The following is a 102,048-nucleotide window of genomic DNA, read 5'->3' as shown; positions in this document are numbered from 1 at the left end:
GTTTGCCAAAAAAAAAACTTTCAGGATGTTTACCACTTTTGGAATGATGCATTTTCAGCTTTAAACCTCTCCAAAATCATGAGTTCCATATGTGGACATTCTCTCTGCAAACTCTTATAGCTGCGGTAAGAGGATATTTTTGACTATGATATTTCTGTTTGGCTCTTAACTTGCCGATGCTTGACCTTAGCAGGACTTGCCTCATATCACTTGTGCGTTAGGGTTAGGTTTTCATGTCAGTTTTCATCTGAGATATTGTGAGTATTTAGAGCATGACGTGTCGTAGAGTTACAGCCAGAAATGTGGCGAGTGGGATGACTAGGTGTAATAGGACATGTGACATCAAATACAACTGATTAGTGAAATCATAGAGGCATTTATTAGATTAGTCTTCTCTCAGCCCCCACCAAAGGGGGTTGGTGTTTAACAGGTAACTAATTTGACCTTAAAGACAAATTACTTGAGCTTGAGATATTTTGCTTATAAATATATTTATTCCCATTTGTGTGTGTGTGTGTGTGTGTGTGTTTAAGCATGATAAGTATGTACAAGGCAGGGGTGGCCTGTGCATTTTTCTACCTGGGCCTTCTGTGCCTCCTTAGAACAGCTAACTAAACAACATATTCACACAACACTAACGTTTACAATGGAATGGAATGTTACATGAAGCTTAAACAGCTACAAATACCCTAACTGCAGATACATGATTACAAGCATGTATTTATTGAGGTCCATCAGGACTTAACTTTTTATTTTATTTTTAATCTAATTTTCTTTTCTTTTCATATTCAATTTTCAATTATAATTCTACATCCCCCACAGCCCATAGCCTTCTATTTTATACTGTAGAGTTTGTAAATTGAACATGGCACTTTTCTTGCATATGTTATTTGTCTTGTTGTCCATTGTCTTACTGTCCAATGTTACGCAACAACCACCGTGTAAAATTCCTTGTATGTCTAACGTATTTTGGCAATAAATATTCCTGATTCCGGGGTCTAGAGAACCTGAGGCTTCTATCAGATAGAGACAAAGGGCTAAATCTGATTGGATAAAAGCTCTCTTAAAAAACCAACTGCACTGGAAGTGTTATAGCATTGTATTTATTAAAAAATATATATTATAAAATAGCTATAACGTTTTGATTCTGTTTAGGGCTGCAGAGAAGGGTTAGCTGGCACTGGTGGTCCACCACTGGTACTAGGGCCCAGAGTCTAGTTTATGCAAAGTAAACACGCAAAGAAGCATGCACACTATTGGTGGAGCAACTGTAGATGTGTATGAAGTCTGTCTGATTCATGAATTGTTAATGTTGGCCTAAAATTTGCTGTTCTACTTAAAAAGTAAATGAAGTTGCATACAAGGAAGCTCAAGTATCATCAATGTCAAGTTGTTATAAATAATCAAAAACTCGGTGACATTATCCTAAAGTGTTCAATTTCCGACAAAATGCCCCGAAGGTGACATCATGCCTTTTTGTGAAACGTGACTTGTGGAGGTAGGAACCAATGTCCTGACGCTAACACTAGTCGGAACCTTTGGTGCGGACATGACGGAAGTTTAGACGGTTGCTCTGGGTGAACGAAAGGAACGTTGACAGCATCGAAAAATACATCATTCTATTCCCGCACATTAACCCAGTTTCCCCTTTCCCCTCACACATGGCGTCCAATTCTAACATAGATATTGAGGGTGCGACCCAGCATCTTCGCGACATCCTAAAGCTCGACCGTCCCGGGAACACCACCGGTAAGTTGGACCGGGAATGAAAAGCGCCTGCGCTAGTCTAGGCCGCAGAAGCTAATGGAGCGCTAGCCTAACGGCTAACGTTAGCTAAATTGGTACCAAGCTAACGGGAGTTGGTTTAGCGCGCTGCAGCACTGGAGTAAAGTTAGCTCAATAGCAGTTTCGCTTTATACTAAGGAAAAACACCATTTGTATAACAGCGAGTTCGCATCTGTATTTAGTGACTAACTTGACGGAGCGACACATGTGTTCACATTTGTCGTAATGACACAGCCGTAACTACATTGAGATGGTGTTGGGTATTTTTTATATGTAACGTTGGTAACTGAGCTAACGTTACGAGCTCTGCCTAGCTTTCGCCTCGGTCTATTTTTCTCGGCTAATAAGCAACGAATAAGTAACGTTACTTGGAACAGATGCTTGTGTAATCAAAACAGATCTCAACAAACACTGCAGGAATTTTCTTAATACTTCATAGCCGTAAAGTGAAGCAGATCTTAAGACCGAATCGTCTAACCAGAAGTGTTTAACTGCTATCAGGAATTAGCTCGAGCCTCCTCAACTGCGTAGACGGTCGGACACTTTAATATACTCCATTAGGCTTTGTTTAATGTTTCCGCAGAGTAAAGTCAAAGTCGTTTTGAATCTTGCACCTGTCAATAATGATCGAGCACTGTTGGGAAATCACTCACGTTACTGGTTCTAGCGAGGATGGAGAAAAAAAACACCGGTCCTCCAACGGGTAAACTCAATCGAGTAATAAGCTGTTGAATTAATATTGACGTTTTAATGTTTTTGGAAATATAATACATTCCCCCAGCTATCTAACGTAATAATGACTATAGTACCAGTCAAGAGTTTGGAAACACTTTCTCAATGAACATAATGAGTAAATGTGTCCAAACTTTCCAAAAGAAATTGGAAGAAAATGAATTGTGTGTGTGTCTACATACACACACGTATATGTGTGTGTGTGTGTGTGTGTGTGTGTGTGTGTGTGTGTGTGTGTGTGTGTGTGATGTTAATGAAATTGCATATATAACACACACACACACACACACACATATAACACACACACACACACACACACACACACACACACAATCTCATTAAGGCTGTCAATAGATTAAAACAGATTAACTAAATTATCTCATATTTTTAAATTCATGAATCGCTATAAAGAGTTAGTTTTTCTAAAGATGAATTTTTATATGTTAATGAGTAATCATTTTAGAATTAGTATTTTAATAACTGTTGTATAAATGTATTTTTTTTAAAACACAAAACCACCCACAATTTCTAATTCTACTGAGTGGAACATAGCGACTCTGCCTGCTGTCCTCGTCTTGGACGTTTTCCAAAACCACTGTCCTCTAGGGACACAGTGTTGGTCCTCTGCAGTGTAGATGTTGAGATGGAAGTAGCATAGCAACTACCAACATGTTCCGGGCAATATCGGTTCCGCCGCTCGTCCCCCTTCTACTTGGCAGTTCCACTGTATGTCCTCCCTCTGTTTGTTTTACTTCCAATGCAAAAAGCTCTCCATCTTCAGCTACCGTCTGTCTCTGCGATCTAACTGACGGCAGCACTCAGGGGTCAGGGCTCGACGCATATCAAAAGTAGACAAAGTCTTGCAATATTTTATTGCATTAATCTCTGCCACAATAAACGCATAGATTGTTGATTTTAGCATAGAATAACCTGTTAATTTTGAGAGTCCTAATATGTATATGTGTGTGGTAATGTTGTTCTGGTCGACATTTCAGTCTTAGCTTAACCAAAATGCAAGTTTAAACCTGCGGTGACAGAATTGATATTTGCCCGGCTCCTGAACCTATTTTTATTTTACATGACGAGGATCCTTTGCTGTGCGTAAAATAATTCAGCCTCCAACGGCTCTTACTTGATGACAGAAGAGAGTTTGCACAGCTGGCATTTTGATTAGTGGTTGCAGGCACACCGCACAGGTGTAATTGATAATGTTAATCATGGCTGTGTGTGACTGAGGGGTCCCTATAAGTGATGGCTGGGAGCCGTGCGTTGGAACTGGTAAATGTCGACTAATGTAAGGTTTATAGTTCAGTGTTTGGCTTTCCTTTTGACATTTCAAAATGTGTGGGGAAACACGGCTGCTGTCTGCTTGGTGTGATTAGCAGCTTGCTGACACCACTCTGCTTTCTTGATAGAATATAATAATTGGTTAAAATAATTTAATTATCAAGCTTTCTATAGCTGAACAAATAAGTTTCAGTATTTATCAACCAATAATTAAATCTATAGTCAAAATGTGAATTGTAATGGTTGAAAGCTGATTTCTTTTACCCATTTTTGAAATTTCAAAGTTGTATGATTCCGTTTGGTGCTGGGAGCTTTGTCAAATAATGCAGTAATAAACTTCCAGAATAATCAGCATCTCTTTGTAGGCTTTCTGAATTTGATTTTTTTATTGTATATCTTTGTAGTTTCTCCCTCCCTTAAACCTGCATTTAATGTTTTTCCTCAGATGCATCAAGTGATATTCTGAGAATGCCAACTTTAAATGGAGAGCTGAATGGGTTATTGGGAGCAGCAGGCCTTCTGGGAGGAACTGATCGGTCATCCATGTCGGACTCTACCAGACCCATCTCCACAGACCTGTGCAGCACTCAGGAGTGTCAGATAATGTATGTCTGTTACTCATTAAGCGTCAACACAGTGCAGTCTCTCCTCTATTTGAATTTGATGATTTAAAAGAAAGAAACATTTCTTAAACATCTAATTAGAGCTGCAACTAACGATTATTTTAATAATCGATTCATCTGTCGATTATTTGTTCGATTAATCGATGAATCGGATAAAAAAATAAAAAATGTAAAAACATTAATTTCCAACCCTTTATTGAAAAATAGAACTGACTGTGCACTTTCTAAATATGTTTTGCACTAACAGATTGCTCCTTGAACATCCCTAAGTAAACAAATAAAATGGACTAACACAAAAAACATACACACATTGCATGATGTATACTTTACAGCCGCCAAATTAAATATATTAGGCACAAAAAAATGAATCATCCCCGTGGTGCTCCCGTGCCAGGCCATGTCGCTTTTGCATATCTTACAATCAGACATGTCAACCCTCCCGAATTTCAAAGCCCCTCCCGAAAATATCCCGGACCGACCTTTCTCCTGATTTCCACCCGGACATCAATATTGCTGCACCACCCGTCACCGGGCGCGCTGTTTCAGACCGAACAATAATAAAGGTTACACCTTGAAGTCGAGCGCGGCGATTAGAACGTAAAACTACTGGCGCTGCAAAGAAAACCGCAGCACCCCCCCCCCCCCCGTTGCCCGCTAGGACCCGCACCCCCCATTTCAGTGTGAAATATTTAGGTCGCATTGGCTTCTCTTCCTCCGCATGTTTCAGAACAGTAGTACGGGTCTCTCCGATGTTCTGCTGCGCGAGCGCTCAACTTTTTTTTTCTCAGCTCTGCGCGGCGCGCGCAACTTTCTTTTAATACTCAAAGATAATAGTCGCGCGACACAACGAATCGATAATGAAATTCGTTGCCAACGCTTTTAATAATCGATTCTAATCGATTTCATCGATTCGTTGTTGCAGCCCTACATCTAATGTAGTCAATATTGAGTGTGCATCCTGCAATTTCAGCTGCCTTTCTGGTGATGATGGCTCCACCTGTACCCCTATCACCTCCAACAATGTGGAGATAGTGGCGAGTCAGGATACCAGCATCAATAGCAAGGCTCGTGGCAGCAACAAGGTGAGAAGCCGAATCATCAGCACCGAACTAGTACAGTCCATTGAGCGTCGAAGGCAGCAAGACAGAACTGGAAACCCACAAATAACCATGTTCGACGGTCAAGGAATGAAAAGGAAATAACAATTTTTGGCTTTGATTAACGCAAGTAACAATTACCTTTTTTAAGAGTTTTTATTTTTCTCATGCAGGTGAAGATCCAACCTGTTGCTAAGTATGACTGGGAACACAAGTATTATTATGGCAGACTGATAGCCGTCTCCAACTCTTTCCTGGCCTATGCCATCCGAGGTGAGTCTTTGCTTGTTATTTCTATCTTCAAATGACACAAACCTCAAAAAAGCTCTTGATTTTTAAAAGTGAGAAATGCTTCCACGTTTTCTTGAAACCTTAAACTATTTTAATTAAAACACGAACAAATAAATCCAAACAGTGTGTAAAGACTACTGCTGCTTGGCATACTGATAGTAGAAAGGTATGACAAAAAGTAAAAAAAACTGCCTGCTATGCTGGCTTCTCTGTATCAGCAGAACTCCTCTCAAAATAATACATAAATAAAATAGTGGCTGTCCAAATGTACTAATGAAAGGTGTATTAAACTATTGCTTCTGAATCTGTGGATTTGGTTTTTACATAATCTACTAGAGCTTGTGTTGAAGTATTCTTCTGTCCAGACTCATCAACTTGAAATGGACATAAAAGTAAAATCATTATGTTCATAAACAGCACGTTGACACAATACAGCGCTTTCTACTGTTACGTTGGTGTGGGAGCAGCTTTTCCCCTCACTGACTTCCCACAATGGTTCATTTGAATTCATCACCATATGTGGGTTTTTGTGTTAGAAACCCCTCACCTTCTACCTTGCTGCAGTAGCAGTGCCTAAACACTTGTTTGTGCGTTGGCAGTAGCTCCCTTTTACATAACTATAAACATGAGGTATTTTATAAAGCTGTTAAATGGTACACCTGGGTAGGAGGCATCAGATTACTGCATGTAATGCAGACTTCTTGTTTTGATTCATTTTCTTTTTTGATTACTTTTCCCAACGTCCATTATGGCAGTGATCGATTCTATGGGTATGGAGATATTTAGCTATGTGTGCTATTTAAGTACCGCGTTTTGATATTGTGACAACTAATGAGGATTACATTTTCTTTTGCACTTGTGGAGGGATCTAACAACAAGAATAGAGCAAAGCTGAATGCTCACATCATTGAAAGAAGCAAATACCACAAACACTGACCTTGTTACTCTGGATAACACCCACCTCCCCATCTACAGTTTTCATACAAACCAGCTCCATGTGTGCTGAGCATTATCGGGGGCCGGTGTTCTAGTTTAAGATTTTCTCCCAATATTATCTCGTCCTTCAGCTTTTGACAGAATGTTGATGCATGACCAAGTATGTGTATGTATTTGCATAAACCAAAGGGCTGTGATACCCCAGGTTCCAATCTTGTTCATTGAAAGCCACATCTGTTCCCCCAGGAGCCAACAACCACGCGATGATTCGAGTCCTGAGTGTGACTTTTGCAGAGCGCTCTTTGCTGAAGGGCTTCACTGGAGCTGTTACAGATTTGGCCTTTGCCCACCTTGACTCCTCGCTGTTGGGCTGCGTAGATGAGGCAGGCAACCTCATGGTCTGGCAGCTCACCTGCACTGGAAGCAAGATATTGTATCCTTACATGTGGGACAGATTCAAAGGGAGTGTGTAGGAGGATGTGAAGGCCTATGTGTGTCTCCAGGTTGGTGGTGTTTGTGGTGGTAGCTGCAGCTAATGCTTGGCTTGTTATTTCATCTCGTTTTTCGTGTGTACTTTTTAAGTTCAAATAGTCACTGGCAGCAGGCCAAACTTCATGGTGATTTAAACCAAACCTGTGTGACATGGCCACCTGCTTTGGCAGTGATTGCTGAAGATATAAATGGTCTTTTGCCTCATCTTCCTTAACCCAACGTCCCTCCAGTGATCAGATTGTGGTTCATATCCGACGACCGGAGGACTCTCCGCTGAACTCCCACCGTCGCCTCATCTGGTGCCCGTTCATCCAGGATGACAACGATGACAACCAGGAGGACATCAGCCAGACCCTAGCCCTTCTCCACGAAGACTTGGTATGACGGTTTTTGCCGCCAAAATGCATCAGGCGTAGAGAAAACCAGAACTTTTGCCCCCTTAATTCACCCCCACTCTCCTTCCGTAGGCTGAGGTGTGGGACCTGGAGGTGTTGAGAGCCAACCACAGTAGTTGGCCCGTGGATGACACAGACGTGAAAGAAGGTCTCATCATAGTCAAGGGACATACCCAGGTAGGAGACAGGGTAGAACTAATGGAACCATTTCTACAAACTTTGAAGAGTACCTATGAAGTGAAGTATTTATTCAATAGTAATATATATATATTGTCTGCCTATGTTGGCGCTATTTTCATTAGCAAAGAAATTGCAGTGTAGTAAAATAGAGGTACAAAGTGTTTTTCCTCCGTTCCAGCACTGATACGGAGTGTGTTGTTTTGTGTCTGCCCCTCCAGAGAGTCAGTGAGGGGGCTCTGTCTCCGGATGGAACGGTGTTGGCCACAGCCAGCCACGATGGGTACATCAAGTTCTGGCAGATATACATCGAAGGGGTACAGGACAAGCCAAGGTAGACCATTACCTTTACACGTGAACATGATCTTGTCTTTTTTCTGCCTCACCTGCTCTGTGCTTGTGGTTTGTCACCCCATCTTTTCGTCTTTCTTTCCTCCCCGTTGTCCAGGTGTCTTCATGAATTGCGGCCCCATGGAGGACGTCCCCTTTCCTGCCTTCTGTTCTGCGACAACCACAAAAGACAGGATCCTGAGTCAGTACCCACCGGGCGCACACTCCGCTTCCTGTGAAAAATGTGATGGACATTTATTGATCTGATGCTTGGTTTCTATTTACGTTCTCTTTTCTCCTCTTTTTTTTGTAGCGTTCCTTTCTGGCGGTTCCTTATAACTGGAGCGGATCAGAACCAGGAGTTGAAATTGTGGTGTACTGTTTCCTGGACCTGCTTACAGACCATCAGGTTTTTGGTTTAATCATTCCTGCTATCTGCTGCTCATCCCATTTATTAACATTGCTGTTTAAAGTTACTAATGGTGCTGTTTTTATTTCATCTTCTAGGTTTTCACCAGATTTGTTCAACTCCTCAGTTCTACCGAGTCTGAAGGCCAGTCTGGACCTCGCTTCTGAGTACCTCATCCTTACTGACGTACAGAGGAAGGTCAGCATAATGTTTTCAGCTGTGTGCTTTGGTTGATGTTCATGAATAATCATGATGAACTCCTTAATGGCCACATTTGAAGCCTTTTTCTTAAACTTCATGAACATGAAAGTACTCAAACATTAGAGACCCAGAAATACCTATTTTTGTATTTTTTATTGGTTTCGGGGGAGACGCAGAATACATTTGGTGTAAAGCCTCATCCTCACCATCTGAAAGAAGAGAACCTAAAAATGAATGCTAAAAATAGTTGTTTTAGTCACAACTCTAAAACTCAACTAAAATAACTCACTAATGCATTGAGATACCCTACTTAGGTTAGGTTGTAATTATTTAATTTTGTGCAAAAGTGCTTCAAACACGATGGGAGTCTATGAAGACCATTCTCTGGACCACGTATTCAGTAGTTGCAGCAATTTCTGGGTTAAAACCTTTTGGGTTCTAAAATAAGTGCTACATTTAATAAAGTTTCTCACCATTTTTTAAGAATCAATAAAAATTAACATTATTTTAAGACATTAAAGACTACCATAGATAAATCCTTTTAGTACCTAAAACTTACATTACCATGAGAATTCTATTTTTTTGCAGATTGGACTTCTGTTGTGGAAACTGCAAAAAAAAAGTATTATCAAAGCCGTATGTCCCTCAGTTAGCCCCATGTCTTTTAGTTAAGCTATTCATAAGGTTGTGATTATTTTGTAACAACAGGTAACTTTATTGGTTTCACTATAAAATGAATGCATTCATACATTGGACTCTCAGCTTTCCAAACATACCTACTTAAGTCTTTGCAATAGCAAGACTGGTTAGGTTTATGCGTGGGATTAGTATAAAGTGGGTCTTTTTGCATAAGGGAAAATTGTGTGGGTTTACCCATTTTGGTAATGTGGTCAAAAGACCCAGGAGAAAATTGCCATGCAAGTATCTCTCTTATCTTATTCCATCCAATTCCAGAAAAGGATACCTATACCTGTGGATTCATATTAGGACTAAGTTTGCTACAGCTTCTTAGTAGATCCTTCTGGTCTCAGTGGGTTAAAGCCTGATTAAATAAAACCTTTGCCTATGCAACATCTGAGCAAGCTGGGTGGAGTTAATATTATTTCAAGAGACACTCATTTTCTAAACTGGGGTTAGTCTGTACGCTTCAACGATGCATTATTTTAATAATAAAAAGAATAAAGTGATGTTGCACGTCACATTACACAGCTGGACAGGGTCTACAATAATATATAAGCCATATTTACATTCTCCAAACACAACTCAAGTCAGCCGGTTCCAGAGATATTAAGCAGACCTCTCTCCGTCAAAGCCCTCAGCAGCACATCAGCTAAAGAACAGGAATCCAGAAAGAATCCTAAATATTTGTAAAAATTCACATATAATAGCAGTTAGCCATGAAAAGTTTGTTTCTGGTTAAAAAAACAATGTAATATGAGACGTCAACTCCTGTGTTACAGTCTAATCGCTTCAAGGGTCTTTTTTTGGTTCGGGGAAAAGTGAACAGCGTTGTGTGTCTCCAGCGCGCTCTGACATGACAGTGTTCTGCTGATTCTGGTGGGCTAACAGTGCTATCGATCTCATTCTGATGAGCTCAGCTCAATTGTAAAGGTTGTAACGATAGCAATGAACTGTCAAACATGCACAAAAAGCCCTGCGCAATTTTATGTGCACTTTCTTTTTGAGTAATTTATGGTTTAATTTCAAAAGTAAATTCTCTACACTGATGTATTGAACCATAATAGTGATATTAAATTTAAATAAATAGTTTTGTACATGAGAATATGCAATCACCACAGTTGGGCACAAAATTATCCAAAAACCCAAATTCTAGAGATCTCGCATGAACTTTCTCTACTAACACCAACCCTAAAAATGTTCCCTTCACTTAATCAACATTAACCCTTGAAGGGAGAATGTTAACATGTGTTATGATCTGGTAAATTTTTAGTTATAACAGCATAAATCCAAAGGGATCACCCTGAAAGTGCTTTTTATTTGAGGTAGAACTCAAACTTTATAATTTGCTCAGCATGCCATCTTAATTTACTCTGAACCTGCATACTGACATTTACACATCTAGACGAAAGTGTTCCCTTTATTATGACACTGGAGATATACTCTCTCTCGCCAGGTTCTGTATGTGATGGAGCTCCGGCAGGACCTGGAGAAAGGAAAGGCCAGTTTTACAGCAGTGTCGGAGTTCCTGCTGACCCACCCTGTGCTCAGCTTTGGGGTCCAGGACGTCTCACACTGCCGACTGCGACACACCGAGGTTCTCCCCGCGGAAGAGGAGAGCGAGAGTATGACAACAGGTGACGAGGCAAATGCACACACGTGCATCAGAAGAAGCAAAAAATATTTTCTGGCCCCTATATTTTTCAATTGTTCCTGCTACATTCTCATTGGCTGGTGAGCCAATGATATCCGTTTTGTGCGTCATGGTGTCTCTGTCGTCAGTGACGATGATGATGCCATATCACACAGTCATTTCAGGGTGGGTGGAGGGGGGGGGACTTTTTTCATTCACTGTGTGAAGTAACTGCAGAACAAGGAGCTAGCCAACACATTTGTACTCACATTGACCAAATTCAACTTGCTGTTTATTTCCTGTATCTCTGCCAACCAAATGCTTACACAACATAGTTGTACTTCAAGCAAAGATACACACTTGCATCGCTAACAGAACTGTACACCACTAGTTGTGAAATAAATGCAATGAAGCATGGAAAGAGTGTGACATCTCGTGTCCATGTCATCAACAGCACCTTTAAATGTGTTGCACTATTGATCCTAAATTAGGTGTGTGGGTGTGTGTTTTTTTTCTTTTCCAGAGGGCACGCAAGGACTAACAGAGTCTAAGTCTGGGATCCAGATTAAACTCTACTGTGTCCACACCAAGTAAGTGTCTTCCTGCAGTTTGATGTCTGTGTTTGCGGGTTGGCTTGAGTTTTTGTTATCGTCTCCAAGAAAGAATTTGATCCAAGATGGTCAAACCCAAAGCTTTTTATTTTTAACAGTCTGGTTAAGGGATCCTCACTGTTTTAAATGTCCTAAGTAGTTTTTTGTGGTCTGGGACAGCAGTTATGCAAAGGGCCCTAGACTAGATAAGATCCTAATTGAGTGTGTCTGTTTTTTTAGGAGTCTGCAGGATGTCCAGATCTGGTTTCAGCCCAGCTCTCCAGTTTTCCTGCCCAATTCTGATACTCAGGATGGTTTTGGTAAGTCACGGTCCAAAAATTGTGAAACGCAACGAACACGGTCAAATCCCTGGGAATGATGGATCTCTGTTCACCAAGGTGTCTTACTGCGAAAATGATGTTGTGTCAACTCGAGCTGACCATTGAATTAGCAATAAGCAGTGGAGCAAATCTCCCTGAATCGCCCCACCACTCCTTTTGCTTCCTTTGTACCTCAAATACATCCTCAGAAAGGACCTACTTTTTGTGTCCAGCAGGCTTTTCAGACAATCTCACTGACCACAGCTCGGACAAGGAATCGGGCAACGGCTCCCAGACTGACCTAAGAAAGATCCCGTCACTTCCTGCTCCAACTGACTTCCTGTCAACCTCGGGGGCCAGCAGTGGCACCAAGCTGATGACTCCGGATGCCTTCATGACACCAAGCACTTCGGTACAATCTCTCTTGATCCTTGGTCCACTGCTTCCCTCCAGGATTCATTAACGAGCTGTTTTGGTTGCTGTAGTGAAACTCCAGCATCAACCAGTTTACAAAATGGTCAAAAAACACTTCAACAAAAGAACATGCTTCAACCTATTTGTTGTGTGTCGCCTAGCAACAGCTTTCCCCATGAACTACTGTACTCCTGCATATTGTGCCGCTACTCACAAACACAAGGCCATAAACCTGTTTATCAAGTCTTTTCAAACTGAACTCCATCTTTGGCTAACCCAAACATGATGTGAGATGCAGGGAGATGCAGCACGTAGCAAGTAGAACATTTGTAATATTAATATTATCTGTGTGTGTGGATATAAATTAATGTTAGCAGCTTTTTAAATGTGGCGGTCAAGAGAATTTGGTTGAGATGTGACGATTCCCATTCTTCTCCATGTCGCCCGTGTTAAGTTCAGTTTGTCAAAAAATAATGCAGGACGTAAATTCATCAGTGTTGTTTTTTTTTTACAAATGATTAGTGGTTTTCAGCAACATTTAATCATAATTGCATCTTATTAATTACTTTATTTGTCCCGTTCCAGGTACCAGCATCCCCTGGCAGCAGCGCCAGCAGTTTGACCGTTGTGACAGCGATCAACAGCAACTCTGACTTAACTAACAGGTGAGCTAAGATTGATACTGACCGTTTTAAATTTAGAAAATAGTAATAAAGTAAACATCAATTTCATCTACATCCTCATAGCAGCTGAGTGGGAAATTGGCTTGTATGGGCTCTTATGTGGATATCTTTATTGCTCAATTCATTCCACAGACTGTAAATATCCAATAGAATAACGTACATAATCTCCTGCTCTTAATGAACATTGACGTCTGTGTCACTGTGCAGAGCTATGGATGAAGTCAGTCAGAGTCCAAACAGAGCAGAGAACAGCAGCAGCAGCAGCAGCAGCCTGACCCTCTCCAGCAGCAGCCCAAGAGCTGTTTCTGCAGTGCTTTTGCCTGGACTTGAGAACCTACAGGTAGGACACACTCTCCTTGATACTCGGAATATGGAAGCTTTTTTTTTCTTCTCATCGTCACACTCCTCATCTACATCCTCAGGCATTAGCATCCCCCAGCGGTCCTCTGGCACTGGATAGCCCTCAGGTTGTGGACTCCCCCCTCCTACCCCCTCTGGCTTCTCCGACCAGAGCCCGCTCCCCCGACGTCATCTCCTCGGCCTCCACCGCCATGTCCCAGGACATGCCGGAGATCGCATCGCAGACCCTTCAGCTTCAGCGCGGCCATTTGTCCGGTTTGGAGCCGGTACCACTCTCCTCTCTCCAGGCGGACAGCATGGCTTCCGCTGCATCGGCCCTGCACCTTCTCACTTCCCCGCGCTCAGCTAACAACGGGTATGGTGACTACGAGCAATAGTGACTGAAAGAAGATTTGTATCTGTTGGCAACCCTCCATTTTAACAAGCATGCATTAAAAAAAAGTTCATCTGGGATTAAAAGCATACAGACAAATCTTGCAAAATCTTCACTATGGGCCTAATTTTCTGTCTCAGCCTGTTGCCCCCCGAACTCGGGGGTGCAGATGGTCCGGTGGGCGGCGCAGGAGGAGATTCTGAGGCCAGACTCAGCCACACCCCATCCCTGCTGGAGAATGCCTTATTGCAGGAAAACCCCGGTGTCGGTGGAGGCTCTTCAGAGGGCAATGTCAGCCACACATCGTGGCCGGCTGCGCCCGACATCACCAGGGAAACCAGGAACAGTCTCCGGGACAACGGCCTCGGAGAATAGTAAGAGTTAGAACATGCAAATACATTACACACACAAATTTAATACGATACATAACTACTTGTATAGGTCATTTATTTTAAGTTTAAACATATTTAACAACATATCACTTACACAAAAATAAGTAAATTAACTAATGGCCAGACCTTGGTCAGTCTCTCCCTCTCGCCATCGCGCTCTCTGCGCATAGCGGTTTAAAAAATAAACAAGTGCTTATCAAGAGTTTTGTGCAAGCAATTTAAGGTCACGATTCTTCATTCAGTGATTGAAACAAACATTATTAACCTTGATTGAAGTTTTACAGTATAGAACTGACATTGAACGCTCCGAGCAAGCTGTGCTCTGGTAAACAGGTGTGTGTGTGTGTGTGTGTGTGTGATACATTTGAATATTACCACTCAAATAAATATTCAAATTTTGAATACTCTTTAGTTGGAAAAAAATATTATGAACAAAGGGATGACAAGGCATTAACAAAATGACACAACACGACCATTTTCTATCATGTCTGTTGAAATTAACTAAGCAAAAAGTGTCCACTGTTTTGTAGCTCGAGAGAGGAGTCGAAGGACAGACGGCTGAGCTCACCTTACCATCGGCGCTCCTATCACCTCACACAGAATGACAGTCAGGACGCCTGCGGGGAGCAGAGGTAACGCCGACTAAAGCACACAGTCTTTGTTTCTGCAGAAAACCGTGTCAAACTAGAAGGAATTAATCACAAAATGGGGAACTTAACAAATTCAGTGCTTTAATTCCAGGCCCAGTAATGATTGATTGGATGGATTTTCTTCCCCCCAGGATGACCTCAAAATGCGTGGTTTATTCTCTGCTGCATTGATTGACGGCAGCTGTCTCACTAGTTGGGTCCGTATGTTTCTATGTTTGACCCAGTGACCCGAACGACGAGGGGTCCGGCCTCGTGTCCTCAGGAAATTGTGGCTCTCGTTCCTCTCACCGACTACCGGTTAAGGACTGGAAGACCTCACCACGCGCCTCGCCCAAAGGGAAGAGGAAGACCAAGAAAGATGATGGGTAAGTCAATGTTAGCTGGTGAAGCAATCGCTATGATACCAGTGCTTCAGTGTGTGACGTCGGGTTGAAAAAGTGTTTTTGGTTTCAGCTACAAATTGATTTAAAATGAGTGAAACCTTCAGTTGAGTAAATCTTATACTGTGAATTCCTCAGAATCCCTAACGGCCAAATAAATGGGATGCCAGCACCACTAGCAACAGTTTTCCTGTCTAGAATCACAACTGTCTTTTAAGCTTATTTTAACGAGTGATCCCGGCTGTGTGTACACTAGAGCTGCAACTAACGATTATTTTAATAATCGATTCATCTGTCGATTATTTGTTCGTTTAATCGATGAATCGGATAAAAAAATAAAAAATGTAAAAACATTAATTTCCAACCCTTTATTGAAAAATAGAACTGACTGTGCACTTTCTAAATATGTTTTGCACTAACAGATTGCTCCTTGAACATCCCTAAGTAAGCAAATAAAATGGACTAACACAAAAAACATACACACATTGCATGATGTATACTTTACAGCCGCCAAATTAAATATATTAAGCACAAAATCATGAATCATCCCCGTGGTGCTCCCGTGCCAGGCCATGTCGCTTTTGCATATCTTACAATCAGACATGTCAACCCTCCCGAATTTCAAAGCCCCTCCCGAAAATATCCCGGACCGACCTTTCTCCTGATTTCCACCCGGACATCAATATTGCTGCACCACCCGTCACTGGGCGCACTGTTTCAGACCGAACAATAATAAAGGTTACACCTTGAAGTCGAGCGCGGCGATTAGAACGTAAAACTACTGGCGCTGCAAAGAAAACCGCAGCCCCCCCCCACCCCCCCGTTGCCCGCTAGGACCCGCACCCCCCATTTCAGTGTGAAATATTTAGATCGCATTGGCTTCTCTTCCTCCGCATGTTTCAGAACAGTAGTACGGGTCTCTCCGATGTTCTGCTGCGCGAGCGCTCAACTTTTTTTTTCTCAGCTCTGCGCGGCGCGCGCAACTTTCTTTTAATACTCAAAGATAATAGTCGCGCGACACAACGAATCGATAATGAAATTCGTTGCCAACGCTTTTAATAATCGATTCTAATCGATTTCATCGATTCGTTGTTGCAGCCCTAGTGTACACCAGGAGATTCTCAAGAAAACACTCAATCGTAAAAGTTTGTTGACTGACAGAGTGAAGTGATTAGTCACACTCAAATTACCATGAGACTGTAGTGCCGTTTTACTTCCACTGCTCTTCACGAAAAATAACTGGCAAAATAAACGAAGACATCCCACAAAGACACAAGACACGCGTGTTTGTAGCACCAGACTACAGTTGACAGGATACACTCACTATTGATAAAAGTTTATTTCATTCTTTTTCCTTCTCAGGGAATTGTCTCAGTCCAGGCAAATGGACTCTGGTCAGGTAAGGTTATCGTGAACATAACAGAACTGCAACAATTATAACAAACTGATGATTAAGCGTAATTTATGTGTTTCAGCAGCACTTTGTCTGAAAAAGATCTGCTCTTCACTCCATAGATGAATGCCGAAGTGCAGGACGAGCTGCTGATGCTCTTGCGTAGCCAGCAGAGGGAGCTGACTGACCTGCGTGGGCAGATTGAAGCCATGCAGAGCACCATCATGGCCCAAGTAGAGCACGTCCTCACCAACCACCAGGAGCAGGAGCGTATCCTTCTGGCTTTTTCTCGGCTCAAAACCTCGTTGTCGTGGCTTAGTGACTGACGCCACTACGACAAGATGCATTTGAGTTCCCCAAAACACCCATAGGCACTAGCAAACATGCATTTAGTGCAAACAATCCGAGGCCTGGATGGATATTTGAAACCCATGGTTACATGGTAACTTGAAAATACATACCCAATCATTATATAATGCATACTACAGTGTAATGTTATACCATGGTGGACAATATGTCTTCTTTGCGCATCAATAAATTAAATCATATCCAGTACTAATTTACGGCAGTATTTACGGAGTATTTCAGTGTGAAGAGTACATTATATATGTGAGCTCACCCCTTTTACTACATTAATTAAATTTCCATTAACATCACTCCCTCATTTCACTTTTTTCTCCATTCAACATTTAAACCGTAAACCTTGCAGTCTGCCATTGTACAGTTCACAATGCATTATGGGACATTTGAGTATGTCCAGTAAAGTACTTTGTGGACATCCAAGCATTTCTTCCAGATATAAATCCCACACGTTGTGATGATTCGCCCTCTGCATATCATTGCGAGCCTTGACCTCTCGTGACCTCAGAGCGGAGACTAGAGCGGGTTCTGGCAGAGAGACAGAATGACCAGCAGCAGCTTCAGGAGCAGCTCAGCCAGCAGCTCAGCAGCACCCTCAGCTCGGTGCTAACCAACCGGATGGACAAAGTGCTCCGGGAGGAAATGAAGAAGACGGTCCCACAAAGTGAGCACACGCACATTAACAGCAGGCCAACATGCAGCATGTGTCCAAAGTACTTTAAAACGTGTTCCATTTCTCAATCACACTTGAAGGTGCCTAGTAATCTTTTATGTTTGGTAAGTTATAGAACCAAAAGATGTGTATCATCTTTACAAACCTTTTTAGGAATTTGCTTTGGTTTTTATCTGTTTTGGGCATTTTGCAGCAGAGCAGATTTTGAACAGCTGCACTTATGGATGCAGCGATTCTTCCGCTGAACATTGTTATTTGACTGCCTTTGCTTTGACTGCCATCGGCCCTCTGGCAAATGAGATGACGTTTGCCTTGCGCCGTGTGGGATCAGGGATCCCATCGGTGGTAATCGATATATGACAAATGACATCACATTAGGGCATAATCCAGTGAATCCAATCTACTTGGGGTGCTCTGGTTTATAATCCGTCCCTTCTCTTCTCCAGGCATCTCTAAGAGTCTGGAGCCTGTGACAGGGCAGCTGAGCAACACCATCGCTGCCAAGCTGACCGCTGTGGAGATCACACTGAAGGACAATGTCAGCAAGGTGGTCAAGTCCAAGGCAAGTGGCTGGCCGCTGCCCCCCCCACCCCACGCACACACACTCTTCCCCCCTGCCCATCTCACCGTAAATGCTTGTTGTTTCAGAACACAACAGATGCGATTGGTCGAGCAGCGGCCGAAGCGATGCAGGGTCCCATCCAGGCGGCCTACAAAGACGCCTTCCAGAGCATCGTGCTGCCAGTATTTGAGAGAGGCTGCCAGTCCATGTTCCAGCAAATCAATGACAGCTTTAAACAAGGCACACAAGAATGTAAGGCAGTCTTATCAAGCATCGACATGTTGTTTTGTCAGCAAGTAAATGCTGAAATATATTTCTGTCTCCCATGGCAACACAAGATCAAATAAACATTCCATTCAGTATCTGGATGTCCAGACACGAGAAGCTGTTCTGGTAACTCAACAAGGCCAATGTTCTATTTGAGGCTTTTATTGCAAATCTTTGTACACATTATAACATCCTTGGTTATTTAAAAAGGGGAGACACACACTTCCCCTGCAGTAAATAGGGAGGCCACAGTACACTTTGAGCGTGTGCGCCCTTGTGAGCTTGTTCCAATTTAAATTTTAATCCCAGACCAAATTGTGGGTTTAGCCTTTTGTGTGTAAATAGTAACTTTTGTGAATGCTGTGTTAAGATCCGCACGGCCCCTAGCTACAGTGGTGTTATGTATATTGTGACGGGCAAAAAGGTCACAAGTGTAATATTTATCAACACATCACGCATTGCTTCCCATAAGTCGGCGTATTCCTGAGTGGACGTAGAATCCAACTCTGTATTTTGAGGAAAACATGACATGAATCGGAGCAGGACATGGACTACTTTCTGGAAAAACTAATTTCTGATTAATAATAATAGTTAAAAGAGAAACCTACAAATCTGTTTCATGAAAATAGGATTAAATATCCTCATTGTTAGTTTGCATTCTGAGCTGCATGCTGAAAACCCAATGGACCTTTTCTAGCTTGTCACTGTGTTTTCTGGTTGAAGTTCCACTGAAATGACTTTTTTTCCCACACTGCTCTGGGGTTTTCAGTGTGAGGTATATTGGGCTTGTGATATGGTGACTGATTTTTCTTTTAACTTTCATCTCCGTAGACATCCAGCAGCTCGAGAGCCACATGAAGAACAAAAAGCAGAGAGAGCAGGAGACACGAGACCCCGTTATCAGCCAGCTCCAGCAGACCATCGAGACTTTCCAGAGCTCCACCGATCAGCTGGCCAATAACATCACGGCTAATGTGCGGGCCGAGGTCCAGCACCAGATCCAGATGATGGTGGGAAAGTACGTGTCCTGTGGAGACCACACCGTCGGCTGCTTAAGATTAAAAGTTTTTTTTAGTTGAATTTTTTTCTTCACATTTTAGTGACAGCCACATTTACACATCGCCATAAATATGGTCCTGCTGCTGTTAACTTTCATTCCGCGCAGCGATTGATCCAATAGCATTGATTAACATTCCAAGCGGATATTTTGAATATCAGATGTGCATATCAGCAGCTGCCTCTGCAATAAAGCCCTGGCCTTACTCACTGCCTATTGAGCAGGTGCATAATGAGGCCGGAGAGTAGAAACAAGCCAGGCTTAATCCTCAGGCTAATGTAAGAACATAAATTCAATCAAGTCTCCTGTTCCCTCTGCAATTAATTCCGGGGCCTCTAGAGTTCATAGATGTGTCGGAGGGAAGGGGGTGGGGGGGCTGAGCAGGGACAAAGTAGTTGGTGGTCTAAAACTGATATCTTGAAAAGTAATAGCTTCAATGTTGTGTGCTTCAATTTAATCAAAGGTTATGGCAACAGAGGTAACGCCCACAAAGTGTTTGAATGGGGTTTCCTCGACTTGGCCTGCCCGCTACAGTGCATTAAAGTGGTTAAAAACCCTGAGGACGGGGCCCTTTCTCACATTCTGCCCCTCCTGCGGTTTGTCTCTTCTGCAGTTTGCAGGAGTCTATTCTGAGCCATGTGCAGCGAATCGTCAAAGGCGAGGTGAGCATGGCGATGAAGGAGCAGCAGGCGGTGGTCACCTCCAGCATTATGCAGGCGATGAGGTCAGCGGCCGGCACTCCCGTCCCCACAGCGCACCTCGACTACCAGACACAGCAGGCCAACATTCTGCAGCTCCTCCAGCAGGGCCAGCTGAACCAGGCTTTCCAGCAGGTAACACACACGTACAGATGTAACCAGCTGTATTGCTGTTGAATGTGCATGCTCTGTTGTTGAGCTATACCTATAAGGCCCGTAAAGCCAATGGAGGGCAACTACTAGTGTCCCACTTGCAGGCACCAGTAATGCATTAAGTGCTGCAGACGCATCTCATGAGATTTGTGTTTATACAAAGTGGCGTGTCGGCGCTACAGGGACGGTGAATGGAAACCCATCCTAGCACAAATTAACCAATGTGGCGGATTGAAAAAACATCCTTTTTCTTTTTTCAGTTCTCGAGATGCTTTTTAGCATTATATTTTGATATCTCTTTGCGGGGTAAAGAATTTGTTTTTTAATCCACATCACTAGTTCAAAATGCTTAATTAATGTGTTTGGGATGCATGCGAAGACGCCGTAGCAGACTGAATCCTAAACTGGAGTATGTCCAATCAAGCCATGTCTTTCATATTCTAATGTCCCATGGACATTCGTATTGACACTTGAAAACAACGCTCATAGTTTAAATAGAATCCTTTTCATGCTCAGCAGATTGTATTTAATCACATTTTGACATTTCTCTGTGGACGGCTTTAGAAGCAACATACAACCATCAAGTTGCTTCTGGCCGAAAGCTGTCTCCCTTTTTAAGTCGTTGTAGTGATTCTTTAGAAAAAAGTCATCAAGCTTTTAATTCCATCCCCTCCAGGCTCTGTCGGCCACAGATCTCAACCTGGTCCTGTACGTGTGCGAGACCATTGACTCCCAGCAGGTGTTTGGGCAGCACCCGTGTCCTCTCAGCCAGCCCGTGCTGCTGTCGCTCATCCAGCAGCTCTCCTCCAACCTCACCACCCGCTCTGAGCTCAAAATCAGGTGAGGTTATTCACTATTAATTTGGGCACGGTACATTCATCTTGTTTGATACGTCGTTATTCCACAGTAAATGTTCAGTTTGTCATTTGTGGATTTGTTTGTGTATTGATATCAGGCAATATTGATGTTAGGAAGCGGAAGGCTTCCTACACAGAAAAGTAATTGAGTGATTGGTTGAATTAGTTCAGGGAGTTACAATGGAAAGGGTTGGACAACATCATGGAAAGACCATACGCAGATAAAAAAAACATCTGCTTGAAAGGACTTAATTAGGAGTTAATGATCATCTGCTGTAACTATAGCGTATCACTATACAATCTCTCAGTATTTCACCCCACACCTCTGTAGTTGGATGTAAGACCTGTTTAAAAAATTGACCTACACAAGCTTATGTCTCCCCAAAAAGATTTCCTCTTGAGGCAATAGCAGTGAGCATGTCACACGAGCTGGATCCCCGCTGGCTCTATTGCATTATTACTCGACTGATGACCCGTCACACGGCTCCATGGCCGTCGCCCCCATGACATTTTGGTCATTACCTTACTTGGATGACTTGCGCTGATTGGAGTCAGCCAGGGTTGCTTTTGAATCAAATGAAATGTGTCCTTTAGTAGGCACGGATTGCTAATTAGTATGACCAAGTTTCCTGTTAAGCCAGATCCAGCGGTGGACCCAATGTGATATTTGCACTGCCTTGGCGATCAACCTATTGGGCACCTGTGGCCTTCACACATCACAATTGAAATATTTCCATATGTTTGGTTTAATAATTGGCCATTGATTTATTCCTATCACGTGAAATCAGTTTCTCTGCCTTGTTCTCTTTCTGAAATGAGAATATGGGCTTTTATTTAAGTTCAAAATAATTAGGTTAAAGATAAAAAAGTATGCTACAAATAGATGTTGGGTTTGTATATTCATTCAGGCTACTGGGTAGAGTGCATTGTAGCTGTTGTTTTTTTTCTTTGTCGGTTGCATCTCAGTAGACCAGTACTAGTATTCTTGACTTTAGATGTTCCCTCTTGCACTTACCTAAAGTAAACAATGTGGACCCAAATGTCTCTTCTGTCCTCATCGTCTGTCCCCGTTTCAGCTACCTGGAGGACGCCGTGATGAATCTGGACCACGGCGACCCGCTGACCCGGGACCACATGTCCTCTGTGCTGGCCCAGGTCAGGCCGAAGCTATTTACCTTCCTGCAGCAGGACCCCCACAGCCCGCTCAGCAAGAGGGCGCGCCGCCTGATGATGATGCTGCAGGGCCTCGTCAGCCACTAGTGCAGCACAGCCGTCCCCTCTATTGATAACGGATCACACAAGCCCGTTTTTTTGTTTTGTAGTTGAATGTGCACAACATTTTCAGCGCCCCCCCCCCCCCTCCCCCCCCGCCTGTCAGAGTGGTTTCTCCATACCCAGACCGGTTGTTAGGTGGAGGTATATTGGAAGACCCAGTTTGCTTGGTTCAAGAATAAAAAAAATCCTTTTTTCTGAACATAACTGCAAGACAATAATGCTCAGGGCAAGCCCTAAGTCCACTGCAGATTCTTCAAGACCTTCGTTACCACCGCCCCACCAAGAGGTGTCCTGGTTGTAGTCTCTTTTTTTACACCCATGTCCATGCATCACGTCAGGCTTGGAAACTAATTTTTTCTCTTTCATGTTTTTTTTCTACATGACTGACCAGCATCCTCTTTAGACACATCTTGGAATTCGGTTGCTGCCGGATCATTATGTCCCCCTTTTTTTTTTTTTTTGACATCCCTGCTCCTCCCGGCAACCAGTATGTAACACTCAAAAGACATTTGATGTTGGCGGCATATTTCCTTTCAGTTATTTCTTAATAGGTTGGAGACGTCAACCTTGCCAGCCCGAATGCGTCTCTGCTCTGAAGAGGATCAACAAGCCGCATTGTTGTTGATTGAATTCGTTGCTGCGTTGTTACCCAGGGTGGGAAGCGCGTCTCCTGCACTCTCCATCTGGCCTTGTTTTTTTGCAAATCCTTCTAACGAGAGGTCTCCAATGAATACAAATAAGATTAAAGGATGAGAAATAACTTCTTTTTTTTTTTTAAATAGAACAAATATTTGCGAAGGTGCTCCCGGCTGAAAAGAATTCCCCTTTAACAGTCTGAAATGTTTGGAGCTCGGCATCGGGTTCAGCACGCCGTCCATGTGTACATCTGTCATGTAAATTGATCAGACCTATCTTTTTTTCTTCTTTGCCCTCTCCCTTTTTATATAAACATTTAGCATTCGTAAGACCTGTACACTTGCTTCAATAGTTGTCAAACTAGTTATAATACATAAAACACTTCCTAAACAAAATGTTGCCGATAATGTTCTTTTTATCAGGTTATTCCAAATGTTTGTAAACTTAATGTGCAGTTCCTCCTTTAGACTCTAGGAGGCAGCACTTAGTTGGACTGCGGATGTGCAGTCTTGTTATTTTAGGTTTTAGGATGCATTCCTACTCTTCCAGTATCTGTTTTACCAAACGTTCTGTTTCTGTACTGAAAGCGTAGGGTCATTTGTGTTCGGCCCGTCCCCCCCCTGCAGGGCGGCCGCACTGTTTTGTTGATTGTAAAAATAAAGTTCTGTTGGTTTCACCTGCGTGTTTAGATTTCTGTTGATTTTGAATTTGTCTAACAAAGTGCCTTATTGTATTCTTCATGTTTGATCCCATTTGGGCCTTTAGACAAGTTGCGACGTTAAAGCATTAACTCATGGCGGTTCCCTCTTCCCTCTGTCTTTAAAACGTTCACGATCCAAACACCAAATATTCAACCCCCGATACGTTTGATTTTGGACGGACATTTAAATGATCATGCCACAGGGAGAGAGATACTGTTCAGACTACTAGCACCTCCACTTCTTGGTTTTCTGTCCTCCGAGTCGAGGGGACTGAGCTGTGTAGGAGAAACGAGGCAAGAGAGTATGCTCCTTTTTTTCCACCTCCTTTCATTCTACTTGGATGCTTATGTTGTATATTTTACATTTAATTTTACCCTAAGCATTTTGGAATAAAAAAAATACTTGTTTACTTAATTGTGTCATTATTGATCCTGTAAGTGCAGATAACTGTTGTCACCTAAGGTTCAAGTGAGCTGCTTCCTGCAGTGGCTTCGCTGTGCAAAGTATGTTCTCTTTAAGTTTTTACATTTAATGCTACTCAATACTTGCACTGGACTGCATTGCAGTTCATATGCAGCTCTCAACAGATTCTATAGTTTTCTGGCCTCTTTGTACTGATTTATTTTCTGTCCACCTGAACAGTGGACTCTCTTGTGTGGAGTGAGCGAGTGACCTTTGACCTCTGTCTTTCCTTGACTCATCTGCAGCAAACTGCATAATGTTTTGCATGATGTTCTCACAGACCCAAACTAAAAACATTAAAAGTTTAGTTTTCATCCTCGCACATCATTCATCTCTCTGTCCTTACGTATAAATAGTGACCTTTCTGAGGGCTCCAAACACCTGCATTACAGTCCTAACATAACAGATTTTATAAATATGTTGCATGCGGGTCTTTAAACTGCACATTGAGACAGTAATCCAGATGTGGTGATGCTTTCAAACTGTTACGTTACCTTTATCGTGTCTTTGTCATATGCTGAATCGAGCACTTGGATTGTAACCAGGGACTGGTGCTGGCTTTGCCTGCAGTTCATCAGAGACACTCTGCAGCTGTGGACGCACCTTCCTCCTCCTGCTCCTCCTCCTCCTCCTCCGGACGCGCCCTCCCCTCCTGCACTGGAGCGGATGAGCGCGCCGTGGATGCGCTCACACCGGAGCACGGAGCCGCACCAGAGAGACCGGAGGGGACATCTCTCCACGGGACAGCGGGGGCTCAGCCTCGTCTTTTTGGAAGACAACTTTTTTTCTTTTTCTTTTCCTTTTCTTTTTTTTTTCTTCTTCTTTCCCGGTTTCCCCCCCCCCCCCCCGCCTGAAACTCGAGAGGTGTGAGGACGACCCGTCGGTGTCGGCATGGCGTCTCTGGTGATCCGCGCGTGGCTCCTCTTGTTGCCTGTTGCTCTGCTGCTGAGTAAGTAGCGTTTCTCTTGCTTCTCTCGTAACTTTCTTCCCCCGGAACGAGCTCTCTACTCCCGCCGCAGTGCCGGGACTTGTTCCGCTCTGCGCCTCGCTATGCGCAAACGGATGACATGGATGCAGATGTTTGGCGGATGTTGAGAGCTTATTCTTCTGTCCCAGCGTGCCAGCGTGTTCCACCACGCACTCTGCCCTGCGAGCTTCTTCCTGCTGCAGCAGGGGGAAATCCCATCGTGACAAATAACCTAAAGGATGCAGCGTGCGAGTGCTCCACTGTCACAGTGGAATATGATGTGATTTCCCCGGAGCCTTTGATACCTTCTTGAGTAATAAAGTAAATTGGATTAATAGTGCGAATAGTCGATGGTGGGTTCATTCTGCCTGTCAAAGCCACTGATGGTGGAGGTTTCTCCTCTAGCAGTGTTTGTTAAGTGTGGTACTCTTTAAAGTAGCAGGGCTTTACCAGAAACACATTCTTAATAAATAAATAAATAGATTCTTAAAAAAATGGATCAATGCAAAGTCAGAATGATACATTTTGTAAACTCAATGCAAACCAATAGCATCCGAACATCTGACCGGGCTTGTGGTTTGCGCCTCTCAAACTGCCTGCTGCATCAGTCAAACTAAAACCGGGTTAAACATCCCCCGGATGGTTTTTCAAACTTTGCTCCCTATAAAGCCCCCACAAGATGTCAAACTCCCGATCAAGCAGAACGTGTTGTGCTAAATTGGTGGGGTGTCCCTTTTAAATAATACTGAATTACAAAATACTGAATTACTGATCTGAAACCACTTTAAAAAGCGTCGTCTGATCATCATGATCATCATAGATCATCCTCCCTTGCTGCTGCAGACTTCACATCAATGTGGATGAGGGTTGGGGTGTGGGGTCCCGTGTGTGTGTGTGTGTGGGGGGGGGATGAATGATCTGTCCCCCCCACCCCCCCCCTTCGCTCAGCGGAGTCTCTGGAGACTCCGTTCATCCCAACCTGACCGGGAAAACACTCCTCTGCTGCTGCCTGTGGTCTCATTCACTCAGTGTGTCGCTCAGCCAACTTCTAAAGCATAAATTGGCTTGGATTAAAAGTAGCCTATAATTAGGACTCGTATTTATAGCTGCCTTTGATTAATAGGGATCTTCACAGCACTGTGTGTCACACAGTGTAGAAAGTCCTTCCAATGCATCCTGAACGCCTCTGCTCAGTCCCGGGGGGAGGATTTCACCATATGTTTACCATTTCTGCAAATAGTAAAATGGGAAAAGGGAAAAAGTACGTATTTTGAGAGCCAAAGAGTGAGAACAGTTAATTTACCCAGCAGCATCACGAGGTTGGTTCTGTATCCCTTGGAATAAAGAAAAAGAAGGAAACTGCACAATCCAAAAGGCTTCTTTTTTTGCCTTCCCCACAAAAGCGGCTCAGGTGTAAATAATTATGCCAGAGAGAAACTGCTCAGTCAGTTTCAGGGTTCTGGTCCTGTGTATTTTGGCCCACACTGTCATGGCTCCCTGGGACACTTGAGTGAAAACAAAGCCGGAGTTGGAGGAGCACCTGCGCTCATCCTGCCACGACGAGAGCAAAATGTCTGCAGCGAAAGAGGATTTATGCTGATCTCACCTTGTTGGTAAGGAAGGACAACGTTCACCTGCTAAACAATACAGCAACAAACCAGCTGGGGAGAGAAACAAAAAAAATCAAGTCCAACAAGGAGGCTAAAACCCAATGCACACGACTTAATTGTACCACATGACCGCCATGCTCGCAACTCTGTAGTGATGTGGCCTAAAGCTACCTGCTGTGGACGTGTGTACAGGGGACAATGCTAACATGCTAAGGTTCACTCTGGATGCTACTCTGTTAACATGCTCACATTTGATAATTAGCACTCAACCCAAGCCGAAAAAATGTTTTTGTTTTTTCATCACAACGTCGCACCCCCCCCCAGGCGAACACTGTTGTCCGGCCGTATTGAGGAGGCCTCATTTATCTTTGGAACACAGGCTGAGGCCTCGTGTGGTCTCTCCTGTTGAGGGTTTCCCCCGGACCCACGTCCCCTCATCAGCATCCCGATAATCACACTGGGAGTGCTCCATAGGAGACAAGCCGAATATATTTAGCTTTTAATTGTTCTCCCCAGGAAACGCTTCCTCTCCTCCCGCTATGTCTTTCGCTGGAAGTCACCCATCACTGAGTCGACTGCGGCGCTTTTTGAAGTGTTTTCCCCCTTCTTTTTGCGTTAAGTGTGGCACAGACACGCAACGTGAAAGATTCCTCATTAAAAGTCTCATGGAAAACTGACTTTGCTTCCCATGCGCCCTCCGCAACCAACTCACAGAGATCACAGTCTGAACACACATAATTGTGTTCAACAAAAAGGCGCACTTTTCTTTTTCTTTTATTCTTCTTTCCCTTCTTTCCTCTACTTCTTTCATTGCCCTCGACTTTCCTTCTCCACTTCAAGCAAACCGCATTTCCTCGTTTTCCTTACTTCTCGTGTCCCTGCAGTCATTAATATCACTACGCCATCCCTCCTCTTCTTTTTTTTTTAAATTTTAAAATTCTTCATCTCTCCGCTTCTGCTTCTTTCATCATCTTCTCCTACTCTCTCTTTTACCCTCTTCTCCCTTCGTCCTTCTTTTGCATCCGGGATTCACAAATATTGGTCTTTGCATTTAATAACGGGAATCCTTCGTTAGATGTCAAATCAAAGTGAGCCTCTTAATTTCCAGGATTTCTTCTTTAAAACGCGGAGGAGTTGGACATATCTCATAGGCCACATTGACATACTGACATGTGAGGAAATCCTTGCATCAATTATTACTTTCCACCAAAGATGGAGTGAAAAAAAGGAGACCTGTTTACTCGTCGTCTCATTTGCCTTCATAGAAAGGTTAAAAATAACTTCTGTCTTCATTGTATGTGGAGGACACAATGCGTAAGACAAGTGAACAGCGGTATTTTTTCTTCATACATTTTGGTTAAAGCTGCAGTAAGGAATCTGCTCGGGTCACTTGGGGGCAGCAGAAACAAGTTGTGACTAATAGGGCTTTTAACTTGATGGAATAGAGCAAGATTAGAGTTGTGTTTGTGTGCAACTGATGAGTAGATACACTAATGATTACAAAGATACAGGTTTTGTCTAGAAGAGAACAATGAACGAGGGGCTTCTACAGGTGCATTGATTGCTGAACATTTGCAGAAAAACGACAAAATAAGATAATTAAAGGAACCTTTTTTTGTATCATTAATGGTTGGCTTTTTTGTCAGAAAAAGCCATTCAGTGTATTTTCATTATTTCTCTATAGTCAGGGTTCGTGGCCACCATTCCTGTGCTGGATTCAAAGTGGAGTAGCGTGATGCGCTGGGAGCTGCATGGTTGGCGGTTTGAAACCCAGCTGTCCCATGTGCCATGTTGAAGTGTCCCTGAGCAAGACACCTAACCCCTAATTGCTCCCCAGGCAAAATGTAATGCATTGGGTTGTAATGCAATGTAAGTCGCTTTGGAAAAGAGTCATGTGACATGTAATGAAATTGTAACAACAACCTACTTTTACTCTTCAGTCACCGTGTATGCATGCTCTAATTCTTCAGCTCTGCTTTCTAGTTGTAAACCAACATGTAGTCGCACTAACACAGCCCCAATTAACCGAAAGATACATGACCAGGCGCTCTTGAGTCTCCCATAAAGACGCTCCAAGGCCACACCTCAATTTTACACCTACTAACCTACTGCGACGTACGCACAGTGTTATGCACACATATATTAGTGTCTTCCACGTGTGCACGTGTGTGTGTGTGTGTGTGTGTGTGTGTGTGAGAGATGAAAGAATTGGATTAAGACCACTTAAACAGGCTTTGTGAGAGTCTGTGTCAAGGTTCCTCTAACAAACACCACATAATGAAGTGCCAGCAGAGCACGACTCTTACCACAAACTACACTGTCGATAAATATTCATACACACATACATGTATAGTTAAAATAGGTAAGACATGCACCCACCTACAAACCTCTCTCTCTCTCTCTCTCTCTATATATATATATATATATATATATACATATATACACACACCGTTTAATGTAGAAGCGAGTCACTGTCTATTATAATCAGTCTAAATTAATTCATCTCCCTTTCTCACAGGGTGGTGGTGTGTGTGCTTGTGTGTGTTGGCATGCAGAACCAAAAATGTCTTTGTAATGCCTTTCGTGTTTGTACCGTTGTTACACACGCATGCACACACACACACACACACACGCACACACACGCACACACGCACACACGCACATTCTCACCATGCCGGCTGTACGGAGAGCATATACAGCAACGTTATTGGTAAGGAGGAGAGATCTGGGTGTCCAAGGTCAGTGGAGCTCCTGTCTTCTGTTTTCGCACACGTACACACTACATAATCCACAATTCTATAGGGAAGCACTGCAGAAAACATCAGGTCTGAAAGAAGCAAACCAGAGAAAAAGGAGAAATTGCAAAGAAGTCTGCAGGTACACCGTAAACAGGAGAAGTGAGAGACACTTTGTTGAGGGAGGAAAGAGAGAGACCTGGACGTGTATTTATCAGGCCTGTCAGAGAAAAGACAGACCATTGTGGATCACTGACCGGAGCTCCCCGGATAATTCAATTAAATAAGATCGGAAACCTAAAGATACTGCGGAAGCGCCCCCCCCCGCCCCCCCACACACACACACACGTCAGTGGTGTTCAGTGCAGGACGAATAAGGGGGAAATCAGTTTAGCACACAAGCTCAGGGGGAAACTTCTTACTGTGGCAAGCGTGAGGTGGGGTAGGAACTACCCCAATAATCTATGTTTTTAACTAGGGGAAAAAGAAAGAAACTAAAGGAAACCAGCAACGCCACCCTGGGAGAAATCACCCAGGGAAAAGAAAGAAATCTATGAATAAGGTAAATTACTAAATCTAAACAAAAGGACAACACAAGTTCGTTACACTGAGCAGGCGAGAGACGCGTTTCCAAAAGCATATACAACAGTTTATTGGGCACAATTCAAATCTAAAAAAGTTATCCTATTTGTATAAATTATCATGTATTCCAGGGCTGGGGCATTTGTGCTCAAGGTGAGTGAGGGGTGGGAGTATAAACTTAAAATGGGAGCACCACAATCCGAAATTAACACTCCAAACACACAAGGGCAAAGCAAAACAAAGGAAGGGAGTGAATAAGACACTACACACGAAGGGACACCATCACCAAACAGGATCACCAGTGAGGCCCTCAGCACCTGGAATCACAAAGATGGACAGTTAATGGGAGACTGAAAATAAATTCAACAACAATAGAGATCCAATACAAATCAAAAAGAAAGGAAAATATCAAAACAGGTTACAGTTTGAACTCAAAGAACTAAACCATCAAATAATCAAAAATAGCTACAAAAATAATAAAGAAAAATCTCCCTTGCCATCCACCTCCTATTTCAGGCAGCTAAACATGAAAACATAATACAATAGGCATAAAAATGCGGACAACGGGATTTCCACACCCGAACGCAGCAGCAGGCAATGTCCGTAAAAAGTGTGGGTTTTATCCCCACACAAAGCAGCAGCAGTCCAAAACGGGTCAGGGCAGTCGGGACCTCAGCGTGGCATAGCTCCGGGACGAAACGAGCAAACACGCAGTCCGACCTGTCAGCGCCTGCACATAAACGCAAGTTTATTACGGCGCAGACTAGATCGCCGACGCGCAATAGACTACAACATACCTGCACGGTGGAATAATTTGCGCAACACTGCAGAGAGTGCCGAGCGTCTGCGAACCTGCAGCCAGGTAAACCCGGAAGGGGGAGGTGCGTATCAGCTGTCAGAGAGCGAGCAGATCTACAGGTCCCTCCTTATATAATAAATTAAAGGGGGACAATACTGCGAGTGGGCGGAGCCACTGGAAAAGCAGTCATCCTGCTACAATCTACCCCCACTCTTTGTATCGCCGTCCCGACGATAAACTAAATGCGTGCTTAACTCCAGGGTCTAAAGAGTGCAGTGACTAAGTGTGATACGGGGCGTTCGGAAATTGCAGCCCCCGATGCCAAGTCCCCCACTGGCCTTGGAATGCGGTGGACATTAGGATGGTGGCCAGCAGTTGACCGCGTTGACCTCCGGGGTGGCAAGTTGATGGGGTCAGAGGAGCTGGTGAACGGAGCAACTGGGGATGCAGATGGCAGGTCTGGATTCAGAACAGGGGGCACTGATGGACCTGGCACAGTGGGATCCATGTTAGGTCGATGGTGTAGTTGTTGAGGAGCGGTTTCAGTCTCGGCCCGTGCCCGAGTGGCTGGAAAGGTGGGGAGGGGAGCAGTCCTAGGGACCAGGAACAACAAGTCACCATCACAGGAGGACTCAGAGACTGGGCTGTCAGGGGGCGGTGCATGACTGGCCACCGCATGGTCAGGGGGCTCTGCTCCAACCACCGCCTTCAACAAGGTACGGTGAACATGCTTTACTTTAGACAGATCATCCTTTGGGGCTATTGTGTAGACGGCGCCTCCTTCCTTTGGTGCTTTGAGGACTGAATACACTGTCGAGCTCCAGCGGTCTTTCATCTTGTGACGCCCCCTGGTACTCAAGTCGCGCAGGAAGACTGACTGACCTTCTTTCAGTGGTTCACCTCTGAGGTGCTGATCATGCGCCGTCTTTCTGCGCTCCGCTGCAGTCTTCATGCATTCTCTTGCACCATCAAACGCAATCTGCAACCGGGCCTGATGCTCTTGGATCCATTCATGAACACCTCCACTGACAGGGTCCTGGACTCTGGCCAACAGGAAATCGATGGGGAGTCTGGGCTCCTGACCAAACATTAAAAAGAATGGTGATTCGCCAGTGGTTTGATGGGGAGTGGTGTTGTAAGAATAAAGGACTTGTGGGAGGCAAGAGGTCCAGTCTCTTTTTCGGGATGGAGGCAGTGTGCGGAGGAGGTTATGGAGAGTTCGATTAAATCTTTCACACTGACCATTGCCGGCTGGGTGATATGGAGTGGTGCGAGATTTTTGGATGCCATAAAGACTGCAAAGTTGCTGGATTAGTGCACTCTCGAAGTTGCGTCCCTGATCCGAATGTATCCTTGCAGGAACCCCAAACTTCGAAAACCACTCCACCACCAAAACATGGGCTACAGTAGAAGCATGTTGATCACGGGTGGGGATGGCGAGCGTATATTTACTGAAGATGTCTGTCATCACCAAGACATTTTCCATGCCATTTTGAGCGGGCTCCAGCAGGGTGTAATCAATGGCGAGGATCTCATTTGGTCTTGCTGCAAAAAGGTGTCCCATGGGATTCCTGGCAGCAGGCTGACGGTCCTTGGCAACTTGACACCGCTCACAAGCTTGGCACCACTGTGCGACCTTTGTTGACATACCCGGCCAATAACACCTGGATCGTAGAAGAGCGAGGGTCCGTTCCACACCCTGATGGCCATGTTCTTGGTGAACCTGTGTCAACACTTCAGGAACTAAAACTGCAGGCAGGAGCAGCTGGAGGATGGGCTCAGCTCCATCAGGGCGCAAGGTCTGCCGATACAGGATGTCGCCCCGCTTAACCAGCCGGCCCCATTGACGCAGCAGGATCAATGCGGGAGGTGAGAGCTCTTGTCGCTCTGCATAACTGGGACGCCGTCCTTCCTCCCAGTACCTCTGGACTTCCCGAATGACCGAATCAGCCTGCTGCAGGTTGTGGATGTCGTCAGGGGTTCTCTCAGGTAAAACAGTCACAGTTGCTTGTGTCACGACCGTTTTATTCACTTTCAGGACCTGCTGGAGTGGTTCCGGGAGTGGTGTGCCAGGGAGCATGGCCGTCATATCTAATGGGCCAGGCGGATGCTGACGGGACAAAGCATCCGCATTTCGGTTGCTTCTGCCGGAACGGTACTTGATCTCGAAGTCGAAAGAGGCCAACTGAGCTGCCCAGCGCTGTTCCGTGGCGCCAAGCTTAGCAGTCGCCAAATGACTGAGTGGATTATTGTCCGTGTAGACTATGCAGCGGTGGCCCAACAGATACTCTCGGAACTTTTCGGTCATAGCCCACTTTAGGGCTAAAAACTCCAGCTTCATGGAACTATAGTTTGCCATATTACGCTCGGTGGGCTTCAGTCCGCGGCTGGCATAAGCTATGGGCCTCACCTTGCCGTTTTGCTCTTGTGATAACACTGCACCCAACCCACCATAACTGGCGTCAACCTCGAGGATGAAGGGCAGTGAAAAGTCTGCGTAAGCAAGCACAGGGGCATTAGTGAGCTTGGTCTTAAGTGTCTCAAAACAGTCTTTAAGCTCCTCTTTCCAGTGCTCAGGGCTCAGCTGTGGGGACCGCTGGACCCGTCTAGACTTTGTGCCTCCAAGCTCAGCAATCAGTCGGTGGAGGGGGGCTGCCAGCGTTGCAAAGCCCTCCACGAAGCGGCGATAGTAGCTTGCGAAACCCAGGAAAGACCGAAGCTCAGAGACCGTCTGGGGAGGCTGCCACTTTGCCACGGCCTCTATTTTGGATGGGTCCGTGGCGACACCGTTGGCCGATATAATGTGGCCGAGATACCGCACCTCTGGCTGGAAAAAGGTGCATTTGGAGAGCTTGGCCTTGAGTCTCTCCTGTTTCAGACGGGCTAGTACCACGTCGAGTCGCTGAAGATGCTGCTCTACAGTAGAAGAGAAAACAACAATGTCATCTAGGTATAAAAGCAGAGACAGACCTTGTTCATCGCCAAAGATCCTCTGCATTAATCTTTGAAAAGTGCCAGGTGCATTACAGAGTCCGAATGGCATGCGGTTCCACTCAAACAGGCCGAATGGTGTACAAAACGCCGTCTTCGGTCGGTCCTTCTCCGTGACCTCAACCTGGTTGTACCCACTGGCCAGGTCCATGGTAGAGAACCAGCGTGCACCCGTCAAGGCATCCAATGATTCTTCAATGCGTGGCAGCGGGAACGCATCTTTCCTGGTCTTGGCATTTAGTTGCCGGTAATCGACACACATACGCAGGCTCCCATCCTTCTTCTTTACAAGCACAATGGGGGAGGCATAGGGGCTACAACTCTCTCTAATTACCTGAGCAGAAAGAAGCTGATTAATGTGGTCTTTGACAGCCTCATAATCAGAAGGGGATACACGCCTGTAGCGTTGCGTGACTGGGGTCTCGTCTAACAGAGGAATGTCGTGAGAGATGAGGTTAGTGCAGCCTAAATCACCGTCATGAGTAGAGAAAATAGGACTGTACTTTCTAAGGAGAGACCTCACCTGACCTTGCTCTTCAGGGGAAAGAGAAGACAGATCTAAACCCTCAATCTGGTCTGGCACGGTAGGTAAGGCGGTGTGAGAAGCTACAATGGCTACAGTGGATGGGACCTCTGCGATTCCTGCAGGGAGGCTGACAACACTCACTTTTTGTAAAGTGCCAAGAACAGTGCGTGGGTACAGCAGTACTTCTATAGAGCCAACGTTTACAATGGGTATGTATGCTGTACCTCTAACTACCCTCACCACAGATGGAGAAGCCAACAAACCTGCAGGTAAACCGGAGTCAAGGGGCTCAAACAACACTGTGCTATCGGTACCCTGCCCTGAGCAAGTAGCTGCGACTATCTGCATCACACCACCTGCAATACGACAGGCACGCCTACCTCTGACCTTTGCCTTCCCAGACAGCTCCTGGGAGGTCTGCGTGGTCACCTGATGGTACTCCTGTAATGCCTGCGTGACAGGTTGTGGGGCCTGCGTGACAGAGGGCAGATTAAACAGGGACAAACCGTGCTGCACAAAGAGCTCTTGATAACATTTCTGGATCACGTTCATTCCCAACACACCAGGGGCCTGAAGAGAAGCATTACCAGGGGGGTCTTTTACCACCAAGATACCACACAGTGAAACTAGTTTACCGCACAACTCAACATCGAGCTCCAAATAACCCAAGTATGGGATGCTCAAACCATTAGCTGCCCTTAGCTGTAACCAGCTACAGGCTTTGAGCCGCTCCTGACCCCAAGGTTCAAAATGTTTTTGAAAGAAGCTTTCTGTAACAGTAGAAACCATAGAGCCGGTGTCAATCAAACATGGCACCTTGACTCCTCCCATGAGAACCTCTAAATAGGGACAGGACGACACCAGTCTGGGGCCTTGAGCTAGCCCACCAGACACAGGGCGTGAGCCATGAGGGGCCCCACCTAAACTGTGGCTCTGCAGTTTGGTGGGTGCTAGTTTTCCGGAGCCGTGCTCGGTTCTGCCTGCCTAGCAGACGGCCTGGAATCTGGTGAAGAAAACTGGGGGCGGGAATTGCGCACACCGTCACAGTCTCTCGCAAAATGGCCTGGTCTCTGACAGCGATGACACACTCTGGGCCCACGATGCGCTGTATGACTACCAGCATGAGGGCGCTGCATATGAGCGAGGGTCTGGGTTAAATGGTTGAGCTGCTCTTGTTGCAGCCTCAACATTTCCTTCAACTCTACCATTTCTGAGGACGGAGGGACACATACAACAGAATGAGCACCCTGAACTCCATACTGAATGCCACTGATGGAAGGGACGGAGTTACTGCGGCCTCTGAAGGTGCTGGGCAGACCTTCACGCTCCCACCTAATGGCTTCCCCTCTGACGTCGAGCAAGGTAGCTGCAGGTTGATGACGAACAAACTGTTTAAGCTCTCGCCTCAGGGTGCTGTCTAAGACCTGCTCAACAAACTGATCCCGCAACAGACTATCTGTATTAAGCATTCCAGGCGGTGCACGCTGCTTCACCCTTTCCATAAGGCTCATGAGAGCGAGCGAAAATTCGAGTAGCGTTTCCCCTTCATGTTGCTTACGAGAGAAGAATGCTTCCTGCAAGGCCACATACGACTCAGAACAGCCATGGAGTTCTTGTAATATAGTGATTAGTCTAGCTGGATCCCCGCGCTCTGTGCTGGGGCGGTATTTAATTTCCTCCCGTGCTTCTCCCTCTAAATGGTCATACAGAAAGTAGGCCTGATCAGCTGGGGCTAAATGACGAGCCCGCATACACGACTGTAGCTCTTCAAGCCACTCGCTCAGAGCTATCCCTGACCTTCCTCTAAACATAGGGCACTTTCTGTCTCGGGGCACGAACACTAACCTCTCGGCTGCAGGGGCACTGGCAGAAGTAAGGGCAGTCGGCAGTACTGAGGAGGTTGAAGGTGTAGCACTAGAGGGCGGCACCAACGAAGCTTGACGCAACCTCTCATTGTCAGCCTTTAACTGCGCAACCAGAGCTCGCAACTCTTGCATTTCTTCCTCCATGGTTGCCAGGGGACTGCTGCTGCTTTGTCTTATTCAGAAAAACAAAAAAACAAAAAACAAACAACAAAAAACAAAGGAACACACGTCTCTGCCTTTTTTTTTTTTTCAGTATAAATCCTGCCAGCAACGCCAAGTTTGTGGCAAGCGTGAGGTGGGGTAGGAACTACCCCAATAATCTATGTTTTTAACTAGGGGAAAAAGAAAGAAACTAAAGGAAACCAGCAACGCCACCCTGGGAGAAATCACCCAGGGAAAAGAAAGAAATCTATGAATAAGGTAAATTACTAAATCTAAACAAAAGGACAACACAAGTTCGTTACACTGAGCAGGCGAGAGACGCGTTTCCAAAAGCATATACAACAGTTTATTGGGCACAATTCAAATCTAAAAAAGTTATCCTATTTGTATAAATTATCATGTATTCCAGGGCTGGGGCATTTGTGCTCAAGGTGAGTGAGGGGTGGGAGTATAAACTTAAAATGGGAGCACCACAATCCGAAATTAACACTCCAAACACACAAGGGCAAAGCAAAACAAAGGAAGGGAGTGAATAAGACACTACACACGAAGGGACACCATCACCAAACAGGATCACCAGTGAGGCCCTCAGCACCTGGAATCACAAAGATGGACAGTTAATGGGAGACTGAAAATAAATTCAACAACAATAGAGATCCAATACAAATCAAAAAGAAAGGAAAATATCAAAACAGGTTACAGTTTGAACTCAAAGAACTAAACCATCAAATAATCAAAAATAGCTACAAAAATAATAAAGAAAAATCTCCCTTGCCATCCACCTCCTATTTCAGGCAGCTAAACATGAAAACATAATACAATAGGCATAAAAATGCGGACAACGGGATTTCCACACCCGAACGCAGCAGCAGGCAATGTCCGTAAAAAGTGTGGGTTTTATCCCCACACAAAGCAGCAGCAGTCCAAAACGGGTCAGGGCAGTCGGGACCTCAGCGTGGCATAGCTCCGGGACGAAACGAGCAAACACGCAGTCCGACCTGTCAGCGCCTGCACATAAACGCAAGTTTATTACGGCGCAGACTAGATCGCCGACGCGCAATAGACTACAACATACCTGCACGGTGGAATAATTTGCGCAACACTGCAGAGAGTGCCGAGCGTCTGCGAACCTGCAGCCAGGTAAACCCGGAAGGGGGAGGTGCGTATCAGCTGTCAGAGAGCGAGCAGATCTACAGGTCCCTCCTTATATAATAAATTAAAGGGGGACAATACTGCGAGTGGGCGGAGCCACTGGAAAAGCAGTCATCCTGCTACATTACATTGGTACATTAGGCGTGTAAACAGTCGGGAGGGCCATGTCGCAACATCGGTCCAAACGTAGTCAGGCTTCCCTCCAAATGGGCCGAAGATGTGATCACGCCTGATAGTGTTCTAAAGGACCAGGTTACGGAGCATCTTTAGATTGATGATGTGAAGTAAGGGCCTGCATGGTAAAGATGCTTTATTATTAAGTATAGCAACAGAACTGGCTGTGATAATGGCGCCAGACGTCTGTGTCAATTAGTGCACCGTTTTGCTGAAGTCGGGTGGAACTTTCGGTGGTTTGTCGACTGCCATTTTGGAGCCTTTAGTTCGGCATTTTGCCCGTTGCCATCTTCGTTTCATGCATTTGTTATTTTTGCCCTAGCTTCCACAAAAATGGAATAGTTTAACATTTTGGTAGATTGGTAAGCAGCCATTAGTGCTCTCTCTGTCTTCATGCTACGCTAGGCTAATCGCCCTCTGCCGTCAAGTTTTACGAAATGACAAGACTGGGGTCAGATCTTCTGATCTGCTTCTCAGGAAAACATTCAAGGACCCTGCTTTTGCACTTTCCTGAGCGGCTCAGCCAATCCGAAGCGTTCCCTTTAGTGTTTTTGTTCATCCACATCGTGCCACAGAGGAAGGAGGAGGCTGTTTGAACAGATGTGCTCGACCTGCAAGAATGTGAAGTGAAAAGAGCATTAAAAAAACATATGCATGCTTCGTCGGATGGGCACGTATCCAGTCTCGCAATCACCACTGTCTAGTTGTGTGTGTGTGTGTGTGTGTGTGTGCGCGTGCATTTGTCTTTGTGTGACTGGGGGCCGCGGGGCAGGGCGAAGTGGGCGAAGCGGAGGTTTCGCTCTGAGGCTCGGAGACGGTGAAAGACCCCGATCGACCGCTGATTTCAGAAAGTGGACGGACGAGATAAAGCCAGCCAACGGGCAACACGGACCCCAGGGTTGAGGGCCGTGCGTTTTTATTTAACCGAGCTCGACAACTCCTCACCTTTCCAGAGAGTAAACTTTAAAGACCTCGTGAGGCTTTGCCCCTTTGGGTTTGTGTTTGGTTTCTGTAGCCCTTTGGTCCTGTCTGCTTTTCTTCATCTCCTCCCTGCAGAGTCTACCCAGGAAACATGCACACACCGCTGTAAAGACGTGCACGCACGTTGACAAAGGGGGGGCCGAGCCACGGGGTCACTGCCAATCAGGTGGTGCTCTATAGTGGAAATGTGGATGAGAATGACTGCCCTCATCAACACCCCCCCCCAGTCCCACGCACACAAATGTGCACAAACAGACCTCATTTCTTATTATGAGTTGAGTAACAGGGTTTAAAAGGACCTCCTTAAGTGCTATGATTTATTCATACATATACATTCAGTTGCTTATAGATACACAACAACACATGCAGCCCTAGGGACAGGAAATGGAGGGTTAGATTTCCATTAATGTTGTATTTCTTTCTCTTTAAGGGGGTAGAAGCTTCCTGTTCCTGTGAGTCTGGGTGGCCCTAAAGGAAAAGGCTGCAGGTTCAGACCTTTCATCATTTTATAGATGTTTCGATTAATTTGACTGACAGCAAATTAAAAACTGTTGCTACATCCCAATCATGAATCCCCCGATTAAAACACACACTGTTCAGATAATTCTGAGCTGCTGTCCTTCTAGACCTGATTTCTGATACACGGCATCAGTAAAACCGACTTAAATCAGATCTTGAATGGGCACTAGTTGTTTATTGTTTCTGCCTCTGGATTATAAATCACCCATAAACGCTCCCAATTTTCCGTCCCAAATGGCGGTGGATTGAACATTAGGAGCAGATTTAAAACGTAATACAACAAATACCTGATACACAACGATACACAACAAACTGCTTTTTGAATCACATTATGAAGTTTTACATTCATAAAAAAATGTTTATTTATATACATATATTTATATCCCCAGTGTGTCATCCTGGGTACATAGCAGGCCCTGATCAAGTTTTTTTTCTACCTTATATTAATTGCCGTCATTTGCCAACTAGAAACAACAAGGGCGACCCTTTGAACCCCATAGTTTTGACTGAATTACAAATTTTGACTGGATTTGATAAATGTGACTGGTTCCTGTGAGTTTGCTCTTGCCATTGAGTTAATGACTTCGATTTGAATATATGGATCACCTGCACCACAGATTTACCACAATGTCAAAATGATGTCGTTGTCGCACACCTCATTTGTTGATGAACAACAAATGCGAAATGTGCTCAAAGCCCTGTCAGTGGGCCCCTCCCTGTTTTCAGTAGCCCCGGAGACGCTGTGGGTCTCCACACACCGAGAGCCAATGGCCTGTGTATGTTCGGGGTTGTGTCCCTGGATCCATACACACATACACACACAGAGCGTGTGTTTGCTTGTCAGCGCGCTCTCCAGTGTGTCGTGCATCTGTGGAGTGAGGTGCTAATGGTGATAAGTTACAGCAGTAGCTGCAGGTGCTGAAGTCAATAAAAGCTCATTAACTCAATGAGGGGGTCAGTGGTTCCGTACGCCACAATATACACCCCACTTTGTCTTCGTCACAGGGGGGCCGATCTCTCTCTCTCTCTCTCCCTCTCTGTGTCGCTCTCTCCCTCTGTCCGTCTGAGGGAGGGGGGGGGGGGGGGGCAGTGTTTTTCCCCCGCTCACTCGTGCGTGTGTGAGCTGCAGGATCAATGGGAGCAAACGGTTCGGGTCCTTCTGACTCCCGCAGTGAGGTGCAGGATGGGGAACGGGAGGAGACGGAAGAAAGAGAACGACTCCATTGACAGGATCAATGACGGCAGTGATAGTGAGCGGATGGGTCATGATCATTTCAGGGGAGAAAAGCGGACGCTAGTCGCTGCAGGAACGCCACCGGAGGAACAACGCTAACCACGGGAAGCAGTATCGGGGCCTTTCGGCTCCTTGAAGGATGTTGTTAGTAACACCTGTTGTCGACTTACACACATCATTTAAACGCTCTCCTTTGCATCTCACACAAGCCTCCACGCCCGCGAAAAAGAGCACACGAATGCTGCTGGTGAAAAACACATTGATGATTAGGAGGTTTTTGAGACATTTTTTTGATTGAATTAAATACCTGCAGACTGAACAGCCAGGACAGAAATGAGGCACAGCAGCATAACTTCATCGATGATTTACATCTTGTTCATTTTCTTGTATATTTAAAAAAAAAACAACAATAATGAATCCTGTTTTGGGCCTTTATTCCTTCATTTTTCGCATTGCTGTCATCACTGATCTTTGTGGATTTGTAAAAGTCTAATTTGCATCAATAGGAAATTACTTTTGCATCACTTTATGCGCAGTACCTAATTTAAATATATATGAATAGCACAAGAAGCTGTCACAAGAGGGGGACGGGTCTCATCTCACGGCCGCCTCTTGCTGGTGCGCCGTGCTGCAGAGAGTGTACCTTGTGTGTTTCACACGGGTCTGCTCCGTGGTGCCACGGGCAACGCGCCGCTGTCTGTCTCCGTGCTCTTTTCTGCTGACTTGTGTTTGGTCTGGAGAACTTGTTACTGGTGTCTCGCCCGGAGACGTAAGAGAACGTTATTAATGCATCCGAGATGACGCTCCTTCTTGTCACTCACTGCTAGGATTCTCTGTCTTTCTGCTTGTGATTTTCGTCATCTCGCAGTTCTTCTGCTCCTTGTTAGCGTGTCAGTACTCGCGTCCGCTTGTCTACTGAAATTCCGTCCACCTTATTTCCCTCCTCTGAACGGCTGCTTTATTGCTTTACATAACACAGGCTAACTAAACAGTTTTTTACACATCAATCTTTCATTACTGCTCCATTGTGAGCTCTCCTTAACAAGCTTTTAGGCTGAATAATGCACCGACCGGGAGGGGGGGGGGTCCTCGCTGTGTGTGTGTGTGTGTGTGTGTCCACGGGTGTGTGGGTATCATCAGATTCACATTGACGTAGGTCAGATTCATTTCCACAGTAGTGGCTCCATCCGCCCATCTGCTGCCTGCATTGCTGCGGACTACTCTGTAGCCCCCGGGGGGAGGTTGGGAGGTTAGGTGCTTTGCCCAAGGGCACATAGTGGGACTTCAGGGAAATATCTCGATTTAGAAAATGCACATGAAGCACTGGGAACTGTTCTCTTTGTATTGGTCAGCCATAAATATGTGAAAGAGTCAGAAGAAAGAGTGAAGGTTAGTTTGACTCCTCATCAACAGGGAACTCAAATGAGCTGTGATCTATATTATTGTTATAATAATAATAATTATTATTATTGTGTGTCGATGCTGAGGGTAAAGGTCAAATGTATGTGGTTGCTGTGAAGACTCTCAGGACTAGAAATGTCACAACTCATGTTCAGTGTTCAAGTAATCAATGACAGTTTCTTCTTAAATGTTCTTGGATGAGGGTGCACATAAGCAGCACATGCATCAACACATTCCCACTTCAAACTCCTCAAACAGCAAAGCTCAGTGGCCAAACTCACCTTTAGTTTCAGATTGTTACATCCATCATGCCCTTTTTACTTTTAAACGTCCATGTTTGCAGGAAACGCAACGTTTCCACCCTGTTACGTGCATACCATTTTCAAAATAAAACCCTGAAACCCAGGTTTATTTAGGAAAAGGTTGAGGTTTGGATAAAAATACCTACATTTGTGGAATAAAATAACACGTTTTTAGTAAAGTTGTATAAACAAAAATAAACTGGGTGAAAGTCTTATGGCAGATGTCCTCAATACCTGATGCTGAAGGGCACTGACCAAGAGTTGATATTTGATGAGTTGGGAGAGGGAACGGTTTGGATCCATAAGTAAACAACTTCCTGTCATCAGTGTATGAAATACAGATGTTCTCAGGCTCAATATTTAACACTTACAGCCACTTGGGTTCCTTAAATCATTAAAATCCTGTTTCAAGAGTGTTTTCAAAGTTGATATGGCATGCTATGCATTTAAGCCGTGCTTAAATGAAACAGTGATGAGGAATGTAGATGTAAATAATGGGAACTTTAAAATGAATTATTTATCAGTTAGTCAAAGCTAAATAGGAATAGTTATAATTAGCTGTGACTCCTGATCCATTCATTGAATTGTAGTCCTCCATTTCTCTCGCAAAGTTACTGAAAATACCAACATATCTACTTGGGAATGCAATCAAAGCGGGACACGGCCTCCCCACTTATCTCAGTCCAGTGCTGTTAGATTTATGCTTCAACGTTATCAAGGGAAATTGGTCACAAACGGGAGCAGCATTGTTTCTTTTATTGTGAAACGCTACTTTTTGTAGCTGTCCCATGAACCAAATGCGAGTTGTGACAGACAAGGTTTTGTGTGAGCAGCCTGGTGTGGGGCATCGTTTGTGCCATTCCAGTGCTCTCTGATGGGCACTTATGTAATGTGTGTTTTTGCACACAGCACCTCATAATGCTACATGGGCATGAATAAGGCACACATTGTGACTGCATAATTTTGACAGAAACTGTGGTAATTATTTTAGGATTGCGGCTCCATTTGCATGAGATTTGAGTAAAATCCGATATGGCCACAGCAGCGGATTATAAAGAAGGTAATTATCCCAGGGTGTTGCCAGGAGGAATACAAAGATCCTTTGTGTTTCACTTGCCAAATGGACTTCCATTTTGCAATTCTGAATTTTTTCCCTTTTTTTTTTTTCAACCTAGGTTACATTTTTTTTCACGTTACAGTGATCTTGTTTATTGCTGTGTAGTTTGCCCTCGCACACCCACAGAGCTGGCAAAGTCATCAGACGAGACAAACCAAACTGTAATAGGCGGCAGAGAAAGTTCTCTCTAATTTGTTTTTAATCACCTGCCAGCCGGGCCTAAAGTGTCCGAAGACAAGAGGACAAGCAAATGAGGGTTGTGAACTCCAAACGGTATGGACCTCGATGCACCAAGGCAGTAGGTAGATATCAATGGTCCTCCCAACAACATAAAACAGGACCCAGCTGTGGATACAAGCACTGAATTATACTTTAGTCGATAGTGACTTTCAAATGCTTAAAAAAGGGTAAATCTATCATTTGATGCGAGTGAAATAGACTCTCTTGAGTCTGCCATATTAGCCGTTGCCATTTTGTATTTTCCCACCTGGCCGTCGTGGTTCCCTGCATTTGGAAGACCCCGCCAGCCACCTCTCAATAAGGTCGCCCCGCCCTAGAGCACCTCCCCAAGGGAGGCGTCCAGGGGGCATCCTTACCAGATGCCCAAACCACCTCAACTGGCTCCTTTCAAGGCAAAGGAGCAGCGGCTTTACTCCGAGCTCCTCACGAATGGCTGAGCTTCTCACCCTATCTCTAAGGGAGACGCCAGCCACTCTCCTGAGGAAACCCATTTCGGCCGCTTGTACCCGTGACCTAGTTCATGACCATAGGTGAGGGTAGGAATGAAGATTGACTGGTACATCGAGAGCTTTGCCTTTCGGCTCAGCTCTCTTTTTGTCACAACGGTGCGGTAAAGCGAGTGCAATACCGCCCCAGCGCTCCGATTCTCCGGCCAAGCTCACACTCCATCTTGGAGTGTGGTTCCAGAACCGAGGCTGTGCGTAGAGGTAAGCCCCAACAGATCCAACTGATAGCGCTCCACCTCTCCCACAAGCTCCGGTTCCTTACCCCCCAGAGACGTTACGTTCCACGTCCCCAGAGCCAGCCTCTTCCGCCCAGGTCTGTTTTGTCTAGACCCCCCTCTGTCACTGCCACCCTTGTAGCAGCGCACCCGACCCCATCGGTTTCCTCCACAGGTGGTGATCCCATAGGGGTTAAAGTCATGAGATGCAGCGTCCTTCGGACTATGCCCGGCCACCAGACGCTCGCTGTCGGGCCCTCCATCTGGGCCTGGCTCCAAATGGGGGCCCCGGGCTTCCTCCGGGCCGAGTAGCTCCTTTCCTCTTCCACTTTTTCATAGGGTCTTTTTGGACCATTCTTAGTCTGGCCCCTCCCCTGAGACCACTTTGCCAAGGGTATCCCTACCAGCAACCCAAGGCTCCCGACAACACAGCCCTCAGGGTCATAGGGACACACAAACCTCTCCACCAGAGAGGCAATTCTTTTTTACAAAAGGGAATTGTCGACTACATTTAAACTAATAATACAAATGTTACTTCAATAAAAACTAAATCAAATAGTAATGATTGTGATTGTTCACACCTTTTTCTCTCTAGATGGACTGTGTTGAAATTCAAATGGAGAGGTTCTGCCCTAAAGCACACCTTTCTATGTCGGTGTTACTCTAAATAGGATCATCATCTACTAAATTAATATTGCTGTAATGAAGACTTGTAACTACTTTAGTAATTGAGCCCATATAATGTACAACTTTTACTGAGGTAATAAATCAAACAACACTCATAATCGTTTAAGGTTCAAGGCACTACTCCATATTCTCCTCAACTGGCTTGTTTCTGAGAAGAGGTTCTATCTTGTTTGGGTTGTGAAATGTTATGAAAAGAGATGGTTGAAGAGAATAAGACCGGACAAGAGAACCCCCCCCAGACACCCTCCCCGCCATAATGTTGCCTTTATCCTACGGCCTTACAACACGCCTCTGAAACGGTGAGATACACTTCTGCCAACAAACAGCTGGCGCTGTTAGGTCACTGTGGGAGAAAATGTCTTCCAGCCCCCACTTACACTGGCGCTGATGTTAAAAGCCTCCTTCCAAAATGATTAGATCCTCCACCTCCTGTGGAGCAACAGTCACCGAGGCGTGTGTGCGGAGGAACACGTTCGGCTTGTAAACGCCCGGAGGATCCCCGACCACTTTGCACCAACACACACACACACACACACACACACACACACACACACACACACACACACACACACACACACACACACACACACACACACACACACTACAGACATTCCTCATCCTCAACGCCGTCAAAAGGGCTTTTTAATCCCCCCGTTGTTACTCTGAGAGGACTGAAACAGAAGAATGTGTGTGTGTGTGTTGTCTCCACTTACACTGCTGTGTGTGTATGTGTGTGTCAGAGAGACACAGACCAGTTGGGAAATCACCAAGAACAATCATGACCACACATGGTTGCTTCCTTTGTTTTTAGCGGGGAGACTGACAGACATTCACCGCGGCAGAACGACTTTGTCTCATCCGCCCGCGTCTTCCAGCGCGGAGAGAGATCTCCATCCCTCTCGTTGCTTTGCTGCTTCATCTGCTTCATCTACTCTACCTCTCGTCAGTCAGCGTCGTCCCCTCCTCCCCCTCACGGCTCTATCTCACAACGGTTTCACCAACTGCCGGACCGAACGCGTCGTTCACTCCACGTCTGCCGCCTCCCTCTTCAGCGCCCCTCTTTTCTCCTCCCGCCAACCTTTCCTTCACGCTCCACCGTCCCAACTTTCCCCAGAGCCTCCTCAAACTTTTCCTCCAATCTTTTTTTTTTTTTTCTCGTCCTCCTCATGAAAATTCTAACTGGCTTTTTTTCCCCCTCTTTCTGTTGCTCAGATAAGTGCATCAGTCACTCCCACACGGCGGATTGCCTCCGTCAGATCGTGTGGTGCGAGAGCGAAGGTTTTACTCATCACAGCCGCTCTCTGGAGGAATTCACTTTTACGCATGTGCTGTGGCGGTTCAAAATGAGCCTTATACATATTCATCCACACAACTTGGCATATTTCCCAAAAATGCGGATAGATTGATGTGTTCCTATCCCACTTTATCAAGCTGCGGTACGTGTGGGGAAATGTTACACGGCAGCACTCGGTGGGGGAAAAAAAGGCCTAAACTAAAAGCCTTACCTCCACGTCTCTTGTGTGAGATACCTTTGACTTTTATTTTAACCGGAGGTCTGTAAATTGTATTTACGTCACAGTTTGACAAAGAGCAGTTGAGCGTCCGATGTGTTGAGTCCTGTAAGGACAAAACAACAACTTCTTTATGAAACTGACCCCACTGACCATTTAAATAAGAACAACAATAAAAACACATCCAGGCCAGCACTGACATTTGAAGAAAAGCTAAGTTTACGTAATTGGCTCCATGACGCTAATGTTGCTTTCTTTTTTCTTTTTTTTAACTTTATTTTTGCCTTTTCAAAACACAGGATACACTCTCAAAGATGATTTCCTTCCTTAACCTGAGAAATTAATTTGTTCCTTAAACATAAATTATTTCAGCGATGACATTTAGTTGCCACCACCCTGTAACATACTGTTACGTAATTTCACGTATTTTGGAAATGACAAAAGTTCCTTAAAGAAATATCACTAGTTTTCTGTTGCCTGATATTCTAGCTGCTGGTCTGAAGATAAATGTCTTGAACTCCAATGTAGCAGCACTCCAATAACAAAAATAGATCCCAATGGCTTTACAGTGACACGGTCAATGACTCATTTGTCCATCATTTTAGCTGGAACTGCATATTCAATCCGCCAAATTCCTGATGACCCTTGTTAGGATCCAAACTGATTTTTAGACCCACTCTTCTGCACTAGTCAGCTCGATGGTTATCTGACAGAGCATCGGATGGAGACTGTCCCTTTGCCAAAAATCCACCAGTATCGGCTGGTGTTCATTCGACACTCCCACTGATCCGTCCTACTTTGTCAGCTGCGGTGCCGGCCTGTCTGGGCTTCAACCCACCTTAATCACACTCAATGTTTGTTTGTCATACATAGATCTAGCCGCCAGTCAACGTAATTGGCTATGCACCACCAACTTAAAGCCAAAGCAGTGCCTTATTACTCAGGTTTTACTCAGTAAATCCCACCACCAAGTGAGAGATTTTAAGTAGGATATGCCGTGTGGAAGCTTGGTGTTGTGATAAGTGTATAAATGGAAGCATGCACAAGGGATGGATTGGAATAGTTGTACATGTGAACATTTTTTGAATGATTAAAAGAAAAGGGAACCAGCGCTGCAGTGGAGGATTTTCCTCCCACTCCACCTGCAGTGGTTTACTCTCGCTTATTGATCCCAAAGCCACAGACACAGTATAGTGTATCACCTGCAAGAGACACAGTACACCCATCGGCAGCATGCAGTCCCTCCACCTCAGTCTGTTGGCTGGTGTCCTCGCAGATCCGTGTTCTCTGGAACGGGGAGGTGGGGGTTTACTTGGTGAAGTGAGAGAAGCTAGGAAGAGGAGCGAAGAGTTTGGTAGATGTTGCAGCACTAATGCAGCACAGAGCGTGCTAATGGCTTAGAGACCAGGGGCACTGCATTTGGAAATTAAGAAATCTTTACCTTTCAGTGTGAAAGGGGCCAGAAACTGTTGTGACGTCATCAAGAGACGGGCTGTGAAGCTGCTTCATTGAAATTTAATGACTTTCTGGATCCAGACTTATAGGGGATTTTTTTTCTTCTTTTTTTTACATAAATGAATAAATAAGCAGTAGGCCACTACATGGATGAATTTAATCAAGAATGTGAGGCCTGTTCCACGACTCCGCCCCCTCCACCACCCCCCCCCCCCCATGACAACAAACCCACAGCTTTGCCTCAATGCACACAATAGAAGCTCGACAGAAGGGCCTGCATTCAAGGCGCAAACCGCTGTGCGAGAGAGTGAAAAGCAGAACGTGTTTTAATGCTGTGTGAGTGAGATGAGCGTTCTTGTTCAGATGGTCTCCTGTCATCTTCTACACAAGTAGCACCAAACTGCAGCAAGCGTCAGGCTTAATTAATTGCCAATTGACCAGAAAAGGGTGTAAAAAAGTCACAGCGGTGAATATATCGGTCTTCTGCTCTGACAAACAGTGACTGACTGGGTCAACTGACTAATTCGGTGCACGGAAGCTGTCGTTTTGAACAACGATTCTAGGCGAGCAGTGAGACGCGACATGGCGAGGTCTCACCTGCTTTTATATTCTTAAATACTATTGAGTTGTATGTGCTGGTTGAGGAAGCAGGGAATCCCTTTGTTGCCCCTCTGGTGACACCGTGGCAGGCCTGACTGCACACCTGGTGGAGAAATGTTTGCCCCGGAGCACCGAGGAACAACTACAACAGCATACAAAGTGGAAGCAGATGTTCTGCTGACATGGCAGCATTGAGCTTAACCCTGTAGCATGCTGTAACCATAGCGACATTTCCTACAAACCAAAGGTGGTAAACGGCGTGTTCATAAATTCTTGCTTTAACTTTAGTCTGACATTCTCTGGAATTTTTTAAAAGCGACTTCAATTGCGTGTCACATTACAACATCGTATTATGATAATCAGCCGCTCCTCTGGTGCTGAAATGATCCGAATCAGCACTTCCTGTTGGCCCTGACAGTGGAATGGGTTGTCACGCTGGCTCATTAGCATGTGTAAAGGGTTTAACCGTCCCATGAGGAGAATGATGAGAATAAGAATATTTCACTGCATGGGGAATGTGGCCGCTGCTGCGTTGAGGTGAGGGGGGGGGGGGGGCTGTACAGAGGAGGAGCTCCAGCTGTGACCTCAACTGTGTGCGGTCCGATGAATATTCATTCACCTACGGTCACAAGTTGCCAGCCAGTAGGGGGCCAACACCGCCTCTAATACTTTACTGTTCTGTCCTTCTACCTTTGATAGAGTTTCAAGGTCATCCTGGGGTGCAGAGAAGGCAATGCGTAAAAGACAAGGATTTTCTTTTAAATACTTGTCTTTCATGAGTACCTGCCATGCATCGGAGCGTCGGGAGAGGGCCGCCAAAAACGGCTACAAGCTCCAATTTGACCAATTTATATCAAACCGGGGAGCACACACACACTGAGACCTCCCTGCTATTAAAGCCAATTCAATCAGCGATCACAGGCCTTATCACACTTAAAAGGGCAGAGACTCGTTTCATTTCATCTCTGCTCTAGAGGGAAAGTTACTTTGCCCACTTGCTATTAAGCATCTCGCTCTTGCCAAGTATCTAATGCACCAAACGTATGAACATCAGAGCTGGCTCCGAATGCAACAGCTCCTACAGAGCGGGGCTGGCGGCTTGTTGGTATAAATAAAGCATTGGCCCAAGTGTGACAAAGTCATTCTTTCTGCTGTTTTTGTTGCCAACAATATTTTTGGCAAAAAGAGGAAAAGTAGGGTTTACAACAGATTTGATTCACTAAAGGACTTTATGGCAATAGAATATACACTTGAATCAGACAAGACTTAGTGGATGTTTCTCATTGGATAACCAGTGCTTCCCAAACTTTTTCGATGGAGCCCCCCTATGATGATATAATAAGGCCACCGGCCTTCCCACTACAAATGGGTCCTACCTCATATGTTTTGGATTATTTGCATTATAATTAGGGCTGTCAAAATATTTAACTAATAATATCACATGTTTAATTATTTTATTATCTTATTCATTATTAAGGTATTAATCAATTCCAATTATTCACTCAAAATCATTTTAGAAACAGCGCATTTAGACATTGTTTAATTTTTTTTCAAACACAAAACGACACATTTCTGTGCGAACAACATAGTTTCCCACATTTGACAACAGGATCATATTCTTTAAAAAAAACATCTAAATACGTTGACATGATCAGGGCGTTTGACTTTAAGACACTCAGTCAGTCTTCTTGGCCTACCATGGTGCTTGTAAAGCCCAGGGATGGATATGCCTCGTCATACTGTCCTAATTTTACATTTTTTGTTCCGTTGTTGTGATCGCGTCACCTGATACAGCAGGAACGCACTAAATCGGCCATATTTTGTGCAAAATGCTAACATCAGCATGCTAACAGAGGGTGGCTAACTCTATATTTAGATGCCTGTCTATTTATGCTGTCAGAGTACCAATATTTGGTAGAATAAAGAAAGAGTTGCATTAGAGCATCTATCAAACATCAGACATCGTTATGATACAAACTGAAGTAGCTTTACTACAAATTACGGTTTAAATACAGTCAGCCGAAACGACACAAGGACAAATATCTTAGTTTTTAAACACTTGTGAAATATTTTTCCTGAAAGTTTTTCAATAAACATGTTCAGGGTTACTTCAAGGCTAGAGGAGGGAGTTGAGGGTATATGAATGGAATCCAACATATATTACATTATTATATTGAGTAGTGACAGATCTCTGAGAGAGAAATCTAAAACTTGGGCTCGGGGAATAAGACATAGCTCATTCATTTATCCATGCAAGACCTTCAGAATGGCTCAGTAACAGCTACAGCTGCTTTTTCAAAACCATAGAAAACATTTATTAATCAGAGCATGTAGCACCAGCAGAGGGATAAATATAATATTTAGCATGACTGAACAACTCTTCGATACTCTGCAGAGGGAGGGGCATAGAAACGGCTGTTTGTCTGATTATCTCTGCCACCTTCATTTCAGTACCACGGACAGCACCCCCTTGTGTCTCACATCTCTGACATCCTCGTAGCTCATTGTTAAGAAGGCTCAATGTTTTGCGAAGTTTGTCTTTTCCACACACCTTCTCAAATGTGACGGCACGGATCCACGGCTCGTGTTTTTACAAACCCTTTCAGAGGGTTACTGTTGTCGCGTGTAAAACCGAAAGTACTCAGCAGAGGAAACCTTCCAGGAAGAACAAAATAACACTTTCCCTCTTTCTGTTCTGCATCAGTGATGCCACCACGGCTTTCTGTGCATGTGAACAATTCAATTTGACTTTAGAAAACATTTCAAACTTTGGATAAAATGTGAGCTGCAATTTAAACGGGAGGAAAAGGAGTCCTTTGTGGGAGGAACTTTGCGCTACTTTACCACATCTTTGTGTCTTTCCTTTCTGCTTCTTCCTCACGTGTCCCCTCCCTGCAGTGATGAGGCGCACACTGAGGTGTTAATGGAAAGGTACTGTACACAGGGTTTTTCAGTCACGCTATAAAGTCCCCCGACCTCCAATGGTCTAATTATAAGGTGTTGTTGTTCACTTCTGGTCCCAGTGCAACACACAAACGCACACCTACATTAGCATGCATGGAGGTATGTACCTCCCTCACAAACACACGCATGCACACGCACACACTAGGTTTAGCTGTTGTACATGTTTCATCACCTCCAATTATGTCATATTCGCCCCGTTTGCACTACCGGATTAACACATTTTGTTTTTAACACACACACACACACACACACACACACACACACACACACACACACACACACACACACACACACACACACACACACACACACACACACACACACACACACACACACACACACACACACACAAGGATGATACAACCTCCAATAAACTACCAGCTAGGAGAGCCCCTCCTCTTTTGGCTACACTGGTTATACATCATCTTCTCTGCGTACTTTCAAACTCTGTCGTCAGTTAAGCTGTCTGCGTTCTGTTTCCTCAAAGACTTTGATACTTAATTGTAATGTAATTACAGTTTAGCTACGGTGAAAAGAGGGGAACATAGTTAAAACAACAGTAGCTAGCTTAATAATATAATTCTTGTGGTTAGATATTCTCCAGGCTTCTCAGCTATACAGTTCCCAACCCCAAAGAACACTAATTCAGGATATTATAGTAACATTAAAACAGTGTGAAAGCTTGTACCACATTTTCATTTATATTTGGAGCTAAAACAAACTTTATTAAGGGATGTTCCATTTAATTACCATTGGAGGGAAAAATGATAAAAAGAAGTTATGAGTATTTCTAGTTTTGTAATACTGTGTCGTCCCGTCACCGCAAGATAAAAGGTTCTGTGTTATGAATTGTGTTTATGTTTTTCTACTTCTAAAAACCCACTAACACATTAAAGTAAACCGCCTCACTGGGACGTTGTTTCTCTCACGCGATGAGGCCCGTCACCCTTAGTACCATCATTAACTCTACTTGTGTTTTGAAAAGGAGGTGCAGAGTCTCCATAGTGAAGGTTACCATAGCGTCAGTTAAAAGCACTGTGTGTGTGTGTGTGTGTGTGTGTGTGTGTGTGTGTGTGTGTGTGTGAGTGTGTGGAGGACCTATGTGCATTATTCAGCAATGGATTGACACGTGAAGAAAAATAGCTGCCTGTCTAATCAATTTGAATGTTTTCCTCTGAGACACTGCCCCTTGTGTGTGTGTGTGTGTGTGTGTGTTTGTCCGGTGAGGTGAGCAGCAGGCATCAGCAGCATTTCAGTCCAGTCAGCAGTGATCTTGCCAGCCACTGCACAACCAAACTCATGAATAGATCAGTACACTGTGTGTGTGTTTGTGTGTGGTACTGTCTGTGCGTGTTGTCGTGCATGCACGTATCTGGATGCCATCTGCATGAGTCCAGCGCGAGTATTGGTTGTTTCAACATGAGCGCTGCGCTGTCAGCGGGGCGCTGCTGCTCCACGAGCTGCACGCTGCCTTCAAAGTGGAGCAGACACCAGCTTTTATGGTTTTTTTTCTCTGCATGCACACTGTAGGAGCTACACACACACACACATTTAAACAACACTTGAGCTGAAACTGATGCACAGACACAGAAGTAGAGTTGGACATAAACTGCATGAGCTGCATAAGCGCCGCAAACAGAGCTTAGGAACTGAGAGTAAGCAAACCCTCAGTTCCTAAGCTCTGTTTGCGAATACACATCACGTTAAAGTGCTTTTATCAAGAAAAGCCTGGTAGAGCAAAGCCACGCGATGAGCCGCAAACAAGCCGCCCTGTGGGAAAACATCACAGCTAACTTTTGAGCTTGCTAATAAAGTTGCCTGGTGGGGTGGGGGGGGGGGCTGCTTCAGGCGTCCACTTAAAGTCGTAAGGTTTCTCTATGCCAATGGTAGGCAACCAAAGGATGAATACAGATATGGCAACAAAAATCAAAGCTTGCTCAAATCTGGTCCCCTGAGCAGCTACTGGTGACCAAAGGGTGGTGGTAGAAAAATGGTTTTCGACACGGCCGTGAAATCATTCAACAGAACATTTATTAAATGCTTGCAAGCACGGAGGAGAGTTCACACACATACGAGACATGCATCAAGGCTACTCGAAGGATTCAAGTTACAAAGTCTAAGGTGACAAACATCTGTGCCCCTAGTGAGCGGACAACCACCGGCCGGTGACCTTCTGACCATTAGCCAAAATGCTCAGTTGCATACAATACTTATTGATTCTGTATATTGTTATGAAAACAATGCACAAACCGGCAGAATGTGAAACCTAGGGATGTTTACCCATGGAATCCATGTGTGAACAGCTCTACGCGGGATCTCGAACCACATGTCCTACAATGTCCTCTGATGATGTAGCCGGATCATTTGCATGTTTTCCATAGTTTTCTAACAAATGTGAAATCCTATCTTTTTGCTCCTGGTGGTTAACATCCTCTGCCAGTAAATCATCATGTTTTTGCTGACCTCTGGTGGGTCAACGAGTCACCTTGTTGCAGTGATGTTAAGTGAACGGTGTGTGAGAACACCAGGACGTCACTGTAAAGCCAGCCGATGGGTGCAACAAATGAGTGTCATTACTAACCAGAGCTGCGGTTAAGTGATGCAGGACAAACAGCTGACACAGTGAACACAGATTGTATTTTACATTCTGTGCAGCTAAAGAAGGTGATTTATGGAACAAACGACTCGGCCATCTGATTACAGGCGAGTCGAACAGGCCACAGAGGGCAAAGAGGAAAATGCTTCACATCGACGTTTAAGGCCTTAAGTCACATATGTTAGGAAGGCATACAGCCAGAAAAAGATCTTCCTGTATAATGTAACTTAAATCAAGAGAAAGTAGAATCCAGTGTGTGCCGGGTTGGAGAGACACAAATCAAATGTACTAATAAAAGAAACAAACCTTTTAAGGTCAATAAATGTGTCATCGCTTTCAAAGCATCATAAATCACATCACTTTGTATCGCTGGATGTCACCTGAGGTCCGACTCACCGCGCAGTGTTTTCTCTTGAATTTAGGATAAATGTGTTTGGAGGTCGAGGAAAAGAAAATACACTTTCCTTATAGGGTCTGTCTGGGGTGTTAAGAAACAGTCATGGTTTTATGATTAAGTTTGTCAGGTTTTTTATTTTTTTATTTTTGTCAACTAATACTAATAGACCAACAAAATAAATGATCATAGTTAGAGACATATTCTGTTTAAAGTAAACTTTTTGGGCCATTTGCTACATGGGACTTAAAGATGATTGATCTCACAATATTAGGCAGCACATTTCCACAGCTGATTAAAGTGACTCTCATATTCCAGGTGGCTCAGAAGCACAAAGCAAAGACGAATAAAACATAATATTAATGTAATTTACATTTACCACCATCAAAGATAAACGCACTGTGCTGTCCCGAAAAACCGCCGGTCAGTTTTTCTCGCCCGATTCAGAGAGGCAAAATGTAATCATTTCAGAGAGACAATAAAATTCTTCAATGTGGCGTATGTGTCTGCTGATCTGCTGCTCGATGGAGAAAAACAACTCGATTGAAGTACATTGCGTTTGCCCTAAAGTCCCTGGAACTTGGATTTAGTATTTGATCCACAGCGGTGCCAAATACGTCGCCCACTCTGCCTTGTTTGTACAATTTACTCTTTGTGAAGAATGGAACTTTATAATGTGATCGGTTTTAAAGATTTCCATCGTCAGTGGAAATAAAGGGGCTGAGGGGGGCGGGTTAGGAAAGTATCGGGAGATGGACAAGCACTATTTGTCTTGGGATTTGATAACAATCAGAAAGATATTAGATAACAGCGGTCTTACCCTTTTACATTTGTCTTCCAGATACTAAACCTGGCTGTATTGGATGCGGTGTAAGCGACATTTCCTGACATCAATAGTCCCAAAACAACTCTGCCAAACAAATACTATTTATCAGTGCAATTCATCAAACCCCTTCAGCTTTTCATCTCTTGTTATCGCCTCTATCTCTTTTCGATCGCAATCAAGTCTGCAAAGCCTGGAGATTTTTGCCGCTGTCCATATCAATCAGTCTCACCATCTCTCTGCTCTTACTGCTTTCCCTCGCTCCCTCCATCTCTCCACTTCTCTCTCTCTCTCTGGGCTCAGTCTTAGTTCAGATATCAAAAATTAATCAAGGCCGGTTGAGAAGCAGTTGATCAGCTGTCCCTTCATTGATCTACCTGCTCCCGTCAGCCACTCTTGTGTCCTGGCGGCAGACGTTATACTTCTAACTAGAAAATGCATTTCCTGCTGTAAATGCGTTGGAATGCAAAAAGCTGAAACTAATTTCAGAAAGTTGCTTAAAGTACAGAAATGAAAAAAGCTGAAATAAATTCTAAACATTGCTGAGCGAATAGAAATAGGAGAGGCTGAAATACATTTAAAAATTGCTGAAAATACAGAAATGAGAAAAGCTGAAATGAACTTGAAAGTATTGCAAAAAAAAAAAAAATGGGAGAAGGTTCTATGAATTTGAAAAAATACAGAACTAATAAGAGCTTAAATTACTTCTTAACATTGCTGAAATAATAGAAATAGGAAAAGCTTAAATTAATTTAATAAATTATTAATAATAAAGAATGGCAAAAAATACAGAAATGGTAGAAACTGGTATGAATTTGAAATAATAAAAGCTGAGAATTAAAAAATGTATTTTCGTAGAAATATAAGTAGTAGTACTAGTTATAGTTGTAATTGTGGTACAAGTGGTAGTAGCAGTAGAATAAATAAGTACTAGTTGTACTAGTATTTGAAAGAGCAGTTCGTATTTTAACAAAACAGCTTCAGTCTGCTTTATGATTGAGGTACAGATAATCATTGAGGCTTTTATTTTGAAATAATGCAATTGGGTAAGGGAGGTGTTTGGGAGACAGAATGTTTGTCATTCAAACTAAATGGACTTATTAAAATGGATGTGTACAGCGCTTTTCTAGTCTTCTGACAACTCAAAGCGCCTTAACACTACATGACATCATTTACCCATTCATACACTAATGACAGGATCTTCCATACACAGTGGCACCTGCCCATCAGTAACATTCACACACTGTAGTCACAGCTAGAGTGTCTTGCCCAAGGACACATTGACATGCAGGTTAGCCGGGCCTGGGATCAGACCGCCAACCCTCTGATTGGAGGACGGCCGCGCCCCCCACTCACCCACAGTCGCCCTAAGCTAATAAAACTAAGAAGTTATTAATTGATGGGCCTCATCAAACATTACAGTAAGAATTTCCTCCATGGGGGGGGGGTTGAAAAACTAGTAGTACTACTAGAAGTACTAGTAATATTAGTAGTAGTAAAAGTGATTTTAGTATTAATACCAGTTGAAATACTAGAAGTACTACTAGAAGTACTAGCAATATTAGTAGTGGTGGTAGTACTATTTGAAAGAGCAATAAGTATTCAACGAAACTGTCACGGTTTGGATCTGCTCTATGTCTTATTTTGTAGTTTTCATGTCTCTTGTGTTCCTGGGTGACTTCACTTCCTGCCTTGTCCTGTGATTGCCTGATTGATCCCACCTGTGTCCAATCACCTGCACCTCCCTTGTGTATTTAAGCCCTGTGTGCCAGTTGTCCTTTGTCGCGTCATTGTCTTTGTCACTCGTCGTTGGTGCACGTCTTGATTTTGGAATAAAGAGCACTTTGTCATCGGAAACCCTGCGTTTGAGTCCTCCCTGCATCCTGCTCCAGCTGCGATCTTTGACAGAAACAGCTTAATCCTAAGCTTCATGGTTTAAATTACAGATAATCATTGCAGCTTTTGGAAAGAGGGAGGGAGAAAGAGGGTAAGGAAAGGAGAGATGTTTGTTGACAGAAAGCATAGCTGCATCATGTGACTTTACTAATCGGCTGTTATTTTTTAGCTGTGCAGCGCGCTTGTGTAAGTATGCATGTAAGTTACAAATCTTTTAACTTTTTTTTTTAGAAAAATGACGGCAGATTTGTATTGAAGCCAACGGGGCTTGAGACAGACTTTGTCTCACTCTCTGGGTTCCTCACGGTTCCATACTCTGAGTCTGACAAGCACGGCATCGTTTTAATCAAGAAATGAAGCCTGAATAGTGAATATTGCACCTGTTAGGTAAAATGTCCCTTTTTTTTTTTTTTTTTTTTACTGAACTCTGACACGGCTCCCACTCTGGTCCACTCTAAGAAAAGCAAAACACATCAATGTAAAACTCAGAAACGGACCCAAAAACTAATGAAACATAATTAGTGATTATGAAAAAAGTAATATAGACATCAACAAGCGGTTTTTTTTATATAATAGGTAGGTAAAATAGTCAACATTTTAAAGTTTAAATGGTGTCTCTAGCTGAAAAATTGGAAAAATTTTTAATTTATATTAATTACATTATAAGAGCTAAAAAGCTGAAAAGTCATTGCCCCCTTGCTCTCCTGAAGGAGCTGAACATTTTCATATTTTAACCGTTTAATAGCTGAAAGGAGTTTTAGCGTAAAACGGAAGAAATAGAAAAATAAGATGTCGGAATAAAGATTAGATTATTATTGCATAAATGCATTCCAACAATAAGCATTTAGTTTCAAGTACGTATACTTCTTGTTTCTCTCTCTCTGCACTTTTTGTACTTCTGCCCATGTCTTCATGCCATAAAGCAACATTTTGAAAGCTGCCAATTTTCAGTTACAAAGTTCCAAACTGCCATCTGCTGTCGGGCCGTGCTGGTGTTAAAGAAGTCAATTCAAATTCAGTCAGCGCACATCTGGACTGACCTTGGCAGGTTCTTTCTACTGACTTATGGGGAAAGTCCTGCCAGTAGTGTCTTCCCAAAAGGGAATAATACCCTGCCCAATATACTCTGAGGAAGAATCCGGTTCAGACCCTGAACGTCCCAAATGTACAGCACATTAACCTTCAGTAACAGATGGACTGTTGGTCCATTTCAACCTTTTGGCTTTTTCTGGAACCTTTTTGGGAGCTCTCACTGCCGAATGGATCCTGTAATATTTGGTTTAAAAGGCACTCAATACTTTTTGCAGGTAGCTTACATTCTCACATAAATGCTCTTATGTATGAAGAACAACCCTAAACTCCATACAGTAAAGGCTGTTGCACCACTTCTGGAGACACTGTTTGCGTTGAGGCCACTGTAGGAACTCTAAGGGTAATAATGGAGTTAGATAACAGCGTTGAATAATGGCGCCCTGTCGGGCCCCCCCCCCCAGTGACCTCAGCATAAGGTGGAGAAGGAGGCGCCATCGAGCCATGAAAACAGATCATTAGTTGACACAGCAACAACAAATTCCTGCCAATTGAACAGATGCTCCTCCTTGGGTTGATTTCCCATGAACTCTTCTGTTTAAACAGAGGCTGCTGGAAATGATCATAACAGTCTTCTCTGGAGAGGGCCTCTTTCGAAGTAGAAATTCCACTTAATTAAACTCAATCCAACCAGAGAACCTGTGTTGCTTTCAGTACAATCCGGACTAACTTTTGCACTAGCAGCATTGGTGCATTTGGCTGATTGACACCGCATTGTGTCAATCAGTGATGTAAAGTCACCAATTATATTCATTACTGTCATTATAAAGTAGTACGTGGAATTCTGATGCTACTTTCTACACCATTTCTAATTTATTCATTTGACGGCCAAGCAGGATGACATTTGTGTGGAATTGACAAACAAATGTTGCCGGGTTGAGACGAGCGTTACCCTGATCTCCCCCATCAGCTCCATCGCTATCTTTTTCTCTCACACCGGTCTTCCTCTTCTCCAGCCCTTTCTTCCCTCCACGGATCTCCTCATCAATCTTGATGGAGATGAGTGAAGCCAATAATTTTCAGGCACTGTGAACTACTCTGCCTGCAATCAATAGGCTTCCTGCAGAAAAACAACAACAACTCCACACCGGTAGAAGGCGGGTGGGGGCGGAGAGGGACTGGTTTATTAAATATTAAACAGGAGGTCTTTTGGGGGAGAGTTGTGGTGATGCATTGTCTGACTCAATTAGCATCTCCTGTTCACCTGCCGAGCTCCAGCCGTGGCTCCGCTCTGACTTTTACCCGTCGCGAAAAGGCTCTTCTGGGGTAGTCACACTCTTCAGTGGCGTCAGCCTCGCCGCCGTGTACACTAATCACGACACGGTGCAACCGTGCCTGTCACACCCTTGAAGAGGGCCATCTTGGCTCCACGTATCAATCAGTCACCACCATCACCTCCAAAATGGTCTCGCTCTCGAGGCTGATGGAGGCTCCTGTGGGATGAGCTAACCTGGCCCAAACATTGTCTGATCAAGATGTTGTTCTAAGTGTTACTTAAGTTACGCCTAAAACACTGATACAGAAGAGTCAAACTTCATTCATTGTGTGGGTTGAAAACCAATGCGTCTAAAGACTCGTCTTTACTGAATAGTAGGGAACGACCTTGCACTATCGCATGGAAATCTGAGAAAATGACCCGCATTTTACTTATGTTTTAAATCAGTAAACCAGTTTATTATTATGGTCAGTTACCAGTCAACTACACCATAAAGCAGGGTATCTTTAGGACGGGCTCACTGTCGCTACCACGGCCATGTACATCACCAGGCCGCATTCCTAACTTCTGTTTTCTGATTGCAGAAAGTCGACATGGCCAAAGGCCATTTGGTAAAATGGTGTAAAAACCCGAGGCCACAAACTAACGGGTGACATCACAATGTCACTGCAGCCACGTCTTAATTATTGTGCCAATTCAATGCATCATTGTAAAGTATTTAACAAACAAGTAGCAGATTTCCATCTTAGCTGAGCTGTGGTTGCATATGTGACCACAAATAAATTGTTAGTGAAAATGTGATTTGATAACCCTCCATCATCAGCACTCTGGGTCCTGTATGTATGGTGTTTTTTTGCATGGGTTTAAATAATTAGCATTTATTGAAGAGCAATGCACTGAGCATTATGTACATAATTGGTGCTGGGACGTAAGAACATAAATTTACTTAAATGCTGTTCTTAAATTGTAAAAGATTAAACTAGTTTTGGTGATGTGTCTTTTCTAATTGTCTAATGAGGGCTCTTTTTAGTTGTAGTTAAGGAATGTCCTTTCTAATCCGGTTTCATTTAAATAACTGTTTAAGGCTCAAGGGGGCAAACTCTTCAAATGCTTTACAAAACAGCAGAGCTTAAAAGATATTCTCAAAAATAAACTATATATAATGTTTTTCCTCTCACAGAGAGCTCTAAGCCTTTGTTGTACTAGCTTCTGTGATTCAATGCAGTATCTTCTTTTTCTGTCCTTGAAAAAAGAAAGATGGCATCAAGCAGTAGCTAAAATCCAAACCATTGTGACATTTATAGAGCAAAAAAAACAAACTAGAGCTCCCAATATCTTTAACAGCATTTGCTTCTTTACATCATGTTAAAAGACTTATGTGTCTTTATGTTCCCTTTTGACAAAGTGGAAAATCCTTTTTCGGGAATCGTGGGTTTTGTCTATACAGTCGGAGGCATTTTAACGTTGCTGTACTGCGCAACTGGACTGCCGCTGGCTATCAATAAGTAGTACTGGTTACCAGCAGCATTTAGCCATTTACTGGCAATGAAGATTCACGAAAGACATGGCGTATCCTGATTTTATCCTCAACAGGCTTCTTTCACATAAAAGCTTGGATTGTTTTAGGACATGGCAAAGGCAGGAAGAATCATCATCATCATTATTATTATTATTATTATAAATCAATAATTGATGTGCTCATTTTGTACAAAACATGGTACGTATCAAAAATAAATGTCCATATTGTGGTAACCCAGGGGGAGTGAGGCCAGATTCGGGCGTAAAATAAGAAACTCAGACAGTGAATGCAAACAAAAAGGGTCCTTTTAATAACAAAGGTCAAAAACTAGCGTCAACGAGATAGCATTCTTCCCTCCTGGACAAGGCGTCTGCGTTTCCATGTGCTTTTCCAGACCTGTGCTCAACAGAAAAATTAAAGTTTTGCAGTTCGAGGAACCACCGTGTAACTCGGGCATTAGTGTCTTTGGCTGTAGACCAAATTGTGGGGTCTCACACTGCCTCTCCCAATGGTGTAGCCGAGGTATTTCGCCTCCTCTAGGCCAAGGTGGCACTTTTTGGGGTTGGCGGTCAGGCCAGCTCTCCGTAGGCTTCCCAGGACAGCTTTCAGGTGGCCTACATGGGTGGTCCAGTCGGGGCTGTGTATGACCACATCATCTAGGTAGGCCGCTGCATACTCCCGATGAGGTCGGAGCACCTGGTCCATCATTCTTTGGAACGTAGCTGGCGCTCCGTGGACTTCGAAGGGCAGGACTCTATAGTGGTACAGGCCTTCTGGGGTAGCAAACGCTGTCTTCTCTTTGGCGGTTTCTGTGAGGGGAACCTGCCAGTAACCTTGAGTGAGGTCGAGCGTGGACACAAACCGGGCTGGGCCTAATCGCTCTATTAACTCATCAACCCTCGGCATGGGGTAAGCGTCAAATTTTGAGATTTCGTTCAATTTTCTAAAATCGTTGCAGAATCTCTCACTGCCGTCGGGTTTTGGAGTCAACACAATCGGGCTAGACCATGCACTGTGTGACTCCTCAATAACGCCCATCTCCAACATCCTTCTCACCTCTTCTTTGATGGTCTCCCTTTTTGCCTCTGGTATGCGGTAGGGTCGGAGCCTCACCTTTTTCCCAGGTTCGGTGTTGATGTCGTGGTTAACAGAGGTGTGGACTCGAGTCATGTGACTTGGACTCGAGTCAGACTCGAGTCATGAATTTGATGACTTGAGACTCGACTCGACAAAACGTACAAAGACTTGCAACTCGACTTGGACTTGAACACCGATGACTTGTGACTTGACTTGGACTCGAGCCTTTTGACTCGAGAAGACTTGCTACTTCCCATGAAAACTGGGGGAAAACATTTTCACACCACCGCGCCGCTCTGTTTATCTGCATCTGTCAAAAAAATGTGCGCCACCTGTATGCAGAGAGCGCGCGCTGCCTGCACGACATCCAATCACTGCAGTCCATTTGATCGTATCAACGAGACAGCTCGTTCATGGTTACAAAAATTGAGATTTTTGAACCCGGATTCAGACTCCGATGGAAATCCTCGCCAACATTATGCCAACGTCCGTTTTAAAGTAGTGTAATGAGCTGAGTTAAAGTTATTAGTTAATCAGTTATGCAGATGTTGCATGTGTTCAGGTTATGCTCCGTTACCAGCTGTAGTTACGCGAGACAACCCGAGTTTTGGGGGGCCGTGTATGCGGAAGTGTTCGTTCGGCGTGGTGACGGCCAACAGTGACCGAAGTTGAGTTGTTTTATATAAATAAATGCAGCGGAGTTGCAAGCCAGTCATCGCCTCCTTATTTACGCTGCAGCATTGGGGTGAGCGTTACAGTACTATAACACAGTCACAGTCCATCCACCATTACCCTTCCCTTCGTAGTCTAGGTCTGTGAGGCAGCGCACCATCACCCAGGGTTCCCCGTCCCCACTATAATAAAAGGACTCGAAAGGACTCGAAACTAAAATGGTACGACTTGTGACTCGACTTGAGACTTGATGGCTGTGACTTGTGACTCGACTTGGGACTTGCTTCGTCTTTGACTCGACTTGACTCGGGACTCGAGGGCAATGACTTGAGACTTGCTTGTGACTTGCATAACAATGACTTGTTCCCACCTCTGGTGGTTAATCACCGTGGTCCTTCCCGGCATGTCTGAAAAAACATCTTTGAACTGCCCAGTTAGTTCCACCATGTCTTGCCGGTGGGTCGGATTCAGATGGGGGCCCAGAGGTACCTGTGAAGGGACACGATCTTGGGTTTCGGTGGTTAGTGCGGCCATCGGAACACTGTCAGGGGCATGCCATCTCTTCAACAGATTAATGTGATATATTTGGCAGGTTTTCCTTCTTCCCGGTTGTCTTACCTTATAATTCACCTCCCCCACCCTTTCAATCACCTCATAGGGTCCATGCCACTTGCCAGGAATTTGCATTCCACCGTTGGAATCAGGACCAAGACAAACTCTCCCGGCTGGAACTCCCGTAGCTGAGCTCTACGGTTATAGATCCTGGCTTGGGCATGTTGGGCTTGTTGCATATGCTCCCGCACCAGGGGCCATACCTTAGCCATCCTGTCCTGCATCTGGTCGACATACTCTATGGCGGAGCGATGGGCTGATGGCTGTTGCTCCCATGCTTCTTTGGCCAGGTCCAGCATGCCCCTGGGTCTCCGTCCATACAGCAGCTCAAATGGTGAGAACCCTGTGGACGCCTGGGGAACTTCGCGGATTGAGAACAAGACAAAGGGGATTAGTTGGTCCCAGTTTTTCCCCTCCACGTCAATAGCCTTCCTTAGCATTTGTTTTAAGGTTTTATTGAAACGTTCTACCAGTCCGTCCGTCTGTGGGTGCTAGACAGAGGTTCGTATTTGGCTCACCTTCAGCAGTTTACACATCTCCTTCATCACCCGAGACATGAAACAGGTTCCCTGGTCAGTAAGGACTTCCTTTGCAATCCCAACTCTACTAAAGAGAAGGAATAATTCTCTCGCCACCGCTTTAGCACTTGCGGTGCGTAACGGGACCGCCTCTGGGTACCGAGTGGCATAATCCATGATAACCAGGATAAACCGGTGCCCCCTACTGGACTTCGGCAAGGGGCCTACAATATCCATGGCCACCCTCTGGAATGGGATGTCGATTATTGGTAGGGGTATTAGTGGATTCTGGTAGTTTACCTTCGGCGCCGTCTTCTGGCATTGTGGGCAGATTCGGCAATAATCCTGGACCGCCTTCTTCACCCCCGGCCAGTAAAAGCGCTCCCGGACTCGGTCGTAGGTTTTCTCCACCCCCAAATGAGCTCCCAACAGGTGGGAGTGGGCTAGGTACAACACTTTGTTAATATAGCGCTTGGGGACTAGCAACTGTTCCACCACCCGTTCCTCCAGCTTTGCCACCCTATACAAGAGGCCATTCTTGATGGAAAAGTTTGGAAAGGTGCTAGCACTTACCCCCGCCACCGGTTCTCCCTCGACCACAGCCAGGTTCTGTCGCGCTTGTTCCAGGTTAGGGTCCTCCCACTGGGCCGTTCCAAACTGCCCGGGCCTGGTGGAAGATGCCTCTTCTGCCAGTGGGAACTCCGAAAAAACCTCGTTTGAAGACCCTTCAGTTAGTCTGGGATCCCTCCTTGTCGGGGCCTCCGCTGGGCCCAGGGCCTCCTCCTCTGTCCCTTCTGCAGATGACGTGGTTGGGCTAGATGGGGCTGCACAGGCATGTGCCACCTTGACTTTCTGGTCCCTACAAGGTTTCTTGGTGGGACAGTTTCTTCGGTGGCCAGCCGTCCTGCATGCCCACAACCGCCAGAATACCGGGCAGTCCCGCCCAATCAGCACTGGTACCGGCAGATTTTCCACTAAGCCCGCAACAACCTCAAATGTGCCCCTGGTGGTCTGGACCTTAATGTGGGTCGTGGGATACTCTCGTGAATCCCCGTGGACACAGGAGACTGGGATAGGGGGTCCCCTGGGGCCAGAGGTCAACCCGGGCCGTAGGAGGGTGACCGCACTGCCGGAGTCCAGTAGGGCTTCAGCATCCTGGGTCCCTATTCTGACCGGCAGCTTTGGGGCCCTTGCGCCCTCATGAGCCCAGCACGTGGTAAGATAGCTGTCGGCCTTCCGTGGGGAGTTGGAGGAGCCCGCCGTAGGCATCAGAATGTCTTCTCCCGGACAATTCCACGCTATATGGCCCTCTTGTCCACAGGCAAAGCATTTTCGCCGGTCCGGATTCACAAAGAGGCGGAGCTGGAGGGATGGCTGGGGTGGACCCCCTTGGGGCCTCGGGCTTGGGGCCAGTGCCTCCGTGTCGCTCTTCCTCAGCCTCTGCCTGTCTCTCCTGGGGTCAGATTGGCTGGGTAGCCTACTGCTTTGCATCAACTATACCGTAACCTGGTGATTCTCCAACAGTGTCACTAGGGCATCCACTGTCTCTGGGCAGCTTTGAGAAGCATGTCGTTTGGCCTCCCCGGGTAAAGCTCTGATACAGCGATCCATGGCAACTCTGTCAATCGCTGGAGGCCCCTCCCCCGAGGTTAAACAATTGCGCGTCAATCGCATAAGCGTTTCAATTTGCGGCCGCACTGGGGCAGTAGCGTCATACTTCCAGGCGTGGAACTGTTGGGCCCTCGTCTGCAGGTTGTGTCCATAATGGGCCAAAATCGCAGCTTTCAATGCCCCATACTGGTTTACGTCAGCGGGGGAAAGGTCCCGGCAGGCTTTTTGAGCTTCGCCAATTAAAAAAGGGGCTAGAATTCCTGCCCATTGTGCTCTAGGCCAACGTTCCCTCTCTGCAGTCCTTTCAAAAACCTCTAGGTAGGCCTCAATGTCATCCTCACCGGTCTGCTTGGTGAGAACTTTACTGGGTTCCGTAGGCCTCTCTGGCTTTACCAGATGCTGTCCAAGAGTAGTAATGGCGTCCTGTAAGGCTTGAAGACTCTGGGCCTGCTGGGTTTGGGTCTGGATGAGCTGTGTCAGTGCATTCTCCATGGTTCTCCGTGTCTCTCTCGGAGTACCTATTTTAGCCTGAATCTTTAGCGACAGACCGTCATGCCCGCATTCTCCACCAAAATGTGGTAACCCAGGGGGAGTGAGGCCAGATTCGGGCGTAAAATAAGAAACTCAGACAGTGAATGCAAACAAAAAGGGTCCTTTTAATAACAAAGGTCAAAAACTACGGCTCTTCCAACCGGCTTCCAAACTGAAGGATGTAGCGTCCCCCCGTCTCCTCCTATGTGGAGACCTACCTATTTCTATTAAGTAATACAATGTGTTCCGCTACAGCAACAAAACGCTGCTGACACACTTTATAACCTGCAATTGTAATATGTGATACAATCTCAAACTCTGAGAACAATTTTTTTGATACCGTAAACAAGGATCTTCAACGAACTGCTGGTACTTAAGTATTTTTAGAACCCTTGTATCTGCTTTTTTTACTCAACTAAAACATTTGAATACGACTTTTACAAGTGCAAACATTGAGAGATTTGGCTCATCAGAGTTTTAATGAATCGCAAAGATAAGACATGAAAGAAATCAACTTGGATTAAATGTTTTTTGTGTTATAGTGCATCGAAATTCAGGATCACAGTTTTGATCAGCTTCTATTGTCACTGCGACTGAGTTCCATTGTGCATCACCCCTCTTTCATCTCATGTACCTGCACTGCCCTTCATGAGACATGAATGAGGAAACGGATGAATTCAAATACAAAAAAGATGGAATCCAAGCAACAGCTGGCAAAAGAAACAAGCTGCCAAAGCCTTTCACAACACCTTTTGTCTCCATTTTGTCCTTCCTTTGGAGTCAGCAAAGAAAAGACGGAGGTGAGAACACGCAACTGGGGCGAAACATGTAACACCTTTAAAACAAACATATTTCACAAAGGTCTGAGTCAATCATTTGTTGAACATTTACATCAATACATCAATTAACATTTTTTGTAGGCGTGCTTGAGTCGGTTTGAAGATTCTTGTATTGATCGGCAGCAGTCTCCTCCACATCCGAAGCAACTCCTCTGGTCTCCCAGGTTATCGGGGACGTAATCGCTGCCGACGCGCCTACATGCGTCCTGATGGGAGGACAACCTTCAGTCCGACTCCCTGCTCGTTAGCCCACTTCTTTTTGGGGTATTTCACTCCAGTCAATCAGTAACAAGTGACATCCTGTCCAGTCAACATGGAATCAGTGGGAGCCAAATTCTTGAAGCTGAAATACAAGCTGCCAAACGTAATATCCTACACATTTGTCGCGTGGGCCGTTTTTACACATTGAACATGTCAGAGAATGGGAAAATGTTTCTCCTACATTCTTGCAATTAAATGTCCACTCACAGCGTATGTAGCACTATAAGACCTTTCCCGGCTGTGTTTGACATTTCAAAGGATTGTATCCTCGAGATTTGAATCATGGTTGTTTTTCCCGTGTTTGGCCCAACCCAGAAATAAATAATACGCTGACGTGAAAAAATCGAATCGCATTTAATTCATGTAAAAGTATGAAGACCACAAAACGTCCCACTGAGAGGTACATGGGATGGCGAGTACGGTTCCAGAGGAGACCATTGTCCATTTCACATTCAAAATGAGAAGTCAACATGCCTGAATATTTGTCGCATAACTTTTGTACTTTTTTACCACGTTTTTTTTGGTCCTTCATCTAACTAAATTGTTTCCTGTGAAGACAACGGATCATTTAATGCATGAAATGAGATTAATTGACCTGTGTTGCTAGACTTCATTGGAAAAATTCACAAAAAATGAGGACTAACTTTTTCCTAGAATATTATTAGAACCTTTATATAGGGATATGTTGGTTTTCTTATGACTGCTTCAAAAGAGCCTGCAGTCATTTGGGTTTTTCATAACTTAAAGATGACCTCTACCATTCTAATCCAATACAACATGCTCAATTCAGCGAGCATCTCCTCCCCTAGAAGGTCAAATGCATGCAACACAGGGTTTATTTCAATAATAATCAGTATTAAGGATTGTAACTATGCAATCTGTTAAGTACAGGTTAGTTTGCAGTTGGTGGCATGAGCATTATGACCTTTCCCTTACCCTAACCAAGAGGTTTGGTTGCCCATATATAATCACACATGGGGCGTGATGTGAGGTCAGATCTACATTATATGAAATCAATAAGAAGTCTGTGTTCGGGGGTTGAAAGGTCTGGAACTAGAAACGTTGAAAAAATGAAACAAGATCACAAACTTGAAAAGCCTTTGAAGTAATAATTGCATCTTCTGTTTTCATGACACTTGTCTGCTACTCAAAGTCTTCTCAGACTTTGCATTAATTTGCTGCTGCTGCTGCTGCTGCTGCTTAAAAGACATGAAAGGATCAGTCTAATCAAACAGTGGTGCCCCGGTCGCAGAAGAGCCCTACGTCTATGTCTCAGTAATATGGCGCTAACGTCCCAGTCTTCTTCCATCCCCTATACATGATGGTACAACGGCAAAACGATTGAATATGCATCTCCCTGGATGAGATTCCTTCTTCATGTCTGATTTAACAAACAGCCTGGGGCTTTGGTGAGATACTGTAAATATGTGCATAGTAAATGACTTGAACCCGGGTTCTCGGGTGCGTGTGTGATTTTATGTGCTTTGGAGTCTCCTGAATGGGCCTCTAAATGCTTTGTTGTTAGGTTAGATGAGTTACCTTTTCAAATGCTCCGTCACGATCAACTCAAATCAGAAACTCATCATATCATTGGGAAGAAACAAATAAAAACACAGACAAGCTGCATGACCCTAAAATGCATGAAATCCTAATATTTGGATATATAGTTTAACTGTAAGCAGACCTAGTACATCATCTCCTTATTGCTTATTTTTTTCCTTTTTTTAATATTTTTTATTTTTGTACTATCTGGACCGTGAGTCTGTAATAAAGAGTTGATTGATTGATTGATTGATATTTCTTTCGTTTCATAGATTTTGGACAAAGCTTTCATCTGACACATCAACAGCTAAAAACAAAAAAAAACGCAAAATAGCGTATTTTGGTTGAAACAGTCCAGGTTGTTGAGTGATCAAGGTTGTCAGTGAGCGTAACCCGTGTCATGATGGTGAGGTCTTGAGTGTGTTGTCGCTCCCAACCGAGTCGGATCACTGAGGATGAACACTTCTCCTCTGTTGCATCTCCATTTCCTGGTCAACGAGCCTTGACAGCTCTCGTCATGGACAGGAGCCATCGATCAATGGCGGACTTGAAACGCCGAATGAGCACGAGGGGCGGGGGAGATGGGGGAGAGGGGGAGAGGGTGGTGGGGGGGGGGGAACGAACCCTACAGCTGCCTGCGGCTCCTCGTTGCTGACGGATAACACTCGACCTCTCGCTCCATCGCTGAAACTAAAGCCGTGTCACTCACTGGGAAGACCTTTTCTTCTCTTTTCTCAAAGGCCAACAGAAATACATTTATTGTCAACTGCTGGATTGGTGTTTCTGCTCGTATTGATTTCCACTAGGATTAATCGTTCTGTGTGTGTGTGTGTGTGTTCTCCAGTGCTCAGCCCGGGCCTCGTCGCCGCCTCGTCGCCCAGAAGGTGTCACTCCATCTACAAAGGCTTCGCTCAGTGTCTGATGGCCCTGGGAGACAGTCTCGCCGACAACGCCCGCAAGGACGAGGACACACACGAGATACACTCCATCTGCAGGTCGGTGTGATCCCAAACAGCAGGAGGTTAAAGAAAAAACTTTAAGTTTAGTTTTTTCAACAGTGGAAATAAGAAAATATGAATTCCTATTGAAGGGGAAAAGGTACAGGGGCCGGGAGGGAGGTTACGACACGCCCAGTCACGTCCCTTGCCGGCCATTTTGGAGGAGGAGATGGTTGGTAATGGAAACTGTCTTCATAAATGTCACCTGGCTCCAGAGAATGCATTTGCAGTTTTACGATGTGTACAATTAAAATGATTTGCAATACAATGTCAAGATCAGAACAGCTGCACTATTAAATATTCATAAGTGTGGTTTTCGGCAGAAAAGAAAATTGGTTTGGGGTTTTAATTCTTTCGTTGTATTTTTTGAATATGCATTTTGAAACCCCAGTTCGGACCAACTAGTGTTTATTTAGTGATATTATGGGATTGTAGAAAACGATGACGGCAGCATGCTGGGGAAGGCAGTGCACCTTTTCTGAGCTGGAGAAAATTGTACTGCAACGCTTTAGGGCGGAAAAGTTGACACAAGCATTTTGCATTTCCTCAAAGCCAGTGTGCTCTCTGATATCGACAGGTCACACACATCTGGAGAATCCCACATATCGGAGCCTTGTCCCTCTAATCCCTCACTGAACTCACCCATGACCTGTTCACACGCAGTTATAGGATCTATGGGGGAGAAGGTCCTCCAGCCACTACCATTCGTATCAAAGGCTTTCTGTTGAAGCATGGAAAACTCGCCATAGCGGACAGTGTGTAATGTTTAATACATATATACACGGTTTATGGGAGATTTGTCGTGTTCTAGGTTCTGTGGCGTCATCGGCATGATGTTAAATATTCTGGTGCGCCTCTGACATCAGGACTGTTGAGAAATTCCTTTCATCCCCCCCCCCCCCCCCCCCCCATTGCTGCAGACTAAATTTCCGTTTGCCGTTAAGCATTCCCCAGGCAATGTGGCTGTCACGAGCACATCCTACAAGATCGTGATGAACCCTCTGATAAAATGATAAACGATTTCACTGACTGGGATTACATGAAAGGGATATTAAGTCTTTCACTTACACAAACAGTGATTACTGTGAGTTATGCTTACGCCTGACTGCTAGATTGCAACAACTTCGCTTTCAGTTGAGGTTGAAGGAGGAACCAAGCGTTTTATCTGGTTCGGTACATCATCATTTCATACAAACGTGCGACATTTAGTTGACAAAAATGTTCCAAATGGCGACGTCGTGCGGGACTTCAACCTCTGCCATTTTCGGTGTGACAGAAGATAAACTGAAATAATGGCTATTTCTCATATTCTCCCATTTCTCAAAAGTGTAGAGAGCGCCAGGGCCTCAGACAGAGTGGCGCGAGCTTCCCGTGACAGCGGTGACATTTGAGAGCCGGCGTGGCCCCGGGACGCGCTGTGAGCACCCCGGGGTGCTCTATTGACATGGAGCATGTCAGAGCTCCGTCCAGCAAAACAAAGAGTTGCACGGTGCTGGTTTATGTACGTGACGCTGGCGCCTTCAACGACAAGCCTTCTGTAAGTCTCGCCGAAAAGTAGCCAGCTCCGAACGTCGGTCCTCACTTGCACTTGTCGTTTCCGTTCGTTTCGCGTTACTTCGAACAGCTGAGTCCCACCAGGTGTCAGCTTTCCTGAGGATTCACCACAAGTAACCCATCACGGATGAGGCCTGTGTGACCGCTGGTCACTTCCCTGGGCAATCTGGCCGCTGGGCTGAGGGAGATTCTGGTGAACTTTTATGATTTCATTGAATTTCGCACCCAATCTGAAGCATGAAGAGTAACTACATAGAAACAACCAACAACCTCGTTTACTTATGTGGGTCATACGTATCATACTGAGGCTGTTTTGTAACCAGTTCCCCACAGTAAGTTTAACACACAGACATGAAAGTGAGCTCAGTCCTCTCATCTAAAGTAACTCTCCGCTAGGAAGCGAATAAACAAATCACAAAAATAAGGAACTTTTCCTTTAAGGAGGCAAAGTGTTTTTTGTGCCCACTCACACACACACATTGAACCAACACATCGCGCACTGCAGACAGATACTGATAAAATATAAATGTCTGGTCATTTCTTTGGTAATTACAATTTGAATCAAATAAGAAAGGCTAAGAAAGTGTGTGAAAAAAAAAAAATCCACCATGAACTGATTCCTCAGAAAACTCCCGTTGATTCTTTCACTTTGAACACTGCCTCCCCTCCTCTCCCAGCACATCTCCACTCCGCAGCTCTCTTTTTAGCCTCTCATTGTTTGGGCTGGAGGCCCGATGGCTCTGATAAAAGATGCAGAGCGTGTCCCCCCTCCTCATCCCCCTCCCACACACCTTTTTGTTCTCTCACCACTCCTTTTCTCGACACCCTGTATCAATCCATCACACCTCCCTCTCTCCCCCCGTCATATCTATTCACCACTCTATTTATACGTACCTCTGTCATCCATCTTCCAGAGGAGGCGCTCCTCTCAACCAGTGAAGGGAGCCGCTAATGTGTGAAAGAGTCTCGGAATAGGTCCGCTGATCTGGGAGCGTGGTTCCCGGTGAGTTGAGTTACTACAGTTGCGATATCATAGTGAGCTACGGGCGTCCACGGCATCCTCCCAGCAGACTGTAAACACATCGGAGGAACAGCAGGGGTCAAGCAAAAGAGGTCAAAATAGTTACTCGGACCAAACAAAAGGGGCCGCGCTGCAGAGCCGACAGGTTAAGTAGTCATTTAACGCCATAGAGCGGCACTCTTTTCCCCCTCTGCATTATGAATGAGGCCTGAGCGAAGCGAAGTGCACGATCATACATGCTCTGTGTAACACAGCTCGCAGACATTAAGGAGTTCACAGGCGAGCGCTGACGCTGGGCTCCAGGGACTCCGGGGGAGGATTTTCCCATTTTGTTCAAGAAACATTTTCATTGAGATCTGCAAAGCGGGACATCACAGTCCTTGTGGAAAACCTAATGGAGTCATCCTGAGTGTGTCCTCCCATGAGGATGCGTGCACGTACCAGCCGGTCCTCGCAGTATCATTGGTATTTGCTGAATGCTTGGTTTGGAAAGTTTGGTTTTGACGATTCAAAACAACAATTATCGTTTGTTTGTAGGGGATTGTCACGCTCCGAAAATCAAGAATTTGATGATTGTTATTAATCATAGACCATCATCGTATAAGCTGAAGTCATTTTGAATTTAGTAGTTAATTTATCCGACACATAAACTAACCCGACATAGTCAAACACAGAAATACGGTGAAACCGTAATTTCTTCTGAGATGGTCATGCTGTGAAAACCCCACTGCGTTACAACCCTACATGAGGGGAGAGGAAATGGGGAATGGTTCGAGAGAATATCCTTACAAGTAGAATAACATCTTGTGTAAGTGTGTGTGTGTGTGTGTGTGTCACCATGGCCCTGCAGCCCACCCGTGGTACCACTCCACTGTTGTTGGATCTCCTTGATTCCTTGAGGTGCCAATTAAACTACTAATCCTGCCAGCCGGCCACCTTAGTGTGAGTGTTGCCTAATGCGGGGACACAAGAGCCCTCACACACAATCCACACTCCTCTCCCCAATTTGCACTCCCTGCGTCCTCCGCTCACTTTGTCATTCTCGGATTTTCTTCTCTCTCTCTCTCTCTCATCCGTCTCTCCTCTCGCTTCCCTCCTGCACTTTGTTCGCTCTCCTCCCCTCCATCTCTCTTGTCTTCTTAGCCTGTTAGCGGTTTTACCTCCCTCACTCTCCCCACCCGCAAACATGGCATTAGCGCTTTAGCTTTAATCAGAGCCACCTAATGAGGAGGTAGCATGACGCTCCCCTCTGAAGATTGGCCACCACGTGCGCACACGCACACGCACGGACACACCGGCGTGCTTCAGTGTAGTCTGAATAAGAGGCTATGATTTGCATCTAGGCCAAGGCTGCTCCATTGTCAGAGGACTCCCAGGAGTGTGCCGCTGCTTTTATTCCTCATATTCACAATCGGCTTTATGTAGTTGCAATCATTCACTGTGGATCCGGAGGAGGTTAGGTTAAAAGGAAATATTTGGGGCTAAAGATACCGAGTTACTTGACACAATAGAATTAAACAGTAACCTTTTGCTGCAGCTCTGAAAGGAGTATGGGAGGTTGGGGTGAAAAATAGGTAGCTCTTTATTAAGGAAAATCTCTAAAGGGGTTATCGGTAATACGTTTATTCATGTTAGAACTCCTTTGAAGGATTTCTTTGAATGACTTTAAGCCGCTTATATGTTTTCATATATAATACTAAGAAGGCTTGCTTTGCCAGGGTGTGAATCCACTACAATAGAACTAAAAGCGGCCACATTGTGGGGAGCCCATATTATCAATTGGTGCCTGTAGGACTAAATATGCCTTAAATCAATAATAAATACACAAAGGTTTTATCCTCCTCCCCCTCCCAGGATAGTATTCGTGACACTGTGTAAAATAAACGTTGAAACACTAATTGGGACACCATTTGGGGGATTGAAACTGACTCGTAAGCTGACTAAGCTTGTAAAACACCTGCACTCTCCTCCCCTCTCCTCCGTTGTCTGCACTTTGGTAACATGAGCCGCTGAGAGCAGAGCAGTGGTTACGCTGTCCGCCATCACAGCCAAACATTTTCTACAAAAAAGACCTCTCACATATAAGACTATAGGTCCGTAGAAGTTGTTGCTGTATACTGTACGTAGTTAAACAGAAACAGTCACTTGCTGCTTAGACCTGCAGCTGCAAAATATAGATCGAGTCTTGATTTGATGGAATATATTTATATCTCAAAATGGTGTAAAGGGCCTTTTTGAAGCACGTCAACGCGGTTACTAGGACTAAGGCCACCGCAGATGACGAGTGAGGATTTTCATTTTAAAGCTTGGCCAAAATATTCATCAAAAATAGCTGAATTCTTTTCATTTTTTTGCTGCTTTTCAATTTGTGCAATCCACCAGAGCTCAGAGGCTGTTGTATTTAGTCCATCAACCTTGGACAAAATAGTTACAATGCTTTATGAGAATTTTGCAGGATTTAAAAAGAACTGAATAAAGCGAGGTTTCAGGCAAGATTTATTTGACGTCCACGTCTGAAGCTGCCTTGTAAGCTTCAGATGAAAGGGAAAACCTTGGTGCGTTTCAATGTTAACACGCATTCATCGAAAGTCTTCACTGTATTCAGAGTAATAATAATCTGGGTCACGGTGGTTAAACTGATTACTTCCCGACAAGGACTAAGAATCCCCAGATCCCCGCTGTGGGTGTGACATATGGGGATGACATGTGAACGTGGGGTAGGTTTTTATACAAGTCGCATTTTCTGTCCTCCACGCTAACGCGGCTGTAGGTCGATTTTTTTTTTCAAATCCGACAAATTATTGACACATTCTTGATTTGTATTTTTTTTTGTGGTGGGAAAACAATCCAGTGTAGAAAGCAACCACATTTATTTCTCCCCCAATTACTTTGAAAATATCCTGATGAAACGCCATTGTGGGTCCAAAAAGTGTCTTTTCATTGCAGAGGCCAAGTTGCCTTTTGGGTGGATAGAAACGGGTGTAGTGGTGTAGCGGGGGGGGGGGGGGGGGGGGGAAATCACACTGAGATTTGAGGTACATAATATATTTGAATATCCACTGTCAGCGTGGTAAATGGCTAAACGAGGCTAGAGACAGTTATTACTGATGGAAGGCTAATATTAGCCTGCGCGGGAGGCCGCTGACTCTCATCTCTAATACATCTGCCTGTAGATCAAACATTAGAGCATTTAACAGGTTAGTTATGTACAGACAACGCTCAAGATAATTCTATCAAATATGTCTGGGTTCAGACAAGGCTACGAAATAACCATCAAAGTTTGTTTGACAAGATAGAAATGCATACAGACGCAAGAAAACGGGTCCCACACTTTTCTCCGCTTTTCACAAAGCAAACCGCTCACAGCAACAGTCAAGTGTTACAAATATGTATTCCATCTGTCAAGATGTCAAGTCACTGCACTGGCCCTGACCTCAGAGTAGAGGAACCCCGACTCGGGTTCAGCAGCCTGGGATCTTTGTGCGATCCCTAAGAGACTCTTATCTCCTCTACTTACTCGCGCTCCGATGCCTTCTTCAATTTCCTGGCACGACTTCACTTAGCAGTACGTTTGATTGTCAATAATAAATAAATAAAAATAAGAACAGAGGAGCTGAGGTTTGGAGGTTTTCGGATGTCAGCAGCAGCATGTTAGCAGCCGAGCAGGCGTACCCTCAAGAGCTTTTATTATTGACAAAGCAGCTGGCTGTCTCTCACTGTCCTCGCTGTGTTTTTGCTGTCTCTGCACCACCTGTGACTTGAGCAGAGACACACAAACACACACACACAAACACACACAGAGGAAACCCTCCACCGCTGCACACGACGACATCCCTTTCAATTTTTTTCACCCTTACTCTATCTCCCACGGACACGCACACACACACACACACACACTCAGGTGCCAGATGCCCCTTTCTCTCCATCACCTGCTCCTCCCACTGCAGCAGTTAAGCAGAGTCCTCTCCAGCAGTCGGAGGGTGGACCACTGAGGTGTTTAAGCCCTTGACACAGGCCAATCGCACATGCACGCACACATGCAGAATCATGAAGGGAGGCCCGGCCTGCAGTGGTGGTGGCGTCTGATCATTTTTTGAACCTGCATGCGAATGTTGTGTCGACACAGCCATAAAGTTTACTGAATACGTAGGCCTAGAGAAATTCTATTTATGCACAGTACGTGATAGCATGTGTGTGTATGCTTGCATTTCTGACCTGAAAATAAGGAGAAAATGCCCTCAGAAAGCCATCTTACTTGCTGTAAGTGTTGTGATCTGGAGTTGGGGTTTAGGCGTTAACCACTTTGCGAGATTAGCAATGAAGCCTTCGGGCGTCAAAACACAGGACTGCAACAATCCCACGGTGATTAATCCTATTTGTCTGCATTAAATTGTGGCGATCAATCCTTCTCCGGCTATAGTGATGAATCAAAACTGATTAACTGCTCCTTTCGCAGACTGCCGGTCTTCTCTCGTGTAACTTACCTTTGGTGTGTGTGTGTGTGTGTGTGTGTACCCACGCTTACCTGCCCACTTTCCATCAACAAAAAATTAGGAGCCATTAAACCTGAACTTTGATGAAAAGTTTGATATTAGTTGAAAGGGTGTGATTAGCTGCAATTGAGGTGGACCTTTTTGTTGTTGTTTTTCCATCCTTTTGACATTGTGTGAGCGCACCATATGTGACACACACACAGGCGGCTGTCATCAGTACTTGTCTTGACTGCCAAAGCTGTCGGCGCGGTACAAACAAATCTGTGAAAAACAGCGTACGAACTGAACTACAGAGAAGTAAACACATGAGGCGCCTTCATTTCAGAAGGATTGGATGTCTGTCTCCTTATACTGTCATACTCTTCCTTGTCCCGCTTCCTGAAATACTGACGCTCAGTCAGTGGCCTTTGGACAATTAGACGGCCAGAGCAGCTGGCGTTGTTATGAAGAGCGAGAGAGTCTGCTTAGGGTGAGCGGTCAGGTGGGGTCAAAGCAACTTTTAACCGTTCTTTTCTTGTTCTGTGTGAAACCAAGTAACTTACTTACGTGTACCAACAACGGAACTGAATTCTACCTAAATTGCATGGCTCCCGGACGCATGTACATTTTTGACACCAAATTTTATTTTGAAAAGACTCTGTCTTGATGCAACACAGAACCAACAGACAAAGCATCATAGTTGGAGCCACTGACCAAGCGTCGCTATTTGTGGAGTGTGGAGCGAGGGCGTGTTGGAATCTGGCATCTGGATGACATACGCAGGGCGCGTCTGTTTCAAAAGAGCCGTGTTTATATCAATCATAAAGACTTTAATAGTTTTCATGTTGCTTCAGGTGTTTTGTGTTAGGCTCATTTTGAACAGAACCATCTGCTTTTGCTTTTCCCAAGGGCCCTCCTTTTCTCTTCTACTTAACACTCTGTATTTCCTCAGAGACAACTTAGCCAACACATTGGCGATGAGTGGAAGAATTAGCAGCCAATTACAGTCAGATATACTCAGCTTCGAGGTTATTGGAATGACGTTTTATGTTTTTGATTCCGTCTTTCTCTTTCATCATCTTTTTCTCTTTTACTGTTTTCCCAGTTATTGCACTTTTCAAGTCAAGGAGAGTGTTTCAAAAGACTTGATATAACAATTTCTGTTCTGTTATGTTCTATCATGCCCCCCACATAGTTTAACTCAAATTGCAACCTTTGCTCTCAGAGTAGTGAAGAAGCGCAGATGGTCTCATGGCAACTGCAGAGAGAAGTGAAAGGAGAAATAAATAGATGAATTAGATTTACTCAGTAAAAGGCCTTGTGTTTCATTGTTGTCACATCTTTAGCTATTTTAATAGTTTAGATCATTGTTAGTGAAACAACGGGAGTATTCACCAGATAAGGTATTCATATTCATTCATATTGTCACGGTTTGGGGTCTTGTCTTGTTTTATTTTGTAGTTTTATGTCTCTTGTGTTCCTGGGTAACTTCACTTCCTGCCTTGTCCTGTCCTCCCCTGTGATTGTCTGCTGTGCCTGATCGTTTTCCAGCTGTGTTCAATCACCTGCACCTCCCTTGTGTGGAAACAGTTTTGACCCCCCATTGCCTTTTTACTCATTTGTTTATCGGTTTCCACGATGGCTTCCATTGTTTTCATGTGTCCCAAGTTGCATCTGAATCCTCCCTCTCGTCTTCAGGTCGTGGGATGCGTTCCATGACTGCGCCAACGTGGCAATGGCCGGCTGCCCGGACGAAGCGGCGGCCGTCTGGGAATCCCTCCGACAGGAATCCAAGAAGATGCAGTTCTCCGGGAACCTGTACGACATGTGCTCCAACCGCGACGATCACGCGGGGGCCTCGGTCTCCCCCCGCGGCTCGTCCAACCAGGAAGCCATCAACCAGGAGTCTCTAAGAGGGCGTGCAGACCACCTGGCAGGCTGCCCTCACCTTCACATGCTACTGTCTCCTCTGCTGATTCTGTTGTTTGGGATATAGCTCCCTAATAGGACTTGTGTGAATAGATATAAACTTTGTGTATTTTCTCCCCCCCTTCCACAAGTCCGTAGACTTTCCACTTCTTTCCCCCTTCTCTGCCAGTGGTAGAACATTTCTAGTTGCATGTTCAGAGGCCCGACAGTCTTTTTGATGCTGTGTCTTGTTTCATGCATATTCTCTGCCTTTGAATTTATTCCTCTGTTGGAAGCAAAAACAATTCATACAGAAGCACAACCACTGTACAAAATGACAGCACATACATAGTTAAACAGACAGTGGCCTCATGTCATCCGTCTCTATCCCCTATTTCCCTACATCTAGTGTATCTAGTTCTTTAGTGTGAGAGAGACAAAACAACGGCGTCCTTGACGAAGTGACGAAGGGGCCAAACGACAAGCTAAACCCATTCACTCATTATCTTTACTGTATGAAGTCTTTTGTGTAGATCTAACATTGCTGACCTGCTTGCTTGATGGAGATGGGGCGAAGAGATGGTGAACTACAGCACGTCATGTTTCTGTAGGTTGAAAATAAATATCACACAGCTGTGCCCAGCTCGCAGAAAAGTACAGTTAAACACAGACTAGAAATCTAGCTAACTGTCAAAAAAGAATCCAACGTGTGAATACGATAAAAGCCTCACAAGTAATTTAGCACATCATTTGGCTAAACAAGCAGAACACCTTTCAGCCGAAATGGTTTGGCGAGCAGCCCTCCATCCTGGTCCTGTGGGGGTAACGTTCCCGTAGAATAGTCTCGTAAATTAAAGATAATCGCTAAGCTAATTGGTAGCTAGTAAATGTACTTTAAATCGTTTGGAAGTTGTTTTATTGCTGCTCAAGAAGGACTATTTGTATACATACAAGAATAATAAAGCAGTATCGATTGTTTTTATCAATTGTCTTTTTCTCTCGCAGTATGTTTTTTGTTCTTCAAACGCGAGTATCAATAAGGAACAGAAGTGAGAAGCAGAATCGATAAGGTACGAACATCAATAAAATTGTAATGATAATTATAATAAAATGATGAAATCCAGCGTTCTGATTGGTTGAGAGTGAGTCACAGGGGGTGCATTATTCTGTGATAATGTACAGTTGCTGTTCACATTGACCCCAGCGTTCTATGTCAATGCGAACTCAAAGTAACGCGGTAGATTTTGCACGACCGTTAGTTGACATTTTACAAGGTTGACAAGGTACTTGAGGCAGTACTTTATCTTCAATAATGTAACTGTGACGTCGGGCCTAACTACACCCCTGAACTGTTACATTATTGGAGGATAAAATACAGCCTCTCGTACCTTATTTAGGATTTTTTGAACAAATTATTTGCTCCAAAATGTTTAATTTTATTAGAGCTTTTTAAATTCTTCCTTCAAGAATTCATATGAAAGTAATTGATTATTGAGTCTCTCCCAGCGACTGGGTAGCATTGTTTGGGTTGGTATGGAAAACTAAATTCCTGGCTGCCTTTGAGTAACAACAGCGAAAAAACGGATAATAGTTTCACCATCACAACAACGCCTCCGATTTCAGCTTCCTCTGCACCAGTGCGAGTTTTGAGCTGAAGTTACTCAATTCAGAGTGTTTTTTTTAATTTTGGCGCTTGCCCAGGTTTCAAATCCTACAAGGGTCCTTCTTGGCATCCTTTACCGTAACCCTACAGTATGGGACCAATATGTTCACCAGTCAAAATCACAACAACTTGCATGCCAAGCGTGTTTCATGCTCGGGGAGCCATGGTTTCGGCCCTGCAGGCCCACTGAAGCGGCTTGTTATTCTAAGTGGCTCGGGGTAACAGTTGTTTCTGTCTGGCCCAAGATCAGAAATATTAACGGATTAAAGAAAGAGAGAGAGAGAGAGAGCAAGAGAGAGAGCGATGAGCACACCTGGAAAACAAATACTGTTGAAGATTGAATCCACCTGTTCTAGCAGCAAGGGTGCCCTACGCGGCAGGCTGTGGGTCGGAGGTTTACTTTGTTTATTTATAAATAATAAATGTCAAAGCTGTGCTGACTTTAAAGAGTTGCATTAGAATTTGAAAAAAAGAATATCCTCAAAGATTGAAACAACCACTTTAAGAGAGAAGGGAATTGATAAAAGAACCGACTCACCTTCTGAACTCATTGAGCATCAGCCTCGCCGGTGGCAAGTTGGATAAATACATACCTACAGGGTTGAATTAAACACAGAATATTGGCAGATCTCGCGAGAGTTTTATAAAGTAGTCAGAGTGTTAGTCTTCATTTGGGACCTCAATGCCAAAAGTTGACATTTCATTGCAATATTGAGTACACACACACACACTCACACTATCTTAACATGTCGACCCTGGGATGTTTAAAATAAACCAAGCTACATTGACTGCATACACTTCTGTCCAAGTGTTGAAGATGGAGAGCAGAAGAAAATCGTTAAAACTCCAATGATTTTTATTCTTGACATAAGGGACCTCAGCCAGAGATATGATTGGATGGTTTAAAGAGGCTGCTGTAGTTTTTAACTTTATTAAACTGACAGAATCATCGTCGCTCATTGGCTAATTCAGCAAGGTGTGGCTATTTGAAAAACCATCTCGACAGCCCCCAGATAAGATGTTGACACGAGTGGAATACGAGTACATCCCAATCTTGAGCTACATGGAAAACTTCAGCGATTCAGTCGCCATCGCCCCAGCGGAAGCATCGTTTTATGGGGAAATCACCACTACATGTAGAGCCTTGCTGTGCGCAGAGGTTCTCCGAAGCGCTAGCACACAAAACAAATGTATTTATGAGGCGATGTGTTTCATGATCCGATTGTAGAGCAGTTTTCGATAGTGCCGCAGAACAAATGCAACGTTATTGAATTATACATACAGATACATCTCCTCGCCTACAGCTTGGTGCTCTGACAAATAAGTTAAATTGGACAGAAACAACCACAGGAGAAAATGTAACATTCTCAAACCGCAATACATCATTGTCACATTAATAGCGCAGTATATTTGGTGTTATTAGCACGAACGAACAGCAGAACACATTTGTCATTAGTAGCCTCTAGGACGCGCTTTTCTTTTGTGCTAAATGTTCTACTTTTTACATAAACCCTTTTCTTTTTCTACCAACAAAGCCACTTCAGTGTCTCCCTCCTCAACAAGACTCTTTGTTTGCTCCTTGTCTGCAAGAGAGTATAGAGATGTTTGGAGAAAGGTGTCCAAATTCTACCAAATCCTTCACGTCGCCGACTCCTGAAATTCCCTGTGACATCACAGTCCGTGATGATTGCCACGCTTGGACTCCTCTCACGATTGGTCTTACAGAGGTGTGCTTGTTTTGCTGTCAAAGGATGTGCTGGTACAGGGATTGGGAGCATTTTGCCTCTCTAGGGATGCTAAAATGGAGTCGGAATTGTTATAAGATGAAATCCCCCCCCCCCCCCCCCCTACCACCCCTCCAATCAAAAAGGTAGCAATTTTAATTTCATCCTGTCAAATTACCTGAAGAAATCTTAATATCAATGCTAAAGCAAATGTAATCTGCTGCTGATTTTTCTCAGTTAAACTGTCAGAAAGAGCTAAACGTGATTGCTAAGATTACCTCAATGCTTTTGTCTTTGCTTATAAAAAAGATTGAGGTATGAGAGATATTGTTTGGCCATTGGAACACTGTTGGAAACAGTGATTAAATATGCTGGACAAGAAATTTAATACAAACTGTACCATAGCGCAAATAGATCAATTGACACATAATTAAGAAATCATTTAGGGTAAAAAGGCTGTTTCCCAATCTCATTAATAGAGTTGTACTTCATTTGATTAATATGCACAGAAAAAAAGAATGTAAAAAAGTATGTAAACGTGTTAATCCCTTGCTTTAAAGCATGAACAGCCTTAAGGCAGTGTCAAAACGAACAGAAGGATGGTGAAGACCCAAAAGCCCGCCAGAGTGTGCAGGAGTTCAGCTGGGTGAGACGTGGCAGATGGCAGTAGTGAAAAATGAATGACATTTTGACCAGAGCTTCGAGTATCAGACTTGAGACGAGACAGACGGACCAACCTCCACCTGGGTCCCAGAGCCGCATGCTCGCCTCCAGCAAGAGGCTGCAAGCACCGCTGTGTGTTTTCAAATTAAAACCGGAGGCTTCCCAGTTTTAATTATGAATAAGACAAAAGAAAAAGGACACGAGACTGCAAACTTGGGGAAGCAAAGCAAAAATGACATGTGCACGTCATTTTGAATGCGCTTTCGCGAAGACTAATTTGACGTCTTCCTTTATCTCAATTTTGCTACTGACATGGAGGAACAAAGTATAACTTAAATGCATATAAGTTGAAACCGCTATTGCTAAACTTAGTTATTGTTTAATCACTCAAAACACACAAGTTAGGTCCCATCACTGTGTTTGGTGGAAATAAATGCAGCTCACTGATTACAAATGAATAAAATGACATATTTCATGTATATTTACAATGTCATGGACTGCAAGTGTTACTGTTAAAAGCTTTAAAATTTGCCATTAGCTGTGCCTCACATCACATCCCTACATCAGTGGCGGTTGGTGGTAACACATTTATGTAGGGCTATATCCAACAAACATCGCAGTAAAGGCAAAACAATTAAGGTATAAAAATGCACTTTGAGAAGCCAAGCATAATGCATTTAAATACCCAGTTATTATCATGTTGCCTTCTGGATTTCCACCTTCAGTCAGATGTATGGCAAAAGAAGATACTCGTAACCATGTAACGTGATTGGTTGGTCTTTTTCTGACTAAATTGTGGTCTTTTCACTGCACATGGGGATTTTCTGTGTTCAAGGTCTGTGTCAGACGGAGAGAAAAAGTCTGACTGTGGTCTAAATTAGATTGCTAAAAGAATCATTCATCCACACAACACCTTTTGAATTTCATTTTTACCGTTTCAATTGCTCATCTTCAACACGTTCCAATCCAAAGGTCGCTTCCCTTTGTTTGTTGTAGGAAACGCGTCTTTGCCTTTTTATGTGAGAAACAGAACAGCCGGACTAAAGCCAGCGTGTACGTGTATGATCCTGTGACACGTATGTTAACTTCAGACATACATCACAGGCTCAGAGACAAAGAGAATGTGACCCCATGAAAAAAACAACTACGCAGGTTATCTTTTAAGTTGTACTGCTGTTGTTGCTGTGGGCTTACCATCAAACAGAACGGAGAACTTAACATCTGGATCATGGATGGACTTTTCCCGGGATGAAAGCAGGAAGCCACTCATCAGAAGCTGTTCGCCCACAGAGATGGCGAAGCTGCATTTGACTGGGGACGCCAACAAAAGCTCTATATTGTAAGTTAGCCTGCTGCCAACGGTGCAGACGCGGACGTTTCTAGTTTCAATTTCTGTTTTTGGTCCTTAACTGGATTTCGTAATATCTGCACGTCTCTCGGCTCTTCCTAAAGGTGCTTTCTGTCTCCATCCTCCATCCTTCTGTCCGTCCGCACGTAGTACATTTTGCTCCACTTAAAACCATTAAACTGGTGCTGACTGACCAACTAATTGAGTGTGTCCATGTTGCTCTGTGCAGTGCGTTTTTGTGTCTTCAATTTGTCACGCCATGGTGTGTGAAGGGCTCACTGTAACAACAACAAAAAAGAATAAAGCATTTCACATGATGTACTTTAAACCCGGGTCGCGGTGGCAGGAGGAGGGGTTCGTGTGGAGGAGTATTTTGCTTTTGGGAATACATTAATTGTGTGTTCTTGCACAAGAGTTAATATCTGTCAGTCCATCTAAAGCTCTTCAGTTTGCAAACATGGTCAAGTATCAAAGTCCATTCACCACCAAACTATTAAAAGATCATCTGCAAGTCAATGTTGGAGAGAACGGACAAAGGTGTGGCGCTGAACAGCTTTGAAGAGAAACCACATTTCTGACTTACATAAGTCTGACTTAAGTTTTCAGGAGGAGGAGGTGAGTCGCTTCATTAATTAATGCAGTACAGTAGAATTTCTTTCACTCAGTCTCTTCATAGTTGGGTGCACTGCGTTTTATGCATATCACTAATGCAAGTTCTTAGTATTAGAACTTAAATACTTATATAGAAAATTACATGTAGTATTCTACATAAGTGCATGTTAACATTCTCACATATTAGATGCATTTATGGGTCACAACACAATCCATATATTTGGTCTAAAAGGGGAGGAGTCAGTCCAGTGTGAGACACATTCACACATGCAGCTTTTTTTACATAATGTGCAAAAATACTGTTCCTGGAATCGATTTTGAAGTGCTAAACAAGTAGTGAACCTGGAAGTTAATTTTTCAAGGAAAAGACATGGTGTATGTCATGTTTTGGTTGTCAGAGCAGGAATTCAAAGAGGAGATTCAATCAAACTAAGGTGACGTGTTCCGCTTTGGTTCTCAAAAACCAGCAGCTGTTACAGAAAGCAGCAGAAATGTCTTTTTTAGCTGATGGGAAGCTTCCCATTATTGTCAGGAGTTTACTTCATGAAGTTTCTGTATTCTATACATGTGCAGTGTACAAACTGTCAATGTTATCCTCACAGTTTTCTTTATTTAAGGGGAATTTACAGTATAGTAGCGTGAAGAATTTAGCTTCTTATTTGTATTTTCTTACTTGTATATTATAACCAATATCTAATTTAGTCTGGTTTATATTTAAACATTTTTTTTTCCAATATGTGCATTTTAAGTGCACACAAGTGGTGAATCGACCGAACATCGTTGGCATCCCTGAAGCAGCAATCCATATCTAAGTAGTGCTAGCGTCCTTGAAGAATCTGGGCAGAATTTCATCTTCCCCTCTTCCTGGAGCAGGGCTTGCTCAAACTTGCTCAAAGAGAAACAGAGGGGGAAAGATGTCGTGGAGATGTGTGTGTGTGTGTGTGTGTGTGTGTGTGTGTCTTGTCTTCAGCACCACAGCAAAGTGAGAGGCAGCGTGAGTGAGAGTCTCAGGTGAAAGGTGTAGTTTTTAGTAGTAGTTGTTTTTTCAAATTAATATTTCATCACTGCCGGATGCTTCTGTGAACAAAGGGGCAGCAGCAGCCGTCTGTGTGGTGGAGATGACGTCCCAGACCTCTCTGGGTTTACACAGCAAGTATGTGAACACGTGTAAACACGCACTCCAAAGGTCGAAGACGCTCATGCTGAAATGTTCCCTCCTGCAGTTCCCTCTTTGTTCCCACAGGGCAGTGAGCAGCGAACCCAAAGCTCCTGTGGCCTCAATTACAGAAAGAACCCGAGGTGTTGGGCTCAGAAAACTGTAAAACCCGTGTCAAGGTTCATTACTTAATCGTTCTGACCTTGAGGTGGAAATTGCTTCCCACACAGAGGCCGCTCTCCTGCTCATACGGCAGAGCGCTGCACAGGAAAGACAGGATTCAGCTGCGGCAGGCTGCATGTGTGATAGCAACTCTCTGTGCTGTGAAGTGAATCTTGCTTCTGCGTGCAGATGAGTAAAGAGAAATCTCAGCCACTCAGTCGATTTGCGTATCTTTATATTTTTTTTCTGGAGCACTGTGTCGTATTGCAGTCTGGAGAAAATAACTTGAAACATAACATAAATTGTGAGCTTATGTTCACTGTCTCAATCGTTAATTTCAAATCTTCAATAAAACAGTATGATGCTCATTTATTAAGTTATGTTTCCCTTTAGAATAAAATACCATATCATGAAGCAGGTTGTGCTCCAGTTTCTACTTTGTATGAGAGTTGTTTACTTCAAGTCCCAAAAACTTGACTTTTGTTACTGTTTGCAATAAAACCAGATGGCGACAGCAAAACTATGTCCACTGTTTATACAGACTGTTGGCAAATGGTTCCAACAGATAACTTGATGTTTGACTAAACATGACCAAGTCCTCTTGGTGCATTTGTTTGGTTTGTTTTAGTTTAAATTTACAACATGAGCCATGTGTTTGAACCTGAAATTGTAATACGCGAGCAAAACAAATTCCCTCAGAACATTATTTGAACGCTGTTTAGTTGTACGATAACATTATTTTGTAGTTGACACATGCCAGTGAAAACTCTATTGGATATAAACTCTACACAGGAAAAAGCCAAATTTGCCAGCACATCTGGAAATCTAGATTTGATCATATTTTCACCAATAAATTGTCCAATCAGAAGTTTAATATGTACCTTTACATCATGACTGTAGCATTTTGTTAGCTTCTTGTAGTGATTTCTGCTATTGAGAATAAATCATTTAATCATTCATGACATATAAAGAACTAAGCTGTTATTATCCACAGACATTTACATCAAATGGAGTATCATCTTTAGAAAACTGGCAGCAAAGGGTAAAATTAGACATTTACATCAGCATATAGTACATGTATGCAAAACTATAGTTGGCATACATGTGTGCCTCATGTTACTGTAGATGACAGCTTTGATCAAATCTCAGCTTGTGTCTCATTGATAGTGCAAGGTAAAACCTGAAGGCATTCTGATGACTGTTATTCATCATCATGTTACTATTTTTACCAACCCAGATAGAGAGGCTGCCCTTGACTTTTGTGAATAAGTTCCAATGCAAACAAATAATGGATTCATTCTTTACATATGCCATTTCAAAGCTATATACAAGAAAGAAAGCCTATAGTAGAAGTGCTGACTGAACAGTTTTTACCTGATGACAGGTCCGCATTATCAGCTGTAACTAAAAAATAATATAAAGTATTAGATGCACAGTAATATCCAGCCAGTTAACATGTGATGACCTTGGACACCACGCGCTCCGGGTCATACCAGACCGCGCGAGGAAGGAAAAGCGGGAGGGAGCTTTTACTGACTGTACTTCCAATTCAACTTCTCATTTTTCAGAAAGATTGCCTTTGTGCAAAAGTTACATAGTCGCTTCATTTAGAGTTTTTCTCGATTGTTTACACACATTTTCCTTAATCATGCCTCATACTCTCAGAACTCTACACACAAATCAAAAACACACACACAATGGGCAAAACCCCTCCGTACTCCTGCAAATTGAAACTTAAAAACAATGTAATTTCTTCTCAAAATGGTATTTTGTTTTCAAATGACACACACAAACCATCAAATGAATAGACTTTTAAAAGAACCAGTTGAACACTGATGTGCTCAATGTAAAACACTATGATGAATGGAAAACAATTCTCCGTTCATCATAATGACTTTGACCTTTTTTTTGTTCAGTGTTACACTTACTACAGACAGTACACACTTATGTGTTGTGATATGTGAATATTGATTTTATACTCAGAACACACAAATACATGGTAACAAATATATTTAATTTTCCCCATGAAAACAATTCACACAGTGTACATCCCAACCAACACAAAGTTGCACATACAGTGGTCTACATACAAAACAACAGAAGAATTTACTGTATACAGTTACAGTAAAAGACTATGCTGCATCCTCTCTTCTGTTCCGGTCTGTTCCACAGAACCTCATCCACATCACAAGCAATGTTTTCACTGGCCAAGCAGTGGGGGAAATATTGCTCAGCATGTTGAATCCAGCCATGAAAAGCATCAACTGCTTTATCTCCACATGCGTCTTCCATAGCTTAGAGAAGGGTTATATGCGTTTGTGGACATACTTTCCATCTCCAGGCAGAAAAGAATTCCTCCACAGCTTTGGTCAACCAAAGTGGCTCAGATCTCATCAGAGTTTACGGTCCTTGGCCTTCCTCGTCCTTGTCCTCCCCCTCTTATTCTCACTCCTCTGGCTCTGTTTCTAATGTTCTCCTCCATTGCTCCAAAACAGAAGAGCTCACCTGTTGCCCTTTTATGCTAAAGCTCTGATTCCTAATTGTAACACTGTGTGACAGGTGTTTTCCCATGTGATGAGTCAGTATGCTCAGTAGGGCAACTTACTTTAGAATTTAGAATGACAGTGTTTTTCTTGTGAAAACAAAATTGTGCAGAGAATGCAGAGAATAGTGTGTAGTATTTTGAAAAAAGTGTGTTTTAGAACTGCAATTTGAGTGTAAAGCAAGAATTGTGCTTGTAGTTTAGCAGAATTGGTTCAGGGGGTTGGTGTGTGAGTTACATGTTGTGGTCATTGTGTGTCAAGTACCAGAATTTGTGTGTAAACAATCGAGAAAAACTGTAAAGTATGGAAAGCCTCTACTGCTGCTTGTGTCTCATTGATAGTGCAAGGTTTTGAAGTTGAAATAAAACATTTTTTCATGGTTGTTGTAAAGAGAGAAGTTTCCTCTCCATTGTGTTGTTTTTTTCCCACTAAACAAAAATATTGTGTTAATCTATAAAGGGCAGAGAGAGAGGGAACTGGATGCAGCGTGTCAGTGACAAAGAGAGGAAGAGAAGACAGTGGGGAAAGAGGACTTAAAGGACAGATTATATGAAGATGTTTGCAAGGGAGGGCGGGACACAGGGGAAAAGAGAGAAATAACAGACAGAAAGTGAAGGTTACTAATGAATGATTAAAATGGGGAAGGCAAAGAGGGGAGGAGGAGGGGGACGTGGACGGGAGAGAGAGGTTAGGAGGAGAATGAGTGGGTGTCAAGGGAGGTTTAAAAAGAAACAGTTTGTTATGAAACAAAAATGGAAGGTCTCTTTGTGGATGTGTGTGTGACCTTGAGTAACCAAATCATGGCATTTTATTGCAGACATTACACACACACACACACACACACACACACACACACCTATTCAGTGTCAGCAAGGAAGACCTTACCGAGTAGTAAAAGGCCTGCAAGGCTCATTTTACATTGAGTATTAATGTTCAGAACTGCAGTTGGATTAGCAGCAGGAAGTGTATGTCTGTGTGTGTGTGTGTGTGTGTGTGTGCATGTTACAGCATCGGCTCTTCTCAGCTTGAAAAGTTGTGTCATCGACATGTAGTGTTGTGTTAATCTGTCTCTACTGGTTGTGTTTGTGTCCGTGTTGTGTGAAAGCGTGTGCGTGTGTGTGTGTGTTTTTCTACACAGTAATCCCAGCGACAGTAGCCTTATTGGCCCAGCGGGGGCCTGACCTTTTCTCTAATTCACTCCAATCAATGGAGCTCTCTCGTCTCTATCAAGCCGCTCTAAAAGGGGGGACGATGTTCCAGTCAAGCTTTTGTGTTGTGGGAATGTTATTTCAAATCCTATCCCGCGCGCTTAACATCTGGCTGCGCTCTAACGGTCGTTGAGTAGTGAATTTATTGTGCGTCTATGGAGGTGGAGAGCTCGTTATTTTCCATGCGCAGCTTCACCTGGTGAAACAGCACTCCTTCTCCTCCAAAGGGAGCGCCGCTGATTTGCAAAGCCAGAAGAACCAGAAACCAGAAAGTGCAATTTCATCAAAATAGCCAATATATACAACTTGCTATAGCCTCCTGAGACCCGGCCCATTCGTTTTTTGTGGTGGACATTTTGGTTTTGCACCTCTCCTCTTACTCATTTGAGTTAACCACTTACTTCCTGCTGTACTCTAAAGAGGACATCCTGGGCTTTCAAGTGATATCAAATGGGTAGGGGATGGGTGATGTCAACTCCATCTTCTTTTCAGCACAACATGGAGTCTGTATCAGCCAGCACATTTTATGAAAAGTCAAAGAGTAAGTCAAATATTGCTTAATTATTGTCTTTTTTACTATAATATTCATATATTTACTTTACAAGTTTTATTAAATAAAAGCAGACAGAATAGTCAAACATACAGTGCAGTTCTAAAACAAAACAATTTCTTAAAGTTGAATTTTTCTTTATCCCATAGAATTTTCATTGTTTTTCTCTCTTTCATCGTTCATTGTTTTCCATGTAAGTTACGAAGATACACTGCGACTCATTAATAGATCATTTTTGACTTCTCTGTGCTAACAGGTCCTGAACTTCAGTTCATAATGATGATTTTGACGTCACTAACGCACTAAAGACTTCCATGATGTCAACAAGAACAGACTGCATTGGAATTTGAATATTGACTTCTATTGAATAATGTATTTACATTAAATTAAACAAATAACTTTCCTAACCAAAGAACTTCTTGCTTTTCCATTTTGTTGTAGCAGATGTTATAGCTCTTTGGTATGGTAGTTGACTTCTCTTTCTCTCTCTTTCTCTCTCTCTCTCTTTTTCCCCTGCCTACACACACACACACACACTTTAAATAACGTAAGTATGTTTAGTGACATTAACGATGCTCCCAGTCCCTCCCTTGGTGTTCACACTGAGAGCCACTTGATCTCCGATCAATATTCTGTTTATTCTTTCTCTCTTGCAGAGAAAAAAAACATATACACACAAACACACCTCTGCGGAACCAAGTAGAAACTGCGAAATGTTGAAACTTCCCGTCCCCCTCCTCCTCATCTCCTTTTCCTTGTTGCCTCTTCTCTGTTCTTTCTCTCCTCTCTTCCCCTTCTCTTTGCCATCCTTCATTGTGTCACATGTCAACCAGATGAACAGCTGTCAAACACAAATCTGATATCTGTGCGTCACATGCAACAGGGTGTCTTTGTATGTGTGAGTGTGTGTGTGTGTGTGTGTGTGTGTGTGTGTGTGTGTGTGTGTGTGTGTGTGTGTGTGTGTGTGTGTGTGTGTGTGTGTGTGTGTGTGTGTGTGTGTGTGTGTGCGTGTTTGGTCTTGCGAATGGAAAATTCATATACTTGCAAGTTACACTGCTCCCCTGTACTGTCAGAAGATGGAGACGGACACGATAAGAGAGAGGCTGCTAGTTGCAGGTGTGTTTGAGATCATTCACCAAATGTGAATGAGAGTTGAATGACGCAAGAGAGTAAGTGTGCGTGCAAAGAGAGAATAGTTAAGGACAGCGTTCTCCTCTGTGTCTGTGTTTATGTGTGTGTGTGTGTGTGTGTTTGTGTATATGATTACTACAAGGTGGCTGTGATTAATTTCTCTCTGTAGCCGTGGCTCTAATTCCCAGCTGAGGTGGGAATGGTCCCTGAAAGAGTCCCAGTGGAAATCACAGTAGGCAGGCAGCAGCTCTGAGAAACACTGATGAATTATCCATAGAAAGAAATGGGGATGGGGGTGAGAGAGAGAGAGAGAGAGAGAGAGAGAGATAGGGGGGGTGCAAGCTGGGGTATAAAGTCAGCTTGTGGAGGCGGGGAGGAGGTTATGCAAAAGATGGAGAGGACAGAAAACAAGGAGAAAAAAAAAATGGAGGGATTTAAGGGAGGAAGAGGAGGAGTGAGAGAAATTCCAGAGTGGAAGGAAGAGAGACCGTTTGCAGGCGGATGGGTGACAGGGTGAAAGCAACAACGTGTTTTCCCTCCTGGTAAAATCCACACTTCTACTGCTCATCCACCCACCGTGTGTGTCCGTTTTGTTGTCTCCGTGCTCCAAAACACACATTTCCAGGTTACGCTTTGATAGCAGCGGCTGCCCCAAACCGTCCCAGCTGCATGGGGAGTTGGGGGTCATCAACCCTAAAGTGGCAAAAAGTGGTTCCATTTCTCTGTTCATTTAGTCAGGTCTTTCTTTTTGTTTCTCACCTGTGTGCAGTGGAAGCACGTTTCAAACTAACTCTACGTGATGCTAAAAGTTTGGCACGTGCAGTAGGACATATTTAGTTCTACCATGGAAGATACATTTTTGGAAACTGAATACAGTACAAACTAATTTTAGACAACACAATTACTTCAACACAAAAACAATTTCTATTGAGCCGCGTCAAATGACTCAAACCCATCTGTGTGGTCTGCTGTCATCGTGTGCATGCCATCCCAGTGTACATTGATGTACTAATCTACTGCTCAACAGACCAAATTGAGAAACAAATTAGCGTTAGCTAGCCAGTTAGCACATCCAATGTCCCTTGGCGTCTCCCTGCTGCTGGCAGACTGGGAGTGAGGTGTGCCAATAACTCAACCAGCAGCTGTGCATTGAAAAAGTCGGACAGGAGGAAAAGCCACGAGCCGGTCCAAGCATCCGCTGAGGCCGCAAACAGACTCCACTTACTGAACAGATTGTGCAGCCTGTGGTGGAACATAAGAATATTTACTAATGCCATTTATTACATTTATAAGACATCCAGGTGAAAAGTATTGGAGATGTGATATTTATACACTTTATTTGCTTGTATGAAGAGCAGAAAGTCAGCTTGGGTAGAAAGGTGGATCAAATGAACATAGACTTTCATGCAGAGTGTTTAATGTGAAAACAAGTAGCAGTTGACTTATTCTCCCTGAGGTTAAATAACTTTCATACTTAACCAAAGGTGCGTACCGAAGTTACCTTCCAACATATTTTTTTTTCCACAGGGATTTTTTTTAAAGTGTATATGTCTTCATGCATGAACCGTTAAAGACATGCTTGACGTGGACATTGCTAACACATCTTACTCCTTAGATATACTGTATATTTCATTGTTGTGAAAGGCCTAAATCATGAATGTTTCATACCCCTTGAAAAACTTCTGTGATAAACATCATGTTATTGTGTATAAAACATGGACATATGGAGGTGCAGAATGAGGTGTAAGTGGGTGTGCATTTATGTGTGGTGTATATAATATGAGACACCTGATAGAGATATTTATCACTTACCAGACATTAAAGGAGGTCATTAAAGCACTTAATTGACCAGTAAATAGGCTCACTGGGTATTTCTGTGTGACCTGAAGTCCTTGGTTCTCATTGAGTGCAATGTTGCTCTTCATTATTTTTACATTTTACATTTACAATCTTTCATCCCCATGTCACATTATCGATCTGTAATGACCGTGCTAAGAGGGTGTTACCCACCCGGTTCCTTCCGTCGGCGCTCACTGCCCCGAGGTTTTAGACATTGTGCAAATTGCACAGAAGATTATTATATATGGTCATTGTGCCTGTAATGAATTCGTAAGCTGCTTTTAATGTCTAATGACTGGTGCTTAGATGAGAGGGGCACAAGCATTTACTAACATACAAGATATGAGGTATTGTACTCCTCTGCTAAGGCTCCAGAGATGGGACTTTACTGCTCGCCGTGGGATATTAGGTCGATTTCGTAATAGCAGCCAGCAATTTAACAAAAGCAGTGAGCAGTGTGAATGAGTTCGTATGTCAGTGTTTTATTCCTGGACCTCAACGACGAATACCTCACCAAATGGTGCCTATATACATTCTCATTTGGAACGGAGGCCGTCTCAGACGATGCCTTAGTGGCCCTAGTCAAATCCTTGACTACGCGATTCAAGATTCAAGATATTTACTGTCATGTGTCCGTTTTAACTCCGTACAATGCAATTCTTATACGTTCTAAGAGGCCACTCGAGCTTACAAATCATCCACTCTCTTTGCTATGTAGACTGGAATACACTAAGACACATCACCCAAAACAGGCTTTACACTGGCTTCTCAGCCTGGTGGAGTAGCCTTGGGTCCTAAAGGTTTGCTTAGAACCCATCTCGCTGCCCCTCCCTCTCAGTCACAGGCACATAAACACATAAACAGCCATTTTCTCGGGCAAAGTCAGCGCAAGATGAAAGGTTCTCGCTGTAGCTTTAAGGGAGGTTTAACCTTTTGCCATTTTTTCAAGATCTTCACATCTTTACACTTGAGTTGTATTACCACCAGGTATGAGTACAGATTGTTCAGAACTGCTTCTTCCAAGTTTAATTTCCACCCGGTAATGAGATCATGCACCCGTGCTGTCATTTCTTCACTCCGGTGGCATCAATTCCAATCAAACTTCAGCACATTTGAATTTCTACATTCTCCGAGACAGGGGTGACTTAACGACTTCACTGCAACGAGAAACCAATCCCAAACAAATTAAATAATCATTCTCTAATCCAACATTGACCTCACGGCCCACAGTTTTCTCTCAAACCATCTCTTCCTATGTTCATATCTTCGAGGAGTTATCCAACCTCTTATTCGCCATGACTAGCAAGGGATCACTTCACAGCAGTATGGAGAGTAGGGCCATAACTCTGCCAATGCATGGGCGTTGTGGTGCAGTGTGAGTGTTGTATGAAGATGTACTTCAAGATCTGAACTTTATCATTTTTAAGAGCCACTTGAGCTGAATACTAACGTTGGAATGTTTAATGATTTCAGTACTGGCATTGATCTGGTGTGCACTACTGTCCAAATTGTTCCCTCTATGCTGCTTTCACCAGCCTCCATAAAAAAAATCACAAGCCATCGGGTGCACTGTGTGCAGGAGACTCCATTGGGTACTGCTGCCGACAACTCTTTTATGTGTTGTGCATCATTTTGCCCCTCTTACTATTCACTGAAAATTGATTTAGCAAAGGTTTATTTTTAAATTTAAAAGGAAGTTTATTGCTATGACCCTTTGCACGGCGTACTGCATTTTCCACCTACTCCCACTTGCCATCTATTTCCATTCAATTTTGCTGATAGGGGACAGCAAGACTAAGATCACTTAGAACTGAACTTCAAGAGTTCCAAAATAGATTCCTTTTGACGCTTTAAGATTTAACGTAACCTCTGTGAATAACAGTGAGTCAGATGATTGAACTCGGTGGGTTGCTGGGAAACAATAAGTAGAGAGAACTAGTGATGGTGGAGGGACGTTCAGAACATCCGGTCATGTCTGACCTCATGGTGTTTATTTTCTCATTGCTGTCTTTTAAGTATTTCAAGGATTGCCAAAAACTCTCAAACTTTATCTACCAAGTCAAGCACAAACTCCTATAAAGAATAACATGGCTGAGCCAGAGCAACACTATGCAATAAGGAATCAAATTGCTCTTAATTACACGAAATGTTGGACGTTGAAGCAGCGAGTGGAGTAAATGCACCTGAGTTATGGTGGTCCTTCTCCCCAGCTGCGTCTGCTCTATTTATCTCTGTCTGCCGGTAGATCCCTCTGTGCCTGCTTCCTGTCTCCTAAGCTGCGAGCTAATGAATTAACATCTAACCACCAGGGGTTCTTAAGTTCTTAATCAAAAATGTACTTCCTCATTCACTTCTACCAAAGTGGGGTTTTTTTCAAGCCTTAAGTTTAACTGGGGTAACTTGTGTCTTTCATTTAAGAGTATCAAAAGTAGTGCTGTCTCACCTCTGCCGGTCTTTTCCCTTTCCAGCGCAGTCATTGGACAGAAGTTGTTCCAAACTGGCTTGCATTTGTCACAGTCGCTCTGTCTGTCCTGTCACTCTGTTAGCTGGTCTATTTGCCCATCTGTCCTTCAGTCTTCAATCTTAACTGTCGGTTTACGACTCCATCTCCTGTCAGTCTTTCCTTCTCCATCTTCTTCATTTGACATTTTCATCATGCAGTTTAGCACCATTTTCCAATTCATATTATTCTATGATCAACTTAGATATCATTCTCAATCTGTTCTCATGTGTTGTGGCGTTATATCTACCTCTGTAAGGTACCTCTATTTAGAAATGCTGAGAAGTATTAAAGGTATAAACCCGGGCTGCGGTTTCAAAGCCTTTGATTTGACATTTCGAGGTCCACGTCTTGATTTTCATAACAAGTGAACAGAATTTGGACGGCAGAGGAGTAACGTTGTGATACACACACCTTGTGGCTCTGTTTCAGCGACCCATCAATCTCAAGTTATCCCTAGATGGTGCCCTCTAAATGGTATTAAACACACACACGCTGCATTGAACAAGATTTGAAAACAGAGATAGAGTTTATGTTTAGAATGTTTACTGAGGGAATAAATCAGTTCAGGACTTCCATACTATCTGATGTATGCAAGTGCAAGTTTAACAGAATTTAACCTTGGCTTTACCTGCAGGCCGGGAGGTTCCCATCGTTTTAGCTTTGGGTCACTCTGACTTTCATTAGCGTTGTTTCAGCAACATTAGCTGGCCAGCCGTTTTCAGCAGAACTCCTTGTCTTTTAGTGCATTGGCTTCTCTTTTTTCATTCCACTGTCGTGATGGTGCTGGTTCGACAAATCGAAAGTGAAATCTACCCAGTCAGATGCTGCACGACGGTGAGTGCCCTTGTATTTGAAGGTTTGAGGACAATCTGAGGAGAATGAGCAGGAGCAGTGACTTGCCCGATCATCAGCTGTACGATGGAGGTAAGTTCTTCTGGTGTTCCAGGTGTGTACACACCTGCCTCGTAGATGTTTCACCATCTGACAATGATGGAAATATCCATTAAGGAGATATTAATGGTGCCCGAGACTCAGACTGAGTCAATTGCGCTTTTAATAGAGCCGGTTCCTCTTCCTCTGTATGGATAAATAATACAGGAGTCAGCAAATCTGGATCTAATAGATGATATTGACCTTTTGTGGAGAAGGGAGGGGAGGGAGGGGGGGGGGGGGGGGGGGACATGAGAGGGTGTGAAACCGAGAGCTGAGCTGGAGAAGTTGAGACGCAGAAGGAAGTGTCAACGGGAGCAGAGCGCTCAGACAAAGCGTCCAAATCCGAGTATGACGAAGCGGTGATCAATCACTGGGATGACGATGTGGTATTCAGAGCCGGAGGGGCCCTGACCTAGCAAGGGCCCCAAGGGACGCTCTGCGACGTTTTCCTCCGGTCTCATTGGCGGTATTGTGTCTTCTTTTCCTCCTCTGCATCGCTTCGTCGTCTATTCCATTTTGATTACTCTCTGCCGCCTCACCCTTTCGTCCCTCCCCTCATCCCTCCCTCCCTCCCTTCCGTTCTCCCTATATTTCTGTTGGGTACCCACCATCTGTCATCCGTTGTTTCTTTTGTCACCCCACCACTCTCCAATCCCACTCATTTTCACTCCCTCAATCCAATTCAAGGAGCTTTTTATTGGCGTCATAAGATGACTTTTACTGTCTTGCCGACTCTCCTTCGGGAAAGGTTCTTTTTTTTTATTCCTCTTCCTAATTCCATCTACTTTTTTTTTCTTCAAATGCTGCTCCGCAATACTGCAGTGTCTCTCAAAGAAGCCGGCCCGAGAGTCATGGTCGGAGTCCAGCACACTTCATCACCTCACATGTGTATTGAAGTCGAGGCCGAGCGTTCTTTAGTACGCTGCTTATGAACAGGCAGGGTGAAGCTGAATGCCACTCATATCACGCAGTTTGTTGTGTGTGTGTTTTTTACAAGCATGGTGGAGGGCCCGAGTGTTGGGGAAAAGCCAGCCTAACAAAATGACTTCAGATAATAGCCTTATATTTTCAGAAGGCCTTTAAAAGTGACTTTTATGGGTATAGTGACACCAAGAGGACATGTTGTGAAACACCACTACAGTGCGCATCCAAGGCTACAGGAACCACTGTCCTCTTCTGTGAAGGGGTACTTACACAAAAGACGGATTCAAAATGAAAGGTGCACGCACAGACGATTTGTGAAACACGTGATTGAGTCCCGCATCGAAGGTGCATTTAGACAGTGAATTGAAGTTGGCTTTTCTGCATGCAGGGTTTAAAGAAATGCAGGATGCATCTGATTCTCTGCTGCGGATGAACTTGGACGGTTGATTCCAAAAGAGGTCTGCGGAGAACCAAGGGTCCCCGAGGGTGTCCCAGTGGGACCCCACCACCTGAGGAATAACAACACTAGATTTAGCTCCGTTTATTTCCGTACCATTCATATATATATAAATTATATAATAAATATATAAATATATTTATATAATGAGTTTTTTTTAATATATAATTTATATATAAACAGTGCCGCTGTAGTATAATCTGAGCTGGTAACACGCCCTGCGGACATGTTAGTACTTAGATAAGTCAGCACTTCTCCCCGTATCCAGGAAGTGACGGTGGGGACTTAATAGGGTCGAAACAAGCTGAGGGAGGTCGTCCCGTCTCTACAAAAGAAGTTGGGTGGAAGAGGAGCTCCGCCGTTTGAGAAACCGACCGACAAAAATATACAGGAAGTTAAAAGGTTGTGCCTCCAAATTAAAAGCACTAGAAGTGTCTGTGTGTGTTTGTGTGTGTGTGTGTATATACCGTATATATATACAGTATATAGGGCTTACTATATATATGTTTTTTGGTGATGGTAACTGATGTACGGTGATTGGCTCAAGACTGAGGGCCCTTGAATACATTGAAGGATCGTAAAAACACCCCTCGTATTTTGGGGCTTACTTAAATCACTGCAAAGCTCTCTTGTCTCTCGTTTAATTTTGAAAACACACACCGGAACCCGTTTGTGTGCGTCTTTCCACTTGTCTGTGGATGTGAGACGGTGGTCTTGGGGCGAAAAAACATCGCCAGAAAAGCGACCGACGGGGTGGGAGAAAAAAAAAATCCTTTTTCATGTTTCTACAAAGAGCCTCAATGACACACCGGGAAAGTGACGCGACGCGTCGCCGACAGGTGAAGCGGCGGATTTCACTTGCTCGACTTGGGGAATAAAGTTGTGAAACTTCGAGGTGAAACCGGAGCGCGCGGCTGAGTGAGAGTGGGGTGAGGAGGCTGGATTTGGCCAAAGTTGGGAGTCCTGCCCTGCTGCTAGCAGGCTAGCTCGGTTAGCATGCGCACACACCGCGAGCTCTCGGACCACTAACGAGGTGAGGAGGGTCAGCCGCTTTTAGGCTCGTGCTGTCGGGGTCAGCAGTGGGGGTCTGTGAGGAATGTCCTACCGGAAATAACGCTTCAATGGGGTCTCTTCTGCAGAGAAAAACATTGACATGAGTAGGGCCTGGACTTTTTTTTCCTCATAATTTACCAAAACTTAAATGCATCTTTCTGGTGAAAGTGCGGTGTCCCGAGTCCTTTAACGTCTAAAGTGGAGGGCTTTCCCGTCAATGTCCTGCTGTACCTGGGGTAATAAAGAACTTGAAAAAAAAAGTTTTGCCCTGACGGCTGTTATCAATATTTAAAAAACGCTATTGATACCTGGATATAAGTGACCATTCTTACAATGGCAAAGCTTTTATTTTTCTGGCCCTCTCAGCACACGTCTGAATGGCTGTAAACATATTTTGGCCGACAGCTTTTACAATATGGCCTCATCACACAACTAACGTTACTACACGAAACCCTTGTGCGACTGCTTATCAATGTGTTTGGGATTGGGTATCTGCCTCTTTGGGATTGGCCCTTGGATTTTATTCAGCTCCCTCTTTGCCCTGTCAGTATTGGGCCTTAATACCCCAGTGTGAGCCTGACGACAATCATTATCATTATTTTCTGTGTTTCAGAGCGTCCCTCTGCTGTTCTCCAGCGGAGCTGCTTTATCTGTAGCAAGACCGCTGCTGACATTACAGCCCCCACAACGCCTCCTCCAGGGGGAAAAAAATGGATCCCGGCTTTTCCTAAAGGCAACCAGACCTAAAGCTGCTTTGTAGAATCTCTGTCGCTCCCTGACACCCTAAGACATCTGGGATGGGGCCCTGGTAGGTCCTTCCAGGGGCCCCTTGCAGCCTGGAACAGAGACACGCAAACCGCGCTCGGAGCCCCAAACCCTTTGAAACCGGACTCAGCCGGGGGTATCGGGTGCGTTGGTGAAGTGCGACTGCCGATGCCGCCTCGTGGGGGACTCGACTGGGCGTGATCAGCTTTATTCATGAACCCTCTGGGCATCCAACATCCAGGCCGTACCCAGGCAGAGTGTGTTGGATCAGCTGTTGCTGGGATGAGGCGGGTCTCCTGGTGGCCTGTGTGGCTGGCTGAGCAGTGGCCCAGGCTGATGTGATGGGGTGCAGGAACAGCAAGGTCCTCCCTGAGCCTCCAGGGGACGTTCAGTTGGACCTGGTCAAAAAGGTCAGTGGGTTGACTGATACTGGCCCTGATGCTGTTGCTATCGGTAACACGAGTAGTGGCTCAGTATGTGCACAACCCCCATGACATTTTTTTGTTATGTCCAAAGGCAGCAATATGTTTTGAGAAGCTGAACGTAGAAAATGATTGCCTACTTTATTTATTAAAGGAGCCAAACAAGTAACTATTTATCAAAAGATAAATTACTAATATGAATAAATAAATGGACTTTTTCCTGCCTATTCTCTCAATTGTTGTTGACTAGTTTTGTATATATTGGCTGTACACATGCTTTCCTTCTCTCTGATAGAACTTCTCTGTGTTAGAGGTGTACAGACCTCAAAAATCAGAAAATCTCAACAGCATTTACATAGTTTATCCACCAGTGCCCTGGCAGCAGGCAAAGAGTCCCACTCACTGTGTGTCTTGGCCACAGGAAGCATGTTAGCATCTGTTTTGAGATCATTTGTGTAAAAGACAATGACGATCAGCCAAATATCTGTCCGAGCCTTAGAAGGCTTGGTTGGGCTAAACAAATTATAGACAAAAAATATGTACATTGATGTATTTAGAGTTAATTCATTGAATACTTTCTCTGCCCTGTGATTTGTGGTGAGCTCTGTTGTTTTTTTCAGGTGGATCCCCCTCAGACAGATATCTATAAGCACTTCATACGGGGCGACGGCACCAGGAGCAAGACGGGCGGCGGCTCCCCGTTGCAGGCGCAGGCCCAAGCCGCCACCCCCGCTGCTTCCGCGCAGCCCCCAAAGGACCCGTCCGAGCCGTCGGACCCTCAGCGGAAGAAGGTGGCAAAATATCGAGCCAAGTTTGACCCCCGGGTCACCGCCAAGTACAACATCAAAGCGCTGATCGGCCGCGGCAGCTTCAGCCGGGTGGTCCGCGTGGAGCACAAGAGCACGCGGCAGCCGTACGCCATCAAGATGATCGAGACCCGCTACCGGGAGGGGAGGGAGGTGTGCGAGTCTGAGCTGTGCGTCCTGCGGCGCGTCCGCCACACCAACATAATCCAGCTGATGGAGGTGTTCGAGACGGCCGAGCGCGTCTACATGGTGATGGAGCTGGCCACCGGCGGGGAGCTCTTCGACCGCATCATCGCCCGCGGCTCCTTCACCGAGCGGGACGCCACGCGCGTGCTGCAGATGGTGCTGGACGGCGTCAAGTACCTGCACACCCTGGGCATCACCCACCGGGACCTGAAGCCGGAGAACCTGCTCTACTACCACCCCGGGTCCGACTCCAAGATCATCATCACCGACTTCGGCCTGGCCAGCAGCAGGAAGAAGGGGGACGAGTGTCTGATGAAGACCACCTGCGGCACGCCGGAGTACATCGCCCCCGAGATCCTGGTGAGGAAGCCCTACACCAACGCCGTGGACATGTGGGCGCTGGGGGTGATCTCGTACATCCTGCTGAGTGGAACCATGCCCTTTGAGGACGACAACCGCATGAGGCTCTACCGGCAGATCCTCAAGGGGAAGTACAGCTTCTCGGGAGAGGTGAGGAGCTCCAACTTCACCCATATTTGGAACGCATTCCTCGCGCCGCATGAGGCCCTGTCAACAGATTTCTGAGAAGTTTAGCTTTTTGCTGCAAGGCGACAGGGTTCGTCTCTCACACATT

At 44.4% G+C, this 102,048-nt stretch overlaps 3 protein-coding genes across 3 annotated transcripts in view; all 3 read left to right on the top strand.

Annotated features, from left to right (window-relative positions):
* Window positions 1-1,535: 1,535 nt before the first annotated feature.
* Window positions 1,536-24,269, top strand: edc4 (enhancer of mRNA decapping 4). The gene is made up of 30 exons (XM_037451674.2): window positions 1,536-1,749; window positions 4,250-4,409; window positions 5,398-5,509; window positions 5,698-5,797; window positions 6,998-7,184; window positions 7,474-7,621; window positions 7,711-7,815; window positions 8,037-8,149; window positions 8,264-8,347; window positions 8,459-8,554; window positions 8,653-8,752; window positions 10,890-11,070; window positions 11,590-11,656; window positions 11,897-11,976; window positions 12,210-12,388; window positions 12,976-13,055; window positions 13,281-13,413; window positions 13,496-13,788; window positions 13,947-14,180; window positions 14,729-14,830; window positions 15,073-15,213; window positions 16,591-16,627; window positions 16,744-16,891; window positions 17,490-17,645; window positions 18,101-18,216; window positions 18,303-18,468; window positions 19,315-19,501; window positions 20,154-20,373; window positions 21,068-21,231; window positions 22,325-24,269. Exons 1-30 carry the CDS (start codon window positions 1,662-1,664, stop codon window positions 22,506-22,508), a joined length of 4,161 nt encoding a protein of 1,386 aa, XP_037307571.2. The 5' UTR covers window positions 1,536-1,661; the 3' UTR covers window positions 22,509-24,269.
* An 847-nt stretch (window positions 24,270-25,116) lies between these two features.
* On the top strand, window positions 25,117-79,370 carry nrn1la (neuritin 1-like a). Its single transcript, XM_037452683.2, has 3 exons — window positions 25,117-25,271; window positions 69,658-69,808; window positions 78,557-79,370. The coding sequence occupies exons 1-3, from the start codon at window positions 25,214-25,216 to the stop codon at window positions 78,852-78,854; spliced, it is 507 nt and encodes a 168-aa protein (XP_037308580.1). The 5' UTR covers window positions 25,117-25,213; the 3' UTR covers window positions 78,855-79,370.
* A 19,469-nt stretch (window positions 79,371-98,839) lies between these two features.
* pskh1 (protein serine kinase H1) overlaps window positions 98,840-102,048 on the top strand; it is a 5,380-nt gene continuing 2,171 nt past the window's right edge. Inside the window, exons 1-3 of the mRNA XM_037452236.2 lie at window positions 98,840-99,215; window positions 99,849-100,410; window positions 101,043-101,924. Coding sequence (XP_037308133.2) covers window positions 100,342-100,410; window positions 101,043-101,924 — 951 coding nt within the window. The 5' untranslated portion in view covers window positions 98,840-99,215; window positions 99,849-100,341. The remainder of the gene's footprint in view (window positions 99,216-99,848; window positions 100,411-101,042; window positions 101,925-102,048) is intronic.

This window comes from Pungitius pungitius, chromosome 6 (genome assembly GCF_949316345.1).
Source record: "Pungitius pungitius chromosome 6, fPunPun2.1, whole genome shotgun sequence".
Taxonomy (NCBI): Eukaryota; Metazoa; Chordata; class Actinopteri; order Perciformes; family Gasterosteidae; genus Pungitius; species Pungitius pungitius.
This window is presented reverse-complemented; position numbering and strand designations above follow the sequence as displayed.

Excerpts from the sequence above, each read along its gene's own strand:
- edc4 (XM_037451674.2), top strand. The coding sequence starts at position 1,662 with ATGGCGTCCAATTCTAACATAGATATTGAGGGTGCGACCCAGCATCTT. Across the intron at positions 4,410-5,397 it reads ACTCAGGAGTGTCAGATAAT|CTGCCTTTCTGGTGATGATG; the intron begins GTATGTCTGTTA and ends CTGCAATTTCAG. Across the intron at positions 13,414-13,495 it reads CTGGACTTGAGAACCTACAG|GCATTAGCATCCCCCAGCGG; the intron begins GTAGGACACACT and ends CTACATCCTCAG.
- nrn1la (XM_037452683.2), top strand. The coding sequence starts at position 25,214 with ATGGCGTCTCTGGTGATCCGCGCGTGGCTCCTCTTGTTGCCTGTTGCT. Across the intron at positions 25,272-69,657 it reads GCCTGTTGCTCTGCTGCTGA|TGCTCAGCCCGGGCCTCGTC; the intron begins GTAAGTAGCGTT and ends TGTGTTCTCCAG. Across the intron at positions 69,809-78,556 it reads GAGATACACTCCATCTGCAG|GTCGTGGGATGCGTTCCATG; the intron begins GTCGGTGTGATC and ends TCTCGTCTTCAG.